This window comes from Apis florea, unplaced genomic scaffold (genome assembly GCF_048593485.1).
Source record: "Apis florea isolate Af1SG1 unplaced genomic scaffold, ASM4859348v1 contig_2495_pilon, whole genome shotgun sequence".
In the NCBI taxonomy this organism is placed as follows: Eukaryota; Metazoa; Arthropoda; class Insecta; order Hymenoptera; family Apidae; genus Apis; species Apis florea.
In genome coordinates, this window is record NW_028256595.1 from 4,848,886 (window position 1) to 4,950,802 (window position 101,917).

At 44.5% G+C, this 101,917-nt stretch overlaps 2 protein-coding genes, 1 long non-coding RNA gene and 1 other non-coding gene across 4 annotated transcripts; 1 reads left to right on the forward strand and 3 right to left on the reverse strand.

The window, feature by feature from the left end:
* Positions 1–1,441: 1,441 nt before the first annotated feature.
* LOC100866479 (uncharacterized) lies at positions 1,442–7,608 on the reverse strand. Its single transcript, XM_012495269.3, has 7 exons — positions 7,170–7,608; positions 6,832–7,102; positions 4,059–6,744; positions 3,476–3,583; positions 3,113–3,328; positions 2,033–2,353; positions 1,442–1,826 (listed from the first exon to the last, which is right to left on the reverse strand). Exons 2-7 carry the CDS (start codon positions 6,954–6,956, stop codon positions 1,668–1,670), a joined length of 3,615 nt encoding a protein of 1,204 aa, XP_012350723.3. The 5' UTR covers positions 6,957–7,102; positions 7,170–7,608; the 3' UTR covers positions 1,442–1,667.
* A 1,397-nt stretch (positions 7,609–9,005) lies between these two features.
* TRNAL-AAG (transfer RNA leucine (anticodon AAG)) lies at positions 9,006–9,087 on the reverse strand. Its single transcript has one exon. It is a non-coding gene; the product is annotated as a tRNA-Leu (tRNA).
* Positions 9,088–20,643: 11,556 nt separating this feature from the next.
* LOC147657862 (uncharacterized) lies at positions 20,644–97,627 on the forward strand. Its single transcript, XR_015291730.1, has 3 exons — positions 20,644–21,027; positions 85,279–85,441; positions 97,325–97,627. It is a non-coding gene; the product is annotated as an uncharacterized LOC147657862 (long non-coding RNA).
* Optix (optix) lies at positions 55,286–99,527 on the reverse strand. Its single transcript, XM_003689533.3, has 3 exons — positions 98,093–99,527; positions 56,650–57,045; positions 55,286–56,079 (listed from the first exon to the last, which is right to left on the reverse strand). Exons 1-3 carry the CDS (start codon positions 98,734–98,736, stop codon positions 55,698–55,700), a joined length of 1,422 nt encoding a protein of 473 aa, XP_003689581.1. The 5' UTR covers positions 98,737–99,527; the 3' UTR covers positions 55,286–55,697.
* Positions 99,528–101,917: the final 2,390 nt, after the last annotated feature.

Consider the following 101,917-nt stretch of genomic DNA (forward strand, 5'->3'; position numbering starts at 1 on the left):
GACGATCGCGCGCGAGGCCATCCTTTCACGTCGCAGAAGGCGAAGGGAAACCGAAGATTTTTTTTAAATTGAAGTAATTAAAATCCGGACATAAGAGGGGGAGTCGGAAAGTTGGCTATTGTCAGTGGGGAGCGTGCGCCTTGTTAAATTTCTCGGTCGAGCGCAAGTCTCTATTCCAAGTGGAGCGAAACGGATGGCCAATGGCCAATGATCACGCTGCGTCCTTCTTCCGCTTCCGCGGCTTCCTCTCCCTCGTTTTCCTTCGCCAATTCTTTCGCCTACCCTTTCTGCCTCCAACCTGCTGCTCTTCCCTTCCTTCGCCTCCCCTCGTCGATACTATCTCCTGGGAAATCCCTTGATAAGGAGGCATATAAAAAGAAAAAAAAAAAGAGGAGAGGAAGAAAGCGAACGCAACTATGAAAGCAACGCGAGACACAGATACAGTTTTTCGAAGAATTCTGATCGACGAGGTTTCTGATCGGACGAGAAATTCATGGAAACGAGAGAGGACGGCGAATTCAGTATTTGAGAAACTTCAGTTTCTCAGCCTCGATTTTAAGTAGCCTCAGAACGTTAAGCCGTCGAACGATTCTATGCCGTGTTCTGTCGTTGGCAGACGGGAGGACGCCCTTCTCGGATACATTTCCAATATTCCTCGACGCCTCGTTTGTATTATGCCTCTCGCGCAACTATTGACATCGACAACGGGGACGATTCGTTCTCCATGGTCAAAGGAATCGGTTTGGATTGACATCGGATCGTGTCATTCCCTATTTATTATCGTGAAACCGGGTGAAAAGCATCGCTCGTTTTCATTTCGCCTGTCTCGCGAAAGTAGGCGAACGAGTACACACCTACTCGCGGTTAATCATTCTCCTCCTCCTTCTCCGGGATGGGAGAACACCTTTCGAATCCTATCTCATTTATCCCCTCCGGATCGTACTTGTTTTTCGAAATTCAATGTTTGCCGCGACATATATTTTATATATATTAAACACGACGAGTTTATTTATTTGTATATACGCGAGACGATGAAAATAACGATCCCTCCGCTCGAATATAATAATCCTTCGGACATTTCGTTTTTCCAACGGCGATTCAAACGCGCCGCTCGATATTCGCGTGTAATATAACGATACCGGACACACGTCGAGGCAGAAATTTCTCGTTCTGCCCGTTCTGGCGAGGCCTCGGAGGTTAACCCTTCGTTTCGTACGAGAGGGGGGGGGGATGGGGGAGAGGCTTTTGACATCGTGTCATCGACTGGCCGGTATCGGTTACACGCCCATTTATAAGCGGAACGGAGGCGAGAAATTCTGATATCATCCAGGCCGGGCAGCGTTGATTTTTGACGCTCATTTCGTATTCGTGCGACATTTATTGCGGCACAATCAAATGCAATTAAAATATTCATGCATCGGCTCGATTCAAAGCGAAGTGAGACAAGTATATATATATATTTACAGAGATATCGGAAGTGGGTACAATGTGTGCGTAATGAAAATTTCACGGATATCGTCGAAGTAATTCGTTTCGATGAATAAAAGTGAAAATCCCGTAGAAGCTTTCGCGCCGAGATACACCATAAGGCTATTCTTTTGAAAAAAAAAAAAAAACTAGAAGAAACAAAGATGAGAAGGGAAGGGATGAAGAGTATATACTCGGAATCACATCTTTATGGGAGTATCTTCATCAACCACCACTCTCAAAGTTTTGATTTGTTCGATATCCAGCTCGAGATGGGCGAACATCTCGTCGTCCTCGATCTGTCTCAGTATTTTCGGATCCATTGCTACCATTTTCTTCAAAGCTTCCGGCACTGGTACCTGTAATTAAGAGGATTTAGGCGGATCCTTCAGGAGACGTATATAACGTTCGACGAAGGAACGGTTCTAATTATCCGTTTGTCTTAAGCAGTGGAAAGGTCAACACGAGGGGGGGATGAAGCGAAGTGAAACGTGGATCGTATCGATAATAATATGTCACATGTTTCGAGAAATTTCGTCTCGTTTATTACACGCAATATAATTACCTCTGGATGCTCTTGAAGCCACTCCACGAAACCTCTCACGCTTCTAAGCATCGTTATATCTTTCCAAACAGCTTCCATCGTTTCGATATCCACAGGCACGTCCTCGCATTCCAGCCATCTCTTGTGTACCTGATTATCGGGCGGTATGAATTGAATATCGGGAGGCAGAGCCGTGCCGAATGCTTTTGTCTTCGGCAGTGTCTTTTCCGCTTTCGCGTCCTTCATCACGTGTTTGTTCGTCATGATGAGCTTGCTCGCGCCGGGTACGTTCCTCGTGAAGGCCACCTCCGCGGGCACAACCGGCATTTCCTTGATCGACACCTATTTAAAGAAAAAAGAAGAAGGAGAAGGAGCAAAATGCAAGAAATAAAGCGTACAGGTGCGATTAAACGAGACAGCTAGCTGTGCAAACTTTCTCGCGAGATTCAACTTTGGAAGGGAGGGAACGGCCTTCCTTCTCCGAAACGTGTTGTTCGAAGTAATTAGAGATTCGAGATTCGATATTTGAGGAGAATTTTACGGAGAGCTCGTACCAAAATCAATAACGCTTCTACGGAACGGGTAAATGTAAATGGATTAAAATTTAGAGCTCTTATTAACTATCCGACTTCTATTATTTGAATGTATTCGAATTCGAATCAGATTCGAATTTTCTTCCTTCTTTTATTGGATATTCTGTATAAAAAAAAGTGATCAAAGAGTAAATTTAATTGTGTAATTAAAATTACACCTCGATTAACAGATTCAATGATTGGATGAATATGAATATCATAAGGAAAAAGTTTTTAGATTTATTTTTTTGCATACGCGTTTAGAACGAGTATCGTCATTAGTCACGATCATTTCGTTCTATATTTCTGTAATTGCTTTTTGTACATGTAAATTGATATTCTCTCCATCCTTCTGTTCGATTAACGTGTCAATCGAGACCTATAGTTGAATCTAAATCAACTATTCGAGTATTTGAATCTCGATTAAATAGAGATTCAAACACGATAAGATTCGAATCAGGCAACAGTAAGGGCCCTAATTAAAATCTGTCCAACAAACGAGGGAGCATCAACGATATTTCTCTTTAACCTGTAACGTTCTGCAAATATCCGCACTGAAATCGATTTCAAACATATCCCTGAGAACTTCCTCGTCGATGGCATTATCCGTCCCGCCCAAAGATTCGACCCACTGGCAGAAGTCCTGACATATCCTTTTCATCGAGTTGTCGGCTCTCATTTTGAGCGTCGCCTCCGGATCGTAGCCCTCGAGATCTTCTTTCTTCAAAGGGCGCCACGTAATCACCTGTCCCCGTAAAAAGATATTATCTTTCTTTTTCTTTTTCCTCCCTTTTCCTTTATCTCTCTTTCGCCTGATACTTTTATTTTTTTTTTTTCCACATCTTTCCGATCGTTAGAAGATTACTCTATCGCTATCAATCCGATATCGCACCTTGCGTCTTGGTTTCATCATAAATAGAGCGTAAGGATTGTATCTACGATCCATGGGCAGTTTCTCCTCAACGGGCGGTTCGTCGACTATCAACGTCGGTGGATTCACCTTGATAATTATAAAAAGAAGGGGAGAAAAGGCTACCGTTAAAAAAAGATGGACCGAAGTAGAACGATTTGTTAAATTATAAGTATCGGGTAATCAAGAATGTTTCTTTAATTAAAATATAGAGAAATGCACAAATAATAATATAAACAATCGTTTATGGATTGAACTCGTGGTAGGTTATAATTAATTGTGCATTTCTGTTGCGTTCGATTATGGTGAATCCATAAAAATGATTTCCATAATAAGATTCTCTCTCTTTCATATTATGTATACGTGATTCTCTTTTTTCAACTCGACAATTCAAAATCAAAAAATAACGTTGAAGAAACAAATGAGAATTTCCCTCTCTATATTTTTTCTTCCTCTCTTTGTCATGAAAAGACAATCAAATATTTCTTGATTACCTAATAACAATAACAATTCACATCGAGTTATAACAATTCCTTTTAACAAAAGTACGAGAAACCCAACCTACCTCTAAACTATCGAAACTTTCTATTTCGACTATCTCCTCCTCTAATTCTTTTTCTTTGAATACGTCTCTTTTTATATGCCATTTGGGCAGTTTCAGCAGTTTCGCAACTTTATTATAAGTATCTATAGGTAGTATCCGTCTCATCATTTTGACCTTGTGTATGGGTGGCTGGTCGGTGGAGAAAAGCAAATCAGAAGGAAATTTATCGGGATACAAATAACGTTTAGAATCAACTAACAACCTGGTCAGATTCGTAATCATTCTATTACGCTCTCCCGTGATCGGGTCGTCGTTCTCGCTGTTTTTCGACAACCGTTCCGAAAATTCTTTGCACAAGATATTTAACATATCGGTCGACGATACGTTCTCCTCGAGATTCGTTAGAATTTCCACGATCTCGCGCGGACGTGTAAGCGGCAATTTCGTCTCGGCTCTCGGCAAATCGGTGGAGAGTGGTGTTTTTAAAAGGCCATCGTCACGAGTCTCGTCCAATTCTCGTAATGCGCCCTTTGACGCGTCGCAGCGATATATTTCCGACTTGTTGGACGTCGGTGTTGATACGGGAAAGCCCGAGAAGCTGGTTCCCTTTCTGAGAACGTGTTGCCGCGTGTTCTCCACGATCGTTTCACCTTTTTCACGCGTCAATTTTTCCAGCACGGATCTCGCTTTCGTTAAGGGAGGCGGCACAGCTTTCGCCTCCTCGCTCGAACTCTCCTTCTCGAGGACACTTTTAGGCCTTGATTTTTCCTTCGGAACCCCGTCGTCGAGGGAACCGCTTTTTCTCGACGAGGATGCCTCGAGCAGGCCGATGCGATCTCGCAGAGTCGTCGATTTACGGTTTCTCAGGGCTCGAAGGGGCTCTAAGCTCGGCCTGAAATTCGTGGGAGCGTGACAGGGCACCAAGTACTTCGGCTTAGGTTGATCGTCGCCGATCGAGACGTCCGCAATCGACTCGTCCTCCTCCTCCTCCTCCTCCGTGCTCTCCTCCCCGTGTAACGAGGAAGGACCTTCTTTCGTTTGTTCCAGAGAAGGGACTTGCGTTAGATTTACCTCGATTCGAGCCTCCTCCACGTTCGAATTTGTTGTCGATGTTGCCTCGTCGTCGTGTCGCGGATCCCTTTCTTTACCTTTCTTTGTAATCTCGTTACGCCAAGTCTCCGGTTCCGCGATACTTTTTTGCTCCGCTGCTCGTTCCTCTGCTCGTCTCTCCTCTTGGAACGAGGAACCGGCATCCTCTGTAACTTCACTTTCGGCAACCTTCGATTCCACGTCGTCGAATCCGACGTTTCTCGTTTCAACTTCATCGTTCTTCGAAATTCTTTCAATCTCGTTTTTAAGACTTGGTATGGAAGCGGAATCGCTGGAATCCTCGAACGAATCTTTAAGCGACGTTACTTTGAATTTTTCATCATCCATGATTCTCTGCAAAACAGTCCTAGGCAGGGATATCCTTCGTTCGGGAGGAGTCTCGAACGATTTGTACATGCACGGCAAACACCTGTCCCGATTCTTCCTTGGAAAGGATAATTTTGGAATTGACGATAGAATACGAGTAAAGGGATTGTCCTCCAATCGGCCTGACAACACGAATTCGGGACTGGATGGTCCTGATGTGTAACGAGATTCGGTGGGAATGGTTCCCGACATTGCCTCGTCGGATTTCAATGTTCCGTTTTCATCGTCCGTACCTGAAAACTCTGAATCCTCGAGTGATTTTTGTTCGATAATTGTCGGCATCTCGCAAATACGAGATGATTCTTCGTTTAATCTATCTTTTTCGATGCGTTTACTTTTCAAAACTTGCTTGTCGTCGTTTTTACTTACCAAAAGGTTCTCACTCCATTTCAAAAATGATCCTTGTTTTGGAAAACGGTCGATAGATTTCAATTTGAAATCTACATTTTTGTCCTTTGATAAACGTTTCAATGCTTTGTAAGCGAAACGAGCGGTATACTTCAAAGAATCTTCGTTTGGTAATAAATTTTTCTTGATTCGTTTCGTCGTAGATCGATCATTAGAAAGTTTCTCTCCGATATCTTTTATCGTTTTATCATTCTCGTGTAGAGTGCGATCCTTGGTTTTTAGATCTTTTTCATTCGACAATTTTAAATATTTCCGTAACTTTTTCAACGTTGATTGGAATTCTGACATCCGAGGATATTTAGTGAGAATTGGTAGAGCGGTAGAATTATTTTCTTGTATCTTCCGTTCATTTTGAGCATTGGAAGAAGCCCGGATATGATCCACTTTGCCAGAATGAATTCTACCGGAACTAGGTTGAGGACCACGAGTATTTAATTTTGGGATTCGTACACCTTCAAATGGTGTGGTAGAATAGCACATTGTATCCAGACTTTTTGGAACAGTTTGATGCGATCTCTTTAATATCGATTTTATGGTATCGAAACGATTTCCGTTCGATTTAACGTTTGCTTTCATGAGATTTAACTTGTGCAAAGAATTGTCGGACGTATCGCGATCATCTAAGTAAAAATTAGAAAAAGAGTTGCGATTAAACGATTGATTCTCAACGAATGGATTACGATCAATAGAATCGCAATATTTTTCAGGAAAGGAATTGTAGGAAAATTGAAAAAAAGGATTTCTTACTGCGAGCAATATCTTTTCCCGTTCGTCAATTATTTTCTTCCAATAATCCCTCATATCTGGAAGAGGTTTTTCCCATCTGATAATCAACAATTAAAAATCTTAAAAATCTATCATCTATACGTGATAATATGAAAATATTTTATACGAAAATTTATGTACGTACCTTTTCCCTTTCATGATTTTGTTGTAGGTATACTTTCTCTTCATGCACGGAATACTCGTGTCAGAAAAAAAAGAAGTAGAAGAAGAATTTCGAACACATTTAGAAGTGCTCATTTTATTAGCCATTTAAAAAATATTACTTTTAAATCTAATCCTAAATGATATATCTACGGGATTTTTATCCGCGAACTTTTATCCTTCAATTTCAACTATCGATCAAACAAATTTTGACCAAATACAAGACATGCGCAAGACACGCCGTTAAGAAAAGTCTTAAAAGAAAAGAATTGCATTACACGTAGGTTATATTACCATGAGAAAGTACGTGAAAGTACTTACCAATAATTTCTATTTGATCGATGAATGTTTAATGTTATCAGTTGTAGTAATAGCAATTTTCTTATTGTAATGTAACTTATTACTTGTAGATAACATTACGAATAAAATTCGTTTGTGGCGTTTATTGATTCAACAGTTTTTCTTCTCTGTCATAATAGTGAAATATACTGACACTTGTGAATAAAATTAAATTTAAAATTAAAATACATTTATTATTTAATGCATTTTTTATTCCGTATCTCAGGAATATTACGACTTATTATTTTAGTATTATATTCTCAAAGTTCTCACCATATTAATAACGAAATTATTATTCTAAAGATTTTATTATAAAATTGACATATACAATATTTATAATTCTTAGATTAAAAATTAAAATTAAAAATTAATTAAATTAAATTAATAATAATTGAAACTAGCAATTTTGAAAGAGAAATAACGAAATATGTTTATTGACATTCTATACCGTCTATCGTCATGTAACCAAGAGCAAGTATAACCGAGAAGGGTAAAGATAAGAAAAAAATAGGGATATGGTAAAAATATGAAATCAACGCCATCTTTATAGATACAAATGAAACTAATATAGACGAGAAAAGCAAATAGTAGAAAAATAAAGATAGAATTGATTCATAGCATCATCTCTCGAATATCAAAAATATCTCTTCAAGTAAAGGTAAGATAAAATAGAATATAAATTGGAAACTAACACCATCTCTTAAGAGATAAAAATATCTTCCAATAAGCTCAAAAGATGGCACTAATCATCAACTCTTATTCTACTTTATCTGTTTGAATATAAATATTTTTCAGTACTCAAGAGATGGCGTTACTAGTTAATTCTTATTCTATTTTTATCCTTCTTTTACTATTTATTATCCTTATTTATATTGGTTTCATTTGCGGCACTCTGAAGATGGCGTTAATTTCACAATTTTTAGCCTATTTCCGTTCTTTTCCCTCTGTTTGCTTTCTTTGTCGTACTAAACCGATTTATCTTAATCCTTAAATTGAAAGATAATGCCGATTTCTATCTTTATTGTATCTAACATATTGAATAAAAATTCTAACAGAATTATTATTTTTTATGTTATAAATATGTACTTAGATTACAGTATGCCAGATGGCGTAAGAAACGCTGATTGATGCGACACGAAATTCGCATAAAATGTCATGTCTACTGTTTCTCATTCTGTGTCTGTGATAAAAAGCATAACTTACCGTAGATAATACATTAATACAATAACAATTTCCTATCCATTAGTAATAACAATGAAATATACTGATATTTACGAATAAAACGCACGAAATCGTTACATTCACGAATAAACGTATTTTAAACATGGATAAAATACATGTATACACTTTAAATGCAAAATTTTACATTATACCTGAAGTCGAAGATACAGTTTTGACGTATCTAAATAGGACAGCAATTGAAACAGAAGTGATGTGACTTTTCTCCAGATAATCATAATCTATTTTCTATTTTATTCAATTAACTTTTTGAATGCATGACAACAAAAAATATACTGATTTGTTCTACATCTCATTTGAATTTAAAATTGTGAATTAAACTAATAATTAAATAATTCGAATTTATCATTTGTAGATAACATCGAAACATTACAAACAGTGATATAAAAGAATAATTAATCTTCCCATTTTATAAATAATGTTCAGGTATATCGGAAAGGATTAATTATTTGAATAAATAGATTTAGAAATAATCTTTTGTGTGATGACAAAAGTTCAGAATCAATTTTATTTTAATATTTACAATAATTAATACTTTTAAACGATTATAAAAATTTATTAATATAATGAAAAAAAACATGGCAGCGGTGGGATTCGAACCCACGCCCCCGAAGAGACTGGTGCCTTAAACCAGCGCCTTAGACCGCTCGGCCACGCTACCAGATATTAGATAGTTTTTTAGAATCTATTTTTTAATTCAATTATAACAGTTATATTTTATATATATATTTCTACAGTTAATAAAAATAAATAACGTATGTCAGATATAAATTCATCGAATTCAATATCTTTCTTCAAATAATCTTTCTTCAAAGCTCATATTTCTTTAAAAAAGCTATTATACATATAATGTATAGTAACAATATGAAGAACAATATTTCTGCTTTTTTTTTTTTTGTAATTATATTTTAAATTCTTCGTAATAATTTCATCGATTATATTTTTCGTACTTATAACGATGTTTGAAACATTGTTACTTAACCTTCAATTACTATTAACAATAAAAGTGAGTCAAAGGCATATATTTTATATATTTACGTCATCAAATTTTTATCCATGTCATACTTTTTAGCATGTGTGGCGTATTACAATTCTACATTAGGATCCCGTCGAGAGATAAATTCGTACTTTTGCTAGCCACATGTCGTGGGCGTAGATAGCATAGATTAGACAAAGGCAGTCTCCGGGCGGAGCTTTCGATCCACGTAGTTGGCGCATGCGCGCAACGTTTTTTGTCCCCCACGCGCGTCGTATTCCGTGAACCAGCATGTGATACACAGAAGCGAGAGGAACTAACGCATCCCTATTTTTTTCGCACTTCGCGACGGCCATTTTGTACGCCGACTTAATATTCACCTCTCATTTTCTCCCTTCTCATCTGTAACTTTATATCAGCGCGATGAAGTTCAATTGTCACGCTGGTGGCCTTTTGTTCTCGTCGGCCTGAATCATAATCGAGTCAGTTAGCGCCCTTACGCAGCGAATACAAACGATTTCGGAGCGGATTAGTCATCGATCGGTAACAATAACCGATCTCCCTCCTCCTTTACGGCAAATAAATTATGGAAATCGAAAGTTAATCCAATTAGACTTTACATGCATCGTTCGAACATTGTTTTGACAATGTATAAACGGTAAGTACGTAAGTATCTTATAAGGTTTCTTTATCTAAGTTTGCTAAACAATTCTTTACCTCGGAGGTTTATTCTTTAATTTTTTTTTCTTCTTCTTCTTTTTTATCTATAAAGGAAAGAAAATCAATTTCGATCTCCAATTCCAATATCTCCTATGTTGTATATTTTTTAGATATAATATTTATGCTTTTAAAAAAATATTAATCAAATATCTTTTCGTGTCAATACTTAACAATTAACAATTTGTAATTTTTTACGTAAAGAAACACGAACACAATACACGAGTATTTTCAATTCTCGTGGAATTTATACGTACAACAGGCGTGACACGTTAGCGTCAAACGAATGTCATCGTGAACGATGTTTAATTAAACATTCGATGGTATTTATAGTAACGATAAGGGCGTTGATTAATCGAGACGAGAACCATAATGGAAAGTCGGAATGTAGCAGCGCTCGCGCGAACTCGACCGCGTATAGTACGAGTCTGAATAAGGCGTAGGAGCATCCTCGTGGTGAATTAATCATTTCAACAGCTGCTGTCGCATTAGCGAGAGCGGATAAGACAAATGAACGTCGTGGAGCTTGTTAAGACGTAATCCGAGAGATGCGTCTGCATCGCCTCCCGCTTCCACCTTCGCCGCCTCTCCGTCATCCTTCGCCACCACCGTCACATCCGTCGTCTCATCCGGGATTAGACGCTCGTGTATCGAGTCGCCATTTTCCTCGATGATCCCTCTTTTGTTTACAGACCAGCCACAACCGTTTGTTTTTCATCTGTTTCTCTCTCTCTCTCTCTCTCTCTTTCTCTCTTTGATGGATCGTTCTATATAAAATCAAATTATTGCAATCATTGGAAATTTATCGAACATTTGGAATACAAAAAAAAAAAAAAGAAAGAATAATCCGTCGTTCGTCCATAAAGATACAATCTTTGGGTTCTTTTTCGAGTTGAACATTGTTAAACACGATGTCCTTTCGTCAGTACCCACGGATTGAAAGATCCCCAATGGTAGATAGCGTCAATGCGGGCGCCGTTGAACGATGTTAACGCGAATCTTGTGAACATGACGTGATCGTTGTCTTGTTCCCTTTTTGTTATGAGAAGAAACTGGTTACGGTGAATCGTATTGCATTTCATTTTTGTAAAGGGTTAATATAATATCTGTCGATCGTTGGTTATATTTTTTTCAGCTGTATATATTAAATTATTACTTAAAGTTTACTATATCATCCTTTCGTAAAATATATAATCATAATTCATAAGACGTGTTAAAAACGTCTTCTTCTTCCAAGAATTTTAATCGTGGATGCATTAGCGAGAACCTTTTGAGAGTTTCCATATCTGTCACTGTATAGATTTCGACTTTTCAAATACAAGTACGTAGCCGAAGAAGTTCTTCGATTCTACTTCGCTTTTGTCGGGCCGAGTATTGCGCCTCTCCATTTTGTCATCCCCTAGCGGGGTTTCAATGTTGTAACCATGGAGACGTCGCGTTTCCGCAAGGGGAACGTATAAAGGGTGTCGGGCGTACGTAGGCAAGTATGGTGAGGCTACCATTGTTAAAATTCGTGGCTGTACTACGTGTCCAATTTGATGATAATGAAAATACGATACAGTTTTGAGCGCGGTGTGATCGATGTGTCTCGGCTTCGCGTAATATCGTTACATTTTTCTAATTTTATTTTTTATTATATTTTTTCCTCAACCCGTCTACGTTAATCTACGTTAATCTCTTAATTATTATCGCTGTTTCTTTCCTTTTCTTACTTCTGGATATTTCTTACGTTTCACAACGCAATTTTTATTTATTTATAAAATAAAAGATTCGTGGGTGAATTTGCAATTATTATCTTTTCGAGAGTAATTTGTAAGTTTGCTAGTGAAAAGTGTCGCGAAGGAGAATAGAATGATTGACGAGAAAATTCGCACTCGAGATCGTCAATCTTTCAGCGTTTATCGGCGCGTCCTCGCCGTTAAATGGCCAATGAGTTTCATAGGAGCCATTAAGGGGTCCTTGATTCGTAATGAGACTCTCAAGGAGAATCTTACGATTATCCCCCATTAGGACAATAGAGAGAATAATAGTAAGCCAGTCCAGCGGACGTTTCATTTGAAAAGCAATGCAATATTCCCTCGAATTTCGAATTGTCAAATTTTTTCCCTCCCCTCCTCGTATTAACAACTCCTTCGTTTAATCGTCCGTTTAATTTTTCTCAATTCTTTTAATATTTTTCACGAAATTTCGCAACGTTTGCTTAAAATGCGCGGCATGCGTATCCGCGCGAACGGAAAGAGAAAGAGAGAAGAAAAAAAAAAAAAAAAAAAAAAGATCGACACTTTTCAAGCGAAGAAACCATTTGTTAGTTCTGGGCCATGTCACGAACGCAATTAGTGAGTGATTCGTCAAGCACTGCGAAGTCCTCCACAGTAATAGCGAAGGGCTCTTCAACTGCTCGAGTACTCTTCCGGTAGCGACTGCATTTTGATTTGTGCTTCAATGTGCTTCCTTAAAGTGCAAGTTCACACAAACCAACGAACGTTGTGCTCCAACGGTCACTCTTTTATCTTTCTCGCCTTGTTCTTGTTTCTTTACCTTTTGCAACACGGCATTTTGTTATAACACCGTAGATTCCTCGTTCGGTGGAACATTAAGTTAATCGGTCCGAATTTTAGCAGTGAAACTCAACGCGAAAGAGACGAGACGTTTGTTAACGTTTCACGCGCGTTCGATCAGTAACGTTCATCCGACGGAAAGTGGACGGCCCATAGCTAACCCATAGCTTTATTTACAAATTTTCAAATATCGTTCTTTTCCAATCTTCCAATGATTCATGAGTCGCAAATCGCTTTTCTCTTCGTGAATGCTTTAAGAAACGTTGAAAATCTTAGATCTGCGTGTAATTCTATATTCTACACCTTAAGTAGCTGGCGCATGTCTCGAATTGGATAAAAAGCGATACAAGAATATCGAAAACTGTCGTTTTACTTTGCGTATCGAATATCGTGTTCCTGATCTAACTGATGGAAAAATGTGTTTTTCAGGGAAAAGAGAGATTCGATCTGTCGCAGTCGTCGTCGTCGTCGTCGTCGTCGCTGGGACTGTTTACACGCGCGGGAAACGCGACTACGTTGGTTAAAAGGTTTCGGTGTAACCAGACTCCCATTAAAGCAACACCTTTTGTAGCGAGAAACGGTATTGTGAAGATATTATTGTATGCGGCACGGAGCGCATTATAATTCATTGTGTTCTTACAGCGCGAACCGTTCTTTGGCGCCTAGCACAACACCTGGTAGGTGTAACGTTGCCGCCATTTTCTATTATAAGGATAATTTGATACATATCGCGGGCAGGGTGTCACAATGGCCCGGTCGGGGATTCCCCTAAGTTTCCGGTAGGTAAATTCGTGACGATACCTTTTGGGTAAGTTACGATGTTTAGTAATCAAATTTTTTTTTTTATATATAAAATTTTCGTCAACCCTATATCATGCATTCACCTTTACATATTTAGACACTCGTAAAATGATTTTTTAAAAGGAACGACCACATCTCCTTTCTCTTCCCATTTCAAGAGAAGCAACTCGAGGAATACATTATCAGCCGATACGTACATTTTTGCAGCGCGTATCGTACGCTAGTTCCATATCCAGCCGGATTTTGGTCACGTAGAAACCCCATAACGAAGTTACCCTAGAAGCTCCTTCCACGGGCGGACCGTCGTATAACGTGTCTCGATTCCAAGAGCTCTGTATACTCGAGAGCCCATAGAACCAAACTCAATATGGCGGAGTCAATTGGACGTTCCGTACTTTAGGGTTCTCTCTCTCTCTCTCGCTCTCTTTTTCCCGTACTCTCCCATCCAGTTTCCGCTCCTCGAGCATCCGACTTTCTCTCGCTCTCTCTCTCTCTCTCTCTCTCTCTCTCTCTCTCTCGGTTGGGAACATAATGGAGACACAATCGACTTTGAAACACAATCGATAGTTACCGAGACCATGGAGAGAAAAATTCATGGCTCACCTACTCATCGACTTTGAATGGCACACACGAGGGCCACCCCCATGGTGCGAGCAATTCCCTCTACGATTCCGCCGTAGAAGGCATTATCGTTGCACAGGGGAGCTGGGGGAACTCACCATTTTGTTCTCGATACGATGTCGCGTGTAATTTTTGCGTTAAACACCGATCACGATTTTTTTTTAAATTCCGACAATTAGAAACATTCGCTTGGAAAGTATCGCTATGTTTACCGTCGCAATCAATTTTATTCTTCTTAACCGTCGAGCATTTGATGAAATATATATATATATATATTGATTTTTCTAATTTACGTAGTCTCCCCTCGAGAATTTATCAACTCCAAACCGAAGGACCGTTCAAAAAGTTCGTCAGAAGTGGATGACTCGTCAAGGTTCCATCTCGCGTATGCAAATAGACAACAGAACGTGTTGAAGAATGCAAAAGCGCGCATTCGAAGAAAACAAAAGCCACGAGCAATTTTAATTACAAGATAACGTGTTATGTACTTACCTACTCGATCACAACAATTTTACGTATCTTACGTCATCATCGTCATCATCATTATCATCATCTTGGAATACACGTTCGAATAAATCTCGCGTCATTTCTTTACAAAACGGAGGACATTTCCTTCGAAGAGAAAAGGGAAAAGATTGGAATCCTTTGGTCGATGGTCGGTGTTATGGATGGCGTCGAGTTAAAAATGCCGATCGGCCGCTTCCCATCGCCATGGCGACGAGAGAGCGTAGACGTTATAGAGTGCGGCGCTCATTTGTTTGTCATTTCCTCGCGGCGACTCGCGGAAACAAAGGACGAGGCACAAAGCACGAAACAAAAAGCAATCCGGCAGCGACGGGCGAGCAAGCGCGAAAAGCATCGAGGGGGTGGCGTAGGTTGGTAGGTTGATGGGGGAGGGCATGGTTGTTTGTTGCCTGTTTGTGAGAACAGAGGGATGAGGCGATGGGGGCCGACCACACGGCTTGTATAGGAGGCAGCAGAGGGAAGGAGAGTGAAATACCGGGAATTACCTGTTCGGAAGAGAGCATTTCGTCCTCATTTTTATTTCATTTCCGCGGAAAACTCGCCGACCGGCGGAACATCCTCTGGCGGATCCTTGCCACGATCGAGGCGATCTCTCGATCCCATCGGTTCCCCAGAGATTGAGGAAATGTCGCGGAATGTGCATTTTCCTGATCTCGTAAGACTTTGATAGATTTTTTATCTAAATATAAGACGTCGAGACGATCGTGACACTTGGACCATCGTCGCGACTTGGAAACTTTTCCTCACACCGATATTTTTCTCGTTTCCTTCCCAACGGATCTTCTTCCATTCGTATCCTCTCGTGGATACGAATCTGCTTCGTATCCAAACTATTTTTTTTTTACGAGTTTTTCTTTCTTTCTTTCTTTCTTTTATGCGTATATATTTTGCGCGTACACAGATTCGCTGGATTCGCGTGAACGGTTTCGAAAGTATTCTCGCGCACGAGCAATTTAACGGTAACGATCGCGTTGTATTATAATCGTTGGCGATCTGCAACGGAGGCTCGACAATGGCGATAATATCTGTCCCTAAGAACGAAAGATATTCTCGAAGGAAGAACGTCAATAATGACCTCGGCCGGCCGAGGTCTTCGTCTCGTTAGCAACGATGACTCTTCCACTTTTAGAATTTGAACGCCGACACTTCGAAACTATTTCTTTTCTCGTCTCACCGGTAGCCGAGTGTCGATTACACACACCTTGGATATAAATAAACCTGCGTAGAAATTAGTTTATGGACCGTTTCTTTCTTATATGTGTATATATATATATATATACGTCCTTGGATTAGCCGTCACCTCTTTCTCGTCGATGACGAGTTGCAATTTTACATTTTTAGACGCTCGAGGAATGATTTCTATTTTAATTCTACTTTATTAATATTTAATATCGAGCGTTTTATAATAATAATAATAATAATAATTTCTTTTTCTTTTTTTTTTTTTACAATTTCTCTGAGAATACAGATTACACGAGATTCGAAACGAGATCCCATAAAATGTTTCTCCGTCAATGGAATTTATCTTTTAGGATCGAAGCGGTTTATTTTCAACTACCGGCAAAGTTTTCGAATAACGAGCTGTCCTTATTCGTACGTTTAATTAAACGAGAGACTTACTTTCGCCCGTCGATTTCCGTCAGTTACACAACACTTTTTTTTTTTTTTCCGCTCCTTCGGAACATTCACGATAAAAGCTGCTCTCCTGCAGCTACGTCGTAATTTCTTTTTAATTACTCGTTCAATTAAACGAAACATATTTTTATTACGTATTTATAACTTTCCGTTAACGAGATCGACTTTCCATCCGCTTGAAAAATCGCACCGCTTAACGATCATTTTAATTTCAATTCGGGCGAGCAAATGAACGAGATCGACGAATTCAAGAAAAATTGAAATTAAATCCGTTTTAATTCTCTCTAACAACCGAACAAATTTCGAATTAGAATTTTGTTTACATCGTTTCCTTCCCCCACTTCCATCCTTTGAAACTTCTTAGAGAGAAAAGATCCTGGTTGGAGGGAAACTGGTGAAAATCGTCTCGATAATTGCGGAGACTCGACACGACGGTAGAAGTTGCATCGATGCTTTCGATCCGTGGCACTAAGTAATTAACAGGCGTATTATCCGGGGTATACGAGATGTTACAACCCTCTCTATAATACTCCTTCACTTTCCCTCCATTGCCCCTTGGAACGAGAGGCCCATTGACTTCGTTCATTGATTTTACGTCAATCTGTGGAGAGCACCCTTGTGGGGTCTCTGCGATGCATTTACCATACGCGATAAGGGCGGTGCGGGATGGGTTAGGGAACGGTCGACACACCCCATGAAAGGGAAATAGAATAGAAATGACCCCCCACGGGAGTGGAGCATTAGGGACACATGGCCAGGCGACAAAGCCCGATTTTCTGCCAACCCTCCAGGATCTTAGGCATGTATACGGTTACATAACGTTACCCCGTGCTTGTTACCCCAGAATCTGAGGGGCTGGGACCGAGGGGTTGGAATATATACGCGTTACCACCCCTCGAGGGATAGAAACGCCATTTTGTATGTTCACGGGCCGACATTTTTCTATTCAGGATTTCGATCCTCGTGTGCTCGATGTGAATTTTATCCAACATCTCCACAAATATTTTTATTCTCGCGCTCGAATCGACGGATGGCGTAACCGCCGTTCCTTTCTCGCATTTCGAAGGAATTTCAAGTAAGAATCCGTAAGAGCCATCGGTTAGAACCGTGTCGTTTTGAAAATTCACCATTGTCTTCGATCCTAATTCGATTCTATTACGTGTGTTCTATCACGAGAGAAAGGAAAGAAGCGGAACCGAGAAACTTGGCGTCTTCCTCGAATGGTTCGAGATGATCCGATCCCTTCGTGAAGGATTCACTTTCACGACGTGGTGAAACGACTGTGGGATTGTGATCGTGGCAAATGGATTCGACGGAGCGTAGCATGTAAACCGGAAGATTTGTCGATCCATATCGCGGGCCCTATGGACACCTGTTGTGTCACCAAGGATAGTTTTAGTTTCGCGTTATCGCGGCTGGTTGAGTGAGTTTTCGTGTAAACTCGACATATCAGCCCTGCCGGGGTGGCGAAGAGGGGCGAGGAGGAGACAAAGGTTAATTTGGTACGAGCTGTAATCCGTCTCATCCGTCGGATAGAGCAGCCAGGACCCCAGCACGGATGACAGGAGCTCGGATTAGTGCCTTGTTCCGTCAAGGATTATATCGAGCGCGAAAAAAGATTAATCGATATTTCCATTCTAGCGGGCTGCCACGTACTTTTAATGAAGTCACCCCCTCGCCACGGTATCCGGTACTGCGTTTTCGAAACGCAAGGAAATCTCCGTTTCACAGAACGGAGATCACACATCGCAACTGGACCAGGCAATTCTCGAATTACGAAGAACTTTGAGATTGCACACCGTTCGTTCTCTGTTTTCGTAAATTCATTTTGTCCCCTCCCGATTTGAATAATGATCTTGATCGTTCGATCGGGGAAGAGAGTAACGAGAAACGGAAGCATTTATATAGGCTCATCAAAATTTTTTCAATCTCCTCCCTCTCCTCTCCACCCGTGGTGGTAATTATTCGATCAAAAAATTTCATTTTTCACGCGCGAGGTTATCCGCAGGAAGACGAGCACCTAAAGTATGAAATTTGGAAAATGGCCGTCTTCCGCCGGACTTCAATTAACGAGGTACAGTGTGCCGCCGCGACCGCCTCCACGATTTGCCTCGCCACGGGGTGGAAACGTGCCCTGGATCGCGATGTTACCATTGTTCGTCACGGTGGCATTACGATACGCGTGTAACCATTGCGGGGCTGGGAAGTCGAGACTGGCGTGTTCGTCTCGTCGTTAATATAATGGCGAAAATGGTGAAACGGTCCGACATCACGTAGAGGTAATTCGGCACGCGTACACTCGTCTATCAAATTGATTTCCACACTCTGCGTCCTTACCGCCACGTTTATTTCGTCACGTTTGCCGGACGTTGGGTAATGCGACATCGTTGGCAAATAACGAGAACATTGACAATTTTTATTTTTTATTTTTATCTTCTTTTTTTTCCATTTTTATCTTGTAGCAAACAAAATTTCTCCCGGAATTTCGTTGCGTAACTTGCGTTATTGCCGATTATATATTCAGATCGTAATCGGATTTTTTGGAACAGAAGATAAGATAATCAGATAAATCGTTTTCAACACTTGAAACTCTGAGGTCTCTGAGCATTATACTCCATTCAGAAGATTGTGTTAGATGGGATTCGAAGATTTCTAAGGTAAGTTTGCGTCTGTTACCACAGGTCATTTCCAAAAAGAGATCAACGTGTATTTTTCTCTACTGGAAATTTCACGTAAACGGCCGATAAAGTGAGAGAGAGAGAGAGAGAGAGAGAGAGAGAGAGAGAAAAAAATAAAGTTTTTAAGGACGTGACGAATCGTTTTTCCACTACCTGTTGTACGAAAATGAAGACCGTAACCGTTCCTTCTTATTCCGGAACCTGTCTAATTAAACAACGTTAGAAGTCGATTGGAAGCTAAATTATAGGACTCAGAAAGAAATAATGATGATTATCGGTAAAACACAAGTCTATAAACAAACAATAATAATTTTAAATTTTGAGGAAAATAAAGGACGAACATTTACCAAATTTTTACGTTAAATTTAAACAGAATTGTTTTTAACTGGCAAAAATTTTAATCGCATTGCTTATATCTACACGATATTAAATCAATGCACACGCGAAGCTTGTAACTGAAATGGTGCCAACTGATTTAGCGGGTCAAAACTGTCCACAATGGGATGAGGGACGGTTGAAAATGTATCTAGATAAAGCCGGGCACATTTAAGAGTCGATCGAAATCTTATCGATGGTGGCGATCATAGGCGCTGTGGGTCACACTCGAGTTTGGCTGTTTAATTTGTCGGGCGTGACGATAATAACGAGCACGGGATGGTGGAGGTGACGATGATGACGATGACGATAATAATGACAGTCGTGGTATATAATAAAGAGCCGACGGAGGGCCATTCTTTCGCGATTCGAATACGGCGTGCGGTATATTCCAAAGGTCTACTTAGCATTCGGTGTCACGTAGAACCCTCGGTTTAATACATCAAAAACTCGGGAATCCATCGTCTACCCTCTCGGTCCTCCTTACCGTCGCGACATCCCCGGGGGGTTTCACGGTATTCATTTGTTCAAACTTGCAACCCTCTCGAGGACTGTGCGTGCCTTTTGTTTTGGCCGACACGAATTCTGATTGGATCGTTCGCCGGGTACTGCCGGCCATGGCAGCCTTTTCCCGGGCTAGGGTTATCGGGCCAATAGTCTCCTCGAGGGCGTTCCTGGGCGGGGATTCAAACGCGTCCTACATCTGTCGCTGTTGTCATCATTATTATTATTATCATCGTAGCTCGTTGGACGTACACCTTATGAGTTTCCGGCCGAACCCGCAATGTCGGTAAAGAGATTTCTGTGTGCGATTTCCGTTCGTGCCTGTCAGATGGCGCCAGCTGCATGGTTTACGACGGTACATCGAAAGCATATCTACTACGTAAGTAAACGTAAGTATATACAATGACAACTGATGATACTTATTAATTATTATAATGTAATAATGGAAATCTAATTCGAGGTTAAAATTTGAATGAAATTTGTATTCGTGAAAAATGTCATATGAAAGATAGATTGGAACGAGAATTTATGTAACGATATTACATTTCATTCTTAATTAAATTGTTGTAATGTATACGCGTTTAATTGTAGAATATATAAGTAGTTATTAATATTACACGATGTTAATCCAATTTATCATATTAAAATATATCATGTTTTAATATAATTGGTATTCTATAATATTCGATTCATAAATATCATATACGCGTCAATAATAATTTCCATGGAAATTCTTATGATGACGTTTTCGCCGTTATGTCAAAAAAACCGTTGATACTTCGCCATCTATGTACATTTCTTTTAGTTACCGTAAAACTTCGGTACACGGAGACGCGTTCTTGTTTTACGATGATTAAAATTACAACGAATTAGTGAAACTTGTCGTTTTTTCCCGGTCTCTATCGCGTTGAAGTATCGCTTGAGTAAATTCGAGTACGTTTAGAATACCGGAGTGGTTGAAAGTTCGTGAAAATGCAATTTTCATCGAATGTCGCGATCCGTTGGCCCATTGACGGACATATTTTTAAAAAGTGTGGAGGAACAACGCAGGCTTGTTGAATGACGTTAATCGCTTTTAATGTTTTCGTACGGATCGTTTAGTGGTATCTTATTTTACGTGGAATATTCGATGGAGTTTACACCGTAATTTATCGACGTCGAGGCTTCGATCTGCTGCCTGTTGATCGTGGGAGTTCTGGTTGTTCTAACGGGTAAGTGAATTTTAGCATACATATGAGCAAAGAACACGCCATATTAGAAAACGGAGCCAAGTGAACTTCGGTACGATTCATCCTGTCGAAGGTCAGAGGTTTTAATATCCTGTGCCGGACACTCACTTGGCAGCGATAATTCGAATTAATAAGCGCAAATTGCCGAGCCGTGGCTAATATAGGCGCATTTCGGGACCATGTACCCGCTGCCGAGCATAGGGATATTTTAACCTCAACGAAATGGATTCTCGGAACATATCGAAACGGCCGATCGTGACAGACAGCTTCCGTAGTCCTCGGAATCATGTGTTCAAAAATTAATGCTCGCAAATCGGCCATATTGGGATTACATCGATGTATACTTCGTAATTACATTCGATGTATAATCGATATACATCGATATCGTTCGTGTATAGAAAATACAAAATATATTATCGTAGTATTTATTGCATCGGATATACTTTTGATTTTCGAAATGTAAGTTTAATCGTATTTTTCCATACCTTATTTAATATTGATATTCCCTTGATAATATTCAGCGTTACGCGGTTTCGAAACGAAATGCGTTTTCGTCGTTAATCGATACAGTTCGCTCGCCAAGAGTGCCAATATTTTCCACAACGGACTTTTAATTGTCCGTTGCTTGCCACGGTATATTGCGTTGCATTGTACACCGTTGAAAGAAAACGTGTCGCGTGGCCGAATCGAAATTAATATTTTCTATTTTCGCGGACAATATCCCATTTTGTATCGTCGAGCGCATTCGCTTATTGTCTCGTGTGTGGACGTACGAGCGTCGATACAAGGTGTGGATATGCGTGTATTGAACGACTAATAAGAGAGAAAGAGAGAGAGGGGGGGGGGTGAGAGGGGAGAGGAGAGAAGAAGAGAGAAAAAAAAACAGAGAAAGATGAAAAAGTATAAAGCATGGTATAGTATTAGTGGCAGAAAGAAAAAGAAAGGAAGAAAGGAAAAGAAAAACGACACTTGTAGAGATGCGCCCATAGTTTTGTATCCTATTGCGGGTCCGGTGTACAAATGACACTCATTTGTACTGATAGGGATCGTTGCTCGTCTTGCAAAAAGCGCGAGGCTTAATGACCGAGATGCGCCTATACGATATCTCGTCACAGATCCGTCAGCGATATCGAGCGTGGCTCAACAATGCGTCCGTCGGAATTAAAAATGTATTATGCAAGCTGTCGTTCGGCTTGTGTTCCGTTTAATCGACTCGATCCTCGTTACAACGCGAAACTGGGAAACGTTCCACTCGAACGTGCTCGCTTAACATTAAGCTGTTCTCGTGTTATCTTTACTTGTTCTTTGCCTGTTAGATCTTCTCTTGCGTATTCTCTTATATTATTATCAAAATGTTTTTTCTTTTTTTCGTTAATGTTAATATAAAAATTTCAAATTATATTTAAAGAATAAATACAATGGCAAGAAGCAAATTAAATTTGATTTATAATTATATAGATTTGAATGATAATTATTGAATCGGGCAAGATATTAGGGCAATTTTTCAACTTAATAGAATAATTAGAGTACTAAAATATGAGATAAACATTAACTACCTACTCGCAACGGTATCATTTTTAGCACATACAACGCTAAATCTCGAATCAAGAACCGTGACAAGCCTATACACACAATTTAATTTACAACAGTTTGTGAAGTATAATCAATTTTAAATTTTATTCATAGAGGATACCGACACGTTGTCTCTTTCCTAATTATATATTCATAATATATCATAATGTAGTATAAATCAAAAACTAATATATATTTTAATCAACCGAACCTTTCCCTTTTAACGTGAATAGCATAGTGATGTTTATTGGATATACTATAATTAATTTTACCGTAACAAATAAATTTGTTTATGGATACATTGGTACATTGTTATCGTTGTTAAAATAGTAATAATAAAAGCTTCATATCGATATATATCGTCCGTGAAGATGGCCAAGTACGTCATACATTGCGAATGAATTAAATTACGTATTCATAATAAAGTAAATACGACAATGTTGATCTTGATGACGTGTCATCAAGTTGTGGAAAAATCTCGATCTCGACACAAAAATTTCCATTCGTTCGTTCGAACGATAATAAACGAAATAAATGGAAAAGTGGTTCTCATTCGAGAACGAGTTCTATTTCAGTGGCCGCACTCGATTAGAGGAAAGATTAGCTGCAGCAATTATCGGGATAGAATTTTCCTTCGAATCGGGCCTAGTATCGAGCGATTTGGCGGTTCTCCGGTTCGGGCAGAGGTAATGATGCAAGCCGAAGACGATAATCACCAGGCTAATGCGAATGATTGTGTAGAACGCCAGCCGGTGTTAATTATATGTTCGCCGATACATCGCGCCACGCATCTCCATGTATTATCCGATTTATCATTGGCGAACGTTTAGACGTTATGCGCATCGTTGTGCATATAAATACAACGGAAAATCGGTTTTAATTTATTTAGAAAAATTCACAAATTGTATCCCAGTTTAGAATAATGGTTGTATATAATTATTTGCGGTTTAAGATAAAAAGTAAAATTTTAGAAGAATACTTTTAAAAGTGAAATTTATAAATTGTTAACATACAGTCTTGTCTGTTTGATACCATCTATTAGATATAAATTATTTAAATTGAACGTGATTAAGCCTCGAATCTTACACTGTTAGTCGATTGCCCGCTATTACTTCCTGGAATAATCTAGATTAGGTGTTCCACTGTGCTATAATGCCAGATAACTATCGAGAGAAACATCCTCGTTAGAACATCACCGCACTCCCGTTACAAATCAGCGAATTAAACGTTTCAAGCTTCACGCACACCTGAGTTCTTGTTGCTGTTGTTGGCCGGGAACGCGACGCACTACCGCGCTTTTATCCATCAACCAGCCTCGCTCCCTCGTACAACATACCTCTTTGCTTCCGTGGGACTCACCGTTAGCGAGTGATTTTCCGAGATGTCGCTTTGACCAACGAAAAATCGTAGCGAAGGAGTCAACGAGGGAAAAGATGAAAGAAAAAGGAAGGCGAGAACGGTGTACGGGAAAGGAGCGAGGGAGAAGGGGATAGGAAGACACAGCTGCGAGAGAGAGAGAAAGGGGTGAGATAGGAACAGAAAGAGAGAGAGAGATAGAAAAGAGGGGGGGGGGAGAAAGAAGCAGAAACGTGGCGGCGTGGCGGAGGAAGTTGAAAAATGTCAGCTTGTAAATTGGAAGTATGGGTCGAGTACGGCAGCCCCGACGTCAAATAAACATGCCAGGACGAGCAATTTCGAATATTAGAAGGTCCCGCAGGGTAGGTGCATCCTGCGTCAGGGCGCGTGAGCTACGGTGATGATGTTTGACCGCAGGACGCATCAGGGACTCACTTGCATGGCCGATGCAATTGCATATGCCAACCGCAAAGTAAATGGGCACTGGCTGGTGGGAATTAAGGATTTCTCGCGCGGAGAAATCGAGTGTTGAACGCGCGACGTTCGATCGGCCCGGTGTATATACACGGACGATGACAACGACGACGACTGCGACGACGACGAGGACGAGGACGAGGACGATTTTCCACGGTTCTTGGAAACGATTTGTGCGCACAAACGGACATTGTATTTCGTTTAACGCCGGTGTTACGAGACGGCGAAATCGTTGAAATCGTCGGTTATTTCTACGCGGTTTGCGGTGGACAATTTAATGGACGTGTTTAAAAAAAGGCGCGCACGCGCGCATCGACGAATGTTTCTTTTGCACTAATAACTGGACGTTGCGTAATTCATGCAAGATTCGCGGAGGCGTACGATCGGATCGTAAATGGAACCGTCTTGCATTGTTTCGCCAGCCGGTAACCGCATACGGGGACCCCCGTGTGTGTTAATTATGTAAGATCTTCTGTTGCATCAGAAACGTGGAATATTTCTTCTCCGCGAAGGAAAAATATCGAACGTTCTCTCGTCGAGGACCGTATTCGTATTATCGAATTACCGATTCACCGGCAATTTCAATGCAATTTAGAGAGAAAGATCTCAACCATGTCGGTCACGTAACGTTCTGAACGTCGAAACAAAGCTCTCTTTGGTAATTTCTAACGAGTCGAGGGAAGGGAGAAAGGTGAAAATCTTGGAGGGTAAATTCGAGCACGTTGCTAAATTTAAATAATCTTCAGACGTCGATCCGACAAGGGTGGGATCCGCACCCTATAATCTCGGCCACGTGCAGTACCGACAACAGAAGGGGAGGGGGGGGGCGGAGGAAAAATGGCCGGGGAGGCGAAACGGTCGAGCGAAGCAGTCGATAGCAGTCGGCGCCGATAAGTATCTAATAGGAATGTACTACGAGCTTGTAATAACGTTACACAATGGGCCGCGTTGTAACACGATTGATCGGGGAAAAATTTATTTGCCCTCACCTTTGCCACGGATGGAGCAACGCGAAAGTGCTGTTTCCCGCGGCCATTCTCGAATAACGCTTCGAGGGAATCGAGTTCGCCACTCGCGAGTTCGCAATTCGCGCAAATCTAATTTGCATGCGATCGAACGCGCAAGGAACCCACTTAAGGGCGAGGTCTATCGTGGAAACTTTTCACCGATGGAAAAAAGTTCTCACGATTTCCTGCATTTCCTGTTCGTTGAATTATATTCGACGATTCCGATATATATATATACATAATGCCGGCTCTCTGCCATTTTGATTATTTCGTATATACACACACATTCGTGTATCCTTGCTTCCGAAAAACAGAAAGATGGATTTTCTTTCGAAAGGACAAAAATATTCCCTTCGAGTATTTTCGATCGAGCGAGATCGATTCGTAACGACAACGCGTATTTCTTGTAGAGGAAGAGAGATCTCGTGATTCCCGTTTAAATTATAAAGCGTAACGTTATCGAGGCGAGCGAACAAACACGAGGGCGCCAGGGATCATCCCGATAGTATCGATAAATTCGAAGAAGATAGGGGTCGAAGCTGTGCTCGAAATGCCAGATCCATTTCGCGCCAGCTCGATCTTTCCCCGAGGGCACACAACCGTGATGTTGTGTAGGATGTAACTAGTTAGAGGGGAAGTGTGCGTTTGTCCCTTCCTTCTTTCTCCCTCTTTCGCCTCTTTCTCTCCCTTTCGCCGATCGCTCGTACCACCATTTCCATGATGAAACTGGCCGAGATGGAGGGGCCGTAGAGGGAAGGGGGCATGTAACGCGTCGACGACGTCTCGACCATGACTGGTGCATCCTGCCTCGAACGAGAGACGCGCGTGATTCTGAGAAAAAGGCCCGGTCTGCCTTCGACCGAGTCCGATAGAGTCATCACGTGTCGGCGCTAGGATAGTGGTTTTATTGTAACGTATCGAACGGTGGATACCAGTTGGGGGCCACGGGGTTCGAAGGAGAGGGTTCCGGCCACGTTCTTTCAGGCCAGCAGCCACGAAGGAGAAACGAATTGCGGGGCTAGTTGTCCTGTAACGCAGCGGGATGCTTGAATGCACGGTGTATGATTGATCTGACACGTAGTCTGGGGCACCACGTCGCATGTACCTGGTACTTTCGATTCGATTCACCGATCCCTGTTTGCATCTTCCCTATTCTATCTTTCTAATCTTCCTTCTTTTGTTGATATCGCAAAAACTCGCCCCCTTTTTGACGTATCATCTCTCATATATTTACTCGAGAATAATTAGAACAATCGTTTGACGAATTTCTATTTCGATCGTATGTTCGATAGCGTTAATAATAAAATTGATTTCGTCCTATATCTTCTGAAAGAAAGAAAGAAAGAAAGAAAGGAAGGAAGGAAGGAAGGAAGGAAGAAAGAAAGGTTCAATTATCCCCGCTCGTTCCGGCATCGTTCCGGTGAAAAAAAGGTTGCGCGAGACGTGTTAATTAGAAAAATGACGAAACACACGACACACGCTCTCGTTGACGCGAGAGCCTTGTCCCGGCCAAATGCATTATCGTAAGTACGAGATTGCGTGTTTCAATTATGAGAAGGCTCGCTCCGAGATATATTGGGATTGCTCCCATCCTTCTCTTCCCGTTGTCTTTTGAGCCCGTTACAGGGAGAATCGCTTCATCATAATCGGTCATCCAACAGTTTTTCTACAGAGCGTACCCCCCGTTGCCTCTACGCCCGGATATCTTAGCATCGAAATGCCGCGCTGACAGGCAAAGAATTTGATATCGTGATTAGCTCGTTACGGTATTGCGAGTTTAACGCTTTTTGCCAGCAATCATCCTTTGGATCTCGATTTTTGTTTCGCTTTTGGAAAAAATAAAAAAAAAAAAAAAAAAAAGAAAAGAAAATCAAATTTCGGGACGAAACAGCAGACGCTCGTTCGACTCGTTTCGAAAGATTCGGGGTAATTGATTTCGGCCTCTATTCGGCAAATGTATCGAGGACGAGAGGGTTTGCGGTTCGTAGTCGATGTAAATGTTTAATTGGATCGTGTAGAAACATCGAGGGGAGGGGAGAATAATCCGGTGGTTAATACGTGTGCTTGGAGAATGAATTAATTATTCGAATTATCGAAGAATCGGGGGTGGTTCTTTGCGGGAAAAGATGGTTAAGTCTAGATTGGATAAGTATATAGAATTTCTCGTGTAAAATGGCTGGTGTTATAATAATGTTCATTCGATAAAGGTCAGTGTTGAAGGCGTATAAGGTGTCTTGTTTGTTGAAAAGAGCCGTGAAGAAGTTTCTTGGCAAGGCTATCGGGATAGATCTCTCTTGTCGGCGAGATTCGCGACAAGATATTCGAAGATGTCACTGGAAACTCAAACTCGGCACTCTTCTATTTGCCGTTCGAGTCGTTTCCGTGCAGGGGTGCAGTCGCAGCAGTGCTCCCTCAGTTGCTCAACCATGGCCTCATTACCAAAGCAAATATTTTATAGACGAGCCCTCGGTGACGGCTCGAGTATAAATCCGAAGAGAGACGGGATGCTGGCGGAATCGATGTGAAAAAAGGCCTCGAATAAAGCGCGAATTCCTTTTTCCTGTCTTCCAATCTCTGTCCTCGACCAAACCTCTTCCCCCTCCTTTCTCGACTCCGCTCTGTAGGCGGCGAGGGTGGAAAAAAAAATAAAAAGGAAAGGAAGAATCTCTTTTCACAGACTCTCCCGATTTACTTTTCAACTCGCTTGTTTTATATCCACTGTCGACTCCTCCTTGTCCTCTCGAGTCGTCGATATTCCGAGGTGAAACGATCGGCGTTAAAAATTAGATGGGTCGCGCCGCCTCTCTCCGCCCTCTTCGTCCTCGTGCACCCCACGAGTCGGGTGAAAAAGATGGAAAAGAGAGAGAGAGAGAGAGAACCGCGGGTACGAAACGAATTTCTTTCCCTTTATCCGTGGATTCCGTATAAAGAGGGACTGGTGATGATATTATCAAGGGAACGTAAGGTTGGAAACTTTATTCCGTTCCTCGTTTAGTTTAAATCTGTATCGTGGGACGAGATTGGTCAAAAAAGTAAGAAATCGCGATACCCTCTGCTCGATCGAACGGAACAACGTGCAAAAGTGTTCCGTTATTTTTAGTTTAGTTTAGTTTTTCGAGACGAAATTTCCAACGACGAGTCGTAACGATGACTCGGAGTTGGAAAACGATCCCTATTCCAATCTGTAATCGTGACGCACGAGATTCTGGATTCGTCAATATTCTATAATACGCTTAAATTGATCCTTTAGACGGCATTGGCGCAGTGTATCCTTTAGTATTCGATTGAATCGTCAATTTGTCTAGCATTATCCAGAAACGTAAGGAAAGGATGGTGGAGGGTCGAGCTCCGGAGGGATGGCTAAGGTAGGAGGTAGGGCAAAGGCGGACCTGGCGTCTCCAAAGGATTTCGTGTATTTAGGATAACAAGCTGCTCCGCCCTTGAATTGGTATGCAGAGACCCACGAGTAACTCCTTTATATTGACATATCGTGGAACGTGATCCAAATACATGCAACATTATACCGAATTGCGAACAAAGCTGGTGCCGGTGCAGCGGCAGCAGCCTCGTCAAATTGTCCATGAATAGAAAACAAATCGCCCGTGAGGCAAATTCGCCTTCCCTCGAAACTACGTAACCATATACGTACGAATCGATTACGAATGCGAGTCGATTTCGCGTTCGGGTCTGCGTACGTTTGATTCCATCTTTATCGCGTTTTAAAGTTTCCCCGAATTTCGACGAGAGCGAAAAAGAAATTTTAAACGCAGGAAACCGATGTCGATGGGTCATGAAATCCGGTTGAAAAAAATAATAATAGGAAATGAAGGTCCTTTCCGCGATCGTGCCGGCCAAATAACAAAGTAACCGAAGATGGATATCCGTTTCAAATATTCACGCCCTTTTCGCGCCGCGGCGTGAAATTGATGCGTTTAGGAACCCCTTTACTGGTAGGCGGACAGTTACGCCGGCATAAATATTGCCAAGAGCCCTGCTGACCACATGGCACAGATACGGCCCTGAATAATGTGCGTGCCTGCGTACTTCGTGTCCGCAGGCATAACCGAAAGATTTAACGTAGGCGAAACTTGGGAAAAGCGAAATTGTTAAACTCGACGCGAAGAAGAATTGAATGAAATCGAAACGATTCCAAGTATCTTTCGATTTCGATATTTCTACGAACAAACGAACGAATATAATATCCAATAAGGAGACACGATGATTCTAAAAAGAGACTCGCTTCGTTCGCGAGTTCGTACGCGAAGTTCGTAGGAATTTGAAAGAGAAATTCATTTTTGGGAAAATGACGTGTTTCGACGAAGGAGGAAAATCTGTAGCGGCACCGGTGTGTTTACCTCGCCACGGGTACATCGGGTTTGCGAAGGTAGGAAACGATATTTGTTCAGGCATCCCGGTAGGAAATTCAAGGCGACTAAGAGATTATTCGCGGCACCCGTTGCGTGAATATATAATAGCGTGGCGTGTTTATGTATCCAGCTATGACAGGCACTTCCGTTTCCGTCGAGCGCTCTTGACTTCGTTCCGTTTCTGACCGCGTATAAATGTGTTTACATCGCGCTGTCGTCTGTCATTTAGGGTCCTCCCCTCGCGAGGAGAACGTTGCATTTTCGTATCTCTCTCGTCGACGAAATTTCCCAATTTTCCCATTTTCCGAAATTCCGATCGCTGTTTCGCCACGCGCGCTGTTCCGTATTCTCCGTTAACGATTCAACTTTCCAACGTTTGGACGAGCAACGATCAGCAATTAACCTGCCGCGAGACGCGTCGTCGCAGTTATTAATTCGAAAATAATTTCTGCAATTATTTTCAAGCGTTTCGTCCGTTGTAGCGCATCATTTGTTTTTCGTTTTCCACTTATACGGCTCGTCCTTCCGGCCATTTTCTTCTTCCAATTTATCAGCCTCTGCTCCGACCTTCGTCCATTAACTTAATTAATTTTTCTCAAGTGTTGGCCGCCGCTTTACACCGCGGCCAACTGTAACGACGAGAAGTGTCAAATTAACGAAACGTTGTATTGAAAAATGAGTAGCACGGGTGTTGATTGTTTCGTACACGGATATACCTTAGGCCGGTGTTGCGGGTGCTCGTGCTCACGGGGCGAATGCCAACGGTTTGTAGGCCGCTAATCGCCATCTGTTCCGCCAAGTGACTCGACACATTGCAATATTGTTAATTATTCAAACTCGCATTGTAACGCCATGGTCGGTAGATGTTCGGTAATCTTATCGAGGCCGCGCTCTATCTTTAGTATACACACACACACACACACACATACTTCGTACCTCATTATCAATTCTTAATTGAATTTCGCTATAAGTGAATTCCGTTAAACCCGCTCTCTTATATCTCTTACCATCATCGTTTCATTTCGAATCTCCTTTCCTCCTTTCCTCGTTATCCCCTATCACAAATATAATCGTTCCTAAATTACATCGTAACGTCGCTAAAAGAAATCGTTGAAAAATCGCTGAAAAATTCATGAATTCGCGCAACTAACCGAAGTAAGAACAAAGTAGTTGTAGCAATAATAGTAGCACACAGCTTTGTAAAAGTTGTAGCCACCTCGTCACGGTGAACGAGTTCGAAAGATATTCCTCTATATACCTGAATCCTGGGAGTAATTAACCCCGCGAGTAATTTCCAACTGGTCGAGCCTTACGAGCTCGAAGCGTCGATCGTAACTCGAAGCGGCCAACAGCAACGACAGCAAAACCTCGGAGAGACACGAACAGAGTTACGCCAACTCTCTCTCTCTCTCTCTCTCTCTGTTTCGCCTCGCGTATGGTATATCCTATATCATTGGCCCGGGTTGGGCGGAGTACGGCGTGAAGTTGGCGCCGCCAGCGATAGATACCGCTAATTATCGATCGTAAATAACGTCGCGGGGCGCACGGCAGCCCGATCCTATCGGTCCTTCGGCCCGTTTCACCCCCCGCCATCAAGTTCCGCAGTCTTTCGATGATATAGGTGCTATGCGAGTCGCCTTTAAAACGGGGTTGGTCGAACCTCGAAGGAACGGGTCCCTCTCTCTATCTCTCTCTTTCTCTTGGCTCCTCTCTAACGGCGTTCTTTCGGTTGTGCCGCTCTCTCAGGGTGGCTTGGATATATTACAAGCGGTGGCCGTGCACGGTTATTACATCTTGTACGCGGTTATAATTGCGGACAAGAGGGCCCACCGTGTGATTTGTGCTCCCGCGGCAAGCGAAAAACGGCTACTTGCCACGGTGCCGCGACACGCATACACACACACGTCTGCCACATACCCGTGAAACGTTCCCGTATCGATTCTCGTTCCGATAACGGTGTGCCCTCCTTTTCCAGAGAAAATCGCGCCGTTTTAACGTACGATCTTGAATGCTAGCCTGTCCGTCGTGTATAAATAGTCCTTAGGCGATATCGGCCACTATTCCTCCTATTGCGGATATTTCTGTCGTACGCCGTTCACGCCGATGTTTATGCGTCCGATATGGTAATCGGGGGCTCCTCCGCTCGGATTCGCGCCACTGAATGCAGATTTCACATCTGCTGGGATTTTATAAAATTTAATCTGATCTGGCTGTTCGAATTGGAGACAGATCACAAGGAGAGAGCGAGAGAGAGAGAGAGAGAGAGAGAGAGGGATCCTCGGCGTTTAATCCTCCTGATTGCTCCGTAGTGGTTTAATTTACGCGACTGCGGATGGTGGTTCGGAAGATAGCCAACGGGGAATGCGGTATCGATTTTTCTCCGTAGTTTCTTTGACCACGTTCAAAGGACAACCGTCCGACCAAGTTCGACGAACTTGAATGAAACGTAGTAGAGGGAACAGCTTTACCCTTTCGCATCTTTTTTTGCCTACGTTAAATTCGAATTCTTCTTTAAACTTAGAATTCGTCGAGGCGTAGCATTCTTTGTACGCGAACGAGATTCGATCCGAAATTCATCCTCTCCTCTTTAAAACGGGAGAAAGAAAGGGAAAGAAAGCGGAAATGTTCCCTTCTCGACTTTGTCCAACCGCGAACTTTCTCTTTGACCGAGCAACACTCCTCTTTGCCACCCTTAATGGCCGCTACCCGATTTCTCGCTGTACGTTCCTCCGTGCTGCAGTTGACACCTTCCCAGAGACGATATTTCCTTACGTGCCCCACCCATCCACTCGGGCTTATAACCAGGAGAAAGTGCTCCTCGTTCCTCTCGAGAGAGGTGGTCGTCGTTTGACATGGTGACCGAGGCTAAGAGGAGAGGGAGGGAGGTAGGTAGGTAGCAAGTCGTGCCCTATCATGCGGGGGCGATATCGCGTTACTACAGCCGGCTTTGATCTCGCGACACTTACAATTTTCCCCACCGGCGATACACCCTTATTTCGCATCGCGCCACGCGAGTCCTAATGAGAGGCTATGTTCTCTGCGACCAGCACCGTCTCTTGCACCCCGTACCCGGGGGTTACCGGGGTGTAATCACAAGGCATGGTGGCTCGTTCCTGCCGCCGTGTAACCCGCCACCCCCTACCACCTAGCCTAACCTCGTCCGTTGGTTGCTCGCGCTTACCAACACCCTCTCACGAGGAGCAACGTGTCCTCCTCGCCATTACGCCGTGTGAAATGCTAATTCAGCCGGCCTCGCTCGCGTTTACCATGTCAGACGATAGCGCGGGGCAAACCGATGGCAATTAGACGTTTTTCCATGAACCATTCTTGTTCGTTCGTTTTCTTATTATTCGGGGAACGCGTGAGCAGGATTTTTTTTACTCTTACATCATTCGAAAACGAGGTAAGGAGCATGTAAAAGAATTGTAATCGTTATCTATAATTTTGCGAAAGAATTTGTTGAACCATTAATAGGATTCTTCCGACTTTTTTAAAATTCTCGATCCATCAGTTTCCAATTTTCCAAAGCAGATTATTATATATTTTCTTCAATTTATTAGCTTATCCTAATTTTTCATCATAATCGATCGTTCACGAGAACGTGCCAATTCGATTAAGCTGCTCGATCCCTCGATAGGCGAGGGACGAAATTCGAGGATCGCGAATGTTGCTCGATGCGAATAAGAAGAAGCGTTTACCGCACACGTGTCGGAGCCATCGCTCGGAGCCTCGGTGTAAATACAATAACCCTTTATTTGTTCCCCTTTCCTCACGTGGGGCTGGCCGTGATTCAACAATACTCGACGTGTAGGCGGCAAACATCGCCGTCTCGTCGGCCCGCTACTCGCCCTCGGCGATTTTCGCGAAATTCACCCAACGAATCCCATCCTATCGTCCTCGCCGACCCGATGGATGAACACATTCGTGTCGAGCGAGCGATTCGAAACGCGTGAGCGAGATTCGACAGCACGGATGAACCGAGACGGGGCCACGCGTCCTCCTCGAACGCGAGAGTGACGCGTGATAAACTTGAGGAAACTTCGGGATGAAGTTGAAGAGAGGGGGAGGCAGTCGAGGAGAATGGAAGGGTGAGCGTTGTTGGACACACAGAGCAAACACTTCACAAGATTGCCGTCTCTGCGTTGCAACCTCCCCTTTCCACCCCACAAGGAAATCCTTACTTTCCCCGAAATCCGTAATCTTCCTGAAGGGCGCGGATTAATTCCCTCGACTTGTCACGTGCCCCAGCCACGCCGCTGGATCTTGGTTAAACAAATCTCTCTCGTTGCGTTGATGAGAATTGTACTTTTTTTCAATTCGGAAACTGTGAAAAAAAAAAAAAAATTGGAAAAAATTCTTCGTTGGTATTTATACGATTTGTTCGATCCCTGTATATGGATCGAAGCTTTGTGAAATATTAAAGAAAGATTCTTCTTTGATATTTTGGATATCTGGATCTACTGTTTACGGTGTTTAAGTTGCTTTCTCCTCGGTTGGAAACTGTCGATCCTGTACAGGTGGAATGCCAAGAACTCGTTTGGATATATCCTTATATAGCTTCGATGCTGATTCTGCGCTTCACGAGCCGCCGGGGGAGGGTCCTGAAGGAGCAATTAAGCCTGAAGTGTTTCCTGCAAGGTGTGACTCGTAGAAACGAACGGACGGACGGGAACGAGAACGCCAGCCACCTGACACGGGAGACGACTTCTCTCGCACGTCAAACGGTAGTAATTCAACTTTTATTCGAAGAGGATGCGATATATTCGTCGGCCACGTTTAAAAAAAGAAAGGGAAAAAGGCAGAAACCGATGCTCCCCGTGCAAGTGACTCTTAACCAAGTAAATCTTAACGAAACTGTTTCGAACTCGAGCCAAGCCGAACGAGTATCGAACGAATAAATACGGTTAAACGAGTATTTTTCGGGAAAAAATGAGGGGCGCGGGAAAAAAGGGCATGAGCGCGTTACACGGTATATTCGCAGGAATTGATGCCTCGATCAAGAAGACTGGATTTAAAGGATGGTTCGTGCGTATCGCGCGTGAAAACTCACTGGATAGAAATGGGATCGCCTGAATCGTTGTGTCAGTGAAGTGAACACGGGCCGCAAGAAACTCGTAGAGTTTTTTTTTCTTTTTTTTTTTTTTTTTTTTTACGAAAGAGAGAACATTTTTGTCGTTATTCTCACATACTTTATGAGCGACCGTTTCTTATCCATTGTATGTATGTATTTTCATTTTTCCATCGCGTCCAGCGTTCGTGAGAAATTTACCGCGCAACCGGCTACGCTTTGTGTATCAGTGATTTCTTCCAGGATGATGGTTACGCTGGATAATAAAACGTGTTCTTTCCACCGACGATAAAAAGATAAAGAAGACGAAAAGAAGAAGAAGAAGAAGCGTAAGAAGAAGAAGAAGAAGAAGAAGAAGGAGTAGAAGAGGGAGGAAAAAAAAAGCGTGGAAAAGTAGACGGTCGACGTGACACAGCGAGGATTTTAGTTTGCGTCCATCGTCGCGAGCTTGTGTTTTCTTTCCTCTGGCTGCTTCTTAATTGCGGGAATAATAATCACCAAGTTGTCACGTTGGCTACGTTCTTCGTGCAACCGGCGAAGGTTCCTGCCTCCTCGGAGACAGAGATAGAGAAAAAGGAAGCTGGCATAAAAGGAGGGAATTGAATAAAATTTTGGCCCGTCATGCCTCGGATAAATCTGAATTAATTAAGACGGTTTTGGACTAGACTTTCAATCCTTCTTCTCTCTCTCTCTCTCTCTCTCTCTCTCTCTCTCTCTTTTTTTTTGCTCTTCATCCCCACCTTCTCGATATATTATACTTCGTCTCGACTTCTCGTATCTCGTTTTCTTCTTCTTTTTTTTTTCTTTTCTTCCACGTGAAGATTTCGTGGTAACTTAAACGCGGGAGCGATTCGGTAGCTGATGGGTTAATTGAGAGTGGAACTAGCCCTTAGATATAAAAGCCCTTTCACGTGGAAGAAACGTGGAAGACGCGATGCCGGATTTCGTTTCAGAGAGATATATACTTTTGTGTAGCATCTAATTGTTCGAGAAAAGGATTCGGATACGATCGTTTCTCTCTCTCTCTCTCTCTCTCTCTCTCTCTCTCTCTCTCTCTCTCTTTCTATTAATTTACTGTTATCTATTATTGTATTTCGCGGTCACAATGCTCGTTCGAGAGCACTCGTGTCTTTTAAGGAGTTAACGCGCAGTGTTAGCCGGTCTTGCTTGTCAAAAAGCTGTAATAACAGCTTTGAATATTTCATTCGAAACTAAAAAAAAAAAAAAAAAAAGAAGAAGGCTGAAAAATCCCCCTTTTGAATAGGAACCCTAGTTCAACCTTCTCGGGTCATCAGGGACCGTTAATTGTCATCAATGGTCGAATTTTAGCGTCCTTGAGACTGGTTCATCCACCCAACGTTGGATCCAATGTTTCCGCAGCTTGCGACAGCATCCGGTAATGAGATGGCCCCTGCATCAGGTTCCTGGACCAGTTTGTCTTCGCTCCGCTGTTTTTCTTTTTGCTTTTTTTTTTCTCTCTCTTTCTCTCTCCTCCTCCCCCCCTCCACCTCGTCGATGGACGATGGTCAGCACAGTGGTTAAGTAACTGGTTCGTTAGAATGTTTATTTGCTTAGGGATCTTTTGTCAGGCCTTCAGAATAATGTTATGACGACCTGTTACCGTCCCCCGGTTTCTCTTCCTCGCATATGTTTCGTGAGCACAACGGACGTCTTTCAACTATTCTGGCGGTCTTCCTCACGAAAAAGAAAAAAATCTCACGTTTCTCGAAGACAAATCTTCGAGAGAAAAAAGAAAAAAAAAAAAAAATGCTCCACTTTCCGATTCTCGCTGGCCCAATTACCGGTGAAATAATGAAACGTTCCAATTTCTCCTTTCGATTTTACGCGATTGTCAAGGTTTGCTCGGAATCGAGTCGAAAAAATGGAAAGTAAAATCAATCGATGTTTTTTCAGTATTCGTAGATGGGATACGAGCAAAGGAATAAAGACGTTTCTTCGGTTGTGAAAATTTCTTTCATCAATTATGATCCCGTCGACTGCAGACGGGACAGTAGCCGTTCATTAAAAGCGTATATGGCATGGTTGCTCGTTGCTCGAAGAAAAATACGCTAACGATACCGCTCGTGAACGTGTTCTGAATACACGGCTCGCGTTCTCTCACTGTATTCGTAATCCCCCCGGTGCCTGATTCTTGGGCCGAACGTGGCCGTTCGGGAATAATGCAAAGTGTGGAGTCACCCTGTGGATGGTAGTCAGGTATCGCTTCTGCTTCTTATTTATATAAATGACCAACGCATAACTCGCAGCACCCGAACACTGAAGCGCGCCTATTGCCATGGTGAATGCACCGCTAACGTGTCGACTCGATGATAAATTAATTGTGGAAGGGAACGCTTGTGTTATGGTTAATGTCGAGATTCAGTTTTCAACCGGTTACCTTTCCTCCCCACCCCTACTGCTCCATTATCCTTCAGATCTAGCCAGAATCGAGCCTCAAACCTTTGTTCGCGCAATTGTATTTTTCTCCTCTTTATCCTTTTATACAGGAAATAATACGGATAATCGTTCAATCGTTTTCGAAGCGATCATTCTTTTAACGGAAATATATCATCGTCATCATCGTCATGTGCCACACGAATCGGTTAACTGGTTACTCGTGCGCTCGAGCGATATTGTGGACGGTATTCGTCTATATATAGCGTTCGTATTGTTGACTCGTCACGCTTTTCAAGAGACGTCTTCCTTCTTAAAAGCGGCATAACTTGTCACGTCGGATTCGCTACCGCGGGCTCGAAGAATCGTGGTACCCGCTTTTCAACTTCTCGAGCGTTGGTTAATTAGCGTTGGGATAAAAAGCATCTAGAAAATATGCAGCTGTGTTTAAGCAGTTATAAAATTTGTCCCATCCCCCCTTTTCAAACGTTCCTCTTCCCGCAGCAACGGAATTTTATTTACCTATTTTCGCTTACTCTCTCAAATCCCCGACTCGCTAATGGGACACCACCGACCACGTACCACCACCCCTCCACCTCGATATCAAATCGAGCTAACCATACAAAGCTCGTCTCCTCCGTCTCTTTACCGTTTCCTTCCGCGAAGATGCGCGAAAGATTTCTCCTCCTTCATTGTGTGTATCCACCCTCGAAATAATAGACCGCCCGCAACCATCGAAGCTTGGTTAACCCCATTCACTTTTCATTCACGGTGGAGTTGCCGCGCGAGTTCCTTTTGTCGAAAACAACATCGTGCCCGTTGCTCGCGTCCTCTACGTGTATTGAAACGTGCCTTTCAAGGGGTGGAAGGGAAGGGGTGGTAGAACGATTTGCCCGATCCGGCAAATGCGCAGTGTCTCTCATTCTCGTTCCGTTGCGGGGAAAGGGATTGTCGTGCTAGTCGATGATCTTACATCCAAGATCAAATCGATTGTAATCAGAGCCCATCGAAAATCATCCCCGGGATCCGACTGGGTGTATGGCAGTAACCGATGAATATTAACCAGCAAACAGCGGTGCCCTGCTCCGCTCCGCCGTTCAGGAACGAAGCGAAGCGCAGTCAGAGGCTGGTGGTGGTGGTGGAGAGTGGACCACGTTGGAGTAGTAGCGAGTGCCAGTAGTAGGAGGGTACATATTCATGACGTTAACGAGCCTCCGTCGAACGTTTAATTCCGCCAACCGCCTGAGTTGGGTTAGGGTAACTCGCTCGGCAAACACGAGCCCTAACTAACCGTGCATCTCCCGCTCTCTGTTCTCTCTCTTTCTCTCTCTCTCTCTTTCTTTCTTTCTCTGCCATACACTCGCTCTTTCTCTCAGGCGGCGGGCATTGTAGTTCGCGCATCTTTTCTCTCTTTCGCGCTCTTTTCGGTCCCCGTGGCCCCCCCCTATTTGTCTTTCGACACCGCGAAAGAACAACTCGACTAGCACGAGGATATATAGCAAGTGCGGTTGCGCCTGCTTGTCACGTTTATGAATGCAGGTAGAAGCGCGGAAACTTCTGTCGGGATTATTTTAAAAGGAGTGTTTAATTCGACGATTCAACTCAAATATTGGCCGGCGTGGAAAAACTTGCAGGTTTTCGATAATCAGTCAATTCTCCGATCGGGCCAACCAATTGTTTACCAAGTTCGTTGCCGTTTTTGGCAATTCGTTCGATAAACTCGTTCAGACTTTGTTATAACGTGTGTACACCGATTATCATCCACATGTAGAAATTTTTAAAGATAAAGGTTCTTGATGAAACGTGGTAAATGTTTAAGCAAGTATTGATGCAATGATCCGGTAATAATAAAAGGAATTCGCGAGAAAAGAAGAAGAAAACTTGTCCAGTGAAGTCAGTAATGCGTTTTGCGTTTCGATCAATCGCGTGTTGTTCTTGATAATGCAAGCACGGCAGCAGGTAACTCGGGTAACACGAGAACTGGAAACGAGCACAAGAAACAGCACCAGCTTACGTACATTCCAGCGATCGGATATCTGGAGCCCACCTTCTCCCGGGACGTCTTACTTATAATACCAGGGCCTGGACGGAGTCTCGGGTTAACGTGTTACAGGAGTGACTTGCGACTTGGTAATTTCATCCTTGGCATGGTGCCTCCTTTTCTTTCCTTTTTTACTTTACGAGCCACTACCTCTGTTGCCATCATCACTATCATCATCATCATCATCATCGTCGTCGTCGTCGTCGTCGCGTCGTCGTCGTCGTCGTCGTCGTCGTAGTCGTCGTCGTCGTCGTCATTTTCATGGCTCGTCGCAGTCATCGTCATCCTTGCGGCTATTGTACCTTCACGTACACCTTAACACGTATCAGCCACGTTTCGACCAACACAGGTTTAGGGGTCTTGAGCGAAGAGTCAGCCAGTGTTTGCCTACAAACAATCCACTTCAACGTAACCTACGTCTCTTATATGCATTTCCTTCCTCTTATACCGTTCCACTTCAGCCCTTTCCATCATGGCGTCCTTGTCCACTGAAGTTGAAGCAAGTTAGCCGAACATAATCATCTTCAAACAACGCGTTTTCCCACGTAGAGGCATATCCATCCGTTTGTATTGTTCTGACAATCATCGAGAGACCAGATTTTATTAGGGAGTTTAATATTATATTCGGCGCGATAACGCGACGACGAATCGAATCCTTGGATGTTGGGTAACGCAACGTTTGGGCATCGATCGAACTCGTCCATTATTAGGGCCTTTTTACAGATTATACGTGTCATACTTCGATAAGCGTGGGCGAAACATCGTTCTGGATGAACACTTTTAATGCGGATCAACGTATCCGTGCAACGAGGAGAGATCCACCGATACCCATGAGATCCATTTTGACAGCTGGCCTTTTGTTTTACCCGATGGATGACGATGATGACCGAGGAGGTTTTTCAGTCTCACCATCCCTCGTTAGAATATTATATGAGAGGACTTGGTCTAGATCTGGTGGGCGTCCAGAGTAGGTGGTGTTAGTGGCGCCAAAGATAATCCTCGCGATAGTTACCCCTCTTCTTTCCCTCACGTCAATCAGGATTGGATTCGGTTTAGAACTCTCTATAGCTGAACCCGTCGTATCAGAGGTGCTCAAATGGAATCCGATAACTGTATACACAGTATCGTGAAATATCGATAGGCGAAGAATTTTACTTGTATCGTGTTAAAAAAATTTATCGGACACTCTCGTTTATTATTATTATTATTTCACCCCTTTTATTCTAAAAGAAGAGAGAGAGAAAAAAAAGAAGAAGAAGAAGAAGAAGAAGAAGGAACGAAAAATCCACGCGAAACTTCCAAATTGCTGTCCAAATACGTATGCATATTTAATTATCATTCCTCCCCCCCCCGAAATTCACAAGTTGCATCGTTAAACAAACATTACCGATAACTCTACCGAGAAAATTGTAGCACGGCCCCCAACTTCGGCCCCAGGTGCGCACATCGAACTCGCTTCCTGTTCATAAAATACTGTGCGTCTACAGTAACACGTTCCATCCATGGAAGAAGCGTCTACGGTCCGTAGCTAGGGGTACTTAATGGCTATTTAATTCCTAATCCAACCCGCGCACCAGCCTCGCCGACGGCGCTACTTTCGCAATAATCTGCGCCCGCCCGTTTCCCGTCTTCCTTGAAAACAGAAATACGGCAAAGACGGTCTAATCCACCGCATCTGGGATTCATGAATCCCTCTGACTCTTCCACGCGTCGCACTTCTGCCGCCCTCCACCACCTTCGCCACCTCTTTCGCTACCTCCTCATTCACGGGGCGACGCCGTGCCGCTACGACTCCCCCTACCCGCTTACCCGCTCTACCCAATCGGCCGACGGGGCTCCCACTCTTCCACTTTGTAGAGAGCTACTTCCATATTTACATGGGAGGTAGTCGCAAAAGCGAAGTTAGCGCGGCTAAGCTGATTTAAGCATTCGTTATTATAATTCTTGGAGAAGGAAGAACGGCGCCGCTTTCCAGTTTCAGCCGCGCTTCAACTTCTAGCCAACCACCGGAGGCGGGATTCCCGCTAAAAGGATGCCGCCCGCGCTCTTTGCCACCTCATCAGGCTAGAATTCTAATTTATCCTATGAATTATCCGCCAGAAATAAACTTCAACGTTCCCGTGATTACGTTCATTGTGACTGCTTGATTTCCCTTGTTTCCCTCCTGCGGTTTCTGGACGTCGCGTCCGATGATATTGCGGTGCGTCGTTAATTATCCCGTCGAATTATCGAGTTTTTCTTTTTTCGAATCTTCTTCCAGGAACGAATCGAGCGAGGGAAAAGTTTTTTCAATTCGAATTTTCATACCGAATTTTCAACTTTCGAAGAAAGCTCTTTTTAATGGAAGGAGAGAGTCAGAAGGAGGAACTCGGAGAACTGATTTATTCACGAAGGTAGCCACGTCAAGTTTGTCTAGTGATGATTCCTTGATGAATTTCGTCATTAGACGCTTTCGTATTAATTAACAGCTGTGAAGAATTCTTCTTTTTTTTTTTTTTTTTTTTTTTTTTTTCCGTTCTTCATCGCTTCTGCGGACACCGCGCGCGTTCCACGATAATTAAGTTCGGTATTCCTAGCACGCGTGGTAGTTGCTAGCCTAGAGGTATCCGTATCTCGGCCGGGTCGGGTCTCCTAAGTTCAAAATCCATCGCGCACGATTAATTTCCCGGGATCCCCTGGGCAAATTTCAGGCTGCACGATCACTTGGCCCGTTCGTCTGTCCGTATTCTTAATTAATAACCGAGGCAGCTGGCCTCAGCGCTGACGTCATTACCAAAGGCCTTTTCGCCTTTCTTCCTCTTACTCGTGTCCCTCGTTTTTTAATCCTCCCCTCCTCATCCTCCTCCTCCCCCGTTCCCGCTTATGAGATATCGCTAATATACATCACTAGCGCCACCAACGGTGTACCGTGGAAAGCCTTAATGAAGCCGTACACCCGTGCGCCCGCCATATTAAACCTAACCTCTCTAAGCCGACAATGAAAACGACCTGACGAGATGATCGCGCGGCTGGACGAGATGAATGCGACACGGCACCGTGAAATTTCCTAAACAAATGTCGCTCGTTTACACGACAACCGGCTTCGAACGCTATCGACGTAGGCTGTTCTCGTCATAAGGCGCGCAAAGAAAAACGCGACAACTCTCTTTTCACCGGTGTTACCTTAGCGTGGCAACGCGTGGCTCTCTCGAATCCGACTGTTGGCGGATGCACGCGGTAATGGCGATAATGATGATGGTGATAGAGGCTTTATGGGTGTTCAGAAAAACTGACGGTGTGGAACGTGTGCGGAAACGGATGAGATGTGTAGATACGGACGAGATACGTGCATCTGTGCTCCAAGTTTTTGCCAGGAAAAACCTGTTCGATCGAATTGCCGAATCGAACCGGATTCGATCGATTCATCGGCTCGTCCATTCTTCGTAATTTATTTTATTCTCGGCGAAAAATTCGATGAAACAATTTGATCCTTGTCAAAGGCCGCGTCGATCTCCGTCGATCCGTTTAATTTTATTAACCGAATGTCCAAAATTTCGTGCAAAATTTCGTGCTAACGCTAGCGAAGAGACGTTGATAGGAATCCGGAGGGAGGGAAGAGGCACGAAGGAGGCTGCGAGATTGGTATCTACGACCTTCCGTCGAGAATTCCTTTGGTGTCGCGGTGTTCCCTGCACAGAGGTTAGGGCTGGCCGGGCCGACTCGATAACGAATGGCCGGTCGTTACGGTAAATGTCTTACTCGAGGCCCCGAACGACCGATGGAGACCACTGGGATAATGATATTATTACGGCCATCTTGATTCTCCTGGGCCACACTATCATCATACGTCACCCGTTGCGTTGAATCCACGCCGTGTTACGGGCATATATTTCCTGGCGTGTCCTGGCCCGAGCAGTTGCTTTTTGCCGCGCGGTTACAAAGTATGATGATCCCGCGGAGACGGGCCTGATGAAATCATCAGGACGCGCCAGATCGTCCGTGGCTCGAGTTAATATCGACTAGAGACGCCTGCCAGGACAAAACGTTCCGTTTCTTCGTGCGGAATGAGGCAATTTGCTCTGCCGGACGGATGGAGGGGAGGGAGGGAGAGAGGAGGGAGGGAGGGAGGGAAGGTCTCACGGTGAGAAGGAGGACCTGCTGCAACTTCCGCAATCATGAATCCTTTCGCTCGTCGTCGAGAATCGTTTGGATTCGTTTCACCGGTTCGGGAAGAGAGTTATAATTGATTACAGGATAACCAAGCCATCCTGTAGTAGGACCAGTTTATCGGGAAAGTTTATTTCTCGAGTGGATTTGCGTGTATAGGAAATTGAGTGGTTGCCTGTCGGATCGCCGAAGTTGAGATTTATTCGCCTCGACGGTGAAAAAAAATGAAGAAAAAGGAAAAAAAGAAAAGTGAAAAAGAAAGGAAAGAAGTAAGGGGGGTGGGGGAGGAAAAAGAAGAAGAAGGAAAATCAACGCCTTCCCTCCTCTCCCTGGACTGGTGGTTCTCGGAATCCATTAGAGAAATCGTTCGCTGCTGGACCATTTTAAAAGCCGCCGGAGTATTGCTTTAGTTGGACTCGGTATCGATAAAGATATATATATATATATATATATATATATATATATATATATATACATACATTTTCTCCCGATAAAGTACGAGGATTGCGCGTTTAATCATCGTTTTAACAAGCGTCCGTGGCTCGCTCGTTTCTGGTTCACGCGACCGAGTAATTTGACGGAGGAAGGGCGGCCATTTTCCGAGAACAATTTCTTGCTTTTTGTCCAACCCCCTTGGAATTCACGAATTAAGCGGAGCCACGTGCCGGCTCCCGCTTCCTCGAACGCTTCGCTATATAATTATCCGCACGAAATGTATCTTTTAAGGACTCGGTTATAAACGCAGCCGTGCAGCTCGCGTTCGTTCGCAAATGTGGGTCAGCCTGTTTGTCAATCAATCCTTAATATAGCCTGCCTCCCCACTTGTCGTTTAGGCCACAGCCGCGACTGGGTCGTGCTTCGCGTGCACGGTTACACGTTGATGAGCGCGAGCTTCATTCTCTCTTCATTCAATTCTTCTCGACTTAAAAACTGTTTCGTTGGAAGGGAGGGGAAAGGCAAAAAAAAAAAAAAAAAAGGAGAAAAAGAGATTTCTACCAAATATCTGGTAGAATTTTTCACGAATTCTCATTTCTCTCCACTTGAGATGCGTTCACCTATCTATCCATCTTAACTGTTCTTCACGCGTCAGCGGATAAGTCGGACATCGATTTCGTTTTCGAAACGATCGGGACGAGATGAACAACGATGACGACGACGACGACGACGACGACGTTTAGCGCCAGGACAAGAGCGAAAGAAGCGACAAATTAACCACAAGCTGCGGCTTGACCTCATTGGCCGCCACGGGAGTTGGAATAGAACGGGGGGATACACAACGGGAGAAACAAGGAGAGAAAATGAGAAACGACAGAAAACTTCGAAGAAGAGAGAAGGGAGGTTCACCAGTCCCAGCATCCTCTCTGATGAATTACTCTCTGGTGATCAGTAGTTCCCAACTCCTGTTCCTCCCCATCGATCGCGTAGAAAATCCTGTGGAGGAAATATTCGTTATTTTGGGAACCACTGGCAAATACTGATCCGGATAATAGGAGTCCTGAATCCTTCGAGGCAATGTTCCGCAGACTTTCTTCCGGCCGTCACAATGTACAGAGCTACAAAACGAAGAATGTATATTTTACTCTGGAAATATTTACTTCGAAACTTCTGGTTTTATTCTCTCTCTCTCTCTCTCTCTCTTTTTCTTTCGATGCATCAGTCGAAAAATCAGAACCATCTATCGAAAGAGAAATTTTATTAAATATTAAATAAGTATAGTTTTTTAGAAATTTAAAATTTTCTTTCTTCTGTTCTTCAAGATATCGTTTCCTATTCCTTTTTTCTCTCCCCCTATTTAATATATCCTCTTGGATGCAACGTTTTTCCAACGCTAGAGTTCGTCGTGTAAAAAAAAAAAACGATGAACATGGTCGACGGCGACATCGTCAACGTCCTCGACCAACGATGCCTCACAATGAAACATGAAACGTGGACTCCGACCCCTCTGCCCTACCGGGGAGGAACTTACCGATTAACTCATCTATCAGAGGCATTGTTGCCCTCAATGAGAGGATACCGGTCGCGTTTATTATGGATATCGCGTTATTATACTAACTATACTACTCGCTTTTGTGCGGCGATATAAGTTTTCCGCTCGGTCGATTACCGTAGGGGCAGCATCGATGAACGTCAACGAGATCACGTTTTTGTTTCATATCGTACAAATCGATTCGACGATGAAAATTTTCATTTTCATTTCTTAAATATAAAAAGAATGTATTAGTTAGTTTAGTTAAAATGTCTTATTTAACATTTCAACCACAAACTTTTATCTCTTTTCAGATATATATAAAGTTTTTTCTAATTTTGATAACATTTCGAATATTTCAATAAAAAAGTCTTTTTGAACGGAATTGAAAAGGATAATGTATATCCTCGCTCACTCGCGTAGAAATGGATATAAATTGCCAGAGCACGCATTCCTTTCGACGAAGAAAAATATTTTTGGCCCAACTAGCATTATTGAAACACTGAATACTGTTTACCGTTCGAGTATTGCGGGCAATCTATCGCGCGAGTCAATCTGCAATACAACACGATGAAAGTCTCGCTATTATTAAGAAGATTTTAATCGCCGCCTATTAATGTCGCATTAAGAAATCAAGATTGATCATCTGCCGTGCTCGTTTATCCTTCCGTGTAACTCTTTTTTTCAAAACCCTGTATTATTATTATATCGTGGTCTGGATTCATCCGCGACCACCACCGATACAACCGTCTTTCTTCCATGGAGGATGAAGCGTTCGCACCGGGGATAATAGTTCGAGGACTAATCGTCATTAACCCACAAATGGTCTCGCGCGAGATTAATAAACGACCACGCGATACAATAGTGGTCGTGCAATAAAAGAATACTCGATCATTTTCGCGGGAACCTTTCAGGCCTTATACCAATAGAAATTAATTTCGATCGCGATAATCCATCGCGAATCCATCAACCAGAGATCATCTTCCTTCTCTCTCTCTCTCTCTCGATTATCCGCGCGAGATTAAAGATTCGATCCTTCCCCTCTCCCCTCCCCATTCCTTCGATCGTCCTCTCGAATTCGATTGAAAAAGAAAAAAGAAGAGAAAAAAAAGAAGAGGAAAAAAAAATATGATTCCCCTCCCCCCGGAACGATCAATGGACACAAAGATGTCGGAAAGATTCGCGCATATACTTTACCTTCTGCCATTGGATCTTGTCGCGTCGATCCCTGTGGTGGCGGGTTATACACCAACACCTCTTCAACAACGGTGAGAGATCAGATGTACATACACGGTTGCCGGATAAGTATCAAGTATACAGGTCGGGCAGATATAGTCGGCCAGTATCGACCGGGTAGCCAAGTTCAACAGCCAATCCTCGGCTGCGCGTTAAAACCACGCCCTTTATTTCGCGGTTGCATTAACCACATCTCGCTGTCTGTATTTAAGTCAAGCCGGGGATACTTAAACTTTTTCTCCGCCTAGAGAGAGAGAGAGAGAGAGAGGAGGGAATGGAGGGATGGCGAAGAAGGGAAAAAAAGAAGGGTTAAAAAGCGGTCGACGCAGAAGCACAAGTCACGTACGTCGAATTAGGAATCCTTGGCTCGTCACGTTTCTTTCGCCTGCTGATTTCTGTGGATCGGGAAGGGAGGGAGGAGGGGAGGATAAGATCGTACCGGTATCTTCGAACCAACACCTTCTCCTCCTCCTCCTCCTCGTCCATCTCCACCACCGCGAGAATCCTCCTCGAAGAGAGCTCTCTTCGGAGAGAAGAAAATTCTGATTCCGTGGAAGGATCGTGGTGGTATATATTTTCGCTTCGAGCTCGAAAGGGAGAAATTGGGGATGGGAACTGGGGAGAGGGGGGAAGGGGTTGTAATTGTTCGTGGAAACATACGTGTCGTTAACGAAGCACGTTGCACGAGTACTAATACAGGGAGGAGAGGGCGTGGATGGAGAGACTCACCGTTTAATTGAATTCATTCGATCGTAACGAGGAGGAATAATTACGTTCGACGCGCCCGTATACTACTATTACAAATCACCGAGAAGAAAGTGTCATTAAAAGCGACAGTAATCACGGATACCCGGGATTCCGTCGTCCCTTTGTGGGACGATTGATTGCTTTTATTGCCGCGAGATCGGGAACGGAATTCGAAGAAATCGATGGAATCCCCGATCGGTACGACGGTTTAACACACGAGACACGTTTGATCTTGTTAAACGGGCGAGCTGTTAATTAATCAGAGAGAGAGAGAGAGAGAGAGAGAGTTAAGGGGGATATTTTTATCGTCGAGATGCATCATCTTATCGAGACGAATGTAATTATAAAACGTTTCGAATATATATATAGGACGTACATACACGCTCGATCGAAAAGGAAGTGTGGAAAAGTGGAGGACGAGAGAAATTGCGCACGTTCTCGCGGTGAGGTAAATTATTTACCGCAATTCACGGCCATTAAAGGCCTCGTATTTATGTAAATAAGAAATTCGGCTGGTCTGAGAGAGGGAAAGGGAGAAGGAGGAAGGGTAAGGTAGGAGAAACTGGTCTCACTAGTGGTGCTCTCCGTTAAGGATATCGGATGGAAGAAAGTGTGTAAGAGAGAGAGAGAGAGAACAGAAGGAACAGAAAGCTCTCGTTAATGAGCTTCCTCACCCTCAAAGCTTTGAAAGCCGGTTACACTCGTCTCACCCGGCCCCGCGAAGCGAGAGAGAGTTGTTCAATTCAAAGCTTCCAGGAAATTATACGTCTGTTACCGTTCTATCTTGAAGTAAAGGCTCAAACTCGCCTCTAATAGCGGCAATAGCGTATTTTAATCTCGGTACGAGGAAGTGCATTTGTCATTTTCCTGTCGTACAAAAGGCTTCTCGCCTTAGAAGCTGCAATTTGTAAGATTATTCGTTGAGCGCGATTTAACGGTGACACGTTGGATACGCGTTGGGCGAACTTTCTTCCGTCAGGGAGCGAAATCGGTTTCGCCGTTCCGTGTTTGTATATTTCCGTAATTGAAATTGTAAGATTGTTATTATTATTATTATTATTATTATTACGTCCCTGGACGATGAAACGCATCGTCGTTTTCGATATTTTCCTCCTTTGACAAGGATGAGCATTGAGGTGAAGGGAGAAAAAGAGAGAGGTTTTGGCGTGCATCGTTGACAAACGACTTTAAAAGTTTCCCCGATAGTTGGACGTCGTGTATCATTGGACGCGAACGTCTCGATTCTCTCTCCTGTTCGTGGCATGGTTGCCTAAAAACGGGGCATTAGAAAGAGCCATCTGGACAAGGCACTTCGGTGCTAAAGTATTTCACGGAACGGGGAGTTTCGACTTGGCTGCAATGCCGTCACGGCAATTTCTCTTGGGGGATGGTTACTTACAGTGTTGGCTTAAACAACATACTTAACCGGGCTACTTAGTACTCACGGCCGCAGACGTACCCCTTGCAATAATAACATTTCACCCCCTTTAATCCGTAGCCTGCTGTTAGTCCTCGGCTAAGTATCTGCCCTCCTCTTACCCTCCATTCTCGTTCCATCGCTTTTCGAGCGAAATCAAAACACGGAAAAGCCGATACAGTTTTGCGTAATACCCTCGTCAGAAACTTCCTCGAAATGTTGTCGGTCCTGTTGCTTAGGAGGGAGAGGATCGCGAAGGGAGGGAGAGGGAAAGAAAAAGGAAAGCAGAGAGATGCTTTTCGTGTATAAATTGCAACGACAACGAAAGCCCAAATTAATCGACGTTACTATTTACGATCGTTCGTCGATATCGAACGAATGAAAATTTTTTATCCAATTTTTATCCAATTTTCTGTCTCGGTTCGAGGAAACGAACGAAGGTTTGCTTTGAATACATTAACAAAAAAAAAAAAAAAGAAAAGGAAAAACGATCGTTCGTTATCGATCCACTCATTTGGATTTCGAAAAATCAGATCGATATATCGATCTACGTTATGCGTATGGTCGAAGATTAAGATAACGGATAAGCAGGCTACGGATTCCCATAATGTAAGTTGTGCAGAGTTAGAAGATACCCCATCGAACATAATACAACGTAAACCCCATAGTGCTAAGCAGCTTAGTACCTCGCAAGGGCAGTGACGCCTGACATATCCATATATACCGGGTCCAGATACCAGTGACAGCTCGGACATAGATGTCCGATGAATTTGCTTCTTACCATAGAAAATGTGTTATTTACGTCTATCTTTTGCAAAATTTCCACATGTTCGAATCGATTAAATTTTTATTTTTCGCCTAAATTTCTTTCAATCCGATCCTTCCCTCGAATTCATCATTGTCCGATCCGATAACTGGGCGGCGATCTATCGTCGATACATAATAATCTGTCGAGAAACGAAAATGTTTTTCACCCAGTTATTCCAGTTAGTCAAATATTATGTTTTTCTCATGAAGTTGACGCAGGCCGTTCCGAAGGGAGCAAGGGTGACGCGTGACACACCCCCATTGAAATCCTATGCACGGGATATACTTAAATTAAACGGACGCCGGTGTCGCATTATGGTCCAAAATGGCAAGTTATATCTAACCTCTCATTAACCCCCGTGTGAACTCGGATACGAGACCCCTCGATGAAAGCCGACACGCCGATTTTCGAATTCGTAATTTGCAATGGGGGCAGTTTATTATGGGTTGCAGCAGGTCATGCGATATTTTTCAACCGATCATAGATACGCACGTCCGCCATCAGAAAATTCGTGAGGAAGAATCGTGAAAAAAAAAAAAAATTTCTTAATTATAAACTCGTATATATATATATAGGGAGGGGAATAAAGTTCGGTCGGTTTCTAATTTTCACGCGTGAGAATATTGTTTATATATATATATTTTCTTTTTCAAATCAAAATGCGATTTATCGCACGTACCGATCACCGCCATTCTCAATCCGTCACGAAATCTACCGATTTCGTGGCTTTTCCCTTCCCCCCCCTCTACTCGCACCCTTAAGCAGCTAAGAGCCCATGATCTGGTCGACGAGGAAGAGGCCGGAAGAGGAGATCGAAAATATAGAACGTGTGCACGAGCGAACAGGGGGTTGTACGAATACAGGGGATGGAGTGAGAAAGATCCGTAAAGCCTGAAAAACTTCTTACCGCAACAATGGCGAGTAGCGATTTTAAAAAGATCCTACGAAGATTTACCATCACTTTCACACCTCTCCATGGCACCCCAACGCCTGTCTAAGACCTACAACAAATACCTGGTGGGCATCGTAATCTCGCTAAGGCCTCCCATAGTGGGGCTCCCTTGTGGGCCCCCATTATGATTTTCGCGGCATTGTCACGGTGTCGAATCTGTCTACAAATAACCACTAGAGAAATGGTTATTCTCTGTCGATACTCTTCCACGATCCGCTCGCACCCTCCTTCTTCCACTCTCCCGCTCCCAACTCCGTTTCTCTTTTCCCTCTGTCGACGGCCCCGCTTTCCCTCTCGCCCGCGCTCATTCCGGATTCTCCCCCCATTCAGAGTGGACTACATTATTTTGTTGTAAGGCCTCGACCACACCGTATTATCCTAACATCTAAATCCGGACAGCTGGATGTCTATCAGAGTCTCTCAACCAGAGACCGCCTCGCGTTACTAATAGGCACGCCTAGCTTCTCGGTTTATTTATTGTTCAACGCATGTTCGCTACTCCCGATAACACGATCCCGATAACACGATGGTGAAACGTGAAAACTTTTTGCACGAAAGTACAAGAATATCATCGAATCGATCGAACGATTTTTGCACGAACGATTATTTATTCGATTATATTTTATTAAAAATCGAAAGCAACGGTATTGAGATAGCAACTTATTATTTAAAATTTTTCTTTAATGTTAATATAATAAATTTATTCGATAAATTTTAATATATAATAAAGATATTTCATCGGATGCCTACGATGGAATACCTGTTATATCGAAATCCAGTTCCATTTTCACCTTCGGCTGAGAACCATTTTCTAATGAATGTGGCAGAGGTGTTAGAGCAGCAACTGTCAAAACACGAGCGGCAAGACGACCGTGGCATCCAATGTGCGACAAGGACACGAAACCGGGGTAGACGGAACGGTCCTTTTTCACGCCATATTGGGTACATGTGCCTTGAAAACGGTACACGGAACCGATGCGTATCGATAATCGCGATATTCATCCTTTCATTTTCCCCGCTACGAAATTCTTGCCGCGCGTGTACGATACGATACGATACGATACGATACGAACGAGGCATTGTTCACGTTGGCCGTGTTTGTTGCACAACGGTTATCCGGCCTTCCGCTCATTGAATTGCAGACGATGGTTATCAAGAAGGCCAGGACGGATGTTTTTTTTAAAGGAACGGGCAGAAACCAGAAATTAATAACTCGTTTAACGCTTGGCTCGTTGTATCATCGACGACCAGCAATCCACGCTCCTATTTATCAACATCGTGTTATAAATATCCGCGCGATATATTTATTCACCTATATGATACGGGTAATTTCATCCTCGATCGAATCAATCCGATCTTTCCATAAACGATAAAACCAATCATTTCCAGCGTTATTCCACACGTATAATACTTCGATTCAATCATGCGACGAGACTCGTGCGCGAGAATCGTTATCCCGACGACCAAGGAGCAACTTTCGAGCTCGCATCGATTATTGGCCGGCCGATCAGGCGTTACGCGGCGATTAGCTCTCTCGAAGCTCGCCTCTAAACACATTTCGCACAATGACCAGTTTCAATTACGCCAACTTCATCGAAGTAATTTAACAACTAGCCGGGCGCCCAGGGATCCATTCCCTCTAGTAGCCTCTAACGGCTCCATCTTCCAGCGAAGAATCCACCCAGCTGTCGAGAACTTTCGCCAACCGAGGAGGGAGCGTGCGAGAGAGAGAGGCTGTGTTATACGCGTTACCGTACGAGAACGAGAGAAAGCGGATGAAAGAAGACGGGGTGAGCGAGAGAGAAAGGGTGATACGCGATATCGGTGTAGCGAAGGAAAGACGACGCGCACGGTAGACAGGCGAGAGAGAGAGATAGAGAGAATGGAAGGGTGAGAGGAAATATATATATATATATTATATATATATATAGAGAGAGAGAGAGAGAGGAAAAGAGGAAGTGGTCGCATATGGAACATCGGCAGGCAGGGTGGAGTCGACGACGAGGACGGTTAGGCGTGCGCTCTGGGCATATCGGCTTTTTGGAGAGTTCTTGGTCGATGTTCCTGGTTCCTGGTTAACCCGCGGGATCGGTTACAAGGCAACCCGGCCACCCGATTGGTTCATTTTGTCAGCGACACCCGCCCACGCCACGTTATCGCGCAACTACCTCTCGCTTCCTATATCCTTCTCCCTTTCTCTCCATACCCATCTCCATATTTCCTCCTCTCGCCGTGGTCGTGTCGATAACCTCTTCTACGCTTGATCTCCCTCTCTCTCTCTCTCTCTCTCTCTCTCTCTCTCTCTCCTCTATCTCTCCCTCTTTTAGGCACACGCTTTTAGCCTTCCACTGTCTCCACGACGAGTCTCTCTCTCTTTCTCGCTCCATCTTTCTCACCCCTTGTTGCGTGTTTCTCTCTGTCTCCTCCACCTTGCCACGCTCCTTGTCCCTTCACGAATCGTCGACGCGCACCCATTGACCTTCGAGCGAAAAAGATTCGTGCGTTTCGAACGAGCGCGACCTCTTCTTCGTATTCCTCCTCCTTCTCCTTCTTTTTCTTTTTTTTTTTTTTTCCTTCGTCTTCGTCCCTTTTTGGGTTCGTTAACAGAGGAGTCGGGTGACTCTGCGAATTCGCTGGTTATACAGCGTATTCCGTGGGGAGGAAGGTGAGGAGAGGGGAGGAGGCCCCTTGCCAGCAGCCAGTTTAAATTGTAGGAAGGACGCGCGGCCACCTGAATTGCCTCGGCTCTCTCTCGCCTCTCGGCGAGAAGTTATTTTAATTGTTTCCCCGCACAACACCCTAAACCGCGGTTCTCGTTCGACGAAGAGAAGGCTGGGCGGCGAATTATCCCGCGGAAACAACGGGCGATATTGATAGATCGACACGGCGAGATCCGGACGAAATGGTGAAAGGGGAGAGGGGGTTGTATATGATAATCGTCGAGGATAAATCGTACGTAACCGATTTGAACCGGTTAACTCGTTAATTCCGGCCCGGCGTAAATTTGACGAATATTATTAACGCCGTTAATTTCGAATTTTGTGGATATATTGGAGCGGGGGTTGAGTTGAGTTGAGAATCGATTCAGGGATAATTAACGATAATTGAAGACTCACTCGGTGATAGTTTTTGTTGTAATATCATAATAATCTGTTAATATATTTTCGCGTGAATGTATTTACAGGCGCAAATAATATTAATAATAATTATTAATAATATTAATAATAATAATGCTTCATCTTCCTCTCGTATATTTATATATGTATAATTCCGTGTTAATAGTCTTTACGTAAGGTAGCTATGTATACATGGGCTGTGGTAGTATGTTCATATTTATAAGGTGGTAAGGGCCGATTATACAAGAAATTCTGCTAACGTGTTGTGTATTCTCGTGTGTATCTACAAAGACAGAAGGGGGGGGGAAGGGGAAACCACCGTGTTCGCACGGTTTCTTCATCATCATCATCATCATCATTCTTCTTCTTCTTCTTCTTCTTCTTCTTCTTCTTCTTCGTCCTTCTTCGTCTTCTTCCTCCTCTTCTTCCTCTTCTCTTCCAACAAGGCTCGAGTGGGTCGTCGATCGATCGATCGTGCTCTCCTCGACAATCGTCCCTCGAACCGCGTGTAACTCCACGGAGAATAAACGATTCCTTCGGCGACCGTGTCGAGAGATTAAGGAAATTTACAAATTGCTAATCCCTACTTAAGCTAGAGGGGGGGAAGGAGTTTCGCCAAGTATCTTAAATTAATTCGACCGATGCTCCGTCTCTCGTTCCATCTCTCGTCCATTATTTTTAACTCGTTCGTTCACACGTTCGCGTCCACTCGACAGCGTACAACATTGTGCGATTTCAATTCGGGAAAGATATCGTTTAGACAATATTTAATATTACAACAGATCGGTTCGTTTCGTTGGATCGAGTTACAAAGTGGTTGTCAGCCCGATTTGTTCGACGAGTATACGCGCATCTCTCGGTTGTATCTCTCGGTTCATTCTCTCGACGTTCTAAGACGAGATTAGAAGGCTCGCTTATGATACGATTTTATCGGCTGAACAACGTTACCTCTTCTTTTTTTTCTCTCTCTTTTTTTCAAAGCTCGGGCTTGTACGTCTCCAGTCGAACGTGTACGTATGTCCTCGAATCAATTTTTACCACTTCCATTCTCATCCGAATCGATGGATTTAAACAGATCACGTTGACGATAGATCATGTAAGCACGTACGTTTGAATTGACGACGAACAACAGTTTCAGGCAACGATTACACCGAACAACATCTTTTTTTTTTCTTTTTTTTTTCTTATCGAAAGCATCGCTATGTACAGACTACACAAAAAGAAGAGAGAGAGAGAGAGAGAGAGAGAGAGAGAGAGAGAGAGAAAGAGAGAGAAAAAAACCGAAAAGAAAACACCACTACCACTGAGTTCGTTAGCGGATCGATCTCGTTTTTTTTTCGTTCAACGAAAAATGTACCCATCCTCGCGTGGCCGTCCTCTCCTCTTCCAATGATTTAAGGCTATTTACACGTGACGATCACTCGCTCTCTCGCATCATCTTCATCTAATTGCACACGTCCGCTCCCGCGATCCATCTACGCACAATCGACCAGAAAAATTCTAGTCATTGTCCATATCGCGTAACGATATTAATTAATCGAATCCCTTCCTGTCCATTTTTTTTCTCCATTTTTTTTTTTTTTTTTTTTTTTTTTTTCCGTTTCCTTCTTCCTCTCTGTCACTTGAACGCGAACAATCCAACGCGAAACTTTTGATCGTTAATAATATTTTTTTCCCTCGAGGGGGGGGAAAAAAAATTTCAATTTCCTTTCATCATTTTATTATTATTATCCAACAAATTCTCCTCTCCCTGCCGAACTTCATCCAAGGAATCTTTGATGAATGTTTTTGAAATCGCATCGAATTCGAAATCTTCCCGTTTCCTTCTCTTTTCACAAAACCTCGAAACGTTTCTCGAGAAACTGATGCTCGTCACCGCTGATGGACGTCACCACCGGTTTCCCCGACACCCCGACGGCCCGTCCATCCTTCTCCTCCCTCGTTCCCCTCGAAATCGTGTCTTCCGGCTCGTCATCCTTGTCGTATCACGCGGGCGAGAACGGTCTGTGGATCTGGGGCGGTTTCGGATTGGGCGGGGGAGGTGTGGCGACCCTTATCAACCCCTGGCCTTGAGACTGACCCTGAGGAGTCTGTTGACTCGACGGCGGTGGTGGGCTGCCCCGCGAGGAAGGCGTGTGAGGACTCGGCACTGCAACCCTCAGAGGGCCCGTCACGGACAGGTTCGTGGCCATTAATGGCGGGCTGTGCGCTTCCGACAGGCTGTCCGACAGACGCGAGATTCCACCATCCGAGAGCCGCGAGCCATCCGATATTCGTTCCGGCAGCTGGTGCTGTACGTGGGGATGGTGAAGCAGGCCCTCGTGCGGATGCAACCTCGGGGGTGGTAGCCCCAGAGGATCGGGTAATCTGGAATTGGAAAGATGCAGCTTTCGGATCGGTGTTTCCTTCGATCGACCTCCATTCCTCCCTTTTCTTCGTTAAATGTACGTGGTTTCATGCGTGTATACGTCGATAGAGATAAAGTTTAATAGTTGAAATTGTGAATAAAGTTACTTCGATGTAATTTGTTCTTAAGAAAATAATAATAACGAAGGATAATTGTTGGAACGGTCGAGTGATTATGCGAAAAAACGGATCAATTATGATAGCCACGGATAAGCCACGATTACTTGAAGTAACCTTATTCGAGATTTTTAACTAGTTACTTTTTCTACGAGTTAATCTTCGACTCTGCGAAAAAAGTATTTAATAATACGTGAAAGTAGTACTAAATGCTATGATAAATATATATAACGTTGCTTTGTGTGTTCAATGTACGATTAAATACTTATTTTCCAAAAAAGATATTCGATCGATCCATATATATAAAATACGCGAAACATAAGCGCTGTTCGAATATCTGTTTCGAGATCGAAGAGAACGAACGAATCCCGATTAGCGATCAAGAATCAAAGTTTTTAAAACGCGAGGGCTCACCTGGATCCGAGATCACCCCTGGGCCCCACAGCCTGGAACGGGCTCGTTTCCGTCAGCCTGAAGATTCCACCGCCCGAGATGTTGGGATGATTGTGTTGCGGGCTGTGCGGTCCAAACCGGAAGCCCGTCGGCGGGAATTTGAAGGCCGTCGCGTGGTTGAATCGAAACTGCGATTGGGAAGGATCGAAACGGAAATTTAAGGATGGCGGAGGCAGGGGACCAAGGGGCCCGAGAGGAACAGGAGATGGTTGATGAGTTGGCGGAGGTGAGGAACTCGGTGACGCGGGCGAGGTGCCGCCGAGCGAGATATCCGAGTCCTCCGAATCGCTGCCACCCGGACCTGGACTCAACGCGCGCCGCGTATTCCCGTTTCCTGTCCCAGATTGCTGCTGCATTCTGAAACACAACGTGGAAGAATCCTTTTATCTCACTTTTCGCTGCTTTCGCATCGAGATCGAATCTCGCTGAACGCGCGAACTCACTTTTCTTCGAGAGTCAAAATCGTGCTAATTCAAATTTTCCATTCAAACATTTCTTTATTTCATCGTTGACATTAGTTCTAAAGGTCGAGAAAATTCGAATCTCCCGCGCAAATCTTTATTTTTTTTTTTTTTTGCTAAATTCGAATTTTTCACTATTTCATTGTTAAATCCGTTTTTTTCGTTCGTCAGAGTGAAGTCAAGAAAACTCGAATCTCCCGCGTAAATCTTTCTTTCTTTGTTTTCGAATCATCGTTAATTTATTTGTTGTGACAGAAGAATTACGAAACCTTGGAGAATTTATTTTGGCGGAAAAAAAAAAAAAAAAAAAAAGAATTCGTTGGAATATCTTCCACCACGTGCGTCACCGTTACTCGTTCGAGGATCGCTTACTCGAGCATGCGTCTCCCGTCGAAGGGTTAACGAGAGAGGTCGAACGATTATTGGTAGCAAGTCGGTCAGCTCTCGAGGAGTAGCGAAGGCTCGCGTAGGCGCGTTGTAGACGCACGATGAGAATTTCAATTCGTTCCCCGACCTGGGGTAAAGCTAATCTTAGCCTGTTACTCGGCACTGGAAAAACACTTTGTTTCCAGTCATCGCCGCGGAGCGGCTATAATTAATGAGCGGGCTCATCCTTCCCAGGTGAGCACAAGGATTCACGGGAGAGTGAACGACGATTCTCGGGCGACGGGCTCGTACAAAAGAAGGATTCACCTCATTACTCGAGAGATTACGGATAGATATAGAGACGGCTCGCACGAAAACTTCTCACACGACTCATCCTTCGTGGTCAGAGGAGATAAATGGCGAACGTGGTCGCGGCACGATCGGAACGGATGTCCCGACTTGTCGACAGGAAAGTATTACTCATCGCCGTCGCCCACGGCCGAGTTTTTAAACGCTCGGGGCCGCCATTATCGAGAAAATCCATATTATAATTCCACATTTTACCGACGAACGTCAATTCCCTTTTCTTTTCTTTTTTTCTTCTTCTTCTTCTTATCCTCGAAAACGGAATAGAAGAGGAAGAGGAAGAATTTCCAAGTGGAGTACGCGAGATGAAAACCGCAAACACCTCGAACTTAGGTGAAAAATAATTTTTCCTTCCATCGGGTAATCGTGTAAACGCGGAAAAGGAAAACACGGTGAAGGGGAATTTACTTTGAGCGTGGAAAACGCCGCCACCTCCCGATCCGGTATTAAGAGAAAGGAGAATCATTCGCCAGTCTGCCAGAGACAATGAGATGTTGTGGTCGCCTTAAAAGCCTCTTCGCTCCAGATCGATTCAACTCCGGGGCTCCTGAGATACTCCCGTATTTTCTTTGCTAATCGAGTTTCGAGCCCGCACTGTTACCACGGTAACACCTCGAGTGATTTCGAACAGGTTCGCTGCTCGAAACGAGAATCGTCGGATCGTCCGGATGCTTCCTCACGCTCCGAAAAGAGAGGAGGGCGGTCGGTAGGGGACTCTCGAGCTGATTCGCCTTTTTAACGTGGCACGCCTGTTCTAACGCTACCCAAGCTACCGATCCTCTCCACGCCTTCGCGAGCGTATAAATTCTTCACTTTTTTATATATCATCCGATACAAAAAAACCGGGCGATGTAACAATTTTTTTCAAATTGAAAAGAAACGTTCGATAAATTTATTTTTCCGTCGATTTTCTTCATGTTCTACTCCGATTCTTGACAGGGCAAGGATTATATTCGTCTACGTAGAACGTGGAAAGTATTATAAATCAAAGACTCGAACATTAGACGAATAAAGAAAAATATATATAGATGTATCGTTTCTCGAGTAAATTGTATTATCGAACATTGTTATTTAATTTCATCTTAATCGTTGGCACTCGTTCACAAAAGAATGGAAAGAAGTCGTATCATTTTTAATATTTCAAGTCAAAAAAGATGAAAAGATGAAAAATTTTCTCAGCTGTTATTGTAGCAGTACTCGTCGTCGCGTTGAATCACCTTCCCTTGTAAATCTGACGTTTCCTTCGCACTTTCTCCATACAGAAATATATAACGAGACGTCAATTTCCCTGACGAAGGTATGAAAGCGATTTATTCGATTCCGGGGACACAGAGGAGGGTATATGTATAAAGGCGGTGGAAACGCGATTCGTGTACAGGCCACTCTCACGTGGACTTTTTTCTTTTTTTTTTTTGAAACGCGTTGGACACGGTAATCGAACCCGTATACCCCTTCCTCTTCCCCCCTCCTTCCTTCCTCCCATTTCTCTCTCCTCCCCCCGCCCCCGTTTCGTTCCTTTTTTTCTTCAACGTGTCTCGCATCAACGGGACACTCGACGCGTTTTAATTATGCCCCAAGACCGCTCCCCTTTGTCTTGGCCCTTTCACGAGACACCCGCACGAGCGGGCGCGACTTATTATGTGCCAGCCTCTTTCCGTTTTGTTCCGCTTCGTCCACCGATCGTCCTCGTCCTGTCCCCCTATTCAACGCTTCTTAATGTCGTGGCATTAAAGTGCGGAGGCTCGAGCTCACGGTGTCAATTTTTCCCTCGTACGAACGCAAGAACAAGGTATCGATTTCCTCGTCACAACTCGGGCGAAAAATTCGAAAATTCACTTCCTCGCTTTCTCCGCTATGCGATGGCTATGCGTATAATTTCCGCGAAACGCGACTTGTTTCTTCCCAAAGAAAAACCGAGAAACCCTTGACTCATCATCTTCCTCCCTTTCTAAATAAATCCTTCTTCTTATCATCGTTTGCGAATCGATTTCGAAACGCGAATAATTAAAATTAAAATTATAATTAGAATTAAACATCGTATCATCAAACCGCGTTATATTGTTTCCGCGGTTAACGAAGGATATGCGGAGGTTCACGGTTCGGTCGCTCGTTAAAACTCGACCATCTCTCCACGAAAAAGGGCCACGGTTCGACGAATTTTGCTTCTCTCGCTTCCCTCCTCCTCTCTTTTTTTCTTTTCTCTGTAACGTACACGTATAATGTATTCGCGTCCACGTATTGACGGCGCACGCGTTCGCCAAATTCGAGGCGTATTCGCGTGGCGAATCGAGAGGCGATCGCCGTCGAGGCGGCGCGGCGCACAGGTGACGAGGTAAGTTTTCGGCGGTGGCGATGATTAAAAAAGAAATTCATCAACCCGCGCGCCCGCGGGGAAAGTATCAGGTGCAAGGTGAGGGAGAATCGCCGACGAGGATGCCGCACCGCCGTTAAGTATTTATGCCGCATGACGAGTCACTTTTGTATAATCCCTTCTCTGAATACGCGTATACGTTGTAGTAAAAGTATTATGCACGGAGAGGACGGGAAGCGGCAGGGCGGTCGAACCGTGACGGAAGCTACTGTAATTACGCGCAAGATGGTCGTCCTTGTGGAACCCGATTGATCCCCGATCGAAGAAACTTACGGTGAAAGGATCCCGCTTTTCGCCCCGCCACTGGCAGCCTCTTTAAAAAGTGATTCCATCTTTTTCGAGTTTAAACTCGCGGTTTAAACATCGATACTGTACTGTCCGTAATTTATGCGTCAGGGATCGATTTTTCCACACCGATTCTCCAATGTTTTTGAATTTTTTCGCGAAATATTTTATATATATATATATATATTGGTTAAATCGAATAACATGAATTTTTGCGAGAATTGATATTAATATATCTCGCTCAGGTTTTTTAGGCTTTTTATTTTCATTCAGATTTTCAAATAGCTATTTAATAAATAAATGGATGATGTTTAATATCGGGAATATCTTGTAATTTTAGCAAACTTTAATAAAAAAAATGCGAGGGTATTCCGTTCAATCCGATAAAAATTGCATCTTTGAAACGATGCTAATCGTCCTTCTCTCTCTCTCTCTCTCTTCTCTTTGTATTTTCGATAAAAGACGATTTCTTTGGTAAAAAAAGAAAAAATAAAAATAAACCTATAAAACAAATAAAATTAAAAATACAACGGGGAAAAAATGCAAAAAAAATTCCATTTGCTTTGATAAAATAACACCTTTAGAAACATTTCCAAGCCAATCGTTCTTCTCTCTCTCTCTCTCTCTCTCTCTCCTCTCTTCGATAAAAAAACCGATTTCTTTCTTTATAAAAATAAAGGCTAAACTGCAAAACGAACAAAATGCAAAGAAATTTCGTTCAATAAAAATTGCACCTTTCAAAAGAATACCAGAGCCAATCGTCCTCTCTCTCTCTCTCTCTCTCTCTCTCTCTCTCTCTCTCTCTCTCTCTGTCTCCTCTCGAAACTAGTTTCTACGACTCTTCCCAGGTCAACAACAAAGCGCGGAAGAGAGAGAGAGAGGGAGAGAACAGGATAGAAAAAAAAAAAAGAGAACACTTGGAGAACGATCAATTTCAACCTCGATATCAGAATCGGATCTATCCTCAACTCCAATAGAGTGACGGGGGATATCATTTTAACAGAATCTACCCCCGTGTCGAACACAGAGAAAAAGAGAGAGAGAGAGCCGATTAAATTTTTCGTGTCGTCGTCGTCGTCGTAGTGCGAGCCGACCTCGTACTGGCCCCCTCCCCCCCTCCCCTCTCCGTACCCCTCCTCACCCTGGCGAACCCTCGATTTGGACCAACCCCGTGCCATGCTAAATACTCGGCGAGCACAATGGAGAACATATCATTCGAAAATCTGAGCTATACGAGGGCCTCCACAAAAGGTAACTGGATACCGGTACGAGGAGGAGACTGCATGTGAACAGAGGGCCCGCGATTTCGAGCGAACCTGGACCCCCCCCCTCCCCCCTCCCCACCCACCCCTCCTACCACCCCTTACCCTCGTTCCACAGCTTTTTTTTTCCTCTCTAGCTCATTTTTAATAGCCGCTAATAGAGACGTTAAAACGATACGGGCCCTCTTGGTCGACTCGGTTCCGATGCTCATATTCTTTCCTTCCCCGCTCTCTCTCTCTTCCTCCGTCTCTTGTATACGATATATATATATATGTGTGTGTGTGTGTGTGTGTGTGTGTGTGTGTGTGTGTGTGTACATTCCTTAAAATATAGTTTTCCACTCTCGATTATGTATGCAATATGTTCCGTTTCCTTCGTGTATTAGAAATCGATCAGAGAACGAGATATTTCAAGGGGGCACGCGGTGGAAAGCGTGGCGTTGATTTCCTCGTGAAGTGAATCATCGGGCGGCGAAGCGATTTGTTTGCTCACAATGTTACGCTGTTATATACGCGCGAAAGGAAATGAAGAACGCGAGGTTGTTGGAGGAAGAAGCGGCGAGACGAATCGTGGCATCCGCGCTTTCGCGAAAATTTCATCCTCGACGAGTTTCTTCTTTATCGGCGTGCGAGAGCGAGGCGTCTGGCAATGGGCTCGGAACGAGGCAATGAAAAGCGTGAGGCTCGTTCTCACAGGTAGCCCGTGATTTGCAGTATTTTTAATCCGGGCCAAGGATCGGGTCGTCGTCGTCGTCGTCGTCGTCGTCGTTGTTGTCGTTGTCGTCGTCGTCTTTGTTCCAACATGGCGTCTAAAAGCGAACGAGAGAGTGGCCTCGTTTGCGGCCTCGATCGTTTTCGTCTTCCTGTCGTCACCGGGAGACGACTCCTGAGAAACTGCTGGCAAATGTTTGTCCCCGGACAAAAGAGAGTATCCATCGGAGAAGAATCCATCGTCTCTCGTCCGTTCCGCCTGTTCCGCCCTTCGAAATCACGATCTGTTTAAAGAGATTTTTAAGAAAAACGATCCTCTCCCTTTCTCATCTCCTCGATCTCTCTCTCCCTGTTTTCGCTCGTTTTTTTTTTTTTTTTTTTGTTTACGAGAGCGTTTTTAATAGCGATTCATTTATTATACAATGACAATTTAGAATTTATTAAAAAAAAAAAAAAAAAAAAATCTCTGAATCACTTTAGTATACACTCGTACACTTCAGGAAATTTTTAACAAATTGGAGAACTCTATCGGCGATTATTTCGTTCGAAAAATATGAAAATATTGAGAAGAGAAATGAAGGATGAAAGGAAGGAAGGCGCACTCGAAAAATGTCTGAACGACCTCGAGGAGGACATTGTTTCCCGGGGCAGGAGCGATTCTTCTAGCAGAAGAACGACAAATAATTTCCTACACAGGCATAGACATTTCGAGTGTTTGCCGAGGTCCTCCATCGAGGCATCCGCTCCAACCTGACCGTTCCGTGGGAAAATCCTCGGAAATTAAATCCTTGCCTCGGCCTCCATCCTCCAAAGAGGATGCCCCCGCTCCAGACTAATCCCGTTGTTTTAGGCTTTCCTCGGGCTTGCTCCCGGGGAAAAATTACTCCCGGTTGGTTAGTCATCGCGGGCAACCCCGAAAGCGGAACGCGGCTACTACTAAAATTCTCCAACGAGTCGTAGAAAAAATATTTGCACTCGACCGAGATAAATGAGCGAAAGAGGATAATTTTCTGTTCAGGCGGCGGTGGCGGTGGCGCCTCCTCTTCTTATATATCGTCAGTTTCGGAACTCTCGAAGACAATTTACTTGGATCAGTCTAATGATCCAAGAGGCCAATTAACGATCATCTTTTCACGGGCAATGGATCATTATATCGAATCTTTTCGTTTCGTACACTTGTGTCGAGACGTTTCGTTTCCGCTTGGATTCCGAGATGGATCGAGCAAAAGAGCCTGTTTACCCCTAATCTCGATATTCGTCGACCGTGAATCTTTCTATTTTTTTCTAATATTTTTTCTTTTCTTCCTCTCTCTCCTGAGTGAAAGAGGCAGATTCGCAGCGGTTCGTACAGGGGGCACGCTCTCGATGAGAATCCGGCGTCTCATTTAATTTAATGACCCGTTTTCGAGAAACTTGGGTCGGCCCGTACACGAGAAATCACTTGGTAAATAATTAATGTGTAATCAGAGTTTGTGTGCATGAGTGAAAGGGTCGACGGCGACGAATGCGTCGGTGGAATGGCAGTAGCAAGGGCGCCATTCGAGGCAACGCGAGAACGAAGGGTGTTTGCCAGCAAACACCATGGAGGACCTCTTAACGCATTCTAAACCTATGCGTGGGGCTCTTTTCGTTCTTCTTCGGGCAAAGTGACGTGGAACGGCGAGACGGTATCAGGGAAGTGGCGGGAGCCTCGTGCTCGTCTTTTAATTCCTGTTTCTGCATCCTCTCCGAGAAATCCGGCGGGCAATATTTGCCCGAGGAATTCCGTTCGAAAACGGAGTTTCCAAAGTACGCGCGTAACCGTCCTCTCTCTCTCTCTCTTTTTTCATCCCTTCGATCGATTTCCTCTCGAAAAAGCTCGGAAAAACTTTTCCGCGCGTTTCTCAAAGGTCGAATATCTTTTTTTTTTTTTTTAAACTCGAAGATAAGAAGCAGCCTCGAAGACCCGAAGGACAGAAGAAAGGATAAGAGAGAAAAGCGGGGAGAAGTTTCGCGAGGGAAGGAAACGAGCGCACCGCAATCGCGACGTCTCTCAATTATCAGCACGGGGAGAAAGAGAGGAAACGTTGAATGGCATCCGATCGAGGCACGCGCCGTCGCTCGGAGACCTCTCCGAGATTCGAGAGCCCTCGAATTGATTCGAGTCCCGTGGCACACTTCGGGGCAAATTAAGTTTCGCTTCTGAAATATGCTCCTTCCCCCTCCCTTTTCTTTCACCCACCCGCCCTCCTCTTACCCCCCTTCCCCTCCCCCTCCCCCTCCCCCCCGCCCTCCTTCCTTCACCGCCATTCATCTTTACTTGTCTTTCGATCCGCGAGGATCGGCTCCGGCGGACCGTGGCCGCTCCACGCCGTTGCGAATCGCATCGGGAGTGATTGTTTTGCCGGCAAAAAAGTCGACCACGACTTGTTACAGGGAGATCCGCGACACGCCGAAAGAAAGAAGAAAAAAAGAAGAGGAAGAATCTCCTCTCCCTCCCTCTCTCCCCCCCCCTCCCCATCCATCTCGATTTCTTCGACGTTCTTTCTTTCTTTCGGACGAGAGCGCGTGTATCCCGTGTGTATATACGTGGCTTCTAAAAGGGAGCAAAATGTTGGACAATAGGGAGAGAGGGAGAGAGAGTGTATCGAATTGCAGAATAAAAATCGGTCGTCTCGCCGGCCGGATGAATGAAGGGGATAGATGGGTGGATTTAATTCCTAATACACGGGCGGGCCCCGTAGCGAGCGTAGAGGAGCGTAACTTAAGGAGGTCCGTGGAGCGTTAGCGAAGCGAGAAGGAGGACGGCCGCGCCCGCCTCGCAAAAAGAGGAAATAGCCCCCGGTAACCTCTCGTTTGCACCGGCGCACGCTCAATTAACCATTTCCAGGGAAAAAATTCGCCGGCCAAATTCTGCGCGACAGCCCGTGAAGTCCGCGGCTCGTGTTCACCGCGAGGCAACCGAGCTCAGGAGCGAACTCGGGATGAGAGGGAGAGGTAGAACTAGTAGAAGAACGAGTAGAAGAATCGAGGAGAGGGAGGAGAAGGTGAAGGAAATGGGAGAAAAAGTAAGGGAAAGCAAGGGAGGAAGGACGATTGTGAAGGTAACCCTGTATCGTTTTTCAAAGAACCTACCACTGCCTACCCCCTTCGTTTCTTAACCTCGACTTTCGCTTCCATCTCTTCTTCCTTCGTCCACCTCCGTTCTCTCTCTCTCTCTCTCTCTCTCTCTCTCCGTACATCGAGGATCGTACCGCACCGTTGGGTATAAGATTTCACGTGTACGCGGGGGATAGATCAGATTGGCCTGGCCTTAAGCCGTCGCAAATTACCCCGTAAGCCTTTTAGTCGCCGTGTGTGTGAGTGTTTTGCTGGCTGCACCCTAAACCTCCGTCCTATCCTACCTTTCCTATCCACGCCAACCGCGCCCTCCCTTCGCCTCCCTGCTACGCGTTATTATTTTGTTGCCCGGTAATATCCCCTCCCTCTTCCCCCGAAACCCCCATGGGGCTTTGCCCAGGCCACTCTAAAGGGAATCTAACCGGAGCTCGCGGTCTAGGAGGGAGGGAGGGGTGCACAGAAATAGTCGTAAACTCGGCGAATTATCAATCGGGCACCGCCTTTTATCCCTTCCAAGAGCGACGACAACTTTAAATTGGACACGAACCGTTTTCGAACGCTTAATGAACGAAGAAGACACGATTCCTTCGCGTATTTTTTTTTTTTTTCCGTGTGTTTCGAGGTTATAAATATATTAAAAATTCTACGCAGTGTTGTTCTTGTAAAATATTATATATTGAGATCGGAGGAATCACGGCGGAAACAAAGCGATAAAACTTTAGATTTTGTGTTTTTTAATTAGAAGAAGAATTGTGGGATTTCATAATTTTGATTAATAATTCGAGATTATTTGGGGTTGGACGAATATGCTCGGGCAACGAATCAAAGTGTTGGCGAGCTCGTTAAAAATTACGAACATTTGTGTTGTTGTTGGATCAAGAAAACGTGTAATAAACGTGTATTTCGTGACTGGCTATTCAGTTGCTAGCCCGATAACGTGATATGATACACGCTAGAGCATTTATTATGCGCGTTAATAATTCCGTGGTAATTACGTTTATTCAGTGTTTCAGTAAATTGGTTTACTTTCTCGATTTGTTCACATTTTTATATCTTCAGATCGTTCGGATCCGACAAAATAATTTCTGTGATCAGATCATACACGTTATGTGTTTCTATCCAATTTTAAAATATACCTTATTTTAACAATTATTTCCCTCTCCAGAGTTCCTTCCTTACTTGCTCGTAATTCAGCAAGGAGTCAGTAAAAAAACTCCATCGAATTCGACTCTTATATATTTAACGTTCTTTAAAAAAAAAAAAAAAAACCATTTTGTCTTCTTTTTCAAACTATCCTATCCTCGCTGATAGAAAACCTAGCGATAGATCGACGCGACACAAAATGCACGATACCCAATTTTGTCGAAAAGATCGATCGAGATTGTTGATTACCAATCAGCCAAAGAGAGTGGAAATTTCAATTTGCGACCCATTCGAAACCCAAAGAGTCCAAAAGAGTATTCAGAGAAAACGGTATAACAGGATACGGATAGCTGGGTAAATCTATCTTCTTTAGCCAGCATCAAAAGGCGAAGACGCGAGGCCCTCGGGGCGGTGGAGTAAAAATTTAACGCAATTCCAAGTGATTACCACGGGCCCTGTGATACACCCCTTAGCGTATCCACCCCTTGATTGGCTTACATTGTCGATGCTTAACTGTTTCATGCACCAGTGACCGACTAGGGGGATATCATTGCGCGCGATAGGGGTAACGTTTTCATAGCCCCCGGCGGGGGTGGGGTGGTGCCCGCCGTTGTCGTCGTCCTTGTCCTCACAGTCATTGTCAAGATTCAAATGTAAAAATCGTAACGGGACGGGAATCTATTCGGTAATTCCATGACCGAAAAGATTGCCACGTTGAGACAGCCCTTTTCATGCCCGCTCATCATTTGTCCCCATTATAACCCGAAAATAATTCACGAATCGCGTGACGCAAAAGTTAAATCTCTCTTTATCGATGCGACACGTAATCCCTTTATTTTTCTTTGCTCGGCTCAGCTTGCTTGCACACCGCGTTTGCTGGAAATCTATCGTTCGACTCTCCAACGTCACCTAACTCTAACTCCCCGTAATTCTTTTCTATTATCGCTCGGTTGAATCGGTAATACCTAAATAATCGGCCGATCCATCAAACGCTCCAACTTCCTGAAATGTCAAACCTTTTATTCCGCCGTGTTATCCTTGGCTTGGTTACGCGCCTATTCTAGATCGTTATCTCGAAGAGGATGAAAATCGATATTATTACGTTGCGGCGTAATTTAAAAAAAAAAAAAAAAACGTTCCAAATACGTTCGAAAGAAAGAAAAAGAAACGAAGCTCTTTCGCTCTTACGTATCTACTTTCTCGAATCTTTTCGCGTAGCACGAAGCAGAAGGGATCATCAGGCCCGATGCCTGCTCGGATAGGAAATAACTCTTTCGTGGCTCGTTCGAGCGACAAAGAATTTATATACCGTGGGGGTTACTCGATACCCTGCCCTGGCATAATACGCGCACCGTATATATATATACATATATACGTGCGTGGAACGCGTTTGCGGCCAGGTATGTACGCGTTAAATGTACGCGTCCAGGACACCGGAGATACCATCTCATTTAAGGATCAGGATCAGGAGTACAGTGTTGCGTTACATCACCGGTCACGGTTATCCCTTAATATACCGGGTGTTCCCTTAACGAGCCCGGGTAAACGAGAGAGTCGTGTTACTCGGAAGAAGGGATCGAAAAGAGAAGAAAAAAAAAAAAAAAAAAACAAAGAAGAAGAAAAGAAATGAAATTTGAAGAATGGAAGAAAAAGGATGAATCGTTATTTCAATCTTCGAATGGAATTTCTCCGCGCAACGTTTACGTACAATTACGCCTACCCGATTAAAATATCCGGGTGTGGAAGCCGCGATCGAAGGCCAAATTATAAACCGCGCCTTCTCATCGTTTCACATCTAATCGAGCGCATTTACGCCCTGTTATTATTTCTCTTAAATATCATCCGAATGCCCGGCTCGCCGGTGTGAACGAACGGCTGACATTCGCGTCCAATCGCGCGGCCCAAATATCACGCATTTTCCGCTGCTTTATACGAACGAACGAACGAATCGTGTATCCCTAAATGCGCCCAAATCTTGCCTGTCCAAAGATGTACTCAAAAAAAAAAAAAAAAAAAGGTATTAACGATTCTCTCCAAGTCGAACGAAAGCGTGTTGCCAGATTTCGAGGCTGTATCTATCTTTCTCCTATCGTCCTGCATCTCCTATCGTCGAGGAAAGAACAAAACTCGTAGAAGAGGTACTCGTGACGGTGTAGGTGTCGCTGCCTAATTGTCGCTATAATCTACGCGGCGGGAACCGAAATTCCAAGTTGTTAGATGCTAACGATTGCTAACGGAGACGTGGTGTGGGGGAAAGAGGGAGGGGAGGGGACGTTAATTATCCTAGCTAATAACGAAGGCTCGCGCGGGACTTTCCAAAGGCTTATTCACCCGGGAAGAGTATTAACGGGGTATATTAATGAAACGAGATGGAACGTCTCCAGAAATGTCTTGGTGAAAAACGGCGGACATATTAATTTTCGACCCGCGATGCCGTTATCGATTTTGCGCAAACTCGGAGTGCGAGTTAATCAAGGATTGATTTATTATGCGCGTGGTGTTATTACGAAAATGGAGAGGGGAGGAGAGGAGAATCGGGAATTTCGACGGGCAATTATTTAACGGTGATTAGAAGCGATTTCGAATTAACGAACGAACGTGGAGAGAGCAGCGGAGCCACGTCTGAGAAAGAAGAATCCGTTTAGCTAATTTCTTCCCCGGCAGACACCGGAGGCCCCCCACGGCGTTCTCTCTCTTCTCTCTCTCTCTCTGTCTGTTGATTCATTTTATTAATTTTTCTCATTCCCCACGATAACTCGATCCGGAGACGAAAGCAGAGGCGTCTTCGACGACTGGTGAATTAAAGACATTACGACGAGTCACCCCCGAAATCGGTCCGTTCGAGCGAGCTTCTTCTGTTTCTTCTTCTTGGGCAGGGGGGAAAGAAGGAGAGAGTATAAACGAGGAAATTGCAAGCCCTGTGAAAATTCGACGACGCGGCCAGCTCGTTGGATTTATTATCCATCTTTTCGAGGTTATTATCATTTCTAAATTCGTTCGTTCGTATCGTATAGAAACACGTCTTTGATTGAACGTCCTCTTTTAAGTCGAGCGTATTTCTCTTTTTCTTTTTTTCATACATTCTTCTCTTCTCCTCTTTGTCATCGAGGCGGAGAATAGAGAGGACGGTCTACAGGGAATAAACGTAGCCGAGCAGAAAAATTAAACGCATTCAGTATCTCGTAGGGTGGGCCCAGAGAGAAGGGAGGGAGAGAGAGAGAGAGAGAGTGCGAATCAATTTCTGACGTGCCGTGGCCGTGTCCGTGTAAACCAATTTCAGGCAATTTCGCGTCAAGAATAGCCTCTTCAACAATGAATTGACCCCACGCGAGGACCTTTCCAATTTTAACCGATCTCGAGGATACTTCTTCGGGAACGGGCCGGCCTTCCCCTTCGCCGTCAACGAGATCATCGGATGTCTTCGAGAAAGAAGACTCGTCTCGTCTCCTCCCCTCTGCCCAAAAAATCTTAACTCTCGATTTCGAAGACACGATTCGAGCCGAAAAATCTTATTTTCTATCTTTTTTCTTTTTCAATTATTTTTTTCAGTTGCCAAAGTATCTTCTGGCAAAGATCCCGGTTTTATATTATATTCGAAAATTGGAAGAAAGGAGGAGACGTCACTCGATGTAATAACGATAATAATTTTGATCGATCAAATCGGTGTTTCTTCGCGCATCAACAACACCGATAAAAATCTCGATATCGCCTTCGATTCTCGTTTCGACTCGAAAAAGGAATCTCTTTTCCCAGGGGAATTGTGCACTGTCTTATCGCCGCACACTATATTTTCACGCAGCCTCGTGTCCTGAGCGAAATTAACGAATCCCCCTAGGACACGTCCACGCTTTGGTTAGACGCGGGTAGCACACGCGTCGCTCCTCCTTTGGCCCCCCTTTTCAATGTTCCGGCTTCTTCGAGTGTCAAATTTAATAAGCTCGCTATCTCGATTTTCCTCCGACCGGAATACGCCCCAAAAGCCGCGCCGTCGTTTCGCGTATATTAAAACGAGGCAACCTCCTCCTCGGTTCACATTTCCAGGCCAAATATTTTGTCGATAATAAAAATATTAACAACAATGTTTTCCCGTTTCAGATGCGTTATCGCGCCCCTCCCTCCCCGTACGACGCGTTAAATAGTAATACATCCACGCCGCGTAATTTGCCTAGACGTCGTCGAGGAATTTATTACGCACCCCACAAAGGAGTCAACCTTGCGTTTCAGGGAAACTCGATTACCGAGGGGGAGGGGCGCATAAATTGCCGATAGCTCTCTCTCTCTCTCTCTCTCTCCCTTTCGCTTTTCCTTCTCCTCGTGATTCCATTTTGTTTCTCTCCCTTCCTCGACTTTAGCTTCCTCAACGGAGGATAGTCGAGGAACGATATTTCGTTGGTGGAAATTTTGTTTTTTTTTTTAATATCTCGGTGTAACAAAACGATTATATGGAGATATCAGAGAGACGATTCTTTCCTTCTTTTCGAAAATATAGATGTAAACGAGGATATCGATCGAGGCAACATCTAAAGAAGACCATCGATCGTAATCCCAAGTTTTTACTTTTAGAAATATTAGGTAAAGGTGTACGCGTAAATGGAAATGGGATTAGGTTAAGATTCGTGCAAATTTCGTTAATATTGTGAGATATAAAAAAAGAAAAGGAAAGAAGAGAAAAACGGTAGCACGGTAGAAAAGTCACGAATGCCGTGAATTATCATTAAAGAGAACGAATTGGAAGCTTTTTTTCGCGTGGAAATATGTGTAAAAGCACACGTACGTAGCGAGTCGTGGGAATGTAATAAACGTATCGGACGAAAAGATCGAAACGTTTGGTGTTTAACGTCGACGTGTTACTACTGCCGCACACTGCTTCGGCCGGATAATTACGACTCGCGCAATACGACCCACCCCTTGTTAAGACGTTTGAGATCGACGTTGACAACGTTGCATGCAGATACAGTGTCATTAACACCACCTTTGTTTCGCACACCTTGCACCTTGACGAAACATTAAGGCCGCGCATTTGCATCGGCAGACCTTACTTTTATCGCTCGAATACATTCCGCAGTAAGTCGTATTCCACTTTTTCCACTCGTCGTAAACGACATTTTCGCTTTGTTGCGCGCAAAGAAGCTTAATGGAAGAGAAGAAGAGCGAATTTCGATTCAACGATAACACACGCCCGGCCAAAAGAAAAATTTTCGTGAAATTATCTGCCCGTCCCATCGATCCCACTGTATTCCTCGAAACACAGTCGTCGTAGATTTTGCATGCACAACTCATTTTTGGGTTTACTCGCTTTCGTCGATGATTTTTAGACGAGTCAATCGGCACATCGCATTCGATCGATCGAGCAGCGGGACAAGAGATCGAAGAGGTGTGGTACGAACCAATTAATCTCCAGTTATCTTCACCACGAGATTAATTTCTCGCCCCGAGAGCAGTTCGTCGCGAGCGTGTTTCGATGTGTATTCGTGCGTTAATCATTGGTTAGAATGCTTTCGAAAAGTCAACGATCTCACGGCGATCTCATCCTCTTTCTTCATTTCTCAATCCATGGCTTCATCGTTCACTGGGGCGCTCCTTTCCGCGCTGGAAACTCGTAATTATTCGCGCGAATAGAGCTCGCACGATATCAATCCTCACGACACGAATTCTTCGGGTACGCGTTTACCGAACGCGTCTACCCACCAGATCGATTTTTAGATATTTTTGCAATACAACCGGTTTCTCGATTACCTAGAAAGTGACCCGTTTTTTTCGATCGATTGTATCGATCGCGCCAATGCTGGCCATCGCCAGCCAACCGGCGAAATAATAATAATAATAATAATAACAATAATAACACGACCACTCTGCTATTTCCAACGACGATTTTTCTTCTAAGAATTACCATTTTCATTCTCTTTGCAAGATTCAACCATCTCTCTCTCTCTCTCTCTCTCTTTCTCTCTCTTCTCCAAAAATCACGTTCGTGTCGTATACGACTTTTCCTCGCTCGGGTTGAATCCACTCCATAAATCCATCCGTAACGCGGATCGCATACACGGCTACCGTATCTAAAAACACGGGTGTAATTATCGCTACTTTGTCCGCCGGTAATTACACCGTGCTATTACACGAAAAATTCTCCCCTCCGCGCGCTCCAACAGGAAACAGAGAGAGAGAGAGAGAGAGGAAATCGCGATTTAAACGATACCCACGCGCTCGAGCTGCCTGCTCCTACGTGGCCCGCAACGTTTGATCGTAGCCCAATTATTATCGCAATGCAACATTTCGCGAAACTATCTTTTTCCATTCGGCGAGAACACGGTGTGTGTGTGTGTGTGTGTGTGTGTGTATATATATATCGATACGGTGGGAGCATACGTTCGTCGCTTTTCCATTTCCTGCGTAATTAGAACAGTCAGAGGTGGGCAGAGGGCTCGTATCTTGGCCGTCTCGTGGCGAAATTAGCGGTAGGCTTTTGCGTAACGCGAGAACGAAATTACTCCTCGGCCCCTATTGTTCGCGTATGCTTGTTTTTCTTCCTAGTTTTTTTTTTTTTTTTCTCCTTTCCGCATTGATGATTTTCCAGTGGTACGAGTGTTTTATCGCGATTTAAATGGTGGCATGGTAAGTTCGAGTCGTATTTGTACAGTTTGCCTCCATACAGTGGCAAAGGAATTAACTGATTTGAGAGAAACTGCGTTAACTATCGTTTTCTTAACGGTAGCTATATGGAATTTCGGTGCAGCACGTAATTATACGGGAGTTTAAGTGACACTTGTTATCGATTAATAGATCGATCAATCATAAAAAAAAATGCGCTCGACTCGACTGCTGCGCTACGTTTGTGCTGTGGTGAGCAGGTTGTGTCGTATCTTGGATCGAGTAAGATCGAATTTCTCCCATGTGCCAATTTATCGCCAATACCACTCGAGAAGTTATTAATAAGGTATAATTTGATATATTGGTGGAAAATTATTATTTCGGAGGATCTATTCTAGAGATCAATAGAAAAAGAAAAACAGAAATAAGAAAGGAATAAGAAAGGTTGAGCAACATTTGTCAAGTTATAGGACGCGATTCAAGTTAAATGAAGCGAGACGAGAGCGCTGAGAATATATTATATACATTTAATTCTTGGAGCTGTATTATTGATCTGAGTCATCAAAATCGACAAAATATCTCGCAAACAAAAACTGGAAAGGTATCGCAGGTTGATTCGAAAGAAAGTCGTCGGCAAAAACCGAACGTTTCCGAAATTCGTTCGAAACGATGATTGAGACACTCCTATATCGATCGTGGTAACTTGATCGATATCCGATAAAAAAAAAAAAAAAAAAAAGAAGAAAGAAAGAAGAAAATACGACGTAATAAAAATACGTAATAATTTTCACGCTTGTTCCACATTCTTACGGAACAATCTCCTCCGTGCGAGGATACCGTGTATCCACAGAAATTTCGATTGGACAAAACGATAAAACCGGTTTTGAACGATCCCGATGGATTAATAACGCTTTTTAGTCGACTTTGAACGCGAGCGAGGGGATTTACATCGCCGCACTGTCTCGGTTGCTCTCTTCGATCTCTACCGATCGTATTACCGATCTCTCCTCAACTCGAACTGGAAGAAATACCGTGTTTCCCACCGCGCGATTAAAAAATACTTACACTGCTGCCCATACCATATATAAAGAGCACACCATAACCGAGTATACGTAAAGCGAGTCACGAAGCATTCGGTCGTGTTCGGTGCAACAGGAGTTTTATCGCCGTGTGGAATCTTTTCCTCGGTCGAAAACCTCGCTTTTCTCCGTAAATTAGGGGCCCGTGGCTATTTTCGATGGCGGATGTGACGTTGCAGCCTTCGGAAGTGGCCCTTTTTGTTAGGAGCCGCGGACCATCCGCTCGCCTGCCCGCCGTTAATAGCGGTTTGCTGCCCTTTCTCCTCGTTTGCTGTTAACCATCGCGCTTTTTAGCGCTCTCCCTCCCTCTATCTCCGTTCTTGGACCTCGTTCCCTCGATAAAAAAAAAAAAAATATTCACTTTGCCCCGTCGAGAGAGGCAGATAAAGAACTACACCGGTTACTTCGTTACACGTCCCCTCCGATAATCTATCTAAATGCGAGTCTTTGGACACGAGTAGTAACACGTGTAGCTCGAGATACGAGCTCGTCGGGTATCGAGGCGTGTTAAATTAATTACGAGCAAGTAAGTATTTGATAGATAATTAAGGATATTCGAGCGAAGGAAGGAAAGATCGTGAAAGTATCCGTCCCTTTTGTGCGTTACTGTTCGCGAGAGGAGAAATCAAACGATCCTTGGATAATTCGAAGCAAGAATTCGACTCCTTTTTCACATCCTCGGGGATGTGACACGATTTCGAACGAGGCGCGATTTTCTTAACAGTCGAATTATCGAGATCTCGTTAAACGTTTTAATCTCGATGGAAAGTGAAGAGATGGGAACGATTCAATTTCGTTATTACTCCAATTAACGCAACGCGACGTCCACCAACACCTGTCCTCCTCTTCATTTTTTAAAACTTAAGCTTACTATTGGGTTGGAACAGGGAGGAATAAATTTCTCAATTTGCGTCATATCTCAAACGACGACGACGACGATAGGAATGCGTTGATTATCGTGTTACCTTGTCATCGACTAACATAACTAACATTAACATCGAGAATGCGGATTCTGCTGTACCGTATTTAGGGAACAACGACGACGTCCTCTAATTGCAGATGGAAAAAAGCAGTTGGAATCTCGATTCGATCCCCGCGATTTCTTCGATCGGTCGCGTTTGATCGGCCAATGGATTTCACCGTGGTTCGCAACGCGTGTTCGCAATTTCGCGGGATGAGAAGCAGGAAATTCGCACAGCGCGGAGCTGTGTGCTGCCACCTGTCGTTCCCGGCTAGTTACGCGGCTTTCCGCTTTGACGCCGCGTGTCATCCGCGATTTCGTGCGGACGCAACGACCGGCCACCGCTCTCCCTCCCCTCCCCTCCCCCGTTTGACAGATGGATCGCCAAGTATGCGAGAAATGCGAATCCATCCTCGAGTGTGTGACTGCGAGCTTAATCATCGAACCGCGCGAGCCTATATTGGAAGAAAGAAAAGAAAAGAAGAAAAAAAAGGAACAGCGCTTCTTGGTTACGCTCGATCTGCACAGCTTCGTTCCACGATGATGAATTTACGAGACGATATTTACGCTTAGAATTGGAAACGTTCGAATTTTGCCGTCAATTCTCTGATCTAATTAAGCGCCAATAAGCTTGTACTTGTATATAGTTGAAGTCTAGCTTATTTCGAATTTTATTCTACACGAATATTTCATTGCTTCTCTCTCGTTCCCTTGCGAAACAATTTTCGACGAAATTGGCAAGCGTCTAATCGCTTGGAGGAAAAGTTGGAAGAGTTTCGGCGCGAGGCTGGCGAGATACGGAGCACGCACGCGTAACATCGCATGCCGTGTTGTCACACGAAACGAAAAGTGGATCGAGTCGTGTCAGCTACGCGGTTTAATTATCCCTTACTAATCAGCCAGAGGTGACTCGTCCATCTGGTGGTTCGGGGAAGGCCCAAAGGCGAGCGAGGCCGCGATGGCCACCACGATAATCGCAAATTGGATTATAATTTGCGGGAGATAAGTCACGCTCGTCACCTCTCGGCTGCGAAATGGCCGAGGATCGGGGAGAGCGAATCCGGGAGAGGGAATCAGGGCGAAGGGGGGACGCGCGTTCCTCGAGAGCCCTTTCGACCTCCCCTCCCTCCCCCTCCCCGCCAATTATTCAGTAATTGAATGCGAGGAAGCCGAGGAAGTCGTTATTTAAATTATCGTTTCTGGCAAGCCACCGCGTTACTCGCGCGATACCGAAAAAAAAGAAAGAAAGAAAGAAAGGAAACGATACTAACAACGCACCCTTCTCCCTCCTGTATTCCTCTTCCGTTTGAACGACAACTCGTGTTTGTAATATCAAATATATAAAATCACGTATTAAAATTACGTCGATACCTTCTTCCTCGCCTCGAAATTTTTCCCACATTTCTCAGACAGACAGACAGACAGACAGACAGATAGATAGATAGCCTCGTGGATAGACGGTTAAAAGACTTCGTTTCCTGGACAGGATGTCGAACGGTTAATCGCAGAAAGATGCGATGACCGAGGACGAGAAGAATATGATCGCGGAAATGTTCGCTTCGGTGAAGAATCCGAGAGATAACGAATCGACTTTCTATCTGGTTCCGTTTAGGATATCGAATAGCCTCTAGCCGGGATAGGACGAGGGTTAGACAGGAGGAGGGGGAAGGAGATCGCGTTGGCGCGCGATCCTGAAGGGGGTGGCGTGATATCGCCGAGTCGAAAAACTTCTTTCTCTTCGGGGGCGGAATGGTTGGCGCGATCCTTATCCGTCTAATAAATAGCTCGAGACGTGACTACAGCGTTTCGTGACAAGTTAATCACGCGGAGCGAAGGAACGATCCCCGGGAGGAATCGGCTTGCGCGCCGATGAATGTAGATGAATCCACAGAAACTGCACATATTTATGTAAATGGCCGACCCGCCAGCCTCCCCCTCTTTGTTTTACAAATATGGCACTCGACGCCGCCAGGGCGGCCATCTTTGTTTGATGACTCGACAAGTAACGCGCGCCTGTGCGCTGCGCCAACTTGGCCGATCATCGCCGACCGATTAATACGAATTCTTCCCAGTCGTCCTTTCTGTCCGTTCGTTTAATTGAATGAAGAGTTTTCTTCCTTCAGAGTAGGAGAGAAAAAAAAAAAAAGAAAAGAACGATTTGCAGATACGAGATCGCGTAGGTAGGACGATTAACGTGTGTGTGGACTTGGCGAGAGGGAACGATTAACGTTTTAGGTAGTATCTGAGCGAGTGAGGCAGGCGTAGGCAGCAGTAGTCGTTTGTCGAGGAGGGTCGAGGAGAAAGAACGAGCTGATCCGTTGTATCCTTTCAGGAGTCGAGTCTGTTGGAAATCTTTTATAAGCAAATAGAAATCCGAACGATTGGATCCTTGCACCTGTATTGGTTGTTAATTTTGATCGGGATATGTGTGTTATATATATATATATTATCGACGAGCAGATGACGATTTCTCTTGGCCGAGGATTAAACCTATCCTCTTACTTCACCCTCCAACTCGGTTGTTTTCCATTTTACACGTTGGTGTGTGTTTGCGTTTCTTGACGGTGTAGAGTCGCGACGCAGAGTCGGCGGGATTAGTCGAAATGGTAATCCCATAGGCAAAGCGTGGCATTACACACCGGCCGGCGATGTTTTTCCAACGGGGACACGCGTTAACGCCCCGTCACTTGTTTCGTGTTTGCCCGCTCGTTTGATCTTCGAGCACGCTTCATTTGACGCCTATTTGCCCTCCCCGTGTGCGCTTCGTCTGCTCGCGAGACTCGTAACATAAGGCTGAGATTTCACAGACAGCCTCGCGCTTTTTCCTCGCGATCGAGAAAGCAAATATCCTCGCTCCGCTTCCCTCTCCTCCGATGATAAAAAAAAAAAAAAAAAAAAAAGGAAAGACTTGTGAGACTCTGAGAGGTGCGTCCTCGCATTCTACCACACCACTCGTCTTTCATCCCGTTCGACGAGCAATAACTTCGATTGCAATGTAAACTGCGCGATTCACGCAGCTCCGTGGTTGACGAGGCACCGCCTCGTTTGTAACACGGTGAATTATCGGATCGATTTTATCGGGTATCGGGCACGAGCGCGACGATCAATTTTTCTTGAACGCGAGGCGGGCGTGAGGGGGGGCGTGAGGATATATGAAAAATTTCGAGCAGCCGGTAATGAGGTGCGTTCACAAAAGGGCCGCGTTCACGTTTGGACAGCCACTGTCATTTGTTCTCGGATCCACGGTCATTTGTCTGCTCACGGCCCGGCCTGTCTTTTGTTACACCGTCAAAACAGCATTGTGCCGCTCCTAACGACGTCCATCTCGCGCCACCCTCTCGCACACAACCGGTCCCATCGTCCGTTTCATTCACGCGTCCTCCGCGTCTAATCGCGCGTTTATCGAACCTTTCTACGCTGCGATTACGCTGCGATTCTTGAAAAATCAAATCGGAACGAATTTTACGGAGCAATCGCGGCAATCGTGCGATTTTAGAAAGAAATAATCGTAAGTGGGAAAAATTATTTGTTATTATATTGATATGAGGGGAGAAAGTTGGTTGCCGTCGAGGTGTAATGACTTTCGATAAATATTATTACAAAAATTATGTAACTGGGTTTAAGAAAAAATAATAGGGGAAGAAGAAGAAGAAGAAGAACAAAGAACAAGCCACAAGTGGCATTGAAATAATAATCATAGACTCGATGTTGTATTAAAAATAACTGAAACGGGAAAAGAGATGTCAAAGTTCGTCACGAGTAAATATATGCAACGAAGCGTAACAATTTCCAATCGTTATTATTATCTCGAGCGTTGTATAATCGAGTTAATAGTTGGAAAAATGAAGGAAAGAAAAGAAATAACGAATGTCAATAGAAAAATTTGATACGCGTTGGAGAGAGTTTGAAACGGTAACGAGATATAATAATTTCCAATAATTACTTTTCTTAAAAATGGTATAATTGGATCAGATCTACTCCAGTTGATACCTTGGAAAATTTATTCCGGCCAAATGTGTTCAATCTTCGGATCTAGGGTTTCGCAATGTCCCGTGTATATTACGACAACTCACTTAACCGAGATACGCGAGATTAAAAAAATGATTGGAAACCGCGCTGCTGCAAAAGGTTCGGCGAGTCGGTTAATTAATGGCGCGTAATTCCTATCAGGTTTTAATAGATATCGCACGGCCGGGCACAACGTTTTAGACCTGTCGGCGATCGGCCAAACATTAATCAAACTAGTTCCATAGCGAAATTATAAACCGCTGCTCCGCTTTCTCAACCGTTCCTTCCTCTTGCGGTACTCGTTGCGGAATAGAAATTGCAGATATCATCTTGTGCGTAATTAGAGAAGCTCGAGGATTTCCAGGTTCGCGATATTCTCGCATTCCCCATTTCTTCTTTCTTCATGGGGGAAACTGGTTCATTTTGATCGGGTTGTTTCTTTTCCTTTTTTTCTTCTTCTTTTTTTCCCTTTTTTTCCTCACATCGAAATTACTCGTTTATTTGATCGGCATGTCGAAAAATTTTCGACATAATTGCCCCTTATCTACTATGTTCTGATATTCAAATGTCCAACTATCGATTTTTTTTCTTTCTTTTCTCTTGAATATTTCTTTATAGAATTATATACCTGGTACGTGTTAACACTTGGATAATGATACTAATTGTCGTAATGTCGAGAGATAATATTCTAGTTTCTAATAGGATCGGGTAATTTTTTTTATTTGAAATTCGTTATTGCGTCGTAGTGAACGGTACAACGAATGAGTTGTAAAACCAATTACCGCCTCTTCTCGTTCTATCTCTTCCCTTCCAAACATTTATGGAATTAATATATTCAGGTATGAGAAGGTGTTTAAAAAATACGCAAGTTAAAAAAAAAAAAAATTTGCGCAATCTAAAAATACGCAAAGTTAAAGTGGTCGCAGAGTGTAATGGAGAAAAAAATATACTTCCTGTTATTCCCATTATACCCCATAATACTAATAATGGATCGTCCGAAATATAATCGAGAAACAATCGAGAAACGATCGGATTTAATTCAAAAATATTCCACTTGTTATTCTTCTATTACTTGGCCGGGCCGCGCAATACGGGATCCATTTCGTTGACAATCGGTGGCACCACCCACCGAGATGCCTCGGCTATTATGCATCCGTGGGGAACAATCGAGCGCCGCGGGCCACGACAGCACGAGAAACCCTGTGAATTTATCGTAATTTTATGTATGGCACAATCAGCGGCCTCGGGTAAAAAGGAAGGCGAAACGCGTGATTTACTGCCTTTTAAGGAACGTGGCCGCGAGACGTGGACCACAACAGTAGTGGTAGAGGAGGCGTAGAGATCAAGAGAACGTTGAAAGTGATACTTTCTACGAGTCTCTTTTCACGACGAGTCGTCGTTTATAATTTTCATCCAGATGTAAAAAAAAAAAAAAAGGAGTTCGACGAGTTTTCTTGTATTTTACTTCAAAGCAAGTAGGCGTTAATTCGATTTCTATGCAAAATCAACAAACAATCCTTTTCTTTCTTTCTCTTTTCTCCCTTTTTCTATTCTTCCTTTCGTGACGCCTTCCAGGGAATAGCGAGCGCTACGTTGAAATCGCTAATCTGCCCCCGAGTCATTAGTGTGCCACGGCATAATTATACGGCTAATGATATCCTGAGAATGTTTCGAGACACCTCCGCATGTTAAAATCATCAAGCACACGAAAACGCGGTATCCCCCCCCCCCTCTCTTCTGCCCGCATTAATCGCACCACGCGCGAGTAAACTCGCGATGGTATCGCGTAAATTTTCATCGTGCCACTGGAAAAGGAGTAAAGTTACAAAAGTCCACGATCCGTGGCTATCTTTCAGTATCATTTATCCCGGCCAAACATTCCATATTATATAATGGATATTAATATATGCATTAATATCCATTCCATTTTTAATCAATCTTTTTCCACCATCGTCCTTCCTCCACCGAGGAGGCGAATTAAAACGCGTACTCACTCTCTCGTTCGTCAAAATCGACGACATCTGGTCGTCGCGAATTCTCGAAACGAGCGACCTGATCGATCGTATCGCGATCGAGGTGGATCCAACGAGAGAGGGAGGGAGGGAGGGAGGATTAATCGACGAAACCGTAATCGTGGCGGCCGCCTAACAACTCGGTTGTTGCGCACAATTTATGCAACTGTGGCGATCAATTGAGCCATCAATTTCAAGAGAAAAAGGGAGCAGCTCGATCGAGATTTACCGCTCCGCGCATAGAGCGGGGTCCAAGGGAAGCAGGAGGAGAGAAATCGAAAATAAAGATGGAACCGGTGCCGAATTCGTCATTTGCATACCTCGATCCTTAACAAACAATGGCTCCCGGGCACGGTTCCCGAGGCGGACGACTCAATCTCGAGTCCATTGTGAATAAATGAAACGGTACTATCGCGTTACCGTAACCGACACGCTCGTAACGATTCGCCATCATGGTTCAACACAACACAGGATCGATCCTCGAACGAGAGAGAGAGAGAGAGAGAGAGAGAGAGAGAAATTTCGTGCGAATTTTCGTCTCGTCCCGATTTTTATCATGGAAATTCGAACCTCTGGCTGAAATCGTATATCTGTTTCCTTCCTCTTGGTGAACGGATCGTTAAGTGCGCGGGTATAACGCAAGTCGGTTCGTAAACGGGCTGGGATCGGTTCTCTCGTCCGGTCCGACTTTTAACTAACGATCGGAAACGATGTCGTGGCTCGACGAGGCTGGTACGCGCGGTGCAAAGACCTGGCATACTTTGTAACCTCATATACCGTGTCTAATTGACACGCGAGGCGTAGGGTATCGCGTCGTGGCCGAGCGACGATAATCTGGGAAACATCGAGTCCGGTATTATACTTTATAATAGAGGTGGTGGACGATGACAGTCATGAGGGGGGAGAGGTCATCCACGGGTGGAAGGGAAAGAAAGGAAGAGAGAAGGGAATCCATGCATCGATCTTCTTTCCTTTAAGGCATTTTATTCCCCCTCCTCGAGAGGGATACGATCAAAGCGAATCGTTTAGATAACGATAACTTTTGAAAATATTTTAACGAATATTTGAATCGAAGAAATTAAAGTTTGGTTGGCAAGGGACGTGGAATTAGCGAAAAAATTATTTTTTCTTACAAGAAAAAAAGGGGGAGTGTCTAGAAGTCTTAAGTTTAAGTCTTGGTGGTTGACTCCAAGAGGGCTCTCGATTCCAGATACCGTGCGTTTTATGCGTAATCGTCGAATTTATCCCGTTGTGAATTTTATCCAAAAAAAGAAAAAAAACACAGCTCTCTCTCTAACGTTTCACGGCCGATTACCGTTCGATTTCGATGGACGGTTCTTCGCCCATTGCGTGGCCGCGTTAAAGAGGATTAAAGATTCATCGACCCAAGCGACGTCCTATAATTCTACACGGTAACGTAATCGTTCCATGGCGGCTTATTTTACCGCGAGATTACGTCTTCGTAAACGGCCTCCATTTTCGAATTAATACGATGGATAACGCGTATCGCGTATACGCTCCATTATTTTAATATAATTCTCTCGTTAATATTCGTGCAATCATCGTCGTTCCCTCGTAATTTCAAATTATTAAAAACGTATCGTATTTCGAAGAATTTTTAAGAAAGAGAGAGAGAGAGAGATATCGTTCGATCGGACACTATTTTTTTGGTGGAGATCGCATGGGTACACAAGGAGGGTGGGAAGAAGCGGAGGAGAGGGGGACGGTTGAAGAGCGTGAAGAGAAACGAAACACGGGGTCGAATCGAGTGTCACTTGTCTTCCAACATCCCCCCCGGCCATGCTCGTCGAGTGTGCGTTCGCCAAGGGGGAGAAGCGGTCAAATCGATACACTGTTTTTGTTTTAAGTGACGTTAAAAGGATCGGACGAGACAAAACACGCGGGGAGGGATGGAATCAACCGTTTCACCCGTTTCGCTCCTCTTCCCCCCATAGTGCGTTGCAATTTCTCCGCAACGATCTATGTTTTCCTCCTTTTCACCGACGATTGTCCATTGTCCTCCCCCCTCGATATCCTTAAAAATCTCGCTCTCTCTCTCCTCTTTCTTCGTCGATCTTTTTCAACGTTCTCCACGTTGAGGGAACCCGTGTTCCCTCAACAATATGAATACGAGAGAAATTCGAACAGTGGTCGCCTCTGGCCGTGGAAAGAAACGGAAAATCCTCGACGCGTTTTTGTATCGCGTCGAGGGGCTTTGTTTAATAAAACCGGGCAACGAAACATCGATGATTCGATTTGGTTTGGGTTTTTTCGCGCGCGCGTTTCAACCGCGAATCGAAAAGAACCAGGCAGGCATTAAGTACGAATGAACTCGTCCATATAAAATATGCAGGCACGCGTGGAACGCGCAATTTGCCAACCGCCGCCCCCGCCCCAACCTTTTGTATCGGCATCGGCTCGTATAATACCGTTGATAATTTTTTCAATTTATGAAACGTTACGCAAAATAGGGGGTGGAGGAGAGCGTGCTCGCTCGTTCCACGAATGGTGGAAGCAGCACGCTCGATCAAAGCGGGAAACGAACGTTCGTACGTGGTGTACGTGGCATTGTGACGAGAAACACGAATTCCTGGTCTGGAAACGAGTGTTTTAACAACTCCCTCCCTCGCGGGCCCCCCGCTGCCCCGGACCCGGGGCTCTCTCAAAATCTATTTTCATCGTCGGACAGATGTAACTTCGCTCTCTCGTGGCAGCGACGCGTGCATCGATCGTCAGATGTCTCTCCCGCGAGCCCTCTCTCTCTCTCTCTCTCTCTCTCTCCTCTCCGTCCCCTCCTTCTCTCTCTTCAATCTGCAGTCAATTGTTTCCAGCTAAACTGTTTGCCTTTCAGTCGGCACCCTTTTGCCGCACGGCACCGTCTATTTGCTCCGTTTAATGTGGCGCGCTTTCGAGACTCGCCGAATTTTCCACCGGCGGAGAAAGAGAGCGAGGCCGCGGGAGGAAGGGAGAAGAAGAGTCGTCTTCCTCGTCGTCGTGTTCCATCGAGGGGTGAACGCAAGAAACTTTCCAACGTGGGGGAACGAGAGGAGGATTTGCGCGTGGAGAATTTGCGCACGGCAAATTTCTGAGGAGAATCGTGCGAAAGAAAGAATGTTCGCGTTTCGCAATGGGAGAGAAAGTATCTCGGGCAACGAATTGATCGATAGTATCCAGCTACCGTTGATCTTCTTCCAACTCTTCTTAGCGGCCGTTTGAAAAAAAAAAAAGAAAAAGAAATCATCGTCGTTTCGAAAAGAACTCGATCCCTCGAATTTCTAATTAAAATAATCGAAACACAAACTCTTGGAAAGAGTATTCTCTCTATATTGTATCTACAAAGTGATTCCATTGAAACGTACGCGTAAATTCGGCGTAAAATCATTCTTTTGTGCAAGGGGATCGGGCATAAAGAGTCGATAATTTGAAAGTAACCGTGATTTCCGTTTTTCTTTTTTCTTTTCCCCGTCCTCCTCTCCCTCCATCATCATCATGTTTACGATGCGTGTACACAAAAGGATACTGGAGGACTGGTTTCTGGTCGGTGTTTGTTATTCATTAGTTTTTTAGCATTGGGGCGGGGAGGAGAGGAACGAACCGGCCGAGTAATTACGCCTATATAAAAGTTCCACGTGTTCTCGTATTCTAGGCCACGATGAAATTAAGACGGCACAGCTATAGGTTTTCAATTCGAAAACAATTAATCACCAACCGCCTCCCGCGCCTGCTCGCGCTCGCCCGTGCCTTGTATCCAGTAACGGCTTAATTATAAAACAATCACGGTTGGACGTTGGTGTACAGCGTGGTAAAAGGCGATCGAGACGCGAACGAGCCTCGGCTCGGAATATGTGCTAAATCATCCGCTGGTCGTTTGTTGGCAGGTACATCGGGGCCGCCTCCTGGTGTAACTATCAGCCGTGGGGGCTGAAGAAACGAGAGACGACGCCTTCGATACTCTCTCGAAAGATGTAATCCGCTCTCGTTTCCTCCACCCCGGATGGATGAACCGGTGAATTCGTCGGGAGACCATATTCTTCGCGCATGGTAAGTGAATCTTCTTCCAGGCGAAAGATTCCTTTTCTCGTAAATTTAACGGTCACGATTAGCTTCACGGCTTTTCCTCCCGTGAAACTGAATAAAAGCGTTATCCGAATTTCCTTTTTCTTCTTCTCCAATACAATACTTCTCGTGAATAATTAATACTTTGAATTACGGTCGGCTGAACCGCATCGAACCGAACAAGATGAATACATCTCCCGTGTATAAGGGAATTTCACGTGGAAATTTTATCGAAATGCTCGACAAAAAAAAAAAAAAAGAGAAATCGATCGTTCCCGATCATAGCCCGTTGCGCAGGGTTAAGTTTCAAATCCCCGAGTCAAGCGTCCGACACATTCGATCTATATATACTTGACAAAAGCGACCAACCATGGGGGCCACGCATCGATTCCCGTAAACCTACCTTCGCGTTTCGAAAAACCTCGCCGAAACCTCGATTCCCCTGCCCCACGATTCATCGATATATCCGATCTCCCCCGGTAACCAAAGTCGCCGGCCCTTTTATACGTGCGCGTAGCACCACCGATCTCGTCGTGGAGGAGGGACGCACGACGAAACACTATTCGGTGGAAAGTTGTAAAAAAACGCTGCCGACTATCCCGACGTCGTGGACGGTTTCTCGATGGCGAGGTGGGCCGTCCGGTAATCAGGATGATCGATATCTCGGTTCGGTCCCTTGCCCGTCTCTCTCTCTCTCTCTCTTTTGCTCTATTCTCTCACTACCTTACTTTTCTTTTTTCCCTCCTCTTCTCGTCTTCATTCATGCTCGAGGAATTCCTTCTGTTTACGAGTTCCTGAAGATCGCGGGCCCCCCTGGCCGCTAACCGTCTCGTGGTCAGATTGTCAGCCGCTTAATTAACCGTGAAACGAGCGAGGGGTAGTCGGACACCATAGACGAGACCGCACGATGGCAGGACATTCGATACACCCCCGAACTCTCTCTCTCTCTCTTTTGCTAGAGCAACAACTCGAGAGAGAGAGAGAGAGAGAGGGAGACGAAGTAGACGAGATTCAACTCTCTATACAAGGTAGTCCTTGAAGAGCAACGTAGGTAGGTTGGTCGACAACCAGGTAACCGGACACCCTGATCACGGACCGTTGGAACTCTATATCACAGGTGGTAGTGGCTGCGCACGAAGGTCCTCTGACTGTCAAAGATGCTCTTTTTTTTTTTTTTTTTATTCCCTTCTAAGAAACGCTTCTCTCCTGGATCGTTACGGTAATAGAACGTATTAAGCCTCGGAGGCTCGGAACAATTGCGATGTTCGTAACGTAGTGTCGCTTTATTGGGAGCAATCGTGTTAGTCATTCGTTCCAATTTCAATGATCAGTAACCAGTTTATTTTCTTCTTTCTTTTTTTTTTTCTTCATCGTGTATCACGAAATCGATCGTGCATACCTCCTCTGTAATTATAGTTTTGAGAAAATTTGAAAAAAAAAGAAGAGACGAACGAATTTTTCCAAATTTCACTTTTGAACGCTTTTATATATATATATACACACGCACGCATAAGTTTTCAACCTTTCGATCCAATATCCGTTTCGCTTTCGATACCGTTAATTCTCTCGCGGCCACGGTGAACGCGTTTAAAGGATCCTCGATGATCCCGAGTTCGGCAAGTTTCCCAGTTGCCGGCCGACTTCGTACCCTACTGGCGGTGACGTTAATTGATTCGTAGCTCTATCGATTAGCGTAATACCGACTCGATTTGCCGCTCGTGGAACCGATCGACCACCTTCCCCACCACTCTCGAAACACCGTCGAGGCAAACGAAATCGAACAGAAACTCGAGACGAGGGGGGGAGAGAGAAATTTTGCAAACGACCTTGGCTCGTTTCTGTCTCGCATGATATCGTTAATTACACGAGCTGGTTACGATGCACGGCACACGCTTGTGAACGAACAGTGTCAGGTGATCGAGGCTCCGTTTCGATCGGGGATCGGTTGGCGCGGTTGAGGTCAGCCAACGACACGAGGCGTATCCTCGTGCATCCCCTTTCCGAGTTACTTAATATCATGCGATATATACCGTGGCGGTGATTCATTGCTCGTTACGCGTTCTTCGACACCTGCCTAGAAGCAACCGGATTTCAAAAGGATCCGAGCGAAGCTGCATCGAAGAAGAGAGAGAGAGAGAGAAGTCGATGAACTGCGGACCCTCGATGGGCGCAGAATACCGACGGCGGTGCCCTTCATTCTGAATTCGATTCACGCGATAGAATTTTATATTTCATTTCCGCCGTCTGACGAGCGACTTCGAACGGATTACGATTTTACGATCCTCGTTCTGTTATTTACGACGAGTGTATTTACGACGAGATGTGTGTATTTAAGAACGATGAAAGTTTGGGAAGAATTTTGACCGTTCGATCGGTTTCAATTATGCGTACATTTCTATGTAATTAATATCGAATCGATTCTTGAGATATTTGTGAACTTCTTCTTCTTTTTTTTTTCTTTTTCGTCGATTTTAAGCCGAGAAATGTACGTATGTAGGTCGATTTGATGAGAGAGCAGGCGAGGAGAGATTAAACGTTCTACACATTTCCTCGTAGCTGTGTATTTACGAGTTTTCTTTGCTGATCCTATACTTTATTAAATTCAACGCTTCGATTCGATTCCAATTAATTTAATGCCAATTTCGATAGGATAGCGAGCCGCAAAGAGAATACTTGAAACAATAACAACGGTATAATTAAAAATGTCCCGTTAAACGCGGTGCATATTTTCGAGGGAAATGGTAAAATCGAACGACGACACGACTATAGAAGCGAGAACCGGCGGAAGGGAGGCTCTCTCTCTCTCTCTCTCTCTCGCGACTGCTATATTTCATCGCTATATTTCATTTCCAAGTCCCGTGAACAAAGCGGTGTCGAGAGAAAGGGTATCGGTTACCTCACGAGCCCCTTCGCGTACCATTCTCTTTTCAACGCCTTCCTCCCGCTCAAAAATCTTTTTTTTTTTTTTTTTTTTTTTACATCTTTTTCCTCTATCTCTCTCCCCTTCTTTTCCATAACTCTTTCTCCCGCTTATTATTGCGAACGCGATATCCCCTTTCTCCTTCCAAGGCTCCTTCACCTCGACGGCTCGACGTTCCTTCTTTTCAGCGTGCATAATACGCTCCTTTAGCCCCCTAATGAGCGGCAATTACGGTGTCTCTACGGCTAACGATCAGTGACGATCGATGATCCCTCTCGCGGAGAGGGAGGGAGAGAGAGAGCACGCCCCCCGCGTGAACCGGCGGTCATTTGTTCGCCAGGAAGAAAACAAAGGAGAGAAGGAGCGTGTGTAACGCCGTTGTTGAATGAATGAACCGATGAGGTCGCACGTGTGCGCCCGGATCATCATCCTCGGCCCTTCTCGATGGAAAACGATGGAAAGAGACGGACGATCGAAGGCGTGAACGATAGCAAAAGGGAAACGAAAGGAATCGCCTCGGTTTCGGAATAATTTCAATGGAGAAAGGAACGAGGTTCCTTCGCGGTAATTGAATTAGTCTCGCAGTTAGCTTCCCGAGGCATCCCTTATCTCTGTGCGATTTTTACAAAAAATAGCGTAGCTGCGTAGGGAAAGTTGGAAAAAAGAAGGAAAATGGACGGAAAGGGGATATTGATATCGCGTAGGGAGGAGGAAAGGCAATCGTTGGAAAAATAATGATCTGAATGAGGAATCGAAGGTCGATCGATTCCATTAACGAAACATCGGCGGTTCAAGTAGAGTTAACCTTTGCATGAATGGCAATGCGCTCAATACGGCTTCGTTTGCGGTTTAATATTAGCCACGCGATTAAACGCTTCACGTGACCGAATTATTTATATCGTCTCGTTTCATCGATCGATAATTCCGAATTATTTCCGTCTCGATCGCGTCGCACGTGCGTGAGGCGAGCAAATCCTTTTTCCCTCGAATCCTTTCTCGACTCACGCTCTCTCTCTCTCTCTCTCTCTCTCGCTCTCTCTCGCTCGACGATACATAATATCTCTACACCGTCGCTATATCGTAAAGTGGGAGATGCAATAAAGATCGAATCGAACGATTTCGACTATAGGTATCCGTCACGAAACACGGGATCTTCGATCAAATTCTCGCTTCGAATCTCGTAACGGGGACAAAGGTTCCGTCCAACCTTTGTCGAAGGCATTAACCGCAGGATACCTGGGGGGATGAATGCTACACGAAACGAGAGAAATTGCCGGATGCACGTCACCCGAACGATTCCGTGTCCGAATCGATATCATCCTACGAATTAGTAGGTTGCGGTCCAATATCTCACCCTAATATTTCGAGCCGAAATGCCGCCCTCCTGCGCGCTCGTCTCCCCCTCTCCGTCTCACCTTCGCCTATTTCTATATATCCATCGTGTGTGCGCGCACGAAGGGGAACCCCCATGGCGATGGCGTGAAAACAGTCACCGGGGCTCGTCGGGTGTTTCGCCTTGGTCCGCGGCGAAACAAAAAACGATCGTCACGGAAACAAGTGACAGAACGGAACACCACCGCGTCAATTACCACCTCCCTTCTCTCTCCTTTCTGTTCAGTGCTCGTGTCATCTAATTACGCCGTCGATGTGTCGTCGACCGGATTGTGCCGAACGTTCGGGTGAGATGTGCGGCGCGAAGAAGAGAGTAAGGCTCGTGATCCCGTGATTCGAGTCGAAAAATGTGTCGATACGATGAATAAAGGTGTATCAACCAATTCTAAACGTAATGAAACACAGCGTAAAAATTGATTCTAAATGTTACGATGTTTATTTCTCGATAGAGCGTTCCGAGGAAAAAGTGTTTTAATACTTCGAGTTATAGTGGTGGAAGAAGTAAATCCGGGTTCTAAAGTAAATCCGATTTGTTTGGAACTATTTCAGAGAGAATTCGCGCAAATGAATGGCGAAAAACGGGGTTCGCGTTTAAGCGAGAAAGTGATAAAGATCGAGGAAACGTTAAGGAGGATTGTTAATCCGAGGAGAGAGGGGAGGGGGAACTGTGCGTACTTGTGAGTGGAGAGGGGCGTTGGAAAATGATTAGCGATAAGAAGGCGATCTTTCGAGCGAATCGTTTAACGAGCCGCTGTCAAGGGTGCCGCGAACCGTGACAATTAACATCGCCTCTAATGCGATCGCCGTTTTAGCTGCCGTTTAATTACGAGGCCACCGCCATCTTGCTTCTCGCCTTATTAATTCACCGTTTTTCCCCGCGGTTTCGTTCACGAGCTGGCGCGGGAACACGAATTTCTACGTGATTTCGACCGTGCCACCGTTGCCACCATCAATCACGTTACATCGTGACAGGCTTTGACAAAAAGCTGCCACGCGAATTCCGTGGCCACCCCGAGAGGCCGCCTCGTAATATCCCGTTTTCTTCCCCGTGGCTTCCTGAATATCGCCCAGAATACGTCGAAATACGGAATCATTAGTAACCGGCGTGGACGATCCGGCCGCGAGATCCGTCTCTCTTTCTCTCCTCTCTTCCCTCCATCGCTGGCCATGGTAATCTATCACGAAGGGCTCGTGCGAGCAGGTGTCATGGCAGTCTGCCGCTAATGATCCTGGACATCCAACGTGGAATTAATCATTGCCTTTGTCTCTCCTCTGCTTTTTTTTTCTTTTTCTTTCTTTCTTTCTTTTTTTTTTTTTTTTTTGCCACGTCGTACGCGATGCCTTTTCGGCGATGCCTCTTCTTGCTTTTCGCCTCTTCCAATTCGCGTGCTCCTCTTTCTCTCCGCTTTATTATCGTTATTATCGTTAATTCGTCGACAGATTTCTCGTGTTTCTTAAACGATCGACTCTCCTCTTTCGAGATTACTCGTATTTTCGAACACGATATTCCTTCCTTCTTATAATTCTTCTTAGTTTGTTTAAATATATTAAGAGAAGGTAACGTGATTTGGCTAGCGTTCGAAACCCGATTAACCTTCACCCAGCTGAAGGAAGAAACATCTTGGTGATTTGACCGCGTGGGTAGTAGTAGTAGTGGTTTGCGTGATTTTAAACCGGAATTCTGTCCGTTTCGTCAAACAGCTGTCGTTCGTTCCATCCGAAGGATAGATCCAAAGACACAACGGCGACAACGCGTTTCTTCTCTTTCTCTCTCTCTCTCTCTCTCTCTCTCTTTTTTCATTTCTCCCCCATTCCTCGTATCGAGGAGCCAAGATTGCACAACGCACGTACATACTCGCGATGACATTCGCGAGTCTCTTCTTGCAGTCTCCTTTCTCGTTTAAGGTCATCAAGATAACGGAGGAGAAGATGCATGTCTGAGTGACGCACGGTCACGTGAGCGAACGAGCCAACAGGTATTCTCGCGATAATGATTGCCGCGGAGGCTCGGCTTCAGGAAACGGTCATAAATCCTCAGCGGCCACTCTTTACGCTGCTTATTGAAAATTAAAGTGGAATTCTTTGCCGTTTAAGCGGCGCGGAATCGGCGACATTATCTCAATCGTTGGCTAATCGAAATCTCTGCCGGAACGCGACGACGACGACGACGACGACGAAGAGGAGGAGGAGGAGGAGGAGAAAGAGAACCGATCAAAGGAGTTTTCATTAAGGAAAATAATCTTGGTTGGAATACACACGCGTGCTTGTAACGACCAATTTCATTCGCACCCTCTTTCGGTCGAAGTGGAAGAGAAAAGAAATCTCGCGCCGCCGATGAATTGGTCGATCACAAAGAAAGAAAGGCAACAACGACCGGCACCCCGCGGATTCCTGATGGAACAGAAGCAGAAAGAAAGAAAGAAAGGAAGGAAGGAAGGAAGGAAGGAAGAAAGAGCGAGGACGAGGGTGGAGCGAACGAGGTGGCAGCCAGACAGGATCCGCGTGGAAACGCAAACAGCGCCCCGCTCTCTAATACACCGGGGACTTTATCAAAATCTGATAACTTCAGAGGCGAAGGCAACAGCGAAAGAGGAGAGGTGAAACACGCTCGAGCTAAGCCACCCCCGAAAAGCCGCCAACGCGGAGGGTTGTTGAGGTGGTTATCCCCTCCACCTTCACAGGCATCCCTATGAAAAGCCCTATGCCACTCCTGTAAGAGCTACATCTCTCCTTCGATCTAACGCGCGTGTATCGCGCGACCGAAAAATTTGCGTTCGAGGGAACCTTTTTCTGCGGTTCTTTTTTTTTTAGGAATGTCGAATTCGCGGATATCTTGGAAAATTGGACACCATTTTCTTTGACCCGTTATAACGTGAATTTTTCTTTTTTTATTTTTTTGAAATAGATTTAAACTTCAACGATGATGTCTTTCTATTTCTATATTAGCTGATATTCCAAGTTTGATAGTAGAAACTAATCAATCTCTAGAATTTCTACTGTTTCCCACCCAGACGAAAAGAAATGAATGGAAACCCCCTAAGACTCGACCGATAGATAATATCCTTCTCGAAATTTATCTTCATTCTGCATGCGTTTATAATCTATTTTATAAATCGAATATCTCTATTTTCTATTCAGATTGAAAGAAACTTGGTAGAAATCAATCTTTAAACTTCTCTCTTAAAATTCACTGCTCCATTTCAAATTCCAGAAAAAAAAGAAACGAGTGGAAACCCCTTAAACTCGACAAAATTTACCACAATTATCTCTATTTCTACCTGTGATTTACAACCTATTTTACAAGCACAACTGATATTTCAATTTCGATACGAATATCTCTATTCTCTTAAAATTCACATCTCTAAATCCCGGACAAGAAAAAAAGAAATGAGTAACGGAAACTAACGAGCCGCCGACAATATCCTCCCCGAAATTTACCGCATTTATCCCTATTCTATAGCCCGGTTTATCAAAATTACTCGAGCTTATATCCCCGATTCGAACTTCTCCCGATCTGCAAGTTGCCGCAACGTAGCGCGGTTTAGAAACGTGACCGATTGCGCGCTCGTGTACCCGAGTAGCAGAACCTACGTGTCCCAGCTTCGTCCCCGTATAGCCCCTGCATAGAGACGAGCACACGTCGTTGTCGTTTCTCGTCGTGTACACACACACACACAGGAGACAGGGTGAGTTCAGACAAGATACATAGGTGTATACATACATATATATATATATGGAAGTACGTGCGAGCACGGAGATTGCTCCGGGGCTTTCGGGGTTGAGCATATTGAATAACTCGCTCGCTGGACCGCGAAAATATACCGCGAGCCTGTATGTAGTATGCGGATCGACGTTCCTGAAAGGACCTTGCAGGATCCTCGGGGCGGGCACTGTATCCTGTCTACAGTGTCTACCACCTAACCTAACCCCCGAGCGAAATAACGACGGCTATACACACGTATACACCCGCGTCGAGGAACAGAGAGAGAGAGAGAGAGAGAGGGAGAGACGCGTGTATTACCTCTGTGCCGATGCTGAAAATGCATCGCTAAGGGAATTTCGCGTTGCGATAGCGTTCCACGGACCCGTGCAACGCTATCGTGACCCGTGTCCTCTGTATAACACGAGTATAACCAGAGAGAGAGAGAGAGAGAGAGAGAGAGAGAGAGAGAGAGAGAGAGAGTATCGTCTTTTTCCTGTTCCCATACTGTGCGTTACGGCAATCCTGTACAGGTAATAACGTTTTAATCGTTTCTCCGATTCCAAAATCTAAAATCGATGATGGGCTCTCTTTCTCTTTCTCTCTCTCGCGGTATTTTAGGAAAGGGATACAACGTTCCCGTTCGTTTGTTCGAAGAGGGTTTACGGGTAATTCGTGTGGTTGCGGAAATGTGTTGCGTACGGGGGGAGGGGGAGGGGGAGGGGGGGATGGAGGGAGGGAGGAGGAGGAATGTTTCGCGCTCGCGTCCGATGACAAGTGGGAAGGCGAAAAAAAAAAAAAAGAAAGGGAGCGAGAAAAGGGGGAGGGATAACGGCGATATAGATGTGTACGGACGTCGAGTTCAATATACCGGGAATCGATGTTTTTTTTAGAGAAGCCAGCCGATGCTTTTCCGTTTCCCGTTGTGCAGATATAGGCAGATATACGTACGTAGCAAGGGAAGGTGGAGGCGGAGGATTCGCGGGGGATTACGTGCAGGAAAATGTGGCTCGAGGCCAGGAACGGAATGTCGTTACGCCGGGGGGTTAACGATAGGTACGGAGGGGAGGGGCACGGCCATTGTCGGATAACCTGACTGGAATACACAGAGACGTTCGTATCGAGGAGGAGAGGTAAAGAGAATTTGGTCATCCGAGCATCTCGAATTTCTTTGCAAATCCATAACGAATCGCGGAGAATCCCTCCCCCCCCCCTCCCCTCTTCGTTAATTGGTCCGTTTCTCCTTTGAACGAACGCTCCACTTCAATCTAGGGAATAGGAGAGGGAGAGGAACCGAGTTGCGTGCTTTTGAGCAGTTGAAATATTTAAGTGTACGTAGCCGTGTTGCGTTCTGTGCGTAGCAGCGGAACACAGGTTGGGTAATTGCGGTCAACTTGCGGATCGAAAGGGTTGGAAAGTCGGAGCAGATGAAAGGAGGGGATAAGTTTGAAACGTCGATCGAGAATCGAAGAAGGCGCCCGATTTGCAATCGGGCTCGTCTACTTTGAAATGCAGCGCGATACCTGGATCACTAAGCGGGGCTAATTTCACCACCGTCCACTAATTTGGCCAAAATCATCGCTATTGAATACGGGAGCGGGAGCAATTAGAAAAGCGGGGTATCCAAATGCAAATTGCGAAATTACTAGAATTCCTAGGGTGTTTAAACGGTAAGAAAATGGATCTGTGGATGCGGAGAGTAGAGACGGCGCAACGCTTGAAACGTGTAATCTTTTTCCCGTTGCGCGGCCTCATCAAGATCAATTAGACCAGTATAGTCGTGCGATCCTTGACCGTTAACGATATATCAATTACAGCATAGACGTAGGTAATAACTATTAATGACTTCATTCAGGGCAGAGTAATTACAGATGTCCGCGCACGACCGAGAATCTGGGTCGGGACGATTTTAGAACCGAAGCGAATTTACTTTACAGCTTTCAAAATGGCAGAGAAAGAGAGAGAGAGAGAAGAAACAAATCCGCCAATTCATTTGCAAATAAAATGATCCGTTATTTTGAAACAAATTTTCGTCGAGAGATTCTCGAGTTTTCCAATGACACCTTCAGAAAAAATTGAACGCAACCGTTCTTCCTCTATGAAAGTATACATTTGACGAGGATTCGCAAATTTTGGAAAAGGAACGTCTTTCGTTTCAAGACGTATCGATTAACGGAAAGTGCGCTTGTTGCAAATTTTGCGACAGAGATCGAGAAAATATAGAGCGAAAAATATATATAGAGGTTTTGTTTTCGAAAGAAATAAGAATTTAAAAATCTATTTAGCACGCGTGTAATTATAAGGTTTAAACTTAAGTATCGTTGTGTAGATTGTATTCGTTAAATACAGGGCGATACTATAATTTGATTCCTGTTTTCGTTAACTTTTATTTACCATCGTTTTATACTCTAATTCCGTTTGATTGGAATAATTTCATAAATAGATATATAACAAACGCGTTTCACGTTTTGTATAAATTTTACGAATTAATAGAAACGAAATTTGAAATATCAATCATGTTGTTACACGACACCGTTTTTATACCGTTTATTTTGAAATTTAATTTCCTTTACCTACTAATTCTAATCAAATAGTGTGAATTCTAATCAATAGAATGAAAGAGTCAGCCGAGTATACAAAGAGTCAACAGCGTATAAAAAAGGAACGTATCAATCGACACGAAACAAATCAGGATATCGCCGTTATTTATAAACAATATATATATAAGCAAAAACAGAGAATCTAATTTAAACGATTTAACAGTTAACACGAACTGTTGAAACGAAATCTTAAACGCGATGTTTGTATCTCATTTTCGACCGAAATCACCCTTTTCCTTTCGCGTCGCACAAAAGTTTCGAAAGATCTTGTTACCGCGCAAACAAAAAAAAGATTCAATTGTCGAGCGTTCCAAACTCCCCTACGCTAACTTTAATACGCGTACTCTCCAATTCTAACTCGTATATACCTTCGAGAACGTTTTCGCACACGTGGAGCTACAGCACGTAACACGCGTACACTCGAAATATATACAATCCTCCGTAAAAACTTACGATCTTTCTCTAAAGCACCATAAATCAAACAAGAAATTCGGGACCGTAGTTGGAGGTTTCACACGTAGAATGTAAGAGCAAGTGAAACGTCCGTTGGAGAAGGACAAGAGTCGTAAAGCTTGGGGAAAACCCAGTGTAAAATTTCCTTATAAGGGAAACAATAGTGGCGCTATTCATTTAGGGGGAACAATCCAACAGTACTGCCACCAGACGTTACCTGGATTCGAGGTGCTTCGAATCGAACCGACAGGTGGTGCAACCACTTCTTCTTCTTCTTCTTCTTCTTCTTCTTCTTCTTCTTCTTCTTCTTCTTCTTCTACGATCCAGTCGCTCGAACGTCGACCTCTTAGTGACGATCAGTCGTGACTAATCGAGGTTGGGCCGGATTATTACTTTCCTTTCTTTTATTTTAATAGCGGTAGTCGAAAACGCCTCGACAATTATGGTAATCCTATACTAACCCTAACTCTTTACATAATATACTCTTTACGTATATTCGGGCTTGTCGTGTTTTTTTTTCTTTTTTTTTTTTTTTTTTTTTTCATTAAATTATTTTTATAATTTCTATAATTTTTCTTTTTCAACAAAATTTTACCACGTGCGAAATAAATAAATAATTAACGCGATGATTTTCATCAATCGTTTAAAATTATTGGATTTTAATTTAATTGAACGATTATCGTATCGTATTAGAATTGATATTCTAATCAAAGGTAGAAAAAGATAGAAACGTCGTTACATCGTTTCTCAGAACTCGTTTTCAAACGTAAAGCGGTACGAAATTGACTGGGATGGTGTTTCAGAGTCGATTTGGGAAGGACTCGCCTATGCAGAGAAACGGTATCCACGGAACGAAAGGAGAGGAGAAAGCATCGACGAAATACAATTTGAAAGACGTAATTCGAAAATCGTTGTACGCCCGACGGCAGCGACCCTCCGTCGGACGTCAAAATGAAATTACGCGACCCTCCACGCGGGGGCCTTGGGACACAAGGCACAAAGGCTCGTTTGCCGAGGATACGGCACAACAATCCGACTGAAGGGACCTAAACCACTAATCGTTTCGCGATTAACTTCCATTAAACGCTACTTAATGAACAAAACTTTCGTGTCCTCCCCGCGACCAACCGCAATCGTTCGCGCTAAATCGAAACGTACAGGTATTCCTCGTTCGTTAATTTTGATCTTTCGCAAGAATTGCCAAAATCCCTTTTAGCTTTCCAACTCTTCCAGTTTTATTTTATCACGTATATACCATTTATTATATACCATTTCGCGTGACCAGTAATCTCAACGAATCGGTTGTTTATATATATATATATATATTTTCGTTACCTTTCTAAAAATATAATTTTTACAAATTTCTAGAAAGCGATCGAATAGACTCGATTTCACTTTACTTTCTGTTTTTGCTCACTTTTTTCTTTTTCCTTTTTTTCTTTTTCTTTGTCGAGAACTTAATCAATCTCGCGATCACAACGTTTCGACGCATAATAACGGCAAGAATAAATGAAAATTCGTTATTCGTAAAAAAGAAAAAAAAAGAAAAAAAAAAACGTAGACGTACGTACCTATTTTTCGCGGCAGCAGCACGATCCCTTTGCCTCCTGTTCTTGAACCAATTACCAACCTGCGTCGGCGTGAGGCCCGTCGCCGCGGCGAGTTCCCTCTTCTTCCCGGGATTCGGATACGGATCCTGGAGGTACCACTCTCTCAACAACGATCTGGTTCTCTCCTTGAAGCAATGAGTCTTTTGTTCCCCATCCCAGATCGTCCTCGGTAATGGAAATTTCTTTCTAACCCTGTACTTATCCACTGGACCTAGGGGCCTTCCTCGAAGCTTCTCGGCTTCCTGGTAATGCGCCTCCAGCCACATCGCTTGGAGTTTACCATGGGAATCCTTGGTGAACTTGTGCCTCTCCAGTATCGCGTACAATTCTCTGTAATGTCCCGAGTGAAATGCGACGATAGCCCTTGCTCTAAGCACAGCCTCGCTTTGATTCAATTCCTGGATGTTGGGATGCGCGACCGGAAGGCTCCAAAGGAACCTCGCCAGCCTCTCGATGTCGCCACTTTCTTCCAGGGTTTCGCACACGGTGGCCACCTGGCCGACGGTGAACGACAACGTTGGCAACGCAAAAACCGGAGCAGGTACGATTGGACCGTTGGCAGAGGGTGCCGTGGCACCGGTCCCCGCTGGTGCTACGGCTGACATCTCTTCCGTCTCGATTCTCCAAGATCCTTCCCGCTCCAGGATCCACTTATGCTCGAATTAAATTAATTGTCCGCGCCAAGGGAGCAGCCTTGCTTCAAAGCATCGATGTCACCGTTCTCTCCTCCTCCTCCTCCTCTTCCTCCTCTTATCGGGCTCAAGAAATTATCCGACTCGATTTGTGTTTGCTCTTGGCGCTTCTCATCGTGTCTTCTTCCTCCCTCCGTCTCCAAGGATTGTCATTACTGTCCCCCTATATACTCTTCTCGATCACTCGATCAATACGTATACGTCATCACTTCACGGCAATACGATACGACACTGATATTATCTCGTTTCGGAACAACGAGCACAGGACAACGAAGTTTTCCGTCACTCGACGACTCGTGTGACGCGAGAAAGGAACGTCGTTTCTTCGACGACGAGATTACTCCTTTCCTCGATTCGATCTCTCCCCCCTCTCCAGAATCTCCAGTTCGTTCCTAATCCTAATCCGCGAAAATGTATCGCACTAAAATGTTTCGAAGACGAGGCTCGAAAAGAGACTCGGAACGGGGTTGACGTTCGCAACGAGAGCGATGGCCCGATGGCGGCTTCGTCTTGTTCGCCGCTTCGCCTCTCGACGACTGAATCTCACCCCCGAGAAGGTATCCGTCAGGTGCTGTCCCCGAGTTCTCCACCAGCTAGATATCCTCCGGGGTCACATCGGGCGAAAAGCGCACGCTGACGTTCTCCTCGGCCGTGGGGATATCACGCGAGGCCGCTGTTGCCTGGATCGTATCGGATAGCAAACTGGTTTCGTTTACAAGCCGGCATCTCGGCACCGGCCCTACCCAGCATGATACGTTTGTACGCGCCCGTTGCAACCGGGTAGTCCCGCCGGCTCTTGCTCGACCTACCTCTACCTCGTCCTCTCTTTCACTCCCTCTCTCTCTCTCTCCCGCTCGCTCGCCCGTGCCCCCGTCCCTTCCCCCGCCCCCGGCCACCCTCCCGCCCCCGGGGGGAGAAGCTGGAGAAAGAGAGACGGGCGCACGGCACTCGGGGGGCCAATGTACAGGCCACGCCCACCAGCCATACCGGGATTGGCCCGATCCCATCCACGTCGCCATGGCAACCTTTCTTCGTCCTTCCGTACACCAGTGTCCGTGTTCGCGTTCGTGTCCGTTTAATTATCCCTTCCACGTGCCACCGCTCCACCACCGTTCGCCGATCCCACCACCACCGTCCCCCACCCCATCCCTCCGCCCCTCTCCCGTCCCCCACCACCGGATCCGCGAACGCCACAGACGTCTCTCACGCCTTTCCCCCCACCCTCTTCCCTCCCCTTCCCTCTCCCTCTCGCTCGCGAATCGTGAGCCGAGCGAGACGGGAGCATCGAGGCGAGTGAGAACGATCGATGCCCGCTGGGGGGGGGATGGTGGGGAAGGCAAGGAACGGGGGAAACGGCGAAGGCATGATCCCCAGCCGTTCAACCGCTGCCGTTCCTGCTGCCGTTCCGTACCTTCTGTTGCTCCTGCTGCCGTGATCTCTCGACGAGGTGCCGCTTTCGACCGAGGCTCACCGCTCTCGTTTTCGTGCACCAACCAAGCCTACAAGGTCCGTCGAGGCTTTCCGTTTGTCGCCACGTCGCCCCCGCGACGTGCCTTCCCTCGTTATTCCGGTTTCCACGCCACGAAACGAAACTCGTTTGTCGCGATTCCATTTTCGGTGGAATTCGATTTTTTTTTCTTTCCTTTCTCTTTTTCTTCTTCTTTTTTCTTTTTTCTTTCTTCTTCTTCTTCTTCTTCTTCTTCTTTTTCGAGCTTCGAACGAATCGGGAGGAAGAGTTCGAAGAGATGTGTTTTTAGGATTTTTTTTTTTTTTTTTTTTTAATAAGAATTTCGTGTCGAGGACGTTGAACCGCTCCAAGGAATTTCTCGCTCCATTTTCCATTGTTGGAACTTGGACAGAATTTCTATCTCGATCATATCGGGGCAATACGGATAGAAGCCCTTTATCGACACGCGACTAGATTTCATTTCTCGTCAAGACGACAGGTGCACGCGTATCGAGAAGCCGAGGACGCGCGACGGCGCCGAAGGCGTCTCCGTTTTATCGAACGCACAGCCGCCGCAGGAGCTTCAGTCTCGTGATAAATATTCCGATTCGTAACTCTGACGTATCCAGGCCGACGTGTCTATTCCTTTCTTCCCACCTTCGCAATATTGGTCGTCAGCCTTTTTACCCACCGCGCTTCTCGGTGGGAATCCTCAAAGAAACTCGCGCGCGCCACAGTTCCAACAACCCTTAACACCGACTTACGTTTAAAGATTGATGAAACGATCTAACGAAATCCTCAAACGCCTCCACCTTTCGACGAATTATTATCATCATCTTAAATATTAAAAAAAACTCGTCGTCGACGGAGAAGCGAGCAATGTTCGTTCCTCCTCGATAAGTTTCTTAGTATCGTAACCGTTCCTCCCACGAAACGGAGGAGGAAGGAAGGAAATATAATATTCTCGTCGATCGGTTCTCTGCGATCGCCGCCCTCGTTGTCGAGAGGAAGGAGGACGAGCAGGCGACATTGGCCCTGGTTAAATCGGATTATATCCGGCGAAAGGCTCGGATTATCGATAGTTTTTCGAAACGCAGGAGACACACCGCCGTGCTTCCTGCGTTACGTTGCGATCCGCCATCCATCCGTCTGCGCAACACGTCGATTCGTATAACAGTCATTACTCGATATCATCCTACCCCGGCGCGCATGACGAGGGGTGGAAAGAGAAGGAGGAGGGGAGTGGGTAGGAAGGGGAGGGTGGTTACCGGTGGTGCAAATTTTCAGAGTAACCGTGACACGAAATCGCCTCGTGTAATCTAGCTACGCGACAATACAACTCTCATAGCGTTAGAGCCGGATAATGACGCGACTTTGTTACCGGGAGGAGTCTACGTAAATTCATGCCATTTTCCCGGCCTATCACTTTGACCCCGATTCAACCTGGCCGCGTTAAATCGTGTTTCCTCTTTGTCGCTCGCTTGTCGATCGCTCGTTTTTATCGGCTCCGCTACTTTTCAACGGGCAATTTACCACGTTTCGTTTAACGGAACGGCGTAAGGAAGTATTATCGGTTAGCTCGTCGATAAATGTGAAAAATAATTATTCCTCCTCGTCTGTGGAGAGATCGATCGATATCGTGGAACG

Coding starts and splice junctions, on each gene's coding strand:
- Optix (XM_003689533.3), bottom strand. CDS start 98,736: ATGTCAGCCGTAGCACCAGCGGGGACCGGTGCCACGGCACCCTCTGCC. Junction 57,046..98,092: donor GCTGCTGCCGCGAAAAATAG/GTACGTACGTCT, acceptor GTTGTGTTTCAG/AATGCAGCAGCAATCTGGGA. Junction 56,080..56,649: donor AGGGGTGATCTCGGATCCAG/GTGAGCCCTCGC, acceptor TTCCAATTCCAG/ATTACCCGATCCTCTGGGGC.
- LOC100866479 (XM_012495269.3), bottom strand. CDS start 6,956: ATGGCTAATAAAATGAGCACTTCTAAATGTGTTCGAAATTCTTCTTCT. Junction 6,745..6,831: donor AAAATCATGAAAGGGAAAAG/GTACGTACATAA, acceptor GTTGATTATCAG/ATGGGAAAAACCTCTTCCAG. Junction 2,354..3,112: donor ATATTTGCAGAACGTTACAG/GTTAAAGAGAAA, acceptor TTCTTTAAATAG/GTGTCGATCAAGGAAATGCC.